The sequence below is a fragment of the Toxotes jaculatrix genome, chromosome 9 (assembly GCF_017976425.1).
Source record: "Toxotes jaculatrix isolate fToxJac2 chromosome 9, fToxJac2.pri, whole genome shotgun sequence".
Lineage (NCBI taxonomy): Eukaryota > Metazoa > Chordata > Actinopteri > Toxotidae > Toxotes > Toxotes jaculatrix.
This window is the reverse complement of record NC_054402.1, coordinates 17,015,899-17,160,077: the sequence shown is the minus strand read 5'-3', so window position 1 is coordinate 17,160,077 and position 144,179 is coordinate 17,015,899. Positions and strand designations below refer to the sequence as shown.

General features: G+C 40.0%; 2 protein-coding genes and 1 long non-coding RNA gene across 5 annotated transcripts in view; 1 reads left to right on the top strand and 2 right to left on the bottom strand.

Annotated features, from left to right (window-relative positions):
* Positions 1 to 13,555, top strand: part of LOC121187524 — a 22,413-nt gene extending 8,858 nt beyond the window's left edge. The window contains exons 2-3 of the long non-coding RNA XR_005894597.1: positions 659 to 664; positions 13,083 to 13,555. This is a non-coding gene — a long non-coding RNA (uncharacterized LOC121187524). The remainder of the gene's footprint in view (positions 1 to 658; positions 665 to 13,082) is intronic.
* Positions 13,556 to 59,650: 46,095 nt separating this feature from the next.
* Positions 59,651 to 119,759, bottom strand: si (sucrase-isomaltase (alpha-glucosidase)). 3 transcript variants are annotated; one of them, XM_041046169.1, is made up of 47 exons: positions 119,636 to 119,759; positions 118,509 to 118,597; positions 118,233 to 118,353; positions 116,882 to 116,991; positions 116,454 to 116,605; positions 113,506 to 113,677; positions 112,973 to 113,072; positions 112,273 to 112,385; positions 111,987 to 112,112; positions 109,539 to 109,670; positions 108,983 to 109,102; positions 105,294 to 105,407; positions 104,714 to 104,798; positions 103,914 to 104,031; positions 101,335 to 101,506; positions 99,707 to 99,823; positions 97,745 to 97,899; positions 95,488 to 95,572; positions 91,912 to 91,968; positions 89,469 to 89,593; positions 89,029 to 89,117; positions 88,684 to 88,733; positions 87,921 to 88,112; positions 85,744 to 85,893; positions 85,438 to 85,644; positions 85,101 to 85,255; positions 84,048 to 84,216; positions 81,150 to 81,246; positions 80,391 to 80,503; positions 79,944 to 80,069; positions 78,136 to 78,264; positions 77,810 to 77,926; positions 77,602 to 77,664; positions 77,270 to 77,386; positions 77,066 to 77,156; positions 76,763 to 76,901; positions 75,959 to 76,092; positions 75,716 to 75,750; positions 74,952 to 75,068; positions 69,576 to 69,724; positions 68,676 to 68,760; positions 68,462 to 68,518; positions 67,442 to 67,566; positions 66,960 to 67,048; positions 65,356 to 65,405; positions 62,399 to 62,569; positions 59,651 to 59,840 (listed from the first exon to the last, which is right to left on the bottom strand). In XM_041046169.1, the coding sequence occupies exons 1-47, from the start codon at positions 119,757 to 119,759 to the stop codon at positions 59,763 to 59,765; spliced, it is 5,481 nt and encodes a 1,826-aa protein (XP_040902103.1). In that variant the 3' UTR covers positions 59,651 to 59,762. The 3 variants fall into 3 exon arrangements, with proteins under 3 accessions (XP_040902103.1, XP_040902104.1, XP_040902105.1); XM_041046170.1 differs by having other exon boundaries at positions 118,509 to 118,594; XM_041046171.1 differs by having other exon boundaries at positions 118,509 to 118,585.
* Positions 119,760 to 143,688: 23,929 nt separating this feature from the next.
* The window catches only part of slitrk3a (SLIT and NTRK-like family, member 3a), a 2,718-nt gene continuing 2,227 nt past the window's right edge, over positions 143,689 to 144,179 (bottom strand). The window contains exon 1 of the mRNA XM_041046623.1: positions 143,689 to 144,179. This exon is cut by the window's right edge and continues 2,227 nt beyond it. Coding sequence (XP_040902557.1) covers positions 143,689 to 144,179 — 491 coding nt within the window.

Genomic DNA, 144,179 nt, shown 5'->3' with positions numbered 1-144,179 from the left:
CACAAATACTGACCAAAGGCTCAGAAATGTGAAACATGCAACATCCTACAATCTGAACAAGGACACTCTCATTAGAGACTCCAACTTATCAGAAGTTCAAAGTATTGTTTGAACCCACAAGTTCAAACGATGGCTAAGAATCTAGTGTTTTGTTTTTGTTGTTATTTCACCTCATTACTGTTGGTGTGTAGCAAATAAAAACACAAATCCATGTATTCAACTTACTGTGCTGATGATGTGAGACAGCATTGCACCCCCATCGTCAACACCACAAGTGCAACCTGACAAACACAGTCCACATTTCTCAACAGCAGAATATGGAGTACATCTCCAACCAGAGAGAGTGTGCTGTTTTTAGTGTTTTACTACACCCCCGTCATTCTCATTCCCACTTTACATTCAGCATTTGTTGGTCTCTCACAAGTATATCGCAATTTTATGAAAATATATGTTACTGGTCTAAGATTAGGATTTATTTCAGTGGGTTATGTTCACCCAGTACTCTGGTCCAGAGCATGATATTTCAACATCTCCTGGTGAAACTGCCATGAAATTAACTTCAAATATTCATCGTCCCCTGAGGAAGAATACTAATGTTTTTGTAGCCCCCGTGACCTTTCCCGCTATTGTATTAACAGGCCAAATTTTCCACTCGTAGATTCCTGTGAAAATGAATTGTTATTGAATGCACTGATGCTTCCCAAAGGATGAAGCATTTTCATTTTAGACACTTCATGGTTTTTACTGTACTGGCATTAAATGTCAGTACAGTGAATCATACCTGGTTACTCCTGAATAGAACAGAAATGGAAAATGGAATATTTCATTTTCCTAAACCAAGCCTGTGGTGCCCATTTTCAGTACATCAACACAGAGCATCAACACAAGGAAACTCTTGTTATCCATAACTACTGTAGCCCATTGGCCAGATTTTGCTGAAAAGATATTTTATAGTGTCTTTTTGTATTTTTTTTCTTTAAATTAATATATGCAGTGGTGATTGAAGTAGAGAAGTAGCCACGGGGAGGGAAAGAGAGAATGATGTGAAGAGCAAAAATAAGTAGAAGTATTGGAGAGAGGGAGGGAAGGTGGGGGTGACCGGCGAATTCTCATTGGAGTTCTATAATTACTTCATGCCATTAGACCTGCAGTCTATAATTAACTACCTACTGGGATTAGCGTGAGCAAAGTCACTGGGAGAGGGACGAGATAGAGAGACAGAAAGAAAGAAAAAGCAGAGGAAAGAGAGAGAGAGTGAGAGAGCAACATAAACAAAGAGAGGGTGGTGAGTTATAGGTGAGACAGAAGACAGGAAGAGAAATAGATATAGAGAAAGGGAAAGCAAGAGAGTGAAGGCTAATTTTTGTATTCACTGAGTACAGAAATTAGATAAGTCTAACTAGCCAGTAAATTGATTGTATTTATGCTCATAATCTCTGTGCTAGAGTCTTTGTGTTGACGACAGACCCAGAGGGTAATAAAGATTTATTACTTATTTGTTTGTTTGCTATGGTACAGTTTGGCACTGGCTCAAATATTTCATTTTGAAGAAATGAGTGATGCTCTTAGTGAGTTCATGGAGGTGGGATGATGGACTTGAAGATAGACCGTGAGCTCTCCTTGATGTTGGTGATGGTGCATGGAGGAATTCGGAGGAATCCTGAAGCATAATGGAGCGAAATATTATGGTAATCATAAAGGGTGCATCTGGATACAGTTTATGACAGGGCTGCAGTGATTTGCCTTGAGGAAGGAAGAGAAATTAGCATTAAATGAACAGGAAAAACCTGTGACAAGGACAAGTTGTGCTAATTCCATAAAATGTTTGGTAAAAACCAAAGATTATGCTGATAGAAAATAATCATATGAGCATGAAACCATGATTCAAGGGCCATGGCGGAATAATGCACATTTGAGCTAAATCATTGCTCAAGGCTGCTCCTGAAAGAGCTAAAACGGGTTAATTCAATATTAAGTACTTCATGAGTAGTTATATTATTCCAATATTTTAAGTTTCCATCTCATTTAACTAATACTAAATGCTTAGTACATTCCTTACGCTTGGTAAACAAACTTTATTTGCGCTGTAAGAGCCTTCATGGGTTAATGCCAGTGTGTGTGTGTGTGTGTGTGTGTGTGTGTGTGTGTGTGTGTGTGTGTAAGAGAGAGAGAGAGAGAGAGAGAGAGAGATGGACATGGGAAGACAGTCGGGGAGCAAGGGGGCAGAGAAAGACAGAGAGAATTAGTGTGTGTGTTGAGGTGTGACTGCCCTGCTCTACTTGACTAATGAGCTGGTGTTAACTCAGAGGAAGTCAGAGCTCATTCTGGCTACGCTTGACCCCTGTGCTAACACTAACGCTGTGTGACAGCTACATATACACTGACTGCCACCATCAACCCCCAACTCTATTCATTAACTGCCTTGGACTGAGTGTGGGTATGATTTTGTGTGGGTATGCATGTCTGTATGTACCTTGCACCAAAGTATATCTGACCAAGTCATTTAATCTTGCCATTTCATACTGAGTCTTAAAACTGCATTGTTTTAAGTTAAGTCAAAGCAATGCCTAACCGAACTGGTCAGTCCTACATTCGCCATTGAAGTAGTTGAGCAACATTTTAACAATTTTGCTTCTGAGAGAAGAAGTGTATTTGTTTAGTCACTTTGATTATAGTGCAGCCCGTAAGCATTTGGACATTTACACGTATACGCTCTGTGCTTCAGTACATTCAATTTAAAATAAAATATTGGATACTGCATTGAAGTGCCAAGTCTCAGCTTTAATTTTATGCAATGGCAAGTGCAGAGCACTAGGTCTTGGGTGCATTCACTGTGTGGGCGTTTCCAAGTGCACCTGTTAATTTGGGTCATGTAGGTGCAGCAGTGCAAAGTGCAAAAGGGCTGACTCAGGTGGAACATAAATCAGTGGGTGTGGTGATTAATTAATTCCCTTTTAGCCAGTCACATCACTGATCTCATCGCTCTGAAACAGCTGTGCCAATCACAGTGATGCATAACAAGAACAGCTCAACAGATGGAAAGAGGGTCTCCAGGAAATTATATTGTTGTCTGGATGGTGAAGAATGGCACAGTGTGATCACACGGCACCTCAAATCTGCAGCCAGAGAAAGATGCTGTGGGGCTTTTATTTAACTTGTAAAATAATGAGAGGATTAAATAATAAAATATGTTAATGAGGCCATCTATATGACCAAATTAATCCAACACTATTGAAGTTTCATTTCTTTTCTATCTCACATAATAAATGGTTACATCATACCATTTAATGTGACACAATAGTGCACAGTAATACATTTCAGGAATAAAATATAAAGTGATAATTTTGACACCATTTGAAATGAGGCAATGACACACAGAATTAATGATGAATAATATGTCATTGACATATAAATATTGTGTAGTGTTAGTTTATAGCTGTCTGCTGTCATTTGCACCTTAATAAAGGTAAACGCAGTGGAGAGCCGTATGTCATAGCGCTACACTCTGACGCAGCACTTCTTAAATCAGAGTGTGCAGGTTTTTCAACATATGTGTCCTTCTGCCTTCAGATGGCTGCAGGGATTTAATGAACTGAAGGAGAAGCTTTTAAAACAGAGTAATGCAGATGTGGACAACAGATACTGTAAGAATCACTTGCACCAATTTATAGATAAATGCAGACTGATTTATCAATGTTCCTGCTTTAAACACGATAAATGTTAGTGTCTATGCCAATTAGTTAAAATTATTTACATTTGTTGTACATTTTTGAAATGGCAGCAGATTGACTCTGTGCCAGAAGCAGACATTCTGAGATGTCTATTCTGAGTGTAAAAACACATTTTCCACCAAAATACCAACAGCTCGCTTTGTGCACCGTGCACTCTGCTCTTGGCACCACAACACCACACATACAGACCAAAGGAAATTTCAAGATACCTTTAGTCTGGTCTTCTGCAGGTGGGATGCAGCTCAGTCGGATAGAAATCAGGTGACTGACTTGGCCAGTCAAAGATATTCCACCTCTTAACCCTGAAAAGCTCTGTGGCTGCTTTGGCCATATGTTTAGGATTGTTGTCCTGCAGAACTCTACCGGTTTCTTTTTGTATGTGTCTGTGAACTGTAGTCTGGTCTTTTCGCTCCTGAGGCATCTGAGCTTATGGTCGTTAAGACTTCTCTTGATCTTTGACAGGGAAACATGTACGCCTACATCCTGGAGGGGATTCTTGACTTGTTGTGCAGTCATAAATGGTTTTTCTTCATCAATCTTTTTTTTTTCTTTTTAGAATGCGCCCATTGTTGATTTTAGCAAACCAACTACCTTTGATATCTCTCTGACAGGGTTTTGCTTTTGTTGAGCCTCATTATTATCTTCTTCACTTGCATGGTCACCTCTGTACTCTTTATATGAACAGTAAACTTGACCTCAATCTAAAGGGCAACTCTCAACTCTGAATCGCATCCTTGTGTGCTCTTTTTATACATGAACTAATGTTGAAATGACACACAGCTGTGCACGAAATTTTTAGTAACCAAATGTTCAGTGACTTTTGGACCCTTGCAATTTGGGCTCTGTATGTTAAAAGGGTTATATATCCTGTTGAATTCTCTCTATACTAATGTAAACCTACTCAAATTAAAGCTGAGACCTCACCTTTAAAGGTGGTGTCATTTTATTTCAAAATGAATGTGCTGAAGCACAGAGCCTCAAAAACAAAACGCATAACTGTCCAAACACTTACGGTCTGGACTGTACTCCTGTTTTTTTTTTTTTTTTTTGGGAGGGGGGGGGGGGGTTGTTTTTTTTTTATTTTATTTTATTTTGTAGCCAATTTGTTTGGTTTTCAGGGATGTTCAGACTTTTAAAAAAGCTTTGAAATTGCAGGTGACAGTGATAGTTCCCTACAGTTTTAGTCACAAAGCAAGGGGCCAAACAGGAGTTTCCCTCTGGTCATTAAAGACGCACTTTATTTCTACCACATGAATGCTGTGAACTTTGAGATAGCTGGCAGGAAAGCCTAAGGCTAGAGGCAACCTGCCATTTACTGTGAGACCCTCTCATCAAACGATTGTAGCCTGGGCAAAGGGGGAAGCCCTTCCACTGAATAACTGTGGGAGAAAACTGAATTGAATGGCTTGTATTTGAGAGTTTACTGCATTATATTGAAATTGATTTCTAAGATTTTGCGTGTCCACTCTGACTTAAATGATGGCAGACAAACTATTAGAGACATCTACCAATATTGTGTTAAACAGGTGAACACGATTACCATCCACAGCCTCTAAAATGACCAGAGTTGAAACAAAATGTTTCTGAAAGTCTCAACAAAATGTCAGTATCATAAGGTTCACAAGGATTGCTTTTGTATTAGAAAGTCAGGTTAGCCAGCTGGACCTATTTGGCAACCTAAATACATTTATACTGCAATAATACTGAATGGGGTCAAATAGATAAACAGCAGACAGGGAATTCCAATGGAAAACTTTACAATTTCCTGTAAGTTTGTAAAGCAGTGAATATGAGTAGTTAAACAATATGCATAGAGGGCAAGTATGGTACATTGTTGTGAATTCATAGCTATGAGTCCCCTGGTATTGTAGTAGGTGGTCGCCTGTAATAGCCCTGACAGGGGATTGCTGTCAGTGGTGTGATCTGATGAGCTGCTAGTCATGGTCCATATGGCAGTTTCTTGTTTCCCTTGTGTGCCACAAGTGTTCACTGTGCATGGTGCTGCAGTTGTAATGCAATGACACTGCTGCTGGTCTGTGAGTTGTGAGGCATCACTGTCACAATACATGGATACTGTACGTACGAACAGACAGCACGACTAAATGACTTAGAGCGAGAGAAAGACAAAGAGGGAGACAGATAGCAAGAAAAAACTGTGACAGATATACAAAGAGGCATTCATACGAGCAGTCAGTTGTTTGATGATAACTTGTGTCATAACTTTTGCCATATGCTTTGTCATATCTCTCTCTTCTGTACCATGGGACAGCTGTATGGAAGCTGGGGATACATAACGATCAGGCTATACATATGGGAGCTGTCTGTTCTGGATATCCCTTGGCACATCAAAACTACGGAATCTACTGAATCGTCTTTCCATTGCTGAATAGTCAGTGAGGAGGGGTAAAGACTTGAATAAGTGTACAAGATGTACCCGTGGATGGATGTATAGATATGTGGATCGAAAATGATGGAGATCAAAGTGTGTCATGGAGTCAAAGTAGTAGGACACATAGGGTAAGCTATGTTTATCTAAATACAACACTGGACTCCAAGTTTTGTACTTTTAACACAAATGACTTTTCCACCTTTACTTGGGACCTTGACATGGTAAGATTAGTTCACAGAACTAAGATGGCCTAAACTTTAAAATTACAGGATGGTGATCAGCTATCAACCTTGGCAAATGCTAAGCTGATGACATTGCCACACCTTAAGTATCGAATAGTAAATGCTAAACATCTGTCCTGCATTTCTCCCAACTCATTTCCTTTCTTTATTCCCTTCCTGGCTTTCAACTAACCATTTATCCACCTATTCTCTGCTCCCTTTTTCCTCACCTGCCCACAGTCCCAACAGACAATTTTTATGCATATTTATTCATAACTCCCCTGCCAATCAAAGACCTGCGATGCAAAGTTCAGCAAGAGTGAAATACCGCTAAAATCCAAACATCTCTAGGCTGCATTTGCATAAAGCCAGAAATAAGCTCTGGTGTCAACACACGCCTGATTGGTGACACCTCTCTCAATTTGGGAAATGACATTCATTTTATGTGGAACTTTGAAGGCTCTTACAAGGAACAGTGCACATTCTATAAATCCATTTAAGATGACTATACTTTAGGAGTGCAGACAGACAGTATTAGGATGTATTGACTAATCATATATACACACACACACATATGTACACATATATACATATACGTGTGTGTGTGTGTGTGTATGTATGACTCAGACTCAAGTCATGAATTTGATGACTGTAGATTTGATAAAATAATAAAAGATTTGCAACTCGACAAAAAGTGTGCCGGGAATGAACTGACAATGGATGCAATGAATCAACCCCACGGCAGCCAATCATGCTGCACAAGCAGGATAGAAAGGTGCGTCTGGCAGTGCACACCATTATTCAGACATTAAAACATTCAGGCAAGCAGAATTCAAATTTTTATCTTTTGGCAGTTTAAATGACACATTTCTCGGATTGCAGATTATAGTATACGAGCTGTAAATAGCACTTTAACAGGGACCTATACAGTCACACACACATCCAATCTTGAATGGGCCTCTTTTTTTAGACTTAAGACTGAACTATGATAATGTTTTATTTTCTGCGTACAAACACTGACCAACTACTGATGACCAATATCTGAAATCAGAAAAATTCACTGCAAGAGTGAACCTGAACCAGATGCCAGAGACACTCAAAACTCATTTTAATCAAAGCCTCTCTGTCTTTTTCTTTTCTTTCCCCCAGTACACAGACACACACAGACAAAATCTTTAAACCTCTCCTCTTTGAACAACAGCACCAAGATATAGCCTAGCCTACCATCAAAAACACTGAGGCAACCTGCAGGCTCTTTAAACCTCTCCACACTGATAAAACACAGCCTACAACATTAAGAATAATTAAAAAAAAAAAAAAGACAAATAAATAAATCAAAACACACTCATCAGTGTGTTTTGATGTGAGAGAAACAGATGATAAAAGGAAGAACATTTGTGAGTCATAAGACAAATGAAAAGATGCTGGAGGAATGCTTGATGCATCTGTCAAGCATGGTGGTAGAAATGTGATGGTCTGGGGGGGCTTTGCTGGCGGTGAGGGGTAGATTTTTACAGGACAAAAGAGATCTTGAACAAGAAAGGCTATCTCTCCATGCCATGTCCTGTAGACACTACTTGATTGGTGCCAATTTCCTCCTTCAGCAGGACAATGACCCAAAGCACAGTTTCAAACTATGCAGTCCCCGGATCTCAACCCTACTGAGCAATTGCAGGAACAGCTTGACCATATAGTATGTAAGAAGCGCCCATCAAACCAATCCAACTTATGGGAAGTGCTTCAGGAAGCATGAGGTGAAAATTTCCCAGATTACCTCATAATTTGACAGCTAGAATGCCAAAGGTCTGCAAGACTGTGACTGCTGCAAATGGATGATTCTTTGAAGTACAAAATTATTATTTCTAACCTTGTCAGTGTCTTGACTACATTGCCTATCCACTTTGAATAGTTACCCAGTTGGTAACTGTGATTCAGTATTTGGATGATGTAGCTTGTGAAAAATAAGGTGCAAAAGTCAGTTGTAATCAGCTGTCATCTTAATGTGTCAGACAAATATTTAATATCTTCTGCTGTTTCAGCTCATTTGCTGGTTTTATCATGGGTTATGATCAATAATTGCTCTACCATTCAACACTGCCTTTTCAATCAACATAAAGTACAGATCCCAATTAAATCTCTGGGTTTTAGTTCTTTAGATTTTATAAAATCCTATCTAACCCCAACCTTAGTCACAGGAATAACACCTGATAATTTTCCCTTTAATTGTTATTTGAAAGTAATGAATAACAATTTTAAAAGGCATTCATTATTTTGGTACTGTACACATTGACTATCATTTTTGCTGTCTTGAAATTTAAAATGACAATAATTTGGTGAATGGGTATAATAACTTGCTTTGGACTTGAAATGTGAAATTGAGGACCTGACTTCACTTGAGACTTGTTTTGACTTAGGACTTAATTCGGACGTCTAGGTCTTGCCTCACGACTTGACTTGGGACTTGCAAAACAAGGACTTTGTCCGACCTCTGATATACAGTAAATGTCAGAGCCAGTGACGACATGGTAGCGCATGACATATATTATATGATAAAGGTCAACTTCTCAAGACTGAATCATTTACTGATATACAGCCTTTCAGCGTTTTTCAAGTGATATCAATGGACTGCACTCATTTCAGAACCTCATAATACAGTCAAGAGGAGGGAAAGAGACACAACTGGAGAAAAGTATTGTTTCATGTCCATAATTTTGAGTTACAGATATACTATGGAGACACTTACATGCAATTGGTCTCTTGTGTAAATGTTGTGAATTCACAAACAGCTGCAGAGATTGCAGTATTTGTATTTGTAGTGGTTGTGCAGATTCTAGTGTTTGTGTATGAAATAATATGTATGCAAAACAATTTGTCTCTTCTGTTCTCACCAGTCAGAGAACAATGCTTAATTGAGCTACCAGATGTCCTCAAATAAAAACCTGTAGTCATTTTAAAAAGTTAAATGCAATGCTCATTTATACCACTTTAATTTAATGAATTCAACAATATAATCAAGCTATGTTCAGCACTGTTGTTGTGGATTACTCATCTAAAATATTATTGTCAGTTTGGGTGTATGTGTGCACCCACTTTGTTTTCTCATCTTTTAGTCCTGTTGTTGCATATGATGTGCCTGCAAATGCTTCACTGTAAAAGAAATTAAGTGTTTCTGTCCAATAGAATGCTAGGGGACTTTTAATTTGAAATGCTTTCAGGAAGTGTTTTGTTTTTATTAACAGTGTAATGCATTAACTTAAACAGAACAAAAGTGAGGGATCAAAATGGCCTCATATTAAAATATGATACTATACTGTACGTATCAAACAGATGGAAAGTGCCTGCTCCTGATACAAGCATGCTTCAAGTAAAGGCCTGTTACCCTCTGTAGCTGAGGTAAATTAAGGCCCCTGATACTATTTGAGGAGATACAGTATTTAAACTCTAACTTCATTTGATCTCACGATTCCTTGCTTTTGCAGATTTTTGTGGCAGTTTTGCTCTATCCTGTCCTGCAATTAGATGAATTTAACTGGGTCGACTGTATCTTGAAAAGGAACCGTTATCCCTGAAGGACTGAGACAGTAATATGATAGTCTGACTGCAGCACATTCACACACAGATAGGCACATACTGAATGTGAATATATATACTGCACATTAATGCATACAAAACTGGGCACATAGGCTTAATCCTCTCTTTTCTAGAATATCATGTTTTCATTTATAGAGGTATTTTAAGTACCTTGATCTAAGTGTTGCCGATCCACTGTACTCATCAAGGAAACTGCAGTGGGTCATTTAATTGATGCAACATTTTGGAACAACGTTGCCCACTCACACATCTTCCTGCTGCTCTCAGATTTCAATTAGCAGAGTGTGGTAGCTTTTATACAGGCTTAAAACAGATAAAGGTAATCATGCATCAGTCTGTAGCTCTTCATTGTCGTAGGAGCTTTGGCAGCAGAGAACACAAAAAGAAACAAGAAAAGGTATTTGCACCCTCAACAATATTTGTACAAAGAATAATTTCATATAATTTGATCAAAGAGCATGAAAAGAAAAAGAGATCAAAAATCGGAATGTGGAATTTGGTACTGTTTCAGAGACATGTCAGCAAGTCTGTCTACATTAAAGATCTCAAGTTTGTACTTTTCCTGTAAACATACAGGACCTATTTACTTTGAATTTGAGTTCCAATACTGTGGCAAGTTCAGTTTGTCTTTGATGTGTTTTGCACTGACAAGTACCCAGTAAGTCGGACCACACATTAGTCTGTCATTTTCAGAAACACCTGCAGAAATAGTAAACTCTCCCCTCTCACTTGCTGCGGCGTGGGCATGCACTCATGAAAGTTATGGCCTGACTTTTTTTTCATAGCCATCATTCAGGGTGTGAAACTTTGCTTAGTGATGTTGTGTAGGTGTCACAGCAGGTGTTGGAGCTGTTGGACTTAACCCCTTAAGCCTATAGAGCCCATAAAAGAGTGTAGCATTGGTGAAATAACACCTGTAACTTCAAATGTATTAGCACGTGTCTAACTCCCCTAAGCAACAACTTGGTACTCCATCCTGATGGAGACTAACAAATACGTTAGGTGAAAGTCGTAGAAAGCCTCTTAGTGATCTTTCTGCTCACTGAACTAAGGTTACAATATGTAACCTTTTATATTACCAGTATTTATAAGGGAAGGTATATTTTTGTTGCTGTCTCTTTCTGTTCAGTCTCAGCTTTTGTTTCTTTCTATCTCATTATGCCTTCCTCGTCACAAAAGCATGTACACAGCCACACACCCGCGCATGTCCACACATACTGATCAGACAACTCTCAAAGTAACTCAACACCTCTTTTATCTCTATCTTTCATTCTCTCCTCTGTCCTCCCCCCTTCCTCCAATCCCTCCCATTGCCCCTGTGCCTGCTGTTCATCCATGTGTGATTGATGGAGGGGCGCATCCATCCCTTCCTCCGACACTCAGCACTCTTCTGTCCCCAAAGCCCCTCCATCCTTCTCTCTTACCTGCCGTCACCAGATGGCTCACCACCTGCCTCCAACAGTCAACAAAAGCTGCAATTACCCTTCATGTCCAACAAAGGAAAACTCACACTTCAACAAATGCATAGTGCACACACACACACAAATGCATGAGAGAGCCAAATAAGTAACATACACAGAAAAGTAAACTGTGTGACCATGCACACAGTTACACACACACTTTTATTTTTTTAAATATCAATCATCGTTCATTCTGATCAGATCAGTCTGGCTTTACAAACATTTTGAACTGAAATCCTCATCTACTTTCCCCTCTATTTGATTCATAATCAGTGGGAAATCACCAGACTTGAGCCCATTGAGAAGAAAGCAACACACACATACAGCAGAAAGCAAATGGAACATTCTTCTTTTTGTTCACCATGAACAGCGCCTGACATCATGGAAACACTTCAGGATAACGTATAGGTACTAAGAATAGTGGTAGTGATATCCCTATATTTAACTTGTGAGTTATATGAACCGAGCAAAGCTAATCAAATACAGTTACTTGTTACATGCAGAATCTCACATTCAAACTCAAACAAGTGCACAGAGACACAGGGAGATGCACATTTACATACACACCTACACAGTTGAGTTAATGATGGGTAGAAGAAGAGAGATTTGTTAGAACTACAAGTCTCTGTCCTTATACCATAATGATGGTTATTATTCTGTCATACTGTGACTCTCACTATGCAGGCACGTTACTGACTGCAAGATATTTCCCTCTATACACCATAATTACACGTGATTGATTGTGTGTGTGTGAGAGTGTGTGTGTGTCTCATGGTGTGTGTAGGCAGTTCCCTATTGCTGCTGATAATTACGGTGATGACTGACAGCTGTAATAAACAGAATCACTGGTACACCTACTATATTCTGTTGCCCTAGGCTGCCAGAAATCAAGAAAAAAAATGTGCAAATGGAAATAGCTCTGAACTAAGTATTATCATATACACACACTTTCATGCCGTTATTGAAGTGGAAATGAAAAATAAAATCTGTAGGACCATTGTTCAATGCGATATACATAATCTATATAACCTCTCATTCCTTTACTCTCTACTTCTGAAAAGGTTCATGCTCCCTGACAGTGGCTTAATGCTGTGTGTTCTGTGCTTACAGTACAAGTGTGTAATGCAATACAGCATTGTTTTAATTAGTTGTGCTCATGTCAGATGTGTTGCTTAATTTATGTTTATAATTTATAATTAGACCATTTAAAAGAACAAATTTTCATTATTGGTGTCTTTTTGTCAAAGGTCAGATTCATTTGTTTAAAAAAAGGAATATAATAAATACAACTCAGATTTAAGTTGTGGCAAATATGGCATCTGAATGTAAAAGCAGGGTTTCCCCACAAAGTTATGTGTGTTCTCTTATGTCTGGTTTAGACAATTTGTTAATATAATATTATACATTTAGTAAATTGAATTTGTGGCCCAACCTTTTTCTCACACTTATTGTCACATGTGGGTAGTGTAGTGTTCTGGAAGTTGTGAAGATCTGCATATTTATATATATTAGTCCATCTTAGGCTAGATAATGACCAGGCTGGTGGAGACAGTGGACCAACACGACGGCAACTCGGAAATGTCTAACAGTGACTTCCCAGAGTAGTTTCACAAAGCATGATTACTGGTTAAGCCAGGTTTATTTCAGCAAACCTTCCAAACACCCTTCCAAAAAAACTTTCACAAAGCAGGTTTAACCCTTAGATGCATAAGTGGGGTCAAAAATGACCCCAAGGGTTGTTATTCTTCAAAATCTTTTAAATTAAAAGTATTTATATTTTCATATTCCAGGTATTCCTCATAAAACATGTTTGTGACATGAGGCCATTGCAATTTTAAATTTTTTTTTCACACTTTTCAAGAAATTGCAGTTTTTCTATGACTACCCCACTTTTCCATGAGCGGGGTCAAAAATGACCCCATACATTTCCTATGAAATCTGAAGTTAGCCCAGGAACCTTTGATCCTTATCAACTGTGATTGTCAGTATACACTTACTGTTGCACTTACACATCTGATGCTAGCAGTTTCACCACCAAGGAGGTCATTTCTACACAGCAACATACATGTAAGTATTATCTTCATTTATCTACTTTTTTTTTTCTGAGTATTAGTATTATTGTCAGCAAATTAGCCTATTTTGTTGTTAGCTAGTTAGCTTACTACCAACTACAAAGTAGTTAGTTAGTTACTACAAAGTATGTTTAGTACTGTAATGTATTACTGCATTTATTGTGTGGAGACTCTTACTATATTTTTTTGACTCTTTACTATATTTACTATAACTTCCTTGTAATAAAAGCTAACCCGTTAGGTCGTCTTTTTATGATTACTCAATCGTGTGTGTGTGTGTGTGTGTGTGTGGCTGCGTGCACATGTGTGCGTGCATTTACTTACATACCTACATATTGATTTATAGTTTTGTGTACCATTCAAACAATGTTTTTTTTATGTTTTCTCATCTAGTATCATGACTGCTAGGAGGCCTATTTGGATTCCTGAGGACATGGCGAGACAAATGATCCTGGACGGATGGGATGAAGAGCCCATTGGGGGGATTGACTCAGGATCTGACATCTCAGATGCAGAGGACCCAGACTATTGTCCACCTGGAGATCCTAGGGCACCTGAAAATCAACTTCCCCCCACTGAACAAGATCAGTCAGACACAGAGGAGTCTTCTGGTGAGTCCTCCGAGGAGGAAATGGATATTGTGCCCAACAGAATGAGCCGCAAGGGCTCTTACTGGGCGGAATTACCTCCCAGCCAGGCTAAAACACCAAGCCACAATATTTTGAGAAGTCGGTCAGGGCCTGCACCCGGGTTTAGCACGATCTCCCCAATAGATGCATGGAAGCTGTTTATCACTGATAATATAATAGAAGAAGTGTTGACAAGCACAAACATGGAGGGACGAAAAGTAGCAACAGGCAGAGGAAAAAAGTGGGAAAATGTTACTAAAGTTGAGCTCATGGCCTTCATTGGACTGACCATTCTTGCAGGGGCAGAGAAAAACTGGGATGTAGCAATCCGTGAGCTCTTTGGGAGTCCTCTACATAACCCAATGTACAAGGCCACGATGTCAATTGGAAGATTTGAAGATATTCGCCGTTTCTTGCGCTTTGATGATAAGAGGACCAGAGCCTACCGACTGGAAACAGACCAACTGGCAGCCTTCCGCTACATATGGGACCTGTTCCTGATCAACTGCAGGCAGAAATTCATTCCTAGTGATTGTGTCACAGTGGATGAACAACTTGTGCCATTCAGAGGGAGAACCAAGTTTCTGCAGTATATGCCAAGCAAGCCTGCCAAGTATGGCATAAAGATCTTCTGGGTTTGTGATGCACGCACCCCATATGCAATTGATGGGATTGTGTACACAGGGAGAAAACCAGGGGAAGAAGTCCAGAAGAATCTGGGGGAAAATATAGTACGTCAGTTGTGCAGTGGGTTCAGACACACAGGTCGCAACATCACCACAGACAATTTCTTCACCAGTGTGCCTCTTGCAGAGCATCTCCTGGAGAAAGGTCTGACTATAGTGGGAACCTTGCGACAGAACAAGCCAGACATCCCTCCAGTGATGAAGGCTTCCAAGTCTAGGGAGGTCCACAGCACAGAATTTGGCTTCAATGGCAGCATGACTATGACCAGCTATGTCAGAAAAAAGGGAAAGGCTGTTCTGCTCCTCAGCACAATGCACCACAGCAAGATGGTGGATGAAAATAGCCAAAAGAAAAAACCAGAAGTGATCCTCTTCTACAACCAGACCAAAGGAGGTGTAGATACTGTGGATCAGATGATTGGCAACTACACCTGCAAACGCCAGACACAGAGATGGCCCATGGTGCTGTGGTATAACATGATCGATATTGCCACTCTGAATGCCTACTCATTTTTCAGGGCTCAGCACCCTGAATTATACACAGGTATCACCAATGCACGGCGACGCTTCCTCACAGAGCTTTCAAAAGAGCTTGTGACTCCTCACATGAAAAGTCGACTGAGAGGTAACCCAAACCTACCAACCTACATCACTGAAGCAATGGGTAGGTGTGGAGTGACAAAAGCTGCAATCCAGCCACAGGAGAGAAGCACACAGGGCCAACAGAAGAGAAAGAGATGCCAGATGTGTCCAAGAAACAAAGATCGCAAAGCCACCAAATGCTGCTGGAAATGCAGTATTCCTGTGTGCAACGATCACAGCCAACAGCAAGTCATTTGTAACAGCTGCACACAGTGAGAAGAGAGAAGACATTTGTGTCTCTACATGTGCGTGGACAGTGTTATGGTCCCTGGACTTACTTTATGTTCATTCTCTGTTCATCCTTCATTGTAGTAACAGACAGACATACACACAATTGATTTTGACATTTTTTGATACATGATTGATTGATTGTTTCTTTTGTGATAAAATGTGAATAAAATATGATAAATGAACATGTCAAAAATGAAATCACTCATTTGTTAATCAAAATATAATAAAAAATCATTATCTTTAACCAAAATTAAAGAAATTTCTTAAGTTTATTGCAAAAGCGCATTTATTCTAATTGGGGTCATTTTTGACCCCACTCATGGAAGAGTGTAGGTATTGGTAGGTCATGCATCCAAGGGTTAAATAAGCTTAAGCTAAGTTAACATGGAACTGTGTTCATCCAGACAAACCTGATCCCTATCAGGCTAGCTCTCTGGCTGAGTATCAACTCTAGCTTAATCAGTGTTAGAGTCCTCTGGCCCAAATGATACACAGTGCTTTCACTGCCATTATGTTTGTTTTTACGTAGAGCCCGTAAACTCAACATCCACACTTCTGCACTGAACACTGGCATTGGACCCACAGTGAGCATTACTGAGGCATTCAGTATAATGTAATTCTTTGGGATACTGGACTGAATGTTTTACAGTCTCAGTTCGCTGTAATTGTAATAAATTTTGAGTCGCCATGTGGCTAGTTTCGCCAGTACGTACATCACAGTAGTTCTACTAAACTAAGTTAAGATAATCCAGAAATCAATGCAACGCTGATTCCTGATTTTTTTTGTCCATTACCATTCTAATCATTCTAGCCAGTATGGCCAGAGAATCTGCTGATTACAACCTTAAAATCTCAAGAGTATAAAGGTCCTCAAAGAGTAAAGTGTGCCGCCCAAAAATTCCTCAGACTTTGTCCATTTTATTTCTTTATTGGCTCATTTTATTTTGCATTATACGTAAGAACTTTCCTGTACGCATCAGTGCCTTTCAATAAACTCACTCCTTCAAATTCATACCCAAGTGAACATTGATTTGGCTTTATTGAAAAGTGGATCCCGTATTTGATGCATGGTCTCACGATGGCTTGAGCTGTCAGTGAAATGTCCATAAAGAAGTAGAGCAATGAGAATTACAGCTGGGAAAATAAAATGAAAAAAGTCCTCGTTCATCCATGCATCACACTGCCTCCCTTCTCCCTTATTTAGTCAATTCCTGGCTATGATGGATATATCAAATATGATTTATTCCCCTCTCATATTTCACATTGCATCTGAATATATATTACTGCAAAGTGATGTTATTGGTTATTGCTGCATGCAGATGTGAATGTACATGCACACACACACACACACACACACACACACACAAACAAGTACACCCATAGCTAGATGATGTTTCTCGCACAGGGAGGCCAATCAAACTTAGCTTTCTTCTGGTGCAGCAATCAACAATGACAGGCACAGCAATTACATCAGTTAATCATGTAATATCAATTATTCCACTCCAACGATCATATACTAACGTCATATGCAGACACACTTTCACACATTATAACACGTATGTGTCTACTTACAGAAAGCATAAAATATTATTTGTAACTTAGATGATTTTCTTCAGTATTAATCCACTGTATTACATGATATTCTATATACATTGTATCATACTGACACTCTTATCGTTAATTGTTGTATATTTAGTTTTTTTGTCATATTTCTGATGGTCGTTTTAATAATGACATTATGAAAATGCAAAAACAACCTCTCAAAAAAAAGGATAATGATTTTGAAATTATGCAACTGCAAAAGAATTATGCAACTAGAAAGAAATCTTTAAATCCTTGAGGGATTAATTACAATTTGGTAGTATTTATCAATATCCAGCGTTCTCTTTTGTTTTCTGCCAAACGGCAATGGGGAGGAAAAGTTCAAAACTATTGCCACAGATTTGCATTTCCCCCTCAAGTTTACCAGACAGTAGCACAGTGTGTGCCTCGGACTTAACAACCAAACCCCACTCTCCCCTCTGACAACTCTATTACAACACAATCAAGGGGGGGGTATGGGAATGGAAGGAATCCCACCAAGCTGAGATGGCAAACAGTAATTCTACAGAGAAAATTGAACTTAGAATCCAATTCCATGGACAGATTTGATGTGTTTCACAGACCTGCAGCAGAAATTAACTAGAGAGCAGAACTGTATATGAGGAAACACAAAGTATTGTATGCAATATTTGCAGAAAATCAATTGTATTTATGCAGATTAGCTGTTTGGTGAACATATTGTCAATGTTCCTTGTTTATTGGATATTTCAGCAAATTCCTATTGGTATGCATACTGTACCCTGTAGGGGCTTGTATTTGTGTACTGTATATACATATACTGATATTACATTTTACTGTAGAATCCAAACTTGGTTCATCTGTCACAGTCTTGTACATAATTTTTAGGCAATGAAAGAAATTTTCACTTTAAGTTTAACTATTATCAAATTGTCATTACATTGCAGGGAGATGCCTGAACAGCTCCATATGGTTCTAACATGTCCCCCAGATGCCACCATCTCCAACACGCCTGCTGATTTACATGACATCAGGTCAGTAGAACTAATATCAACCAGTTTGGCATGAACAAATACTTCTGGTCGTGTTTGCAAGAGATTTAATCAACATGGCCAGTGGATCTGGTGCGTGTAATAGTGCTTTGACTATACATGTTTCTCAAAATAGAGTATCTGCTTCTTCCTTGCAGAGCAAGTTAGGTGCAAGTTCTAAGGTATAGCTTAGGGAAAATAACACTTGTTATGGACCTGTATGATGACAGAGCCCATCACTGGCATGCCAGAAAATGTAGGGGGTTGCCCTGAATTAGATGAGTTGAGTAAACCCATGAACAAACAATAAATAACTTAAAACAGATTCTTAGAGAGAAAAACCACTGGGAAAGAGGGTTGTGACTTTGTGTTCATTAAACTTGAACATGGCTTCAATGAACTGTGAAATCACTATAGGCTTCCACTGGTACTCTTTTGTTAAGACATTTACATTGTGCATTTGGCTGCAATAGCACAGTATTACAGTGAGGCATTAGCTATATCAGCACCATTTCCACCTTCCACTGCTCTGAGCTTCTGCAGGAGCTTTTACTCCATCTTAGTCAGCTCTGTCTGACTCTCAGCTCTCTCACCGGGTGTTGTGTTGTATGTAGTTTTTCATAGGCTATCGGTTGTTTTATGCATCTTATTCTCTCAGTATATTTTTTTACCTTTTGTTTGTTTTATTACTGCTTAAGCAGTATCAATAGGAATGAATTAAGACAGTTTTTTTCAGGTGGAGCTGAAAGGCCTTAGTGATGTTTAAGAGTCTTGTTTTTCCATTAATGAGTGCTTCAGTGCCGCACTGAGATATTATTATGTATTTTTGCGGCTTGGTGAGCTGTACCCATTTGGCTCTCTGTTATTTCAGAATGTGCCTGAAAGGGCTTTCCAGGTGCTACATGCATGCCAAAGTACATCAGGCAAGTTTGACCTGTCCTTTCCCATAGCTAAATCTAATCCTCAGTGTGTTACACTAAGTATACTGTCATTGCTTCCTCCTAATGATGGCTGTTGATAGGACTGCATTAATACTGGAATATTATACTTTAATGTGCTGCAGTTGGTTTGAAACAACCCCACTTTTACTATGAATGCAGCCACTTGTTACATTACAGTCCATGTGTATGTTCTTTTGTGATTGCGTGCATGCAGGAGTGGCTGAGTATGGACACTTATTGCTTTTTTTCACCTATTTGCATTTGGAGCTTAAATTCAATTAGCTGTCCATTGTTTTTGACTAATGAATCAGTTGAAAGTGAAGTGCCCTCTCCACAAGTCAATTAAATCCATAAAAGGCTCAGTAATTGTTTAACACTGTCTCAGGTAATTATGTCATATAAAATACAGTCACTGTCACCTGATGTGAGTATGTGTGTGCATGGCTTCTTGCAGGTGTGGTTTTCGGGTCTATAGAATAGATAAATTACTTATCCTTAATTTGAATGCACCCAAGCTGTGCATGTATGGTATCTAAGGTAAGACGGCTGTATGTGTGTGTCTCTAAAGTCTCCTGTGTGCAAGTCGCGCGTGAAGTGCCAAAAAGAACAGACGCCCTGGGAAACCAGGGCTCACTGCAGGAGGCGGCGATGTTTAATAAACCATTTGGCTGATGTGTGTGTGCATGCAAGCACACAGACGTACTGAATATACACATACACATATTCAGTACTCTAACATGCAATAAAAGTTTGGCTGTATTTTTCTCTCTCCTGCAGGGGGAGCAGGAGGTGGGATCAGCAAGAAATTCATGTGTTTACATGAATGTGTATTTAAATGTGGTATTGCATGTGACTTTCTGGTGTGTGTTTTAGAGAGTGTATACGTGCATATTCATCCAGGAGGCTAGTTCTGGCTTCAAAAGTCTCTTATATAGACTTTTGTTTTTTATTTTTGGTTTCTACCACTAGAGAGACAACAACTGCCGGCAAAAAATTCCTTGTATGTGTTTGCGTACTTGGCGAATAAAGCTGATTCTGATTCTGATTCTGATTCTGATTCTGATGGCAAAGTAGAATTTCTTTGCCTACTGGTGAGTACACACATTTTGCCCTTGGGAGGGTGGCAGAGAAATATGGATGAAAATGGCTTGATTGAATCAGGGGGAAGGTACTTGGAGTTTTGAGCTGTGCTGTCATATGGGGCTAATGGTACAGTATGACAAGGTTTAGACTTGGCATTTTGGAGCAACAACCTGAGAGCCTGTTTCAGACTTCCTGACTAGATGGCATGATGAAATGCATCTTTGAAAGGCTGTCCTTGTGTATCCTTTTCTTTTTGACTAGAGTGTGACAGTAGGAGACATATACATAAAATTACACTCCTGTTAGTGCTGACAGATCAGTTTTTAGGTGTGGTTCTGGTGGTGACAGTGTCGGCCGTTTGGGAGATCGGTCCACCACTTTGGTCCAGTCTGAAATATATCAACAACTTTTGTATGGATAGGTACGGATATCCATTATAAGACAGATTGGCTCAAATATTGGTGAAGATATTTATGTTCCCCATAGAATGACTTTTGTGATCCTCTGACTCATGTGGCACTACCAGCCAGCATCAAAGTCTGATTTTGTCCACTAGGTCAAAAACAAAATGCTGATGACATTCAGCCTCAGCTGTACTTTGTTTTTAGTGCTAATTAGCCATTTTTACCGTGTTAACAAGCTAAACTATGATTATCCATTAAACCTCTGCATGCTGAAAATAAGTGTATCGCATAGACATTAGCATTCAGCTCAAACCACTAATGTGTCAAAACATAGCCTCTCAGGACCATTGGCATGGCTGTAGACTTGGTATATTGGTTATTGGTTATTCAGACCCAAAAAGAGCCCTCTGTTAAAAAGATGGAAGCAGCTGCATTGGTGGGGGCGTGTACCAATTACACCTGAATTATGACCCAGGAAGTCCAGTTTGAGTGACAGATTCATGAATATGAAGGTTTCTAAGATGACAAAACACTGCAAAATGATAGTTTTCAGCTTGGGATCATAGGTGCAAATTTTGGAATGAAGAGTCACTTGTATACTGCCAAGGTGCTTTATGGCCTAGGTCTCCAAATGTCTCCAAGATGTTAATTAGAAGGACAATTTTGGTATTGTGTCTGGCCAAATACTTTATTTGTTTGTAAATTCCAAGCTTGAGAATAGAAATTTACAAGGAATACTGAAGCATATTAATTCACAATAGACATCAAAGGCTCTTGATTTAGTGTCCCCTTTATTTCATTAGCAAGAGCAATGCACTCCAGTGCAATTCACATCTAAAATAGGTGAACATTCCCTCTAATCTAATTCAGCTGGTCCATGTGGTCTTATCAACCATCACTTACACACCCCAAACATCTGCTCTTGGACACATTTGTACATTCCTTTGCTATATATCAGAGAGAGAGAGGAAGAGCCAAAAGACATTGTCTCATTGTCTTTCTGTTAGCCTTACATATTCAGTAAAAAAAAGGGGCACAAGAGAGCTGCTGCCTGTGGTAATGACTGATGGATGTTTTATGTAATGAACTGGACTGGCTTGTCAAGATGTGGCAAAGAGCTAGTGGAGAGACTAAAAACAGCCCCATCCCAGTGGCCAAGACCTTAATGATCTCAGCCAACCACAAGACTTCCACAGAAAACAATAATAATTAGGGATGGGCAGCAGATTGATACTGGGTCTCTGTGTGTGTATTTGAGTTAGTGTGGCTGTGTGTTTCTGTGTTTTGCTTGCTTTTGTGGGAGTGTTTGCCTCAGGGGATATAAATCAATGTGTCACGTAATTGCTTGAGTGACCTTTGCTGATAAGAAACGGTAGCCTTTTGAAATCTCTATCTGTCTCTGTCACTTTGGCCATCTTCACCTCTCAACCACTGCTTTCTCTCTGTCACATGCTCTCACATCATTATACTCACACATGAGCAAACTCTTTAAAAATCACTTGGCTCGTGAAGGCTGTGCATTGATTTGCTTATTGTTAACCCATGCACAACTTAATTCCATTTCTGACCACTGATCCAATCACCCAGCCAACATTTGCCAGTCCTGCAAGAAAGGCCTATAGAAAAGATTACCATGACCTTTAATAACCCCGCCATACATACCGTATCACTAATCAAGCAGAACTCATAAAGTATGAATTGTTTTTACAGTGGACTAGTTAAAAGGAGCCAGTTTTGTTTTTGAAGAACATATTAATATTTCAATTGTGTAAGATCAACAGATCAAGGTCTTTCTCATCTAGAATTGTCAACACAAATCTAGATGAGAAAGGCCTTCTTATTTGTTATAACTCCGGAACATCTTTCACAAATACAGCTTTAGACGGAGGACAAGGCCTCACTGTTCTCCACCCTCATCATTTTGAAAAATATCTAGATAATCACTTGAATAGAAAATAGACTTCGAGTTTAGGTGATGTTTGTGTTTGTAAAAGTGTAAGCCTTTGAATCAGAAGTTTATTTTGAAAAGCCACAGACAGGCTGCACAGACAGTAATCCTTGGCACTAAAATAACACTGCAGCATTTGATTGTCACTAACACTCCCTTAAATGGCACTGGGTTCATATGTATAATGGCACTTTTTTTAGAAAAAATAGAATTTCTATTTAGAAAGGTAAACCTCACTGAGGCCAAAGCCCTCTTCTTTCAGGAGGGCCCTGTTTTTACTCACATGCTTGGCTGTTGCCAGACCCCCGGTGTACAGTATGTAATCAGAAAGACAGAATCCAAAATGCCAAAATCTCTGCTTAGTCCCAGTAACAGGATTTCTTCTTCTTTTTTCATCATCATTTCTTTGCATTTCTTATTTTTCTGCTTGTGTTAATTCATCCCAATTTTTCCCAGTCTCTCAAAAGTTGTGCCCAGTCTTTTCACATCATGGTTAATTCATATCCACTGTACATTTCTTTGACTGGATGTCTCACTCTGTCGCCTATGTTTTGCCTTTCTTTCTCTCATCTGCCAATAAATCTAAATCCCCTATGCAGTTCTCTCTTCCCATCCGCCCTTCCAGTTTTTTCTTCTCATGTGCCTGACGGTTTTGTCATTTACAACGGTGTGTCGTGTTAAATCTGTCCCCTGCTGTGGCAGGAGCCTGTGGAGAAGGAAGGAAAAAAAAGGGGAGGAGGAGAAATGAACAGAGGAGTGATTTGTCGTTCCAGGTAGTTGCTCCTTTGGGAAGTGTAATGGCCGACGGCTCTTCAAAGTGTCTCCCGTCTGTCATAAATGTTCACTGCGGATGGACACATACAACAGCTCACTACCTGGTTAGGGCGCAGCTGCGTGTCAAAGATCGAGACAGTATTTGAGCATGTGAACAGGATGTTTGTTTGCTGCTTTGTGTGTGCATGTGATACCTTGGGTATGTATTTGTTAAGGTGGCAGTTATGTGTAGTTGCAAAGTATCAGTGTTTGGATCTGTGCTTACATAGTATTGTGCATTAAAATTTTCTTGCGTGTGTGTGTGTTTGCTGGTGTGTGCACACATCTGCAATATTTACTGTAATGGCTGAATGGCTAAGAAGGGAAGCAGGCTGCAGTGAGCTCCTATAACACCAGACAGAAACAAGGAGTACCTAATAACACTATCATCTTCATAGGTGTAGCTCTGCCACTTTTTTCCTCCAAGTGAGAAAACAGAATATTCGCAGTTCGCATAATCTGTTTGAAATTTACATACCTTTTTTAAGTGTTTCAAGATCCAGTCATCTCTAAAGCATTCGTTATGCAAGAGAGTCATTAAAAAACGGAGTCAACAATAAAATGGATATTTAAGATTTATTGATTGATTCCCATCCTCAACTCATCATTGAGTGACATGCAAGAAAACATTCCACCACAAAAGTTGCCAGTAGCTACCAGTAGCCTTTCAGTGGCACAGTAAATTAAATTATGTTTTCCACCTAGCTGTTTTTAACTAGTGAAGATGAAAAGGCAGCAAAACATTCTTTCATTCATCATTCGCTCTTCTTTATTTGTGAAGGATTTCCAAAGAAACATTACAAATCCAGCCTATTAAACTTGGACAGCTTGTGCTGCATCCACAGCTGCTGGAAATGAAAGCCTGCTTAGCTATGTTTTCACAGCCTGTCAGAGGAGGACTTGACTTCTGCCTGCAGTAAAACTTTTCCTCTGAATGGATGTTTCAAATGTGGCTTCATTTGTTTGGCACAGGCAAGAAAATGACATAATTCAAAACACACAAGGCATAGACTGCTTCTATTCATTTGCCCATATTGCTCAATGGCACGCTACTACATCCATGAGATCATCTAACACTGCTTAACTGTATTTTTAGCTTACTGCCATGTAATATTCTCAACACAGTTAAACTATTCATGAAGTCAGTCTAAAATTTGATTGTGCGGTCAGTTATAATTGACTAATGTATGTAAACGTGCCACCGCAGGCACAGTGGTTATATAACCTTTGAAATGAGTCACAACTGAACTGTGTATCATTGGTGTGCTCTTGTACTTAAACAAATAGCACTATACCTCTGATCACCTTGCTCTACGCTCAAGCTCAAGAAACTGCTCTACAGCACTGTTTTCACTCACTCTCCTCTCTCTCTGTAATGCTGCCAGTCCTTTCTTTCACACACCTCTTTCCCACTTTCTGTCTCTCTCCTCCCTACTCTAGCTCAATCACTTTCTCTGTCTTGGTCTACCACTTGCTTTCCTACCTTCCCCTCTGTCTGCCTCTCTGTCTACTGCTCCACGTGATTTCCCTCTTCATTTCAGACCTTATCTGTCTGTCTTTTTTTTCTGCCTACGGCCTCGTTTTCTTTGCAGCTTAAAAAGACACTGCTCCTGTAGTTGTCGAATAATTTGTATCATTTTGCCAGAAGGAGCATATAAAACTCCCTGACTTTTTGGAAAAGAGCACAGTACTCTGAGAACTGAAAATGGCTTGAGTGTTTTTACTTAATCTAACGGCAGAACGACACCCATCGAAAATCAAGTCATTGCCTTTGTCTGTTTTTCTCTGCTTTTGCAGTACTGACACATTTTACATCTCACTGGATCTTTGCTGCAATTCAACATACTCATTCATAGAATCATCAATATCTGATTTCATCTAGCCTCTTTTTTATGTCCACTTATCCTAATCAGGATTGTGGAAGGCTGGAACCTATAAGAGGATAGTTATGGCTAATTAATGTTTTCAGTTTTGCACTTTCACTAGGCTAGACTGACCCCAAACATAGGTCAAATATGGGAAGAACAGCCTCTCGGTTGCTAATAGTCTTACTCAAGGACACTTAAGAAGGGAGGATGCTTGCAGTCACAGTTGCCTAAATTCCAGGCCCTCCAGGTGAAATAGCTAACGACATAGCAATAGTCTTGAAAACACAGCGCAATGCTTTGAAACACACTCGAGCAGCAGGGGGTCTGGTTGTCTGAGAATTATTGCAGAGACAAGAGTCAAGGTAAAAAAATCTTTCTTGACGTATTGAGAATGGAAATCATTATTAGCACTTTACTCCGACATTGTTTAATTTAAAATGTAAATTGTTGCATTATTGATGGTCCGAAAAAGATGATTCAGTATTCCTACGCTTATTCATTTAACATCACAAGTCACAGTACTCTGAGGTGTGTGCAGGTTTGCTGTAAATAGTTGATGAGGTCTCATTGTAATTGGTGTAAATATTTCATAGATAGGAAAGACAGCCTGGAACGTGACCTGCTTTCTGCTCCTTCCAGGGTTGTGCACGCACACACACACACACATTTGCTCTTAGTCTCTCACAAATATCACATGACATTCTCACTGACATACACCTGCAAACACACTGAAATGCACAGATTTACTTTAAGGATGTGCTCTAAATGCACTCTAATAAGGTTGTTTTTTTGGGACAGTAAGGTGTTAAGTTGGTAATGTGTCATGGGAGTTGAGTGCTGCTGCTAAAAGGGTTACTTCACAGATGTGGATGAAAGATAATATTACTAACATTTTTATTTCATTGGTCCTTGTTTCAATTCATCTTCCTCAAGATCATTGTCTTTGTGTGTGTTTATGATCAAATAATTTATTACTGACTCTGCTAAGTTATTCTTATTATGAGTCCCTGGAACAGCTAAACCACATGTTCTAGCTCATATAGTTATAAATCACACCTTTACAGCTAAGCCTTATTCATATATGAAACTCATGAACAATGGTTAAAAACTTTAGAATATATAAAAGATGGCAAAGTGTGTCAACAAGTAACTTTGGTCCATGGGGTTTCGAGTCAAATGATTACAAACAAAAGCTAGATGTCCATTGATTTCTTCCTAGTGTGTTTCAAATGCCAATCAATGGAGTATAAGTGTTCTGAAGTACTTTTCTTCTGTTGATTTATTTGGGATAGTATTTGCTGTGAGCAGACATTTTGGAGAGCGCATCTAAGACACTAAACAGAATCGCGTGTCTTACTGTGTGTGTGTGAGTCTATGTCTGTGGTTTGGCGTGTCTGTCCATCAAGGCATCTTGCAGCTCTTTAAGGACAAGTACAGTGGCACAAGGAGCAGTGATGAAAAAGTACTGCCAAATCGTGTAATGTATTATACTTTCTGGAAAACACAAACAGAAAATGAACAAGAAAGCCACACCATTAATGGGTTTCCAAAACTTGCCTTCCAGCTAGCTAACTTTAGTGTACAGTGGTAAAGGTAGTAGCCGTGGCACATGGAACATAATTTCCTCCGAGATGCATGAGAAAATAAAGCCGGATTGACTCTTATTTGAGCTATTCAATGGCAGAAGATTAAACCTATGCATGGTCTGGGTTTGTTGGCTTGTAACAAAGAATGAGTCATGTTATATAACAACTCTAGCCTTCACTGATCATTACATCATCCATAATGAAAAAATTGAGCATCATTATTGTAACTCCTGACTCCCTGCTGTGCTTAGCTTGATGCTTAATTGTCGGGGGGTGGTGAGATCTGACTGAATGGCTGACTGAATTAAACTTAAAAACTCAATAATAAAACAAAGAAATAGGTCTATGGAGTGACTAGGCAATGATTGGCCATCAGATTATCTTTGTGTAAAACATTAGAACTCGAATTTTATTTTCATCTACACACACTGGCATTATTTTTCATAGATTTCAGCGACATCTTTCCCGGTGAATTCACTCTTTACTATCATGTCCTAGTGCATCTTATCTTTAAGAATTCTCTCACCTTTACAGTTCTGTTGAATAGTAAAATAATTAGTCCTCCTTTTAGTTCACCGCTATCACTGCCACTCCCACCATTCTTAGGCATGCCTCACCATGAGTTGGTGCTTCCGCTGCATGGCTCTACAGTAGATCAAAAACAATGCTCTCTGCACTGGTTCCCCTTCAGCTACAGAATTTAATCTAAAAGTTTAGTGTTTAAACTGAGTTACAAGTTAAGTAAATAAAATGCTGTGGCTTTGCTCTAAATTACTTCATCTAGATATATGAAGAAGCAGACATATTAGAAGAGGCCCACAACACAGAGCCTCCAGCACTGTCATAGAGCTGAATTAACACCCCTGACACAGAGTCAGCTGGTGGGTGGTGGAGGCGTTGTATTGTCACGGTCACAGCTTGTCATGTGTGCACTTCTACACAAATATGATTGGTCTCAACTTTAGGCTACATTTCTTTTCCAAGTGTATTGATTCCTGGCAGATCTATTAGCTGTGACTCAGAAAATTATACTTTAACTTTCTCCTTTATTGGGGTTAAGCCTCTGGTGGTCCTTTCCCAGTCAACCATATTGATCTGTTGTTAAATGTAGCTTTCGCCTGCATCTCACATCTTGCCATCTTTTTTCAGATCCTCCACAGATCTCTTGTTTTCTGGTTTTGTTGGTTTTCTCAGCTATATTTTCCCAAACCACATTTCTCCTCTGTAACTGGGGAGGAGTGTTCATTTATATTTTTGTTTTTGTTTTGTTTTTTTTATTGTTTTTTTTTTTTCACATTTGCTTGCCTCCTTAGTAAATATTTTATATACCTGAGGAACTAAAAAACTTGCAAATGAGCTGCAGGATCTTCTGCATATCAGCACCTTCGCATTTTTTTACTAACCACTTGCAATTAAAGTGATTGGACTGGGGCCAGCTTTGCATTTTCACTCGGAATGAATGTTTAAGCTGTTTCCTCAGGAATAACGAAGGATTCTGGAAATTGCTAGGTATGGCACACCTCAGATTTGTTCTGAAATTAAGAACTGCACTTCTTCTGAATGAAGAATAGAGGAAGAAAAGCAGAGAGGAAAGAACAAAGGTAAGAGGGAAAGGAAATTAGAAAGGAAAATGAGCAAGAGGGAGGAGAGGGAGCTCGAGAGGGATGGGAGCACAAACAAACAAATGAAATGGTGCCACCTGCCACTGGATCTTTGAAACATACATGCAGCCACACAGTCCCCACACACACATACGCACACACACGCACATTCCCCCAACACACACACACACACACACACACACACACACACACACACACACATACACCCCACCTGTCTGGGTGTTTGGGGAACTATTTAGGCAAGTTGAGCAACGATCTGTCTCATTCATCTCCAGCGTAAACAAGAGCAGTTGCCGACGGTTACAGGTCTGTCGGCATAGAGCTCTGGAGACTTTATGGGTGTGATCAGTTGTTTTGAATGCATTTGCGTGTGTGTGTGTGTGTGTGTGTGTGTGTGTGTGTGTGTGTGTGTGTGTGTGTGTGTGTGTGTGTGTGTGTGTGTGTGTGTGGGCACGAATTTTGCAATTTGGGATGGAGTTAGAGAAAGAAAGAGGGAAGCATGGCAGAGAATGAGTCTACTCATGACAGGTGGCTAATGAGACCAAGGGACACTCAGGCTCATGCTACATCAGAACACACACACACACACACACAAACACATGCCCACACACATGCCCACACAGCTGTTAAGTATGGAATATCTGGGTCTCTGATATGGATTAGATATGGATTTGCAGACAGTCTTCACACAGGCGCATTTTAAACACAGACACACAAATCAATCCCCGGCATTCATACAGAAATCAATCCTCTGAGTCGGCTTCTCACCGTCTCTTCCTCTCCCTCTGTCTGACGCTCTCTCAGTCTCACAAAGACTGACAAACACGTGCACATACACACCTGTCTTAAATCCCAGCAGGGATGGTACAGGAAGCCATGAAGCCAAACGGCAGCCAAGCATGAACAGTCAATATGGTGGAAGGTTTTCCAAGCAAAACTTGCCTGCACATATGAGCTACTAAATGGATTTGTTTTATTTTTACACATCTTCTTAGACTTATCATTGATATGCATTTGCAATGCTGACTCGTGATTTGTTTATCAATACGAACAGTTTATCCTGGGTGAAAGTTACAGTGAGGACGATGAAGAAGCAAACTTTTACCTGATGAAAGGGATGTAACCTTCCATTAAATTTCCTTTTGACAGAAATGGTTTAATTTCATCTCAGAAATGCTGATACCCGTTGACCTTGATTGTACATTAAATTGCCATTCTTGCCTTTTTTTTTCACCTGGAATTTATTAACTCTATCAAGCTTATACAAAATGTAGCACACATCTCTCTCTCTCTCTCATACACACACACAAGTGAAGAAGAGGCACTCAGTACATAAACAAAGAGGTTACAAGGCAGACAGAAGCTGGAGGGAGAGGTCACGGAAACAAATGAAGATAAATATAGCAGAGAGATGAATGGACTTGCAGAAATATTCTTTGTATTGATCAGTGTGCCTCGGGTTGCTAAAGGTGACAACTACCTCTCTGATTCATTCCTGCACAGGTCCACTTTCATCTCCCTGTATCCCTCTTGTCATCTCCCTGCATTCAGTCTTATCTACTGCCTCCTCTGCCTCCAACCTAACCCCTTATCCATCTACCGTATAACCCGTCTCTTTCCCTTTCTCTCTCCTTCCTTCCAAAGCCCCATTAGTGTGATGTTAGCATCAGTTACACCTAAATACAGTTGAGGGGGAAGATGGTAGGTTAGAGGGAGGAAAAGAGTGAGTGAGTAAGTGAGTGAGTGAGAGGTGCTGGCGAAGTTTGGGAGATTTATATGTCCAAAAGTTTCTATCTGCAGAGATCCGTCTTGTAGTAAGCTGAACTTTCAGGATAACTTGCCCCATTTTCAAAATAAAATTCGGTATGTAGAGGACAATTTAAGCAGAATAACAACTTGACTGGCAGTGAGAGTTGTGTTGGATGTGTGCGTAGCTGTTATCGAGAGCAAATAAAATATAAAAATGATGTGTTGACTGTGAGTAAGTGCACTTTGTGTGTGAATTACTACTTTAGAAGAATGGAGTTTGCGTGCGGGCTTGTGCGTGTTAGTTACACTATTGTGTTGATAGATGACAAGTGGCTTGCCACATCCTCATCCCTCATAGCCCATCACAACTCTGACAAAACTACAAGATCAATAACCATGTATCATGTGTCCCTGTGTGTGTACTCGTGTCTTTGTTCACCCTATCCACCATATCTATGTTTACTACAAAGTGAGTAAAAGCTTTGTTAGCTGTGCTCAATTAGAGGAATCAGAGACAGTGTGCAGAGGTGGAGGAAGTTTTCAGATCAGTACAGAAGTATTATCAATAAAATGTACTCATCTTGCAGACATATCTCTTTCAGTGTGTTTTATATATTATATACCTACCAAAACAAGTGGAATTGCAATGTGAGGATTTAATTATATTTTTGCAAATTTTTATTTTGAACTGCCAAAATTAGTTATTGAAATTGTGGCTTCGCACGTGTGAACGCCTAAGCAGCATTTTACTGTTATAACCAGTTGAGGTAATGTTTATAGCTTATGTACTTCTATGTGGTGTAATCTAACAAATCATTTTAGAAGTAGATGTGTTTTGTGTGTTTAATTTTAATGTGAGATAACCTAAGTAACTACTAACTAAAGCTGTCAAATAATAATAGTGGCATAAAAACTCCTGTGGCACTTGATAGCACAGCTCGCTCTTATGTAATTTTGATGAATGAATCAGGTTCAAATAAAACACTTACTGGTTCCTACTGGTATTTAAACATAGGTACAGTGGCTGAAAACAAGTCTATTGGGAACAAGGTAGTAACAAATGAGCAACATCTTATTATAGGATTAAGGTTAGGGTTTTTATCAGATGGACACAATATTTTCTTTTGGGGCAACTTTATCTAATAACTGCTATATAAAAAAAGGGGCAAAACCATTTGTTTTTGTTGTACTTCATCCATAAGGGAAAAAACACCAGAACTGTACTCAGTGCTAAGAGCATAAGCTGGTAGACTAAATCATTTATGCAGTTTAACCCGTTGTAACCCTGTCAGTAACCCTTTCCCTTTTGATAGTTGGCTTGCATTTGAGTAAGGAACCTTTTCAGTCAGTGAATCCAGACTTGATGAAAGGTGTTTTTTGTATTTGATACAATATGCAGGCACTTATTTGCCTCTGTTTTAGATTGTAGACATGTAAAAGTTAATTTCCCCATTATAAAGAGTAAAGCTTTTGTCTGTGTTAGACAAGGGAGAATTTGCTTTGTGCTGCCTGTAGTAAACATACAAAAATGATAACGTGCAACATTTGCTCAGACCTGCAGCAATATACTGACACATGTGAGGCACATGCAGAGTCACAGTTGTATGTATAATTTTTCATTCGTGTGGCTTTCTTTCTTGAATTTCTTGAATGTTTGTAAGTTTGCAGCCTTTAGGTGTCACATTTATTGCCATAAAGATGCACATAGGACCACAGTGGGGGATGGAATCGATTTACAATGTCATACTGACTTCTCTAGCGCTATGTGTGAGGATATACAGAGTCAAAATTGCCCCTTCCAAATGCTACCATTTGAACAGTCATTGAAGATTATCAAGAAGTACATGCCATAAGTCAGTCAAATCTTCTTATCAAAGTAGTCTCTGTTGGGCTTTATGAAGCTGACATAAGCACAGTGACTGATACCTTAAAAAGAGATCACAGGGAAAATACTGTTTTGGAAACAGCTGCAGATATGTTGATCCTGCATCCAACTGTTTTGGCCAGAGTGATTCAGACAAAGACAGTTTTTTGCACAGTATATTCCTTGAAACCATTGAGTCTCTTTTGCAGTGTGGGAGCAACACAAGCAAGTAGGAACTGTCATCAGAACTGATAATGTGCTTCAGGATATGTGAGCTGTCACAAATGTTGAAGGAATCATGTTGTTCTAGAATACAGCATCTTCATATCTTGTTCTCCTTAATCAGGATTCTTTGGAGGTAGTAAACCATCTGGGATCAAGGAGAATCCAACATAGGATTTTGCTTGACTTTGCTTGAGATTTCAAATTTGACACTTGCACACATTCTACCACACAATAGATCAAGCACTGATCAGATGCAGCTGGTACCACATCACACCACAGTCTTAGTCGAGAGCAATGTTTTACGTATTTTGGCCAAGGTCTTGTGTTTGGCTCTTTTGTGAAAGACTTAAAAGATCTTGAGTGGTATTACCTTGCCTGACTTTCAGATCTGCAAAGGAACCCTGTGTGCCATTGCATCTGACAGTCTGGGTTCACATAGTATTGGGGGGCTTTGTTGAGAGGTTTGGCGCAGCAGAATCATATCAAGAGCAAGACGCAATGTTGAAGGAAGTGGCGTTGGTTTCAAATCTGACTCATTCTTCAATAAGCTTGGTCATTTTCATATTTGCCAGTCTGGATAACCTCCCTGTCTTGGCCATGACCTTTTTCCAGAGTATTGTTCCTCTGATTAGGCCTGATTAGGGCAAAACTGGTGCATAAATCAGTTTAAATATTTTTGTAATGACAGCAACAACAACTCTTGCAAGGTAGATCCAGGCACTGGGAAACTCTCTGGTAGTAGAAGCAGAAGTGTTTTCTCATGATATTACCAGTGTTAATTGTTGCTTGTGTGTATGCTCTGAAATTTTCCGCTGGTCAGACTGCACACTTGCTACTTCTGATGGAGGAGTATTTGCAAACCAGAAAGCAAACCTCTGAGGATTATCCTCTGAAGCCCAAGCATCTATATCACTATCTATGTATAGTTAAGACCATTGATCCGAGTTTGGACATTACAATTTGAAAGCAAGCATAGTTCTTTCAAGCAGTGTGCAAGGAAGTTGCATAACTTCAGACATCTCTGTCAAACTCTTGCTGAAAGGCATCCGTTTTTGCAGACTTTTCTAATTGCTGACACTCTCTTTCCACCAGCTGTTGTGTTAGACAAAGGCACAGAGTTTTTCTCAAGAGATTACAATGAGGAGTCAGTCAGCTGCACATCTTGATTCTGATCCTATAAATACTCTGATTGTCCATGACGTGACAGTGAAAGGGACAACATGTCGAAGCGACGTGTTTGTTGTGGCAGGTCATAATGATGATGGCTTATCAGTAGGAAATTTTTTTTAAAAAGTTGTTGTTCATAAAAACTCTGCAGTTTGCTTTATCACTGAGAAATTCCAGGCTGTTCATCTTCCCTACATTCATTTTTGTCATACCACACTGATGCCAAAATCCTACTGCTGTGTCAAGCAAGAGGCCCTGCTGGATTTTTACCCACTGCCTGAATGTATATGGTCAGGGGTATGTCACTGCAAATTACTTCAACATTCTGTCCCTACTTTTTAGATCAGTGTCATCCTTAGGTGACACTCTAAAGGAGATCATCCTCAAGGCTTTGGCCAGTCTGTCTGAGGACAGTCAACAAAGGCTTGCGTCTAAACTTGAAAGCTCTGGGGTGGAGTCTGTGGAAGACCTTAAATATGTCCTGCAAGAGGACATATTAGACCTGCTGCCTGATATATCTACCAAAATAAAATAGGATTTAGCCAGCTAGTTTGCAATAACTGATAACTGTTGTGTTTTAAAGAGTCAGGTATTGACATAAAAGTAATTCATAGTATTTCTGAGTAATTTGCAGGTAGCAGAAATTATTAGAGAGCAACAAATATTTCATTCACTATCAGTCACATAAACCTGTGTGATTATGTTTTAGCTTTCAAGGGATAGCCTAATAGCATTAGATATTTAGTTTGTTTGAAGTTTGATTCTTTGTTTCAGAAAACAGCAAATTGTATTTGGATTGATGACATAATGGATGCATTAAAAAGTGATAATTTATGGGAAATGTAGCAAGGAGAAGCATTGCTTGTCACTTTCTTTACAGAGACAGAGTTACTGTAAGCTTACGGAAGTTTCTGTAAGCTGTCAAAACCACTGAGGTTTTGACAGATAAATGTCACTTTTTAAAAAAGGTATAGTGTTAGATTCTGTGAGTTCCTGGCCTTCCCTGATCTCAGGCTTTGCTTGCTTTAGCCGCTTCATTGGGATTAACCCAGAGACAGGAACGAAGGCCAACCGTAGAAAGATGGTGTCTAAGAAGACAGGCAAGATTGTCCAAAAAAAAAGTATAGTCAGTAAATCCCAGTCGTCACTCTCATTAAAAATCTGATGGATTTTGAGTGACACTTCATAAAGGTTAGTTAGGTATCCCTTCATGTTTGAAGTGTTTCTCTGACCTCCAGTTGTTTGATTTCTCCTTCTGTCTCGTTCTCTCTCTCTCTGCTCGACTTTCACTCTTGTCTATATGTCACGCAGTGAGCAGCCAGTCTGGATACCTGAATGCCAAACCTCAAACAGAAGCCTTTTTAAATCATTATAAGCCAAGTTATTGCACAATAGTTCACAAAGCAGTTATATATGTTAGGACTAATGACTTGATTTAGAAAGCAGCTCAGATCATTATTATTGATTAATTTACATTGATGCCCTGAGGCAGGATATTTTCATTTTCTTTTATAGCATTAAGTTCAAATTAATTTTGCTTGATTTCTCAAATATATTTTGAGTTGATATACCACAATTAGTCATATATTGCTGCCTTTTAATAAATTCTCTGTTCCATAAAAATGTTACTTGCCTTATCCTCTTCTGTGTTAGGTGTTTTAGTGGTTGTTCATGTTTAAAGGTAAAACAGGGCAGATTATTTTTAGATCTCAATTCTTAATAACAAAGATTAAAGACGTTGTTGTTGTTCACTGTATATATGTAGATTTTAACAAGAAGGAAAAAAGAAAAATACTGTTAGAAACAGTATCTATTAGAAATTACATTGTACATTGTAAACCCCAGTAGTAAGTGATACCAAAACTACAACATTTCCTCCTGAGAAGTTGTAAAGCAGCAGAAAAAAATGTTGTACAGCATTTGAGCAAATGTACTTTTATGTTACTTTCTCCAGCTGGACAAAACTTACAGTACAACATCAGAATCCACATCATGTTGTATCAACAAATTTAGAAACTGTAGGTTATCAGTTAGCAATTATGCACATATAAATTCAACTGCAGTTTATAAGTTGAGACACAACATTTGCTCGTCCTGGGGGCAGTACCCCCTTCAGCAGCCCTTAGGCATGGAAACACACACACACACACACACAATAAAATCACAAGAAAACCATCTCTACTGTGTTAAAATACTGGTTAAAAATTCTGGTTTGGGGCAATGGAGAAGATTGTTCTCAAAGAGCGATGGCTGCTCTCTGCTGCGGATCTCATAATTTTCGATTCTGCATATATATTTTTTATACTACATGTAAAGCCAGTCTTAAAGGGGAATTAAGCTGTTTCAGTAAACATATGTAAAATATCTTTATCATTCAGTCTTCCATAACCTTCAGTCAGTGGTGCGTCTGTCCAGTTTTGTTTCTTTTCCTCTGATCTGTTTCCTGTGCAGCCTCTTTGACATTCTGACTGTGTCCTGTCTTATTATGCTATGTTTTCTCCACTGTTCCTCTTTTTTCCTTTCCCTGTCACTCACAGCATATTTTGTCCTTCTGTTCTTTACTTCCTTCTTCCAGTTTGACTTTGTCCTCTTACTCACATGGGGAATTTGGCTTCTGTCACTCCATGCAGCTACAATACAGAAACTTAGATATGCACTCACATGCCATGGTCAACAAAACACACTCTCACACTGAACTCACACACAAAAATGAGGTATTAGTTTCCATTTTAACAAGGCAGACAACAAGGTTGTTTTCAGTCACCTTTCCTCTGAAGATGCTGTTAACAAGGGGACAGATTTGAAGTTAACAAGGAGGTGTTATCTGCCTTCACTCTTGCCAAAATCATCTCTGACATGATCCGCACTCACATAGACGCGCACACAGCCCTCATCAGTCACTGTGGTCATCAAAATGTCTCTGAGACATGCCTGCTGCTTTAACATGTAAAACCTTTCATCTTCAAAAAACCATTTTCAGTGGCCGAGAACAGAACAAACCCTTGTACCCTCCTTCCCTGGAATTTCACATTTAATCTTAGAAGAATATTACACTGCCCAAATAGCTAAATGTCTCCATGTATGTTTAACAACATACACACACATGCACACACATACACTCTCATACATGCCAGTATTATCATAAGTGGCTTTCAAAGTGGCCACCAAGGATTCAGCAACACTCTCAAATATCCATCACAATAACAAACCACACAACAGTGACTCAAATTCCCAAATACACACACACGCGTGCACGTAAGCACGCACATGCTCAAACAAGTACAGCGCCCCCACCAGCCCCAACTGAACTGATACACACAAAGTCCGCTTTTAACAAACCACACACCAGTGGCTTTGTTCTGAGCGACTGCTTTAATCTTTAATGTGTTTTGGTTGCTGGTGGCTGCTGATGTTTGGGCCTTTAGATTGCCTCAGACTCTACTGTTGTCACACTACAGAGGTCAGTCCAATAACTTACCTCCCCCGGGCTGAAATAACACAAACCACGTCAGGCCAATTACACACACTGGCACGTAAACACACAGGCATGGATACACACATGGACACACACACATTGATGCTCACCAGAGTTGCACACTCGTGCACTCACCCAGAAATAACCTCCCTCCCACTGGCAAACACACACGTACACACACACTGTTTTCCTCACACATAATCTCCATTCAGTTTAGTGTCTCTTATGCGCTCCCTTTTCAGTTCACATCAATTAGTGATGCTTTGTGTAAGTGTTTGCCCTGACTTTTCATAGTAAAATTGGACGTTACGTCATTGTGACCTGTCTCACAGCTTTAGTGGAGAATGAGGCATTTTTTAAGTGTACTGGGGTTCGAACCTGGAACCCTCTTGCTGTGAGGCAACAGTGCACCACTGTGCACCACCGTGCCACCCCCCATGCATACATAACCAGTTATTATATAAAACGGACAAAAACAGAAGTATTTAGTTTTTTGCAACACACACACATGCTAACTTTGATCTTAAAAGAGCCAATAGATTTCAGAGTTGTAGGGCAGTAAGTAAAATGTAAGCATGAAACAGAAAACAAAGGAGATGTAAAACCAGAGAAAGTACAAAAAGATAAAAGATCTGGAAACAAAGTGCAATCCTTTGGTATTAATGATAAAGAAAAAAAAACTTAAAACTCAAATCTGGCTTTAATGTTAGTGGCTGGCTGGTTATTAAAGTCATATTTGCAAACTCATCTATTTTGAACATGATACAACTCCTGGCTGTCACCATTAATAGTCCTGTCTCATTAAACAGAGAGCTAAACTTGATTTGTGGATTGCACGGCTTAGCGAAGCACACATTTATACAGTAGGTAAAGACAGAAGCTCGTGATCTTACACATACAGTACTAACATTCCTGTAATCTCCCACGTGCATAATGATCACAAACATTCACTTAGGTTTAATGCAGTGAAAATGAGGCGGTGTAGCCTTTAACTGCTGTTTGAAAACAATCCTTTATTTGGAACTGGAGATGTGAGTTCATCCTCAAGGACTGCAAACACAAATTATTATTATTATTATTTATTTATTTATTTTGTAAACTCCCACATTGTTAAGTTATTAGGTTTGGTTAAATAACATTTCAACTCTGACTATGGAGTATTATCTACCTGACTGTGGATGAAAACAAGGCCAAAACATACAGTAAAACTGTGCTTGAGAAAGAGTGTGCGCTAGTTACATCATCATGGCAATGCAAACAGATTTTGCCTCAAGGTTGTCGCAACACACATAAGCATACTTCACAAATGAATTTCATAAAAGCAAATTTAGAGAAATGGTTTGGCATTTCGGCAAGTGAAATGAGTCAGGAGAGGGACATTCCATGCTTATTTTAGACAATCCATTATCAGCTATCTGGTGATAAAAAGAAAAAAGGAAAATGGCCTTTAACTGTACTCTAAAAGAGGGAAATACAATGAGCAAAAAATAAGTGTTGGTGAGTACAGAAGGATGGTCTCATTTTCTCACAGTAGTTTAAAATTAAAGTTTAAAGTTTATTACTTTATTGATCCCTCAAACTGGGGAAATTAGTTATTCTCTGCATTTTATGAACAAAACACACACACACTTAGGCAGGGGGCTGCCAACTAAGGCACCCGGGGTGGATCGGTGCCTTGCTCAGGGGAACCACAGCCATGGTCACAGAGGCAGGGGGGGAGGGGGCGCATCTCCTTCACCACCACCCATATGTTGTAACTCTAGATCTCTATAAACAAATAGCTTTGCCGGCACACGTTCTGCTACCTGGAGTTGAGGCCACTTCCTTGTATAAAGCATGCCAAGTGTGAAGATTACTGAAAGAGTAGAGCCCATGCGTTGCATTAGTCTGGTGCACTAATGATCAGTAATGGCTGAAATAAAGTGAAAAAAAAACAGGTTTAGATCTCAGGATAAGGCTTCCAATTTGGAAATACCTTTTGGGTTCGGTGGTTGGGTTTTGAGTTGGGTCACAGTTACAGGCAGGTTTGGGTTCCGGTTTTAGGCCTGTATAGAACTTGCATTGACTGGATGGACCAGGAGAGAATGCTGGCAATGTTTGTTTGGTGATGATAGAAAGTTGTCAGTAAAGTCTTCATACTGGCTTACATCAACTGTGGATCTGGGGACACAGTGACGTAGGAATTTTAATGTGACAATCCGCCGTCACATTCCACAGGAGTAAATGGTGGGTCTGATGCAGTGGCATGCTCCCTGCAATTTGAGGAGATTGCTGGAAAAAGGCCCACTGCTGCCAACAAATGGAGTTTGGCCAGTCCTAAAACTCCAGATTACTAAGCACTGAGGAAGATAAAAAAAAAACAAAAAAAAAAAACAGTTACATACACAACAGACAAACCCATTTTCATTTATATTGTCATCTGCTGTTACTGAAGGAAAGTGGATAAGGAACGGGTCGGTCTTTGCCATTTTATATGGGCAGCCCCCACAAGATTGAATCGGCTCAGACTGGCTAGTGACATACATATACATGTTCAAAGTTTCGATCCATGGAGATCAAGCCTAAAAAGTATTGTTAGATGAACTAGCCAAGAGACCCCCAGTATGCAGAATCTGTGATGTGTACTGTATGTGTACTTGCATGTCAGTTTGTCTGTTTGGCAGGAAAAAAACAGAACATTTGTACAGATGCACTTAAAATGAAAGCAATGTACCATCACTGCCATTTATGTCTTGCAATTTTTGTCCTAACGCCTTAGTATGTAGTATGTAGTCATTTACTGTTTGTATACACACTTGATGATCAATCCAAACAAACATCTGTTCTCTCAGTGCATTCACGATCACATTTTCATGAAAGACGCAGTCGGACTATGATCAAAGGCTTCGCTGAAAGAGTGGCATCTTAGGTGCTGTGTACGCACAGACCTGAGTTATCATATGAACACCTGCATTCAGGTTACACATGCACATGGGAACAAAAGGACTAAGAGCATTTCACATAGCACACAGACCAATCACAAACAGAGGTCTGCTTCCTTTCCCACATGCACACTCAGACACATAAAGTACAACAGTAGTATCAGATACGTGCACATTTGCTCAGGACAGTATATTTCTCTGATCAGGTTTCTAAGCCAATCATCAGCTAACCTGCAGTGGAATAAGTAAAAGAAAAGAAGAAACAGAAGGTAAAGGACTGGCAATTAACTAACACATCTCCAACATCTCCAATTAATAAATTGTAATGCTACCTTGAAGCAAACAAATGGCTAAATAGCTGAGTGCAGTAACCATACCTGATATTCATCTGCAAGTGTGGTACTTTACAAATTGTTGGTTATTCCTAAGCAACGCACTTAGTAATTTAACAAATGAACAATTACAATGACACCCCTGCACATCTGCCACAGCTAATTCAGACACTGTAAGTGAACTGGTAGCCAAATAAAGCCAATGTTGAGACCTTCTCCTTTCTAAAACATAGGGATTTCTTTTTTGTGGCTGATCTAATTTTTAACAATTGTGACCATTACAAAAGCGATTTCTGTAAAGTAGTGTTTGTTAAGTAAGAATACTTTCAAATAATTCTAAGTCATTCAATAAACTGACGATGAAGCAGCCCCACACAAAACCAACATGGCTCGTGACTGGAAAATGAAATGGAAGCACGGTTCACTCAACAAATGCAATGCATTCTTTATTTATAATTGCCTTTTACCAAATATAGTAGCACAAATTGTGGGAAATGCTGATCAATACCTTGGTATTTCAGTTAAACTGTAGTTGGCATTAAATTTTACCATCTATTGTCTTTTCCATTGATTTCAAATTAAATAAACCTGAACGTAATCAACTCAGCATGCACCCACTTCTCCAACCTATACACAGTATAGTGGATAAATGAAATGTCTTGAACAAATGCAATCTTCTGCAGGAAAAAAAAACAGATAGAAACACATCCACACAGAAACGTATACGCATACAAATGTACACATTCAGAAAAAAACACAAAAATACTGAAACGTTTTTCCACAAAGCTATATGTTTTGAAAGAAGTCTTTAAACAAACCATTTAATTTGGGACACTGAATCAAATCTACCTTACACCTTATTTGTACAAGACATGGACTACTTACTTTAGCAATAGAATGTGAAAGAACTGAGGTTCATCTTTCTAAAAGGGTTGTTGACATATGAAATATGTACTTTTGATAAAATGCAAGAGACAATATAGTGTGGTGTTTGTCATGACAATTTCTACACTTGGCAATATGACATGAAATTTGTTTTCACTTTATATCCTCATAAATAGATTTTTATTTCTTCAGCAGTGCATTGTGGATACAGAACTTATACTTCAAAAAGTAGTAGTAGTAGTAAAAGTGAAAGTAAAAGAGTTTTATTACAAATTTTGACAGCGGCATTGCAGTCACCTCAACTTTTTTTTGACTAAACAGTTGATAGATTTAGGACATTGTGGATTCAAATGAGCCATTGATAGCCTAAGAAGCATCATGGAAAGAGTAATCAAAGTACTGTCATACTAAAATAAATGTCTGAAAAAAATCTGAGGTCAAAATTTGCATTTAGAATCTGAAGGACAGATATCTATACTCTATGTAAGGACATGTGACTACAGCAAGAATTATAAGGATTGCTTTTGTTGGATTCTACCTTTATCATCATAAACCCTGTTATGCAGGTGATATGCAGTTGTTCTTTTAAGCTGAGTGATGATTGCTCTTTGAGGTCTCTTTATTGGTTCTACTTGCGCATGAATAGTTTTCAGTGTTGCCTGTCATGAAGTTTTATTAAAGATGAACAACCATCATCTTTGTATTTTGCTAAATTCCCATTGTTCTGTTCAAACCATTGGCTCCGGTGTCAAACATGTAAAAAGAAAATGTTCTACTCAATGTATCCGTATCCATTGCTATGTCAAAAAAAAGAAAAAGAAAGAAGAGGAAAAAAGCTAACTGTTTGAAGAGTGCTGCCGAAAAGACAGTATAATCCTGAAAACACACTGAAGGCAGTCCAGAGAACAAGATCACAACAGCTTAGTTTATTTGTAGCCCTTTCCCTCTGATTTCATGCCTTGTCAACTACTAGTGGGGTTGCCCAAAAACATAACAAAATCTGTATTTTGCTTACGCTTGGCCTGTTTCCTGCTTAGTGGCACACTGCCAGTTTGTATAAGCCCTCAACATAAGGCAGCTTTACCTGGAAATATCTCACATCTTAGTCAAATGCGTGTAGTAATATACTATTTCGACACATCTCGTTCTTCCCTACTAATGGCATGGCAGGGCAGACAGTACATTTCCCCTGTGGTGTGCTCTGTGGTTTCGATTGGACTATTTTTATCCAAAAATCTCAAAACTTAAAGTACAGTACCTAGAATAGTTTGTTTACAGCAAAAACAGCAGCCTTTTGGTCTTAGTGACCTTCTTCGGGAAGATGTTGTTTGGTGCTTTTGGAGTTCACCTTGAACTGTGCTGTGCCAACACCACCTTTTTTCAACTGTAGCATGAGTTTTTAAAACTTACAAAGGCAGTTGTATAACAGTCGTAAGAAGCGATAATTAAAATAATCTTAGACAGAACTGAAGTTTAAGCGCAAGCATCTGAACCAATTTGGTCTGGGATTAGATTTGTTAGCTGATTTGAAAGCCTATGGCAGTAGACACAGGTTGCACCAAACAATGTGATCTGACACATGGAGCATACAAATTGACTAAACAGTCAAATTCAACTGATGCATGGTGAATAGCAAATGACATCCACCAATGTATTTTACAGAGCAGTGAACACTAACTTGGCACAGGCTCTCTCTATCTGTCTCCCTTGATTTTTCTCAGGGACACACGTACACAACAGAAGCTTGGTTATTCGTTACATCAAATGTCTGCTGGATGTTTTTCTCAAGTTTAGCAGTGGTAACATATAGGCTACTCTTTGGTTCATTAAATTGTTACACAAAAGAGACAGCGATTGTAACAATGGCGAAATAAAGTTGTACTTCTGTTTTCTACAAATGTTTAAAAATTATGTTCTTCCAGGGTATTCACACAAGAGCTGCTGGCTAATTTAAATTTTGCTAGGACTTAGGATGTCTTACAGGATCCTTAACTTAGGATGTCTCACAGAATTTTAAATGCAATCGGGCACATTTTGGGACTGTTACCCAAGATTTAACATCAACACTCTTTTATCTTTTTTTCTTTTTTTAATCTTAGAAGCAAATAATGTCATATTTATCCCAAAACATCCACGAGAGACTTGAAAAGAAGAACCAAATCTCTTGTCACTGTCAGTCCTGTCAGGTAAGAAATGCCTCAGACTCAGACTGGCTGATAATATCAATACTAATATGAATTGTAAAACTTTGTTGAGTTTGAAACTCCTGCTTTTATTCACTGAAGTTGAGTTGTTCCATATGTATTAAGAGTGAATGTTTTTGTTATCGCTTTCCTTCAAAACTTTATTCTACTCTCTTTCGTCCATAAGAAAACACCCTAAACAAGGAATTTCCATCTGTTTGATGTGCGTACTTCTGTCTGTCTCCCTCCCACTTCTTGCATCTCCTTTCCATATTAACAGAGGCTGTCTTGTACAGCCTACCTATCTGTGTATTGAGCTATTCCTGAGGGAAAGTGTGGCTCTTCAACACCTTTCGCTTTCTAAGTTAAAAATAGTGCTCTTCAGCAAACGAAAAGGTTATCCAATTAAAAGTAATTGCCTGCGAAGAGGAATGGACGCACTGTTCTTCCTGGAAAATAAATAAATAAGTAATGACAACAAGTAGCCCATGGCGTCTGTTATTGCATTATTCAGTGTGATGTCCCCTCAATCTACATCCCCCCGGTCCTTCTCCATCTCTCCTTTTCCTCATATTTTAGCATAAAAATTGACACATCAAAGATGTTTAACTCTTAATTTAGAGAAAGGCGTTGTAATATGAAACAGGAAAAAAGGGACTAAAAAAAAAAACACAAAAAAGAAAGTTGAGCGTAGTGTAGCAGGCTCAGAATTAAACATGATCCAGACTAGTGCAACACATTTAATTACAGGGGACAACTGTGCAAAATATATTTATGACAATAGTCAATAACAAATATTAATATTTAACGTATTGATTTTTAACTGCGGTTTCAGATCTTCAGCTTTCAAAAAGCAAAAATTGTCACATACTGTCATAAATGTCTAAAAGTATTTGTGGGATCCTTTTTTATTTGTTTACAGATTGCCTGATAGCATTAGGTTGCATTTGCATGTGGAGTTTTGAGGACTGTTTTCACGGTCTCCGGCTCTACGCAGATCCACAAACATGTTGTGTTTAAGTGCTGGAAAACTGGGGCATCTGGGCTTTCTGTGAATTCATGTGTAATGTCAAAACGGGAAAGATGTTTTTCTAAATAGACATCATAGCTTGTCACCTCTTCATTACAGCATATGCATTTGCCGACCATAGACAGAGGCCCTTGAAAGTAAATATATTGTTTAAAGAAGCTACTGCTTGGTGGACTTGTTCTTCTGGGAAAACAGCCAGTCCAGGCAAAAAGCAGATGCCAGCTGAACACACTCTTCCGACCTGTTCATTGCTTCTTTTTTTTTTTTTTTTTTTGGAAGCTTTGTAAGCTTTTATATCATCTACCTTGCTTTGTTATATTGCAATGACTTCTGAAATGTGACAGATGAATCAAAACAAACAATAGAAGGCTCACACATGCACACAGACCTAAAGAAACTTGCAGACACAATCGTGTTCTCTTTTTTTCTGTCCCTCTCTGACGCACACAGAGTTAATCCAAACAGTACTTAAATGGTCTGTAGAGGCACTAAATCAATAGAGGTCCATAATTTTAGTCATCACTGTGCAGCTGCCAAACAAAACAGGGCGTGTGAGGAGCAGGAATCCACTGCAGGATGGAGACAGAGATGCAGATGGAGTCAGCAAGGGCCTTGCAAGATGAGGAGTGCAAAAAGAGGGCATGTTATTGAAATAGGTGTGATTGAAATGCGGCAAACAATTGAAAAACCACAAAAAAGCATAGCACATAAGAGAACATAGCAGAGAGAAGAAGGGAAGAGCAATGTTATGTGCAGTCTTGTTGCCAAAAGTGGAACAGAGTTGATGCCTCCTAGATTCTTTGCTTCTTCCTCTGTTTTTTTCCTTCTTCCACTTCCACTATTAGTCTTTCTGTCTCCCCTGCCCTTATTCCTTCCATTTATCTTGCTTCTTTACACACCATTTTCAACTCTGTGATCCTGCCTTTTCTCTATCAGCCAAATCTCCTCCCCCTTTCTCTTCGACTTTCCCTCTTATCTCTATTTCTAGCCTCTTTTCTTTTTCTGTTTGCCTCTCTGTTCTTCATCCCATTTGTCTCCCCCACTCTCTAACCCTGTACTCAACTCTCTTACTCTGCCTTCTGCTCTGTTTCCATCTTTCCCCTCCCTCTGTCAATCATCTCTCTATCTGTCTCTCCCTTTCCTCCCCAATGTTTCTTCTCCACTCCCTCCAGCCTGTTGCATTATTCAGATGTACATCTTTTCCTTCTTTACCAGCCCCCATGAATTTGAGATTTCTATAGGCGGCCATAAAAAGTGAATGGACAGTCCAAGTCTGCCATTTATCCTGATTTGCTGTCAGGCATCTGAGTGATGCCTATTCAGGATGATGGAGTGGGGTTGATGGGATTGGGAGAAAGAGATGCATGGGGTCAGAGAGTCAGAGGACATCTCCTCTTTATCTCTCTGCAGCAGATGCATGTCTTTTAGCTTGTCGGCCTTTTAAATAGGTAAATTGCAATGCCATCGAGCCCCCGCGAAGGATTGTGTGTATATGTGCAGGAGGGAATGGGAGCATGTGAGTTTTATGTAGGGCATATGAGTTGTTTTGTTTGCTTGTTTTTTTCTTTTTTCATCAAGTATGTGAAAAAGTTGGATAAAGTCCTTGTCTCTGAGAGATTATTCTCTTTCTAGTCTGACTTTCTTTGAGGGAGAAAGTGTTTGGGATAGGCAGTGCTGAAAAGGTTTGACCTGAAATCACCACCTGACCGGAATGGCACATACCTGTTACAAAAGCTGTAATGCACACACACACACACACACACACACACACACACACACACACACACACACACATACACACACACACACACACATTGGTGGATAAGCACACCTTGCCACTTGAGCACCATGTGGCCAGTGGCAGCCTCAGTGATACAGCCAACGCCAAGAGAGGAGCTTAACTCTCAGAACCCTGGACAGCACTCACTCAAAAGCTTACAGGGCAAGTGCATGTTTATGTGTGTATGTGTGTATGTGTGAGTCCAAGCCATTTTTCTATAAGCTGCTGTGACAGGCATGTATGAGGAAAAAAGAGCTTTATCCAGCAATACATGCTGCTAGTGCATTGTGCCTCACTCCATAAGGTGGCTGCCTGATGTGAAATGACATTTTGGGCATTTACAAGTAAGACATGAGCAATCATACCAGAGTCTTCAGTTTTTACAATATATTCTACTGTTTTGATAGATAGATAGATAGATAGATGTTTCCCACAGGAAAACATGAGGATTACAGGCACGCAATCGAGCACAATTTTATCTCATTGATAGCAGCCTTAGTGTCTACCGTTCACTCTCTTTACAGCATAGCAGCGCTAAATTATGTTACAGCAATTGCAAACCTAGCATTCCCTGCCTAAAGCTTCAACTGGCAAAACAACTGCGAAATGCAGGAACTGCTTTGTGTGTGTCACTACAGTTAATTCTAACTGCAGTTGTCATCAAAAATGCGTCTACAAAACAGGACAGTGGTCATTTTCTCCACTTATGAAAGTCAATTATTATGTTTTATTTTTGCAAAGAAAAAACAGAATAAGAAGGAGCAGTCACATTGAGCTGTTGAGCTCCAGGTGACAGGCTGCTCCTCAGCAAAGGTGAGTCAGCTGTGTGGAAAACTACTCAAGCTGTGCGCAGCATGAAATCTGCAATTATTTTTAACCAACTTCTTCACTAACGGTGCGACTTTATTTGGCTGTACTGTAAACCTATACACCAGTTGCTCATCTGTTGTATTCCTGACAAAGGAGCTGCTCAAGCAATGTTTGCTTTTGTGATAAAGCACACTTGCTGTTACGACTGTAACCACAGGGGTTGCTAAGTCAACCAGGACTGAAATTTTAAGAACAACTTCAGTGTTGTTTTCCCCATCACCAGTCTCCTCTGGCATCAAAAAGTTGTGAATTATAGTTCATGATGTGTTTGTGCAGTCACCACAGCCTTGAAGTGTAGTTAAATTTTTGAAGACTTTAATTCAATTTTCTGTTTCAAGTTATTGATGTTAATATCCATACTAGTCATGCTGTATGCATCCACACAAACATGCGTGTGCAAAAACAAATCCATTCACACTCACACACAACCAGCCATTAACATTTCCCTTTTATGCATTATATACTCTGGCATTTACTTTGGCAGTTCACCTCCACTTCCACACACAATTACACACATATTAGCTTTTCTCTCAGATAAACCACAGTTGCATGCTTAGCCCCATTTCAAATAAGATCATGTGTCACATACATTTTGATTCCTCATACTAACTGCACATGATCCATTTGCCATCCTGTTGCCAAGGATTGTTCTCTACCAGTTCACCATTTGGCTCCGTCTAAATAACAAACACGAAACAAACCAGTGCACACACATACACAGAAACACACACAAGCCTGTCTAGTTTAGATTATAAGTGCAGCAACATATGCTCATACTTCTTATCACATCAACACTAAAACAGAACACTTTGCCACTAGTTTTTCACCCTGCAGCTAATTAATGCTCCATATAGCAACACACCATTCACTCAGTCTAAAACACACGAGCTGAGTTCACTAGATTCCCACGCTTCATTTCCACTAACAAACATCAAGAATGTTGGGCAGATGGTAAAAACATGATGAGTAATATTAACACCAGGCGTGTAAACAAAGGAAAATAGGCTTTGATGTTGTAAATATGACAGATATGCCAAATTGTGAGTGAAAGACACAAAACACTCATTATACTTCCATTATAACACTGCGCTGTGGTGTTTGTACACACAAGGACACAGGAAGGTGAAAGAGGAAAGTTTTCAAATTGCTTATCAATGGTTGTCCAATTTCTACGAACAGTTATTGCGTTGCCTTGACATATTCATTAAATATAGTTTTCAAAATTATACAGTGGATTTATCCCTCAAAGCTCAATAAAATACATACATGGTCTCATACATTCAAGCCAAAAATATGTGAAATTACACATTATTATTGACAGCGAAGTCTATCTATTTATCTATCTATATAAGACCTTTATAAAATCATTAAGATCTGAAGACTACTTGTTGTGAGCCTATTATCACAGGGACCCTCTGAGGCAAAGAGAATATTATTGTGTGAAGAGCAAGAATAGGAGTTAAAAGAGAACAAGAATAAAATGTACCATGTAATTTTCTTCTTTAGGTAATTGTGAGAGAATTAAAGGCTAAAGCTTTACTGTTTAGACAAGAGCTCTGAAGAAGGCTCATACAATTATCAGCCAAATTACTTTGACTTTATTGTGTAATATTACGTGATGAATAATCTTGTCCCCATATGGACGAGATTATATACCTGATATCAGTACACCTTGTGGAAATCTAATAGTCTTTATTTCTTTCAATTTGATATTGTTTCCTTCTCAATCTCCGTTCCTTTTCACGGAAACTGTCCCTCTCTCTCTCTCTCTCTCTCTCTCTCTCTCTCTCTCTCTCTCTCTCTCTCTCTCTCTCTCTCTCTCTCTCTCTCTCTCTCTCTCTCTCTGTTTCGTTCTCTCTCCTTTTTTCTCCTCCTCTTTCTCTCCCTGGCTGTCTCCAGCATTATGTTAACACGTTTAAAGGCAGTCTCCTGCTGTGCACAGTAATCCTTCAGTGAAGCTGCACTCCCTTAATGTGCCTGAGAGTCCTCCCAAACTGATCAATCTCTGGGATGACACCAGCCCCAAGGTTAAACCAGGGTCGCACACAGGCTGCACACACACATGCACATTTACATGCATGAGCACACTGACACTACACACATCTAAAGTAAAATTCCTTATGCTTTTTTGTAATAATTATTATCAGCTGAAGCTTAACTGAAGATTTGTATCACTCATAGGTTGAAAATGTTTAACTCTCACTGGTGCTGTGTATTCATATAAACAATGACACACATGTGCACACACACAGCCATATATAGAAATATAGCCATGTGCCACTTGAATTACAAACCATGCATGAAATCACATACACGTACATAAACAGACAGCCGTCCATGTCCATGTCCTTTGTCATAAAGTCAAACCCATAAAACACAATGAACACAAACAATGCTTTGGCTGTCAGTTAGTAAAATAATTTACTTCCATTACATTCTCCCTCTCCTTTCTTGATTTGATTTTTCAGTGGTTTTAAAAATTATAATGAGCTGCTGGTCTTACTTAACTACCATCACTGTAATAATAATAATAACTTCCTACTAAACAATAACACATCATGTGTTCAAGGTGAGAAATTATATGTTAGCAGAAACTAAATCTAAAAAGATTGTTCTCGTTTTCTGATTATGTGACCTCTAGAACAAGGTTCGCAAAGTTTGTGTAAATCCACAGGAAGCACTTGTTCTGCTTTGCTGTCCTGTGACGTCAAGGCTGCATTTAGGAAGGATTTTGGTCATCATGCCCGCATTAGTTACCACGGCTACTACATTCATCAGGATCTGAGACAGAGGGGGTTTATGTGATGAGGATGTTATTAGACTGCCTGTTGGAGGGAATGGAGGTGTAGGACAGCAGATTCTGCAGGGGTTCAATTCCAAAAATAGCTGTGAAGGCAAAGCTGTCTTATGTAATGTACACACACAGGCAATAAAGAGAGGAAGGATGACTAGCAGCTTGATAGCGCTGATGATTGGTGTGATATGAGAGTCATCATGTCATTACTAACACTGCTGTTGGTAATAGCAATAGAGAGCCGTGTAGTACGTCCATGACTCATGTCATGTCACCGTCCTCTTGCAGCCAGAAAAGAGATTCACCGTGAGTGCATAATGCATAGAAGGTTTAGGTTCATCTTTTCCTCATGTCCCACCCTTCACTGTGTAGGCGCAGCCATGTTCACCTCTTTTGCTGTCACTGGATTTGCCCTCACAAGTCTTTAAATGGCTTTCAGAGTCTTTTCAGGAACAGAATATGGGATAATCATCCTCTTCATACCAAAAGAACCATGATTCCAAACCAAATGTGAACAAGGGGAACGGCATCTTCAGACACAGTGTTTCCATTAGTCCTTCTTTATTGTCCAAACTGCATATTTTTCTGTTTCTTAGAATATAAGAGAAACTCCTGTGTTTTTGAACACTGAAAACGTCCTCAAATTGGACTTCTTCAGACAGCCAAGGATGAAATACGTCTTAAAAAATGGATCACTGTATCTCTTGAAGTTAAGAAAAGAAATATGTCATAGGTTTCAAGTTACTCGATGTTCTTTTCAGGTGCTGAATGCAGCCATGAATGACAGAAACTGAGTTCTTGGAGCCTGAAGCTGGAGTTTGTGTTCCAGAACTTCTTAGAACATTGTGTCCTCGTTTGTCCCCGAAACTTGTTCCGCTCTCAGAAATCTTCCCCTAAACGTTCTCAAATCTAGTATCAAAATTTGTTTGTGCTTTCCCAGTCTTTTTGCATACTTTTACAGATACGCAATCGTGTGTGTGTGTCTTTTCTCTGCTTTTCACGTTGACATTTCTGAGATTGAGCATATGTGTTCACAGTGCCACTGCTCTTTTTACTCACGATGTGTGTCTCCTGTTAAAGCTCAGTGTGTAATATTGAATCAAAGCTAAGCAGGTGTCACTCAGGCTGCAGACATGGGAGACCTTATGCTGAAACCACAATCCTATCTTCTCATCTATTCCTCTCTCTCTCTCTCTGATCTCTCTCTGTTTGCCTCTCTTTCCATTTTTATCCTTGCATCAGCCCAGGCTGGCTTTTCACACAGGGGCTTTTACTCTGACAATTTTGTATGAGCCCAGAGGGGTTTCCCTAAACCTAAAATACCTAAAAATGTGGTATTATGGTGTGATTTTTTTTTCTCTGAATCAGAATTCAATCCACAAAACTGTCCACTTGACTGAAGCACCATGAGAGTCCAGTCCTGCTTCAATGCAGTCTCAGTTTTATTGTTGAATTATTAACTAGAAAAGAAGACACACATAATACCTCTCTACCAATTATTAGAGAATAATATGAGAATGACAAAACATGCTCACGTGGCTCTAACTCATAAATCATTTCCATCCTACAGTGGTTTGTGGTATGTTCTTAGATCTTTTACATAAGTAAAATTGGTTATACCACACTGTAAAAATACTGAATTACTTTTACTTTTACTGGACTGATTTTCTTACAATGTTGATATGTTAGCAAACAATCATCTATTTTACACAAAGCAGACACAAAGCCGACATCTGGAATTATTTGGAGTAATGTTTCCAGCCACCTGGCAAATTTAGCTCCTTTTAGTCCGATTTCAGTCTCCAAAAACGACTGTGGGGAATATCTGACCTCTTTAGCTTCTACATTCTCCACTGTGTTCAGCAGCTAATCTCTAACTGTATCTGTCGGCCATTTGGTGCTGGGCGGGTAGCACACAGTGGGTTTATTAGAGCTGTTCCACTGAAAACAGCAGCCTCCTGTAGACTGAAACAAGGTTAATGAAAGTTGTGAAGGTGAACGAAACCAGTAAAGATGCAGCCATTAAACCAAAACAATGAACTGAAAAATGCTAGAGGGAGGAAACCTGCAGAGTTGGGTGATAATTCTCCGTTTGGTTTGACACCTTTGACATTACATGTTTTGGTTTTTTTTTCCCCCATTTTTCTCTTGTTGGTTAAAAAAAAATTGATCAGTGTTATTTCAAGTAAAAGTGGAAAGAAATTAACAGCACAAAATGTGATATTATCATCACTTCGGCATTAATGATAAGCAACCTTAACTTCATTGTTGTAACTGGTTGAGATGGAGCTAAATTATTCTGTAGGCTGATATATAAAATATTTCATGAACTGATCATACATTTTGTATGTGAAATTTTAATCTGCTAAGTAATAACTATATCTGCCTGATAAATGTAGTGGAGTAAAAAAGTATTTAGTCAGTTACTTTTCTGCTCTGCTTCAGATTTCCTTTATTTCTCTGTACTGGTTCAACACTGTGTCTCATGTAGTATATGTATGTCGTCCTCTTGTAGTCGCTCATTTTGTCCTTTGCTTTCCTTTTCTCTTATCGTGAGCATTCCTCAGCACATCCTGCTCACATTTTGTATGTGCCTCTCTATTTGTAATTTTTCTTTCTCTTGTCGATATGTCTGTCTTACTCTCTCTCTCCAAGCACTGTCTCTCCTCTCTCCCTCTCTCCCTGATGAGGCCAACCCCTCCATGGTGATGAGACCGACAGAGGGTGATTAAAGTGGAGTCTCATCTGGTGGGAAAACTGACCTCAATCAGAACTATTCTACCAAGAGGACGCACCCCTCCTCTCTGTTTCCCTCCATCCATCCCTCCTACTCAGTATATTCCTGACTCTCATCCACCATCCTTTATTCTCCCTGACCCGCTCCCTCACCATGTCAGTGCTCCCCATCTCTCATCTTCCCCTTCCTGCTTTCTACTCTCATTTCTCATCTTCCCCTATCCACTCTCAGTGATCACTCTCAATTTGTCATCATAGACTGTATTGTTCTGTGACAGTAATCTGTCCTTCTGAGGAACTCTCAAGTTTGCTATCATCAGCTGTGTGCAAGAAACCTGGTATTTACTAAAAAAAAATTTTTTTTAAAAAAGTCTACTTTTAAGGAAATGGTGAGTATTCAAAGTTCTGGCTCAACTTAAATATGGTTTTATAAAGTACAAGTTTTTTTAATGTGACATTTACAGTATGTGTTATAGATGTATGTAGGAGATGAGGGATGTAACAGTCAAAAAGTGCACTGTGCTTTCTCTCCTTTAATCCTCTCTGTTTAATGTGATGAAAACACAGTGCTGCTTTACTCTGGATGGACAGAAAACGTAGTGCCATCAAGGTCTTTCATTTTATGGTTAATGAATTCTGCACAGCACAGGAAATCCTCAACAAGTTGTTGTTTCTCAGTTCATCAAGTGAGGTGGTTAAACTGAGACTCATTCTAATGACAGACAACCACTCAGGGCACTTCCCTGAGCAGTTCTGGGAGCCGACCGACAGTCAGGGCCACAATGCTAGCCATGATGTTAACGTTACTACATGTGGAAAAGCAGTATCTAAAACATGCTTTCAACAGTGTGACAAGATAACTGTCAAGTAAGATTTTTCTTAAAGCTTTTTACTTTATTGCCTCTTCTCTAGTCTGGAGGGGTTTTTTTTTTTCTTTTTTTTTGTGAAAGGGAAATGACACACCAGCTTGGCTGCTGCTACAGTCAAAGGTTGCACAGTCAAACTGTGTGTTGTACCAGCTCCTGCAGGCTCTCCTCTGTCCACTTCCAACCAGCCAGTCAGCACTGTTCCCTTCTAACAAGTATGTCAGCACGCAGTGATGTACAGTATAGTAGCCATGGGTTTTGTATGCGTGGGTAGCCATTAGTACTTTTGATTTTATCTTTGTGGGATGTATGATCTAGTTCCATTTTGTTTGTTGTTGCTGTGGCCCAGGCCCAAACTTTTCCCAAAATCTGAGGCCTATTATCCACTGGTTACTAGTCTTTGGAGCTGGGTGGAGGGCTATTCTCAACAGTCAATATCTTATTTTATTTTTATTATAGTATATTGAGCAGAAGTGTTTGTTTTCTTTGTAATGCAGCAACAGGTGTGGTTTGTGTGTAAATAACACTAATTTCTAAGTCTGCTGGGAATTTCATCGTTGCTGTCATTTTTGTATTGTTTCGTCTTTTATTTCTTGGTCTCAATTTCACTTTACTCTTAAATATTAAAGAGGTTTAGTTGATAACAGTTGGTAACAAGCTGATCAGTGTTAAATGTTTTGTATTCTGTAATTGCTCTAGAAATGCACAGTAGGTGTATATCAGTATACATTTGTATGTACATTGTATGTGTGGACTGAAAAATGAGGGAAGCAATCCCACTGCATCCTAAATGTGCGTGTTGTCATGGCAACATTTATCCACAAACTAAATAAAACACTTTTCCCCATTTTCAATTACTACCATGCATCGTGACTGTCAGCCTTTTCTGCGGTCTTCAAATGTAACATGTCCTTCCCATAAACATTCATTAGCCCAAGCCCACACAAGTGTGTGAAGTGTGTGAATGAATCATGTATGTGTCATTTCTGGAGGGGGGTGATTGTAATATACAGTGAAGCTAGAGGTGGATGCTTCAGTCCCCTTTGTTTCTATTGTGGTGCTTTTTCTAAAAAGAAAGGATAGAAAAGGAGGCAAACCCAAAATAATTTCACCGCCCTCTCTGTGGATATAATGAGCAGGGATTTTTCATTCATTTATTGGTCTTCTCTTTTTTATTGTCCCCACTTTATTAGCTGACAGCTACATGGAGCAGCTGTCACATGTCCTCTCTCATATTCATATGAGGCAAGCTCAGTCACAAAATTGTAATTTTGCATTAAAGGGCAATGAGTTTGACCCGTTTGTACATTTCATGTGAAATTAGGCTGATGATTTTGGTACAGTCTAAATTCTCAGAGGCAGGGTGTATTTAGTATAACTGCAGATGCCCGTGACAACACACCTGGGTGAGCTTGACTTGAATCTTCAGTTTTCTGGTGATCACGCGTGCAGGGTGATTTGTGGCATATTGCACACTATCTGCAGTATTGAATTACATGGCCACCAGAGGCATTTGACTAGCTCTGCTGAACCGGAAGTGATGCAATCACACTGGCCCCATTTCCAGTGATATTTAAATCCTTTTCTGCGTGGATGCTCTGGCCAGTTGGCAAATCACTCTTCCTCCATGTGTGCCCTGTTTTTTGATTTGATTTGTAAGGAATGTTTGTGTGAGTGTGTAAGTGCGTGGGTGTGCTGCTGTGCCATTTGATGTGATTTGTGAAGATGTGTGCGTGTGGCCATCCTTTGGTGCTTAATCCACAATCTGCCGTCTTTTTTTTTCCTTTTTTTTTTCAAAGCTCTAGCTTTTCACTGACTCATAAGTAGCCTTGCAGTTTCACTCTCCTTTACAGCAAGGCCCAACATGGAAACATCTGATCCATCCTTTTGTTCATTTGACTCCACCTAAGGCTAACAGTAAGCTTTGAGCGTAATTGGTCGGAAAATCATTTCAAAGCAAACAGAACAGTTGGTCTCTTGTTCACCCACCAGCCAGAGTTATAAGCTGAACAATCAGTGGCCTGCCACTGCTTGATTTTCTTCTATTAAATCTGAAATAACTTACTTCAAGTCAGTCTCTCAAAAGCAGGGAATAGAAGGAAAGCATAGAAAATAAATGAAAGCAATATGTAATGATGATGTAATGATTTTACACAACACGGTATTAATACTTTGGTTACAAATTCCATTTTAACTCCAGCACTCATCAAATTTTTGTATCGCTTTTGGTAAGGAATGTTCCTTTTCCTTTGCTGGTTACTTGTGACTCATTTGAGAGAAGTTATGCTTCTGTTCTCAAATGAGACATTTTAAGAGCGATGACAATGGTGATCACGATGATGATGATGGTGATTGTCGCAGTTATGATTGCCATACCACCTGAAGGGATAGTGCGAGTGCTGACAGATGTGTTTTAATGGCATTTATTAATTATAGTCATTCACTCTGAAATAAAATGACTGCCTAGTGCTCTCTGCAGATTTAGTTTTTTTTGGCTCTTGCCTTTTGAAGATGATCTAAATGAAAACCACTTGTCTTCTGTATTCCTGTCACACCTTTATAACTACCTTTTGTCCTAAAAGGTCCCCTCAGATGGTTCACCATCATATTTTTAATTAACCATATCAGATGCAGATTTCCTCTACTTAGTTCATCTTTGTTGCTCTCTGTTTACACTGTCAATCATGTCATCAGTGTTGTGCTGGGTTATTAATGTCAATAATTTATGTATAATACTAGCACAACTTGTTGGCAGGCTGCCCACGTGAAATATCATTCATATCGATGCAACTTGCCTTGAATCAAGCAGTGGAATGCAAAGAGTGGACACAAAAACTTAGCAACTTAACGTTTCTGTACAAGGCCTCCATCTGCAAACTGAAACTTTTTACAAAAGAGACAGATGGCATTTCAGCCAGAGATTTATGAATTATTTTGGAGGAAGTAGAGGCAAAAAAAATGCCCTTTCAACTTCAAGGGCACACTGGCAAATAAGGACGAATGAAAGAATGGGATTAGGTAAAGAAATGGAAGATGTAAATCAGCCAAGGGATGTATGATACAAAAGTTTTGAGAAGGATTTCTCTTTTCTTACTTTTTTCTTGCCAGTGGTTACTGTGGTTCCTGTTGCACTCCCAGCTGTCAGTGGAGAAAAGATTTCTCTTTGAATTGCCTCTCCTGAGGTTTCGTCTTATTTCTTTGTCCTTTATCATCTGAGGATTTTTGGGATAGGTTTTGGTTGTGTTCTTGGTCTGGGTCAGGAGCCACTGATGTTCCTTTAATGCAGTGCAGAAACACTAATTAGCATGGTAGGCTCTCAGTGGGCAGATATGTATGACTTGCCTGTGTGCATGACTACCTTAAGTGAGTGGCAGATTAGTGAAGGTGAAAGGAAAATTGCATAGCTGAAGCGTGGTGTCAAACACATGAAGTGGCTCATGACAAACAGGTGAGTTTTTTTTTTTTTTTAACACTGTGAGTCTGTGTGCATGTATTAGGGAGAGTGTGGGTGTGCGTGTCAAATGGTGAAACTGGCTGTGAGGATCCGGTCAGGTAGGGTGCTATTGGGCTGTCGACACTGTAGCTGTGCTCATGAAATGACAGGATGACAGAAAAAGTGTGTGCATGCATGTGCGTGTGCATTTGTGTGAAGGAGTGTTTTACAGCACACACAGAAATAGAGGAAACTAAGACAAGGGCTCTTTTATATCCTGTACTGGTGTGGCTTATTTCTTACCTGTATATATGAAATAGAAAGAGATCTGTTGTGGAGACATGAGGGAAGAGAGATTTCTTTTTTTTTTTTTTTCTAATCATATATATCTACTCATATTTTCATGGTGCAACTTGTCCTTTCAAAATAAGAATATTGAATTGTAGAATTTATGCAGCTCACACACATTGCTATATAAGCCTGCACACATTCATAGAACCAATTATCCCCCAATACACCATCACCTTTTGCAACCACTGAAAGGTGACTTGAATTTTTCAAACTTACATACACAAAAGTGTATTAGCAGCATGGTAAGTACACATGTGCGCACACACAGACACACATCACTTCTGACAGTCTTTGATGTTGTTTTCCCTCTCTCATGTTGTTTTATCTCTTTGTTTCCGCCTTCATCTGTGACACACTTGTATCTGTCAGTCACCTCAGTAACAAAGACACATTGTTATTGCAACTCATTCAAAAGCATGTTGTCTGATGAGATGGTTTCTCTTTCAGAAAGTCAGCGGGAAAAAACACAATCTATAGACCATGTGATATACATATGTGAGATTTATCACATATCACATTATTTCACTGTGTGAAAAGAACTGACCCCCCCCGCCCCCCCCCCAAAAAAAAACTGCATAGAGGAAGTCTGAGATCAGGTGAAGATCATACTCAGAGATATATTTGTCTATATGCTGCATGAAATAAGTTGTTGCAACCTAGACAATTCATTAATTCATGCAAAAAGAAGCACTTCTTTTCTTTTCAAGAAAAAGTTTGAGCCAAACACATCTAAGCATACAGAGATATGAGTTTCTCTTGATGTCCAAGAAGAAAGCTGGGTTTGACTGCTCTGTGGTGTCGTCTGTCGAAGTAGTTTATACGTATTTTTTTGACAGAAAAGGAAATGCTTATTTACAACAACACATTCGGATGATGATAATGTCAGGGGGCATTCATTATGAAGTTTCTTTCCCCATCAAAATTAGAGATGTAGCATTACTTTTATTACAATTGATAAACTCAGAATACGCAACTGTGGAAATGTAGAAGAACAGATAAAAGCCCTGATTGTTTCAGCTTTCTCTTTTCTTCTCTTTTCTTCTGTTCGATTTCTTTCACCGGCTTCAGTATGAATCCAGGAAAAATGCCTAGTCAGATCACCAGCTCAATTAGTCCCCGTTGGCACCCGTGGGTGGCTGGCTTTGTTTTTGGAAGTCAAAACAGAGAACTTTTTTTCTTAAAAATCACACATACCTGTAGGCAGGGGCTGGAATGAATCATCTAAACTTCTGTGAACAGAAACACACCCACATCCACCATTGAGCAGTAACCCCCCTGTACATTCCTTCCCGTGAAGTGGTGATTAGAGTGGAAATCAATTTGAGTTTCCCATGGCTAAATTGATATTATTACATTTACTGCAGACTGAATAATGGATGACGGCATCATTATATAGGGAAGTAATGGGACGAGACAAAGCACAGGTAGACAGCTCGCTGCAGGTGAGAGCTATAATTAGCGTCTAGTTCTTGGGACACCCACACAGAACCTTATGAAAGTACAGATGCATGCATATGTGCAGCTGTGGAAGACAGACTGCACTTAATAATTCCACTTTAGCCATTGTCTCTCTGTTGGTCACTGCTGTGTTACAGGAGTATGCTCAGTCATGCTCAAGCATCATGCATTTATTGAATCAAAGTGTTTCCAGTTGCCAAAAGCAGAGACTTGAGGAGTTGCATGTGTTTCTTTCTACTGGTCATTAGTTCTGACTGTTTGCTATTGTATTATAAACACCTGTTCACTCATTTTGCACAGCTGTTGGTTGCCTGCTGATCTGTCTGTGTGGTGAACAATTTCATAAAATTACTCACTCTGCAGGTATTGTGTTGTGGACACAAATTAGGTCAACATTTCTTTGCTCCACTATTAAATAGTTTACTAATAGTGACTATAACTCAAGTTGGAAACAATATTTTCACTTGTTCACCATTATGAACTTATATCAAGTTAGAGCTTATTAGATTAAAAAAAAAAAAGCTTTAAACAGTAAAGTTGAGATTTAAAAAGCAAGGTTGAGGTTTTGATCAATGAAAATTATAATTTTAAGAGAAAATCACTTTATGTTATATGTTTTACAAGTCACAAAGACAGAAGTAAAGAAAAAATATAGGCATTTTGAGCTTTGCCACAAAAAGCTGTGGATTGCACGTAATTCTAACATTCATTTGAGCAGTTGCAGTTGCTTTCACATACACTTTATTCCCCAGTACTACCATGTAACTAGCATGTGTGAAAGAAGTACTGTAAACAAGTTTTGTTAATATCAAGCACTTTATTAATTTGTAGTCTTGTACTGAGGGTATTGAAAAACAAAAGAAGCTGCATTTCAAAGTTATACATTGTATGTTTGTCTGCATTGTAATGTTTTGCATTATTTATATGTAATGTAAAGTTAATTAAGGCACAGTAATGTAAAAAAAAAAAACATTTATAGGTAGGCTCATCAGTGAGGAAAGGAGCCCATTAATGTGATTTCACATTCAAAAAAACATTACATTTACCTCACATTATAATTTATGGCAAAGGTCTGTTATGTACACATGCATATGACTTGTTTTCCAGTTGAACACAGAAGAATGTGTTCTGTTGATCAGATGCTGGTCGTCCATGTTATGCTAAAACGCTGATCCACACGAACAGACCTTAGAGTAGCATCAATAATCAGCTCCTATAGACACAAAGAGAGAGAGAGAGAGAGAGAGAGAAGGGGGACTGTTAATTTTTTTTTTTCTAAACATTGGCTTTACTTCTTTGTAAACCATTTCACTCATGTCATGTAAACAGCATGGGTCCTCGAGCAAGCCTCGGGTTATACATGTGATGAGATACTGTAAATGACAGTATGAACAGGCCTGTATGTGTTCAGAATAAAACTGAACAATTTTTGCATGTAGCAGACAGAAATAGCTCTCCCAACTCAGTGTATTTAAATGACACTGTGCCAGCTGCTTACTGCTTCTTTCAAGTTGTTACCCTATCAGACAATACTTAGGGAGATGAATGGATTGTCTCGTGCTGAAAAACCACTTATTACCATGCGTGTACTGTGTCATCCTCATTCCCTCTGTCTCCTTCCTCTCTGCCCTTCTTCCTTCCCTCTGCCCATCTTTCATTCTCCCTGTTTATCTCCCACCTCACTCTTCCTCTCTCCATCTGTTTTCTGTGATGCATTCTCTCTCCCTCTGCCGCGCTCCGTTCGTCCTTCCCTCCTTCCCAAAGATGGACTGTCTCTCTGTCTTTTCATTATTCTCAACTCATCCATGCATCCCCAACACACACACGCACATCCTCAAAATCCCTCTGTCATTCTGACTTTCCTCATCTGCAATTCTTGCCCTGTCTTCTAGCTTCTCCCTGTCCGTCTTGTCCAAGAACAGCATAAATCTAAGAAGTCCGGGCTTTTTCACCTACGATTATTTATGGAGCTGCCGTTGCTATCATTTTCACGCTCTTGATAAGCGCACTCTGTACAGTACACAACCTCGACAGGAATATCATATCACAGGCCAAATGAGGAGAGGGAACACATGTTATCCTGGTCTTGTCTTTCTTTTTTTTTCCTTTTTCTTCTGCTGCTTCACACTTTTGTAGTGGCAGTCCTCCACATCACCCATCCTCCACCTCAGACACATAAAGTATATGTTTAACTGTAAAATAGCAGTATGACCTCACCTCTTCTTCCTTGCTCCTGTTTATGTTTTTACATCTCGAGATTCTTTTACAGACTGTCTGCAACCCTGCCTAATGATTAGAAAGTTTGTCCTCCAGCCAGATGACCTCAGTTCAAATGCTGTTTTGGCGAACATTCACCCTACTCTGAAGTGTCCTTAGCTCCAGTTGAATCTTGCAGTTGACACTGCTCTCCCTACAGCGGACTACAGAGGAGATTTAGACACATATACTGTGCAAAACTTCCCTTGATGTAAAAAGCTTACAATATGCCAGTTCTCAATTTTCACGGTGGCCACTAAAAATGAAAGTTACTATGCTACTGCAAGGCACTTTGGACAAATGAATCATTATGGAGCAAGTGCTTTACCAGTGCATATGGCTTGGCTTTGTGTACACAATTCCCCATGATATTCTGTCATTTCTTTCTGCTCAACCACCGGAGCAGATGATGGAGAAAGCAGGAAGAAGTGACAATCATTTTACTTGAGCAGCTTTAAAATTGCTGTCCTAAGTCAAGTCTCCAGCTCTGTGTTCATTACTAAACAACAGTGTCAGGGGGAATGCAGAGTTGATTACAGCTATTAGATGACAAAGTGCAGCGCAGCAGGGGTTGGGTTGTGAACCTGATTGTTTTTTGGGTTGTTGTTCTTTGTGTGTGTGTGTGTGTGTAATGACAGTTTTTGATTGGCAGGGAAATGCTCAATCAACTTGAAAGCTGGGGTGTGTTTATGAAATGAGTTCATGTCATGATGAAAGAGGTTCACTGAGCTATGATATTAATGCACAAATCCACAATCAAATTCAATGACACTGATTGTGTGCATGTTAGACAGTGATTAATATGTTTATTTTAAGGTTATTAGAGCAGAAATTTAGCTGAGTTCACATGTGGGATGCGATGAAATATGTGCCCCGGTATACATGTTAGTTAATACTGCTCCATTACAGTTGAAGCTTCCCATCTTTCCCTAGCATATGCCACAGTCTCCTATTTATGTTCTTAAAGATCAGAGAATAACAATGTTTATAGCTGATTTTAAACAAATGTTTAAAAAATGTTTTTAAAAAAAAGGCAGTTCACCGCGAATTGGAAACTGGAGGCATTTTTCAGTTTTCTTCATATGTTTATGCAGATTGTTTAATGGTAAACTGAATAAAGCATATAAACAAACAAGTAAATCGGATCTACCACAAATTATCAGTCAGTTTCCATCTGTAACTATGAGCACAAAATACCCCTCATTTTACAGAAACTGGCATTTCATTTTTGTGGTCATAGACCATTTCCTGTACTTGAGGATATTGGCTGTTGAACTGTGTTTATCACAGAGAGGGTAGCGCACAATGACACAAAGCATGGAGAGTATGTATTTCTAAGCCTGGTTAAAAACTTGGAGGGAGGACAGCACTGTTTCTGGTTATAATTGATTCAGCTTGTAATAAACTAACTGTAACTAGCAATTTAATACAGATACAAATGAAAACTCCATCAATTATATCATGAATAAATTTACTATGATAACTAAAGGGTAAACATCCCAAAACTCTTCTGACCTCAGTATCAAGGTTGTGCTGCAGGGTCAGAGGATGTATCGTTCCGGTCGCGTCCGTTAAGGTCGCTGATGTGATCGCAACTCTGCCTGCGCCCCAAACCCTCACCACACCCAGGATCAACTGCTCAGCTGGGTCCAGGGCACTGTGGGTGACCTGACTGGTCAAGGTGTTCTGGAAGAGAAAGTGGGAGGAAGAAACAAAGATAACAAAACAGTTATTAGAAATTAGGTAAATATAGTGATTCATATTAAGTGATATCTGTTAAAATAAGATCCATCCCATTCATCATTTATTTATTTTACAGTAGTGAAGAGAAGTTCTGAAGCGTGTTACAGCCAGGTTATCAGTCTTGAACTTACAGTGTTTGTACTGTTTGCTGAAAATGTGCTTTAGTGAGCTCGAGTTCCACCCTCCCCCTTCTATTCAGTTTTATTCCATGCTTCATCTCTTTACTGAGTGAGATTTAACATTTGAGTATCTTTCTCCATATCATTAGTTTTATATCCACTGTATTATCATTTTTCCCCCTTGCCTTGCTTTTAGTAGATAATCTTCTGCAAGGAGATTTTGATTGTCTGAATAGTTTTAAATCTGTGCTTTCATCGTGCTTGTGCTGTGAGAAACACACGTGCTTCGGCACACACACTCACACACGTTATCAATTAACCAAAGCACTGACAACCCCTTAAAAAAACTAAGGAAGACTAAAATCTTCTCACTTTGTAAAAATGGCCTCGCTCCAAAGGTCCAAAACTCATATGGTGCTAAAGGAACACACACACACACACACCCATACACACAATCACACACATCTAAATTCAGACAGCCATCCAAAATGGCATACGATCTGCTAATCTGCCAGGCAGCACTGGCCTCATTGCCCAACTTATCCTCATCTTCTCACATCTGTCTGTTCACACATACACCCACACGTACACACATACAAGCACATTCAAACCCAGAAACACACACACACTTACGCTCTCTTTCTCTCCCTCCCCCCCCCCCCCCCCTTTGGCTGTCAGAGAGTGTGCCTGTTTTATCGCTGTGTGAAATTGCTTTGGAATGAGCCTGATGGTAGGCAGAGGACAGCCACAGATGTTTGGCCATGGTAGTTGTATGTGTGTATGTGTATACTGTAGATGCGTGCTTATAATATATGTGTATGCGTGTAGGTTTGTGATTAAATTCATGCTCATTAATGTGTGCCTGTGTGTGATTGTGTGCCTTTGCCTGGCTAAGAAGCAAATGTGGCTGGGTTAGTCCCATTAGTCCCAGCGATTAGGGAGTTTCTGTCATGTCTAAGTCAAAATGTGACTGTGGCCTGGTAAGCACTCACTTCTCACTGAACTTAGCCGTAAGACTTGTGTACATACAGCACAAACTCTCCGGCTCTATGTCCGTGAATACTCAATGTTGATGTCACAGTTGTGTGTCTGGGTTTGCGGGCGCAATTTCATATTTGTTGTCCTTCTTTTTTAACTTTTGGAACTGATTGGTAATGTCACGGTTCCTCAGAAAAGTGCATGTGCCAAGGTCAGTGAGGTGATGGAGCTGAGGCTGTATTGCTTGGGTTTCACGGTGCAATTTCGGTGCCCCTTTTGCTATTAAATCGAACCACCATTTCTGCATCTCACACCCCCTATTTTTACATTAATTTCTCTGGCTTTATCTGACAGACCACTCCAAAAATATATAAACTCCCTTGAATACACTTTAGTGCATCTACTTTGTCAGGCCCCTTGCCATGCCCTAATATTTAATTGGTTAAATACTGATTAATGTAGGTAAAGTGTCTGATCCAGAGGTTGTAGATGGAGTGCATCTTGTTGTTAAAACTGGATGATGGATATAGATATTCAGTCTACTCTAAGGGAAGGGCCTAAGTGAAACGTCTCATTTGTGTTTCATTAATTTAACCAGAACAGTATTCTGGTATGATATCTAGATACATATTTAAATCCATACTAGGTCAATGAGGCAAATGCAACACAGACAAAAGCATTTTTGTTTTTTGTTTTTTTGGCCATTTTGGAATGACTTGACATGACACGGTTCCTGTTTTTCCAACTGATGCAACAAAATTTGCTCTTTGTGTTTGTGATAAGAGGTTGTCTGAGCAGATAGAAATGTAAGTGCAATTTTGTGCCAAAACAAATACCAGAGACGCACTGTGCTCTGCATAAACACAACCACAGCTGCTCCACTCCAAACACCTCTGTGCGAGCATGTTAGCTTCCAGCCACGAAAATACTAAGCAGGTGCATGCACAGCAAAAACCTCCCATCTGATGAAAATGGCACTGTGACTTCATTAGGGGGTGCTGGCTCGGTGATGTATATAAATGAGTATAAAACTCTAAAAACTGACTTGGAAACATCTGCCCTACAGTATCTACTCTCTTATTCTCCAGACTTAAAATTGTAAAATTTGTAATGTCACCATGACACGTACAGAACTGTTAAGTTGTGCATAAAAAGCTATGAGAAGCCAATAAAATTGTAATTTATACCTTATGTAATTTATATATGAAATGTATCTACCATCTGTGTGTAACTCCTTTCTGCTACCATCCCATTTTAGTTATATCAAAGACACAAATGATTATTGATGATGTATATTGTTGTCTAATGAGTCTCATGAAAATGAATCTACTTCTAGATGAATATAATAGTGCTGTTATTAAGTGATTCAACAACATGTGTCAAATGTTTTTAATGTCAGAGCTTTGTCGCAGGCAAAAGTAGTAAAAGTTAAATTCAAATCACCACCCCAGAGCTAGACATAAATCCTGTGCTAATGGATTCCAGCAGTTAGCCTTTGACATCCACCTACCACAGCCCTGTTGCATGGTAAATTGTGGACGTATTCTCTAGTCTCATTGCATTAATAACAATAATGATGATAAAGAGAAAAAAGAGAAAAAGACTTGACATGTAGTTGGCCCTCGAACTCACCGATCCTGCTACAAAGGAGGTCAGCAGATATTGTCCTCTCTCAACTATGTCTGAGGAGAGAAAATAAGAGTAAATTACACACAGAGCAAGAAAATGGAGGGGCAGCGAAAATGGGTGTGTGACTATTTGAATGAATGACAGACGGACAGAGAGGTAGTGAGAGTGATCGAGCGATAGAGTGAGAGAGAGAGAGCAACAGTATGGATAAGACATGTTGACCACAGGCCTGAGTTGATACTTGTCTGACTGACTGGATGGACAAAATTAGTGATCACCTGATGAAGTGGATCAGTGAGTAAGTCATGTATTGAAGGGCTTCATTAATGAGTGAACAAAACACTGAGTAGTTGCATGAATAAAAAAAAAAAAAAAAAACCTCTCTGAAGTGAAAATCAAAACTGCAGAACTCCAAAAAACAAAAAAAAGAAAAAAGAAAAATACAGCCGAAAAGCAGATAATACAGGTAAGCTGGCGCTAAAGCGAGTGGCAAAGCAAACAAGAAAGACACAGGGATGCTATACTGCAGACAGAGACGCAGAAGAGAGGAGCGAGAGAGCAGATAAAAGAGGTGTGATGGAGAGCATATCTCCAGGCAGCGACACAGGGAATTACTGTAATAGTTTCTGTCACTCCCCTTCTCTGTCATCCCTCGTTCTCTCTCTATCTCTCCCTCTCTTCTTTGTCCCAACACAAACACGCCTTTCACAGAGGAGTGCATCTTCTCACAGAAGCACTTCAGAGGCTGATTCTGTTCATATATCAGTGTGTGTGTGTGTGTGTGTGTGTGTGTGTGTGTGTGTGTGTGTGTGTGTGTGAGAACGAGCACAAAAGTGGGGAGAGACTACGTTGTAGCTGACTATGTGAATCTGATAAAATCAATGGAGAAACTGATACACTGTAAAAACAGCTTGCTTTCTTATATTGCATACAGAGCATATGAGACATACTGGGATACTGCAGGCTTTCATGTTAATCTTCACTTCCTGACTTACAAACCTCCTTTCATAGATAGATTAATGCAAATTTTGAATGATGGCACTGAAACACCAACAATCTTTTTTTTTTAATCTGTAAATCAAAAAATAAACACAACCTTCGTTTTAGTACTTTTTGTCTGCAGTAAGTTTTTTTTTTTTTTTGTAAAATTTCTTTATTCTAAAGTCTTTTTTTTTCTCCTAAATGGTGTTTGGAGACAGAGGGATCATCAAAGGCATTATAATTCATTATTAAGGGGACATTAATGTATGTGCTAATTTCATGGCCATCAATTCCAATAGCCGTTGACATCTTTCATTCCGGACCAAACTGGTGCATGGTTCAGACAGATCGCCATTAATAGAACCATGTCGCCAGCATGGTCCAAAACCAAAAATACTATACCAGCTAAAGGAAATTACCTGCACTGACTCTTCATGAATAACTTCATGAAGATCATGAATAATCAGTCCATAAATACACGTGAAAACATGAAAGGACATGATATTCTGTGTGTGTGTGTGTGTGTGTGTGTGTGTGTGTGTGTGTGTGTGTGTGTGTGTGTGTGTGTGTGTGTGTGTGTGTGTGTGTGTGTCTGGTTGGGTGTTAAAGGGTGACTTTTCACTTACCTATTCCTTCTCCATCGTCCCAGAAGAGCGATCCTTGAGCAGTTCCACTGTCGCTCAGGGCAACGATCAGTCCTAAAGGATTCTTCCGACTGAAACGGAAGGTGGTAGAAAGGGTTATAGCAGATTGCTAAAGGACAGTGTCTATTAATACCTGCTGCTGAGGACAAATACATTAACATTCCTGCTGGGGGGATCCACCTGATCTCACCGCTGCTGGAACACTCATCACCTTCTAACTGCCTCTCTTTTTCATTCTCACTGCCTCTTTAACACACACTAACCATCACAGATGACATTCATTTCCATGAGAGTGGGTCATACATGGCAACTTACCTTTTAACAGAGAAACACTGAAACACAGCAGAAATATATACAAACACTGTAGTACCCAGAAGACAGAAGAAGACAGAAAACACACACAGGCTGCTGACCTGTAGCTGTGCGCTGTCATGATGTGTCAGCTATGATGTGTGAGCACTTACCTGTAATATGTAGTGTTCTCTGGTTTCTGCCAGGGTAAGATATATCCTCCTCTGACATGAAGGTTAATATGGTCCAAGGGTGTGGGCATGCTAACCATCTGTCTGCGCACTCCAACATTTTTGGCCTGATGAAAGCAGCAATAATTACATACTGTGAACTTACTAGAAATACTGTAGGTAATTAAACTTTGATTCATTTTCTTCAACAATTCCTTTGTGGGAAATTGCCATTTGTGCACTGGTAAATCACAAAGGATGCAGTAAAATATATGACATCTATAAAAGCTACATCTGAAACATTTATGTAATTTATTACACATCAAAGGAAGTTTTTGATAACTTCATTATTCCAGTGTTTTCCACTTTGTCCTTGGTCCTTTTGTCTAACAGCCTGATCCTCTCTGTATGCTGAGGGGACAAGTTAAATGGCAGTAACCACTCCTCTCCACCATCCCATGGCCCCATTTAAGCTGTTGTTTCCTATGTTTTGTTTGGCTTTATCATGCTGTCCAACAGATGGGGAGTCCCCTAGCTAGAAAGAGACAGACTGATTGGATGTTTGCTTTTGTCATCAAGGCACCTTCTGCAGTTATTGAGCTGCGTCTCCTTAATGATGTTGTCCCTTATTACTTTGTCATTTGGCTTTTTGTTGTAGTTGTGGTTTTAGTGTCTTTTTTGTGTTGGTCTGCCTACATTTTTTTTTTTTTTTGTAAAAATGATGTTTAGATGTAAAGCACCTCATTGATTCAGTGCTTTGAATCCTCATCACAAGAAGTGGTGCACAGATGTACTTTTATGTGTTCTGAAATTATCAAAGTACATCCACATTATGCATATACTAATCAGCCAGTCAGATGCTGTTACCTCTTTCTGCAATGTTGCTTCAGCACTATCTACTGTATTGTTTACACCAGGGGTGTGATTGAATGCACAGATGCAAGACAGGGTAGGGCAGGCTTTGGTTTTGGGGAAGACTGTCTTTCTAATTGTTTTCTGGTTGTTACGGTCACACAGACTCACCGTGTGGAAGTCGTACCAGCGTGTATTTGGAACATAGCCATCCACACTCCTGGCTCCCTGTCAATCACAAAGTCAGTTACCCAAAATAGAAATACAGGTCAGAGGTGATGGACTGACAGCTTTCCCTGAAATGATTGAAAACCTGCAGCTATGATATCTCAAATTATGCAGGGAAAAAGAAAAAAGCTAAAGAGTGTTGTATGCGTGCTTATACCTGGTCGAGGGCAGGGGTGATAAGTAGAGCGGGTCCCCAGAGGAACTGCTTGTAGATGTCCCATGTAGTTTTATCTTCCACAAACCTGTGACACACCAACAAAGAAGCCATTAAACCTGACTGGAAAATAAATGTTTCTATTGCTCTCTCCTGTCTCCTCAGGCCAGACGACTGTTTAAGTACTCATTCAGAATTCAATGATTTGAAGACGCAAGCCAAATAACCCTGCCAGCTCCTTAAATACCATCTGTGACTTTGTAAGAGTCTCTTAAAATGAATAAATATGTTGTTCTTTTTTTTTTTTTTTCAAAAAGTTTCACACATTCACATCTGCAAAATGCCAAGTGCAGACAGTGTCATCTACAGTTGGCCTCCACACAGTCTCACAGGATTTGAAGTGCCTTGCTCAAGGGCTTCTTAATGGCAGTTGTTGAAGCCCAGAACATACTTCTAATTTTCTTACCTTGTCAAGTTATTCAAATGAGCAAATGTCACAAACCAGCTTTTCTAACCTCACTGAAAAATGCAAGGATATATTAATAGAGGGTGATTATTTTCTCCCATTTAACTTAACATCTGTGGCTAATAAGGGAGGCTTTGATGGTAACATATTCCAACCAGTTGAAAATGAGTTGGGCATTAAAACACAGTGGTGCTGAAAACGTGTTGAAGCACTAAAATGAAAGCTCTACCTAAATTGGTTTTTAGTCCAGCAACCACCTCATGACATTCTGCATACTAATGAGAAACAGCGTAGTATAAAATCAGGCTATCTTGCCAGCAATCAGGATAAAAGATCCATGCTGTTAACAAGTAAATGATTTGATTAAGTGATTACATGTAATGCAAGAGCCATGATGTTAGCAGAAAAGCCAGTGTGTGCTGTGTGTCCTTGCTTACTCATGCAGGAGAGGTCTGACAACTGTACTTCCTTTGGTGTGAGCCTCAAACATCAGTGTGTACAGGTAGGGCAGGAGGGTGTAACGGATGTTCAGGACGTCCCGGGACGCCTCGGAGAAGGTGGAATTCCAAGCAACAGGGTCTTGTCTCTGACAGAGGAAATTTTGTTACAGACAGGTTAACCAAAATGAATAGTAAAAAAAAAAGAAAAAAATGTCTATGTTAATTATTTGTTGTGACAAATTCCACCTGTTTTCAGGGTCTTGAATATGCACTTGATGCCTACGTACATGATATTGTCCGAAAGTATTGAGGGTAAAGTTGCAGCTGTAAACTTCACCAAATACAGTAAAGAACATGATAGTGCCTCTAAAGTTATCCTTGGTAACTTTAGAGTTACTGTGGGGAAATAAAATACTGTGGATGTGCTTGTAAAAAACTAATAAAATTTAAAATACCTGTACAACATCCACTGACTGAGATTGTTTACGTGTAGCTAGAGACAAGTGCTCAGTGTTTGCGTAAACAGATTCACTGTTTCAATAGATATCCATTTCAAAAGCTCCGGCTATGGTTCATTTCTCTCAGTTACAAGAACAGGTACACAGAGACGTATGCAGGGCTATGCAGAAAAAAAAGCCAGCAGAGTTTGAATGTATTAGTTTTAGATTTGTCTGTGAAATCAATGTACATTTACACGCAGATGCATTTCTCTTCTCTTGTCATTGTGTTTGCAGGGTTGACTCTTTCCCATTTGGATTTCACAACAGTGCTGAAAATGAATAACTCCAGGCATGAGGTGAGACTGACAGCAACACAGGCTGGTGTGTAGCTAGAGGAAGAGGAAATGCTCAAACGGCCTGTGTATGCACTTATAAATGATGCTCAGCCTATTCTGCCGCACACTGTGCTGACATTTACCTAATATTAATTGCCAACAAGTGTAACATCCCCTTAAGAGACAAGGATGGAGAAAGAGGCCACGGTGTACTTTTGTAAATATGGGCCACTATAAATGTATTAGCACATTTTCTGGAACTGTAGCGAGGACAATAATCAGCCTGGTCAAGTAAGTACACGCACACACACACACACAATGAAGATTGTGAAGATTTTCAGCTGAAGCGTGTCATCACCATATGCTCCTCCCCATGATACCTTGTGTGTGTTTGTGTGTGTTTGTGTGTGTGCTGGACTTGCACAGGAGTGTGCATATGCATGTGTTTGGGAGGATTCTGTCTCTGTGTTATGGAGTTAGGTGTGAATCTGTGTGTACGTGTCTCCTGTCTTTCAATTTAAGAAAAAAAAAATTGTAAGATGTAATCATAAAAATCACCACAGAGTGTAATGAAATGACAGACATTTTCTTCCCAGCTGCAGTTTAGCTGGGTCAGATTTGATAATAATTATTACCCATAGCCCAGTGGTTCCTAAGTACAGGCCTAACAGCACATGATTGAATACAGAACATTTCTATTATCTTATGACCTAAGGAGTTTACCAGATTATTATTTAATTTTCTGAGCAAATTCACAAGATTGTAATTATCTGGAAACCCAGGAGTTCTTCTACCTGCCTGCCTTTTCATCCTCCATTTGTACCTCATGCCTTACAATCGGATGTGTTCACTGGTAAGTAATCACCCTGATAAGCTGTGTGTGTGTGTGTGTGTGTGTGTAAGAGAGAGACAGCTAGAGAGACTGATCAAATGACTTTGAATAAGTGTGTATAACCTTGCTTTGCTTTTACAATTAGAAAAAGTACATACAGTCAATTCAGACTCAGTAGAGTTCTGCGTCCCAGCCTGAACCAGATTAGTCGAGACAAGGTATCGTGTTTTGGGGCCAGCTTCAGGCAGTTTTGTTGCTTTAAGCTTCAGGCCCAAGGTTAAATTCAAATCTGATTTATTAAGACATTTCTCTATTTTATTTTTCTCTCTGTCTGAGCATTAACAGGTCTTGCATTTGTCACAAATGATTTAACGTGGGGGCCTGCTGTGGTGGTGTGCCACCGTCTTTCATCATAACCAGAGAAGAAGAATATCACAGACACCAAGAGGTAGGGTTTTGAAAGATCACATCTTACATATATGTGGGAATGTCCACTAATATAGTATATCAATAGATGATTATGGCCCACCAACCCAAAGAAACACTATAGGAAACATTTGCTCATTCGCACGTGGTGTCTGTGCTGGGATCTGGTGCAACGATTCTGAGAAAAGCCGCATGGTAACTGATTACAGGTTAGATATTATTGCTACTCTTGCATCCTACTGGTGCCTTGACTTCACGGACCACGTCTACATATGAAACTGTGCTCAGGTATAACTTAAATACTAACTAAAAAGACTGTCCCCTAAGTTACACTTTGCTGGTACTTTGCTGGAAGCTAATGCACTGGTGGAATATCTGAAGCACACAGGTCTGGTTAGACAGCTGACAAAGACACTCATCTCCCCAGTTTTGTGAAAAGCTGAATAGTCATAGAGTTGCAGGATCAATAACGAGTTGCCTCATATTTTGGATTTCTCAGTAACTTAAGATACCAGCATCCTACTCTTATATATGGTTATTATGTGCAAAGTTAGTTTGGTCTCTTTGCTTTCAAGAGCAAAGCAAAAACTCTGTGGTTTCAAAAGGAGTAATATGAAGACTCCGGGAAAATGTGTCCAGCATTTTTCACTATTTTCTGATGCTCTATAGGCTAAATGACTAATCAGTTAACCAAAAAAATAAATGACAGTTTTGATATTGATTCTGTCATAACACAAGAGCTCAGATCCTCAACCAGATAATCTCCCAAAAACTTGGTTTATACTTTTTAACATCCAGTCAGTCACACAAATATTGCATGACTTGATAGCTATACCACTGTCTGTTGGGCCCTCGAGGTAGACTTTTCATCTGAGGGAAACCAGAGCAGGAATTGATGAAGAGATGCGAGCAGGGAGTGCTGAAGAGTGAGAAGCAGACAGTGAATTTATCTTATGAATTCACCTAATTTATGGCCACATTTATAGTGGCAAAAGGCCTTGTGACACACACTGATTGTAGATAGATATGTATGTGTGTGTGCACGTACGCACACGCGCGGCCTCGAGGAAAAATGAGGTTATCTGGCTGTGTCAGCCCCTCTCATCTTTTCTCTCCTCTACTTGGTCTTTCTCTTCATTTATCTGTCTGCAATCTACTCCCTCGCCCCATCTCATAAACCTTTGAGTTTCTGTTTTGCATTGCAGAGCTCACATCAGAAAAAGAAAATATATTTAGAAGAACAATAATATGTCCCTTTGGGTGAATAATAATATACAGGCTCGAATATGACTACGCTGCTGAAACAGGCTCGGCGGAGAATATATCTTGTTTAATTAATTTTGCATTGTTCTTATATGACTGTGGACACTGCAGAATATTGCTGGTGCAGTGAAATTATCTTGAGGTCAACACTGAAAGTTGTCTGAGGGCAAAGAGACACTAGGCGTGACGGAGCTCTGGGAATGACTCTGCAAAAGCTCTCCTCTCTCTTTCTCTCTCCACTCTCTCTCTCTCTCTCTGACCTTGTGTACCTTCCAGTCTGGTTTGTGATGTTAATACTTTGTTGTCAAACGCCTTGTTAAGCAGAGTGGAGGTTACAGTCACTGACTATCTGATGATTGGGGTTTTTATATGGCTGACTGAAAAAAAGAACAAGTTTTTCTTTGTTTTTTTTTTTTTTGTTTTTTTTACAGTAGACGACATAAAGAGATGACACTGATTCCCTGTTCTACCATCTCTTTTTGCTACTTTGACCAAACACCCTTGTCCCTCACATCCCTTTATCCCTTTTCTGACTCAGTCGCAGGTGTTTGAACATCAGTAAATTGTTTATTCAGCCTTGTCCCAGCTCACACATCCTTATCACTACCCTGTGTCACCACCATTTAACTTGCTAAATTAGCATCTCGTTTGATTCCCCATCAAATTTATCCCTCATCATTTTTTTCACTTCCTTTGTCTCATGGCTTATGAACTTCTCTCCCCCTCCCTGCTCTGTTATCTATATTTGCTTGTCAGTATTTTTCCTCTCATTCCTTCTGTTGTTCTTCTCCTGTTTGGTGTAAATACCTAGACTGTTCTCCCACCAGGTCCCTCTCTCTATCCCTCTTACTTTTTGTCTCACTGACTTTATCTCTTCCTCTCAAACTGTCATTTTTGTGCCGCCCTCTCCTGCCGTGTGTGTACTTTTTTCTGTCAATTTTCTCCATGTTTAAACACCCATTTGCAAGCCATTATTAAATGATTGGAATCATGGGGTGTGTGTGTGTGTAGAGTGGAGGTTAGGTGGTGTGCAGTGGTGCCCAGATCACCTTGAGAATTCAATTATAATCCCCATTCCACGCCGTTAAAAAGCAAAGGCATTGACACACACGTCCACCCACACACGCACACACACACACACACAACTGTGTCCTGTCTAGTATTGCAGACTCCAGTGCAGAGAAATTTCGCCCGGTGGGATCGATCTCCGGACGGGCGTTATTGGATTTCTCAGATGTGTTCCAACGCTCTTAAAGGTCACCGCTGGAATGAATGCCACCGACACTACACCACCAAACAGGTCTATCTTTTTGTGTGTTTGTGTGTGCATGTGTGTGTTTATATGTCAGACGCAGATTAAGAGAGGGAATGGTTGAGAAAGCAGCTTGGTTTGTATTTTTTTTGCAAACAACAGGAGTGTTGGTAAGTGTTTTTTGTATAACGTTTGTGCAACACAAGCCCCTATTTTCAAAGCACAGGAATATGGTCGCTAAAGCAGATTTGTGTCATCTCTCAGGCCACAATGAGCTCCAGTCCTACCATTTAAAGCCAGTGAAATCAGCTCTTATACCCTTTGAAAGTGTTTAGCTTGAGTTGTAAAGCAGAGCATGCTCATAGAGAATACTTGTATTGCATTGCCTAATTTCTATTAACACTTCTGGGTTGAAGGAGTTCCCATGATTCTAAAATTATTTCTTAAATAAATTATTTTTTAAAAATTAATTAGAATTGTGGATGATTATTGAATAAAATTATGTTTATTTTCAATTCTCTGGTTATCCTTTCATAATTCTTTAGATTGTGCAGTAGTAGAACAAATACTCTCATTGATATGCAAAAAGAACAAAACACAGGGCCTACCATAAGGAGTACAATCATCCAATTCTCTTTCTCTTACCTTTGTGACTGCACAACTTTGACACAATTTTGAGTTTGAGTCAAGTTATGGCACCTCGTTAGCCATAAGCATGAAATACGCAACCCCGCAACCATTTTTAGATAAGACACTGAATTTAAATGGGTTATGGCCCAGTACATCTCTTTGGGAGTGTTGTTCTCCTGTTTTGAATTCACTCACCGGGTTTCCCTTGCCGTTGTGGTTGCGTGAGAATGGATAGAAGGCTCCCAGCTGCATCCAGCGAAGACACATCTCATACTCAGCTGTATTAAAGAACCCACATATGTCTGCACCAGTCTGAAAAAGATTGACAGACAAAGAGACAGAGAGCGTGTGTGTGTGTGTGAGAGAGAGATGGACAGAAAGAAAAAAATTGTCGGCACAATGTTGCAGGTGCAAGTGTGGCTACAATAAGCACTCTCCAAGTATCGGGGGTGTGGGGGTTGTCTCACTACTTTTGTTGCAAGCATCATGTTCCTGAAGTGTCCTTGAGTATGACACTGCCAGAGTGAGTGATGCTGCTGTGTGTCTAACCCTGTGGCTGGGCTGTGGGCATGCAAATGATTTTCCATACAGGGATCGATAAGGTGTCAGATTATAATTATTATTATTAGACACACTGCGGAGATCAAAGAGGACAGGAGGACAAAGATAGACAGAAATGACAAAGGGACACATGGGCAAAGAAGGAAAGACAGAGGACAACAATGACCACTCAATTAATAAGGGACTTGTATGGGTCATGACAGACAAGCGCCAGGCCTTCTCAGTTGGGGTGGGGCTTGTTATGACATGCTTCACGTTGTATCTTAAGATGTCCTTTGATCAAAGGGTCTCGAAAACAAAATAACATCACTCAGGAGGCTGTAATCTACTTAGAGAGGACAAGGTCACATCAATAAGATTATGCCTTGTCAAAACCAGGATCAGATGATGATACTTACGTAAGGGATGCCAAACAGACTGAACTCCATCATGCCTGCAGAATAAAGGAAAATGGGAAGTTATTCCAAATTAAACATTCCTTTTTCTTTTCTGTGTTACACAGTTTTAAAGCACCCCATTCTCATAAGTATGCAAGACCCTTATGTTGTCAGATTACTGGTTACAATTCAGATAAGCATTACTAATCATAAGTACCAAGATTTAACCAAACAATCATTTTTACAGTTTAATGTTTTTTATACCTATAATAGATTTGTAAAGCTGGTCCCAACTGGCAAAGTTGTCTCCCAGCCAATGTCCAGCCCATTTTCCACTGGAAGGGTAAGTGGACCTCGTCACCACTACGCCTCTTTTACCTGTCACATTCAGCAGGGCGCTGCACAGATAGAAACAGATTTGTCTTACTCATGGAAATAGCACACACACACATGAACTAGCTACAAGCAGTGTCTTCTTCCTATTAAATAAAGTACGTTCATTTTAGAAGCGAATTAACTAATTAATTGTGACTGTTAAATTCACCACAGTGCTAAAATGAAATCATTCCTAAGCTAAGGCACCTGGGCCCAAGGGCCAGCGGTGCCGAGCATCCCCAGGCTCTGCAATCTGACCTTCTTGTGGTGAGAAGAAAATTTTACCTCAAGGACCAATGAAGTTTCACATTAGTGATTATTATCATAAAGATTTGATGAGACCATATTTCTGTGGATAGCTGGAAGATGTCGGTTATGCATCTCCTGTGGCTGCGTTTTCTTCCCGAATGTGTTTGCCATGAGAGATCCTGCTTTCCCTGTTTTCATTTCTCTTGAACGACATCTGATCTGTGATCAGATTATGCCGGGTTGTGATTATTAAAATTATTTGTATTCTTACTAATGTAATCTGGGCAAAAGATACACATTTCTTTGGGATCACGCACATGGATGTTTTAAACTTTTAACATCAACTACAGAAGTTACAGAATTTGGCATAAAGTATAATTGTGCAAACACACACACACACACACACACACACAGGTGCACAGATATGAATGCGTATTCACTTACTCATAGGTAGGCTTGGTGTGGGACCAGCCGTAGAGGTTATGGACGTCGTAGTGTCTGACTTTCTTTCCATCACTGAGTATCTGCTCACTGTTCATGCACAGAGTCTTATGGTTTAAGCCAAGGTGTTTGGACTCCAAGGCTGTTGGAAGTGCATTGAACCACACAACACACACACACACACACACAAGCAAAACACACATATAGGATCCTTTAAGGGCATGCTGCTAACATTGATGCTATAGCCTAATAACCTCATTACAAAATTAGGAAAACTGAAAAAAAAAAGAACTGTGTGTGTCTTACGTGGCATGTACGGAGGGTTCTCTAGAAGTGGATTACCATGGCACTTCCCTCCAACTGTACCGTGGACAAAACTGGCAGGCTCATTCATGTCCTACAGATGAAGACAGACAGTATAATATAGAAATCAAAAGAAAGTCAGGCAGGACAAAGAGTGGAATGCAAATAAGGTAATTTCATTAGAATTTTCTCTTCCAGGTCACTCACAATCCAGAGGCCATCAAACTTCATGGTATCTTCATAGAAATCCTTGATTTCTTGATGCCACCATACAGCTGTTGTATTGCGGAAGAAGTCAGGGAATGCAGCGTAAGACCTGTAAAGCTGGAAATAGGACAGTCGAATGATCAGGAAATGAAATGAGGAAAACCGAAAGACCTCATGCATTTTAATTGCTTCCCACTGCATTTGCTTAATTATGGCATAAGGGGCAATTTCAGATACTATGTATTGGTAGCTGGAATATTTAGGCAGTTTTTCCAATATGTATTATCGGAAAGTATTATCAGACAGTCAGGTGAAAATGGAAAATAGTGTACCTCTACTTGTGTATCCCAGTCCAGAGATTCATCTACTGTGACATTAGGATAATCTGGCCAGACCTGCAAAAAAAAAAGGAAAAAAAAGATTTTGAATCACGTTGCCATACACTATGCAAAAGTCATCAATCTGTCTGTCATTGTCTTTTAATCAATACATGCTTGTGTATTTTTCCACTTGTTTGTTTGGCCATCCATTCCCTCCTACCTTCCCCCACACAATGTCGTCACTGATGTTTTTGGGCCATTTGATGAAGATGTCTGCTTCTGTACCTCTCACAAAGGCAGGGTAATGACGTGTCTCGTTGCCTGAGATGGCTGGATCCTAGAATTAAATACACACAATGCTTTTGTATCTAGTAGCAGAGAGTGGCTAGTAGTTCAGTTCATTTGTCATTTATCATTCATAGATATATTGTAAACTTTAGACACCTGTAATATTGCTGTAAAATATTGACACAGGTCCTATGGTTGCTGATCCTTGAGTACCCAATCATGTGACTATATCAGTAGTTTATGATATAAAGTCAATACCAGAATGAAGATGAACCTCATCCCCTCTCCTCTCATGCGGTCAACCAGGGCAGGCAGGTTTCTAAACTCTGGGTCCAGGACAAAGTCCAGCTGACGTTCCATGTAGTCAATGTCTGCATACTGCACATCCTGCAGGAGAAGCCAGTTAAAACAGTTTTATTACAAATATCAGAATGAGGCTAAAATTTAAAACAACAACAACACATGACATTAATTTAAAAAGCATTATTTTTCCATAATAAATTCAGGTCTTTGTGTTTTATGCTACCAGAATGACAAAATCACAGTAAAAGAGTTTTTTATTAGCGTGTGCATGTCACTTTTGTCCTTGGATGACTGTTTTCTGCATATTCAGCTCCTAGAATTTTACAGAGCTGGTAAATTATGTGGAAGTAATTAAAGTCTGAATGAATGAATGTCTGCTTAGTAAAAACAACTTTCTTGGGAAAAACAATCGTACATTTTGAAACAAAGATGCCAGATTGCTGCTAATAAATACGAAAATCTGGTAAGTTTGTCTTAACATGTGGCATCCTACACATGAGATATGAGAGAAGAAAGACTTTTATTTGCTCTTACAGTGAGAGCAAAATTTCATCTGCTTTGGCTGCCAGGTGTGTCTGGCAATTTAAGGTTGGTTAGTCTGTAAAACCTAGCTGATGTGCAGCCTTTGTAAGTAACTGCATTTTCTGCTTTTTTCATTCCAGTTAATGCTGCTGGATGCTTCATGGCTGACGTCAGCTCCTCGCAGGTTAGGGTTTTGTCGAAGCATATACTGGAGATCACTTGATTATCGAAGGAACTGCTTATATTCTCTTCTGCATGATGAAAAGGGTGGGATTCTGGCCTGTTTCCACATGGGACATCTTGCCATGGTTAGACACAGTGCTCTCTGAGATGAATATTACTTTGTCTTTTATTACAAACTTGGTTACTTCTACTGTTTGGCAAAAAATGTTATTCAAATGTGAACCCCATATTTCACTGTCATAGAGAGTTATTGTTTCCGGTACAAACTTGAAACGTCTAGAGCCTGAGAAACCTACCATGGAATGGATTTCAAATGAAATTAGAGGTCAGATTTCATTAGGTTAAACTGGATGTACCCAGTGTAATCCATGAAGTCAATGTCTCCATTCTGCTTCATCCCAATAACTTTTATCTAATTTAGTTTTATGTAGTTATTGTTCGCTTACAGTGAAACATATTGTAAAATATGGTCAGATACTGTGTTGGATTTAGCTTGGTCTATTCCACTGAGTGCATGCCTCTGCACTGTACAAAGTACAAGAAGAGGCTATCAGATTACATTTGTTCAGATGAGAGCAATGAAAATATTCCTTGTGCCACAGCACTGATTGAATAAGATCAGTGCCTCGGCAAAAGCAGGTAAACAGAGTGGAATTTAACTTGATAAGATGTATGTGGGCAGCATCAGCATTGTGTCCTGTGATATTCTTTTTTAGAAGCTGACATTCATGAAGTTGTGATACATTAAGTTTTATATTTTCTATCACAATTAAAATTAAACAGATGAAACATTAAAAAAAATAAAAATCATGATCCGTTACTCAAAGTGTTAATTCTTCTCCCTTTACAGCTTGTTGTAGTGGGGGCAGACAGTTATATAAAAGCTGACGCTATGTTGCCCTGCGTGTCGATTTGTTTCAGTGAAACCTACATCTAACTTTGGATGGGAACACATGAGTTGAAAATTTGTATTTTCTTGTGGTGTTTTTTGATTGCTGACAGTATCTTTTTCTGTTTTTTCTGATATCTTGGAAAAAAGTTCTTGTCTGGGCACTTACATAGGGTATACCCGCTGATCTCATGTCTGCATATAGATCTTCAATCTCTTTGTCATTGGTGTAACCATAGCGACAGAGCTGGAACCCAAGAGACCAATAAGCAGGTAGAACAGGTCGTCCAATCAGCTGTTAAGAAGAAAAACAAACAAGGAAGTCAAAACAGTTCAGCACTGAAAAAAGTTGTTTTGCAGGAAAACGGGACAGTGTCCATAAAGTGTTTGTTTGATTGTGTGTGTGTGTGTGTGTGTGTGTGTGTTTAGATTGGCTAAATGAGAGAGCGCAATGAAGCGAGGAACTCCCAGCTGCTGCAGTCCATCAACAGCGGCTCAGGGCCAGACACACACACACACACAGGCACAGAAACACATACACACACACAGGCACAGAAACACACATGAGTGCACACAGATATACACACAAACAAACCAGAGGTCCAAGAAGACTTACTGCAGTGTACTCCTGCACCACCATCTCAGGCGTCGGTCCCAGGACCATGTAGAAATCCAGGATGCCTCCCAAAGTTCGGTAGGTTAAAGCTGGAGTAGGCTGGAAAGTCACATCTGGACGCAAAACAAATAGGAGATTTATGTTCCATAAAAATTTACATGAAGTGGTATGTATGAGTGTATACCCATGAATTACAACTTTAAAACCAGTTAACGGTTGTAATGTTGTGAGTGATTGTTATATGTGTGGCACATGTACACTTTAGTGCTTAAAATGTTAAATTTGTGTGGTGTGAATACATTTAAAAAGTAGGTATTTCTTGCCATTTTTCATGAATGAAATGAAATAGATTCAGACTTTGGTACAGAATGAGCAACTCAACTCTGTTTCACAAAGTGAAAAATGTATAGTTATACAAGTGTGTGTATGTGATACATACATGATATTTTTTGTGTGTTTTAGAGTCTATATTGCTGCTAAATATGCAAATACACTCAAGTGGAGATGAGCAGAAAGCACTTACTGAGCTGTGTTGGCCTTATATAAGACTCCTTGTCAAAAGACATGCTCAAAACATGGAAAATGGCCTCACTCATTAATACATACATGCTAACCACATATGTAATTGAGATGATGTGCGTGAGGATGGTTTGTCACATTTGCATACGGTATATGTGCACGTGCTGGCAATGCACGTGTATGCACAAGTGTGTGTGAGTGACTTTGTGTATGTGTGTGTTTGTGTGTCTCATCTCTCACCCATGGCATTGCTGTTTAGCAGCAGCACACCATGAGCATCACTGGTGGTCTCAAGGCCCATATAGAAGGGATGCACTCCATAGCAATTCATCTTGTACTGAAGCAGAGAGACAGAGAATCAAAGAGAAAGTGTGAGATGGGTGAATACTGGTCTCTTCTGTGGTTTGTACAAATGCTGGCTTGTGCACCAATTTGTTTATTCATGAACATTTCCCTTTACATGTAACTGGGCATCTTCTTATTGCATTTAAGGGAATGACATAACACTGCCTCAGTAGGCTTGCTCCCAGTGCTGTCAAATATTCCAACAACTATCTTGTTTCCTGTTGTGTATTATTGTGCACCGGCTAAAACATTTCTTTAAAGACACACTTTGTAAGTTAGCTATAGCACCCAACAGTGCCCCTAAATCCCCTAAAATTTTAAACTAAGCTGTAAACTGGCCTGAATTTGAAGACAACAACAGAGAGCTGGGAGGTTATTTGGGGATTTGAGTTGCTGCCGGGTGCTATAACAAAATCAGGAAGTCCTAAATGTAGCATACAGAACATTAAAATTAATGACAAAACTGTAGCTGGGTGGTTACCATACTCAACTTGGCAACTTATTAACAGAGCAGAGCTTTTGGTGCTTTATCAAAAGTTTATGGTTAGAAATCAATTCGCTTGAGTGCCTGAAGGCAGTCTTTTAGTTTTTTCTTTTCATTTTCTGTAACATTTATCTCATGTTAATAAACATCTGTCTGTTGCAGATGTATGTCACTGTTCTGGCAGGAGTGAGCTGAGTTTCACAGTGTTCCTTCTGTACTGTTGTCTTCAGTGTTTAGATGAGGATAGGACTAGACAGATAGGGTGACGAGGAACAGATAGAAAGGTGGCAGGGGACAGGAAATCTGCCACTTTCACATGTCACCGTCCTGCGAGGAAAACTCATGGGCATGTCACACTCCATCAGCCTCCTACACTTCTGGCGCATAAGAAGTTGTTAAACTGTAATATAATGGCTCTGAGGAGCGGCTCTGCCTCTGTGTCATTTTTGTTTGGATGTGTGCTTTTCTTGCTATGTGCGTGCATATGTGTGTGTGTGTGTGTGTGTGTGTGTGTGTGTGTGTGTGTGTGTGTGTGTGTGTGTGTGTGTGTGTGTGTGTGTCTGTGTGTCTGTGTCTGTGTGTCCTTGTGGCCCTGCTACATTGTGTGATGGCCTGACTCAACAAGGAGAAAGGTCATCAGCTCTTCCAAGCTCTTCTAACAACAAGTGACAGCCACTGACAGTGTTCTCTTGGTCTCTCTCTGTCAGTCTTTCTTGACACATTTTAGGTCCATTTGCATGGACTGCAATAGCCTGACTATGGATTGTCTTATAAAATAAAATAGGATCTGAATTAAGCAATTTACTCGCTGCCTTTCTGTTTATATTCTCCGTCATGTTCTACGGCACAAAGCTTAGTTACTGACTGAAGGTCTGTTCAACCTCAAACAATTTCTTTCTTTCATGTTGCTGCACTTGTGTATCCTTGTGGCTATGACTGTGCAGATTTTGATCAAAAACAACAACAAAAAAGATCCATTAGAGTGGCCTCAGATAGTATGCACTGCATTGTATATCTGTTGTTGTGATATGCAATGCAGTGCATTACACATTGCTTTTCTGTGTAATGGTTGGTTAATGATTCTTTTCTTTGTACTCAGCGGTGGTGGGTAAAGAGTAAACATTCTGGCCTGTGTTAACAATTACCTGGATAACAGCTTTTGTCTAGAGAAAATGCCCTTACAGTGAAGAGAATTTTAACCCGTTTTTGCTTGAACACCTCCCCTTCATTCAAAAAAAAAAAAAAAAAAATCCATTAAAACCCTTTTAACACTTACTGACTTTCTACACTGACACATCTCAGCTGTTTTATTGCTGAGATCTGGCAGCCATCCATAATTCATAGACCTGTAGTTACATTTTTAGCTTTCTTTTTAACATCTATACCAGCGAGTGGAGAGGTCGCAATTGACTTTCATGCATAACCTGGAAAAAGGAAAATCACTTCTGTAGTATTGAACACTGTAGGATGGGACGAGGATCAGTTGATAGTATCAATTGATCTACTGTGCTGAACACATAATTTACATATTCAAAAAAGTGGATTCAGTGTTAAGTCCTTCTTTAAGTAATGTGACTATAAGTTAATGCTTTGCAGTATGTAATAATCTGACTATGACTACTCTGTCTGTGACCTAATTTGCAATAAACTAATCCCAAAAAAAAAAGAAAAAAAAGTTTGTGTGGCAAATTCTTATTTGAAGAGTCCAGACAGTCCATGTCATTCTGTTTTTTTCACACTTTTTCTTCTTCTTTTTTTCCCCCCTAGCTCTGATTCCCTTGCTCTCCGAGGGCCCCCATAACATTTGCCTGAACCCTGTGGAGCCATCTTGACAGCTCAGCAATTAGGCTTGATAATGCTGATGCAGGTGGAAACCTCATCCTGTCTGGCCTTGACACCGGTAGGGAAAACACGATGACACTCTATAACCGCCGTTCCTATCAACAGCACCACATCAAAGTGCCACAAGCAAGAGAAAGACAAGTTTACATACTGTGCAGGAAGGTTGTTTACAAGTCACCTCTGCAGTCTCTTGAGGGTATGATGTTAAAGACATTCAGAGCAGGGTGTTCTGTTTCATATTCCACAACAAGCACAGAATTGGTTTTGATGGAACATGTCTATCTTTGAAAAAGGAGGGAAAAAAATCTGCTGTTGCTGTAAACAGTAATTAAGTTCAGTTCATGGACACCATTACTGTGAAACATTCCTTTCATACATTCTATCATAACAGCAGAATCTGTGCTCAGTTTTTCACCTGTGTGCATGTGTGTGTGCAGTTACACTATGTGCTTTGTTGTGATACTTACACCAGGAGGCTGGTCCTTGGAGAACATACCCCAGGTGTGATAGTTGAGGTTGTGCTTATAGGTGGGATGCTCTGTCTCTCCAAAGCCATAGACAAACTCTGATGACAGTCGAGTGGACACCTGGATAAACATGTCTGAGAAGGTGAAACCTGGCACAGAGGAGTCCCAACTGAGAAAAGTGACAGAGGATTAAATCAGTGAAAGAGGGAAAGAGAGAGAGATACACAGGGAGAGGGAATTATTGTCAGAGGGAGTTATTCACAATGTGTTTGACACGAATAAGCATAATAACCCGTAGGAACTGCAGGCATCGCTTCCACATACTTCATAAATTTTAATTAGTAAAATTTCAACTGACACTTCTAAAAAAAAAAAAAAAAAAACATGGCAAGGCTTAACAACAAAATAATATCACCCCAGCTTAAAGAAATGCTTTGAAAAGACTCCCTGATGCTTGACTGCTTCATGTGACATCATCACGACCGCTGAACAGGAGGAAACTACTTTTAGTCGCTGATGCACGGGGCAACTTTCCTGAGTATATCTGATTGGGTAACACTTCCAGGGCAGTTGACTCAGCATTGTTACTTTTATCTCACAGGGGGAAAGAAAAAGCCTCTTGCCTGTAAATAGCAGAAATACATTTTTATCCAATGTCTGACTTTATTGCTTGTTAACAGGAGCATCTATATTGGCCACATCTAGCTTGTGACTGAGGGCCCTATAGTGGCCACTGTAAGGAACAATTAGAAAAGACTGCATCATGCTTGTGAAAACAAAATAAATTGTGGAATGCATATTAATTTCCTTAATGATTATAAGAGTAACGAATTTATTTATTTAACATTTATCTAACCAGGAAAGCCCCACGAAGGTAAAAGTAATTAATTTCAAGATTGTCCTGAAAATCTGAATTTTACAATCAATTCCCGTGCCAACATGACTCACAGAGACACCAAATCATAAACAAAACTGCCAATATATTTTTTTAATGAAAGACTGCAAACAACAACCTGAGCCTATCTGAGCCAGTTGTACAGGAGAAATACTCACATCGTGGTCCCTGTGCTTTTCCTTACGACCTGGATGCCGAAGTTGTTGTTGGTAATATGGACCTTGTAAAGCCTCTTGTTCTCGTCAGTCTCAGGGGCAGCGGGAACCGACAGTGGCACTGGAACCTCATAACGATCTGTGGCTGGGTCCCAGATCTGGACAGAGAAGGTGATATTAGTGTGTCAGTGAATGTGTATGTGTGTGTTTATGTGAAGTAGGCAAGCAGGATGGAATAAGAAAAGCAGTCAAAGAAGGAGCGTAGGCAAAGACACTCACGCTGATATTCAAAAGAATGCACCACTACCAACCGATTACTTTCTAACAAATAAATACACACCTTGAATTGCAGCAGGTGACTGCCGTGGTAAAGGATCTCGACACGGAGTGTGTCAATGTCTGGTGAGGCTGGGCGACCACTGCTCCTGTATTTCTTGTTGCGAGTGATATCAATCGTCATGCCTGAGTTGGTTTCTGTGGCTGATGTAACTGTGTATCCATAGTCTTCTGGATAGAAGCACCAAGGAACACGTTCGGTGTTGCTTGGCTGAGTGGGGGGACAAAGGTAAAGCATAGGGATTTTCAGAATATAGAGATTATATGTATACAGTAAGTACATAGGAATATCATCAGAGTCACTACTCACCGCCCAGATGCAGCCTCTGGCCTTGCACTTAGCCTCATCTGAGTTCTCCTCTGGATAGCAGTCAAAGCGCTGGTACTCTTCTGCAACCAGTTCCCACTGCACTGTGTAGGTCTCCCCCAGGGTCAGGGAGAGGCCAGTCAGGAACAGAACCTGTGTATGTGACGAAGCGTACAGAAAGAAAAAGGTGGGCGATCGTAGGAATTATTAATCCAAGAATTCCACTGTGGTAACATTCTTCCCAAGTTGCCTTGGAGTGAACAATCTCCTTATGCAAGTAAGCGCAGACATGCTTGCTTGAGACAAAATGTGTGCTTGACGTTGCGTGTGCTATCAATTAAGACACAGCTGTTAATTTCCCTCGCTGTTTCAACAGCCTCTGCCGGGAATTATGAGTCATTCCCGCAACATATCTTGGGGAGCCCCTTTCGCTGTAGTGACTACAGTCACCATCTGATGCATCCTCAGCTGGTGAGAGGCCATCCAGGATATGTCTTTCTTTTTTTTTTCTTTTTTCCATGGGTCCTTTAATTTTGGAATCATGCTTCATCAGTTCTCTTATGTAAAATGCATTATGCAAGCACACAAGAAGTCATATTCAGAAAGAAGAAAAGAGGCTCCAAAGACAGGAATGGGCAGAGGGATAAATAAAGAAACTGAGGAGAGAGAGAAAGAAGAGACTCGCATGAGGAAGAAGAGAAAGGAAGAAAGGACACAGGGACAGTAAAAGGGAGACCTTTTACATGCGCTGTACAACAACAATATAGAAAACTGTAAGGCCATACGGTTAGCAGGAAATGGTTTAAAAAAAGCATAATGCTGTGAATTCAAAAAATGAAATAAAATACAGGAAGCCAATGTGACTCATGTATTGTAAAGTACTGTTCTATATCAGTGTATATTGAACTAATGATGTTTGCCGGCTGTGAGCTATATTCAAGGCCCAGTCGGACTAGGCATATAAAGACTGATGGACTTGACAAGCCCAAGTTTAGGCTTAACAGCACATTTACCCTTCACCCCCAGGAAATGATTACCGCTGAGAGTCATTTGATAAATGCATGCTTGTGTGTGTGTGACCAGAGAGACCTTGAGGATCTACACAAGCACGACTACAGCCATATACACATGGACACGTGCACATACAAACATACACAAGCACACAAAAGCACAGCATCTATAGTATTACTTAACCAAACCTCTTGACATTTTAGACTCTTACTTTTTGCTCATAACCCTGGGACCTACTGTAGAATCATTGTTCTTAGTCATTCTTTCTCCTTTTTCACACACACACACACAAACACAAAGCTTTTACGATACTCCCCTAATACAAACTGTTACCATTCCTTACACTTAGAAGCTAACCTTGCAATGTACAGTAATAGTTTCATTCCTGGTCTTATTGAAACAAATGGTGGATGCCTTCAAGGATAGCCACTGCAGAGCTCATTCACCCTGCATCTGTCCAGCAACAGTTTCCCAACAAAATGGAAACTTGTGTGAGGGCTTTTCATACGTAATGACTAAGTAGTGCTTACTGTTGCATTATTCATGAATTCTATGGTACTAATACAATCCACAAGACATAGATTGCTTTCATTTGAATGTAGATTAAAAGCCAAGAATGTAACAAATTGTAATAAGTAGTAGTAATTTATTTTTAAAGCTGTGATATTAATTTTTTTGTTTTCATATTATAAAGTTGATATGGCAATTTTGTTAGCAAACAGTTGCCTATTTACCCATCCAGCACGCATGGAGCATCATTAGCATTTCTTTCAAGTCTAGCTTAGTGGTCTAGTCTCCATCAGCTCCTCATTTACTAACTAGTTGCTAACTTTGCCTGTCGACTGTCATTTTTGTCATTAGTGTGTAGTGGATATGCCACCTGTTGAGGTTGGAAACAAAGCTGTAACAGACCAAAATAATGAGCTGAAAGATGCTATAATGCTTTGTACAGCTGAGGTTAAAAACAGAATCACATCATAATTATCTATAGCTTCTTCGCTGCAAGCAAAATAACACGTTAGAAAGTGTAAGGAGAAATTTTACATTACATTGTGTTCTTTATTTAAATGACTTTTAAGTAAATCTGATTTCCTGTGACATGAAAAAAAAAGGGTTGTTTTTATTTAGCATCTGTGCATGGCGATGTCTACGAGCACGTGTGCGTTTACCTTTTTGCCTCCATCGTACTGTATGTTGGTGTTCGGCACCACTGTGGTGGAGTTTCCATGTGTTCCGCTGCCAACATGAGTCACAGAGACAGACAGAGGAAGATACGACACCCCGAGGACAGTAATGCTCTCAAACTTAAGGTTGTTAGGGTCCTTGTAGCCAGCATGGGTCACCTGCATTGTCAGTACTTCCTGTAAGACAGAGGACACACAATTATGTGCCTGATTTGAATGCATTAAAGTAATTACATGCTCTCAAATTATTCTTGCTGTTATTGCTATTGCTAAATTTACTTTCTGCAGCATGTAACATTATTTTTTTCTTTTCTGATGTTTTGAATAGATAGAGGAACAGATTTATAGATAGTCTATTCCAGTGTACGTCACAGCTTACTTCACTTGCTGTTATCTAGTATACTGGGCTTATAAACTCCCCAAACTCATGTCCATCAGTCAGACAGCTGTTCCAATAGATTTCCAGTCTGTACGTCCCCCACCCCAGTGTAATGCTAATGCCCGGGAAGAACATCACCAGCATACATTAAACATGCAAGGCAATCCTCAGGGCTGTGTGAAGCAGGAACATGGGGTACTTGATCCAACAAGGCTTTAACAGTGTAACATGGATCAATCATGCTTCGTGTTCTGGACTGGGAAAGTGGAAAGTCTCTGGTGGATTTAAACTCTGAACTTGAGTTCAGATCAGAAGGAATATGTGGGCTGGATTTGAGAGAGGGTGTAGATGGATGCCAGGGAAACTTACATAGACAACGGAGAACGTGTAGTGGATGTGGTTGCCTGTTTCAACAGTGTCTGTAAAAAGAGAAAGAGCAGATGTTAATGTTTGTCACCTCGCTTTGATGCCAGAAATACATTTTCCACACAGTAGAGTAACTGACCTTCATTTGTTAAAGTGTTTGAGCTGACAGTGTTTGAACAGTCACACTGACTCGTGATTCTTTGTGTTTGACAAGATAAGAGCTTCCATTTGATGCTCATAAAAGAACGGCTGTAATGAGTGGTAATAACAAGATGCAGATTCTGTCTCACACTCACCAACACATTTGCACACACACAAACAGGCACAAAATGAGAAACGCAACAATACCTCGGGAATCTCCATCATCCCAGAATAGCTCTCCAGCTGCCTGGTTGTTGTCATCAAGAGCAACGATCAAGCCCATGGGGTTTCGCCGGCTAGGATTCAGTGAATCAAATGGTTACCAAACACATCTGTGCAAACATGTGCATTTGTGAATTACAGTAAATGTAACAGAAGACAGTTTTTTTTGTAATTACTGTTTGTTAAAGCTTGTTGAAATTGTTTAAGATATTGAGGTGATGTTGAGACGTGACCAAAATGCTGGACCCCACAATTTTTAATGGCTCTTTTGGGGTTGGCTTTGGGGAGGAGAGTTATTTTTAGGTTAAGGTTAGGGGTGGGTATAGGTTTGATCTTTAAGGTTAGCGCAAGGGGCAAGGGAATACATTATGGCAATGGCTGTTCCCCATGAATACAGTAAAACAAGGGTGTGTGTGTGTGTGTACCTGTATGTGGTGGTGACATCAGGTCTCTGGGTAGGGAGGATTGCACCACCTCTGATGTGTAAACCAAGCTTGTCTGCTGGTAGATACATATCAACATAGTTCCTGCGGTCTGCCAGCCGTTCCATCTGATTAGTGGGATAACAAAATCTGTTAACTCACATTAAATTTCTCCATGCGTTGCTCTCTGGGGAAGACAATCTCTGTCACACCCCCTTCAAGATTAGGGCAGTGGTCAGAATTTTGCACAAGTCTGGATCCAATTTTAACTTCTTTCCAAACAAACACACTGAACACAGGATATTACACTAACTCTAAAGTTTCAACAGCACAGTAAACTTATAGACATTAATGATGACCTTTGACCCTCTTAGCAATAAATTCAACTCAAAATAGCAGATACTTGAACCTGATTGCATAACTTGCATGCCCACATAAAGTTTCACTGCATACGCTTACCAAATAATTCAAAATTGTGCTTTGGTTTGTACCGGACACAGTGTTCACACAACCATTAAAATTATACATTGTTTGAAAGCTCTAAATCAGCTGATCATCTATCTATCCAAATCTAGGACCTATATCCTTGCAACAGCCATTGACACAGAATCGGTTCAGCCCTGTGGTGATGTCTCCAAAGTGTTTTACTCCCAAAAGTTACTACTACAGGTCTACAGGTCTAATATTGCCCTTTTATAAAAAAAAAAAAACAAATCACTTGAGAAGGATAAAAAAAAAAGTGCTGTTTTGGACATTATAAAGATGTAATGTATGACTGTGCTGTTCTGCTAAGAACCATTTATTTAAGAAGAGCAGACAAATTTCTCCACATATCTTTCTTTCTCACTCTCTGTCTCTCTTTCTCTGTGCCCCCTTCTGTTCATTTCTCTGAGGGCCCAGATAGAGCACAGTTAATTTCTGATCTCCCGAGGACTGAATCCTCAGACTAGCCTAAAATAATTTAAAAGTCTCTTCTCTCCATCTCCTCTCATTCTCCCTCTACCTACTTCCCTCTCTACGTCCTGTTAGTCTCTCTTGTGGTGCTCTAATTCTTTTTTTATCCCATTTTCCTCCATTCCCATTGAGGGTGTATGTGTGTGTGCGTGCATGTGTGTGCGTGCACCATTTTCTTGCAGTACAGTAGAGTATGGGCGTGTGTGTGGGCCGGAGTTAGTGGAGCGTCTATAAGCAATTTCAGATCTTATCACCCCCTCATTGTCTGCCTTAAGGAGGTCTTCTCTTGCCTTGTCTTCTCTTCTTCTCCTTATTCCTGCTGGCCTATCCTCCCAGCTTCCTACTCCTCTACACACAGTAATTGTCATCAGTCCTTTTTGTTCTTCGCATTTCCTCTCTTGTCCCTGTTTTTCCCCTCTCTCCCATCTTATCCTCCTTCTTTCCTCCACTTTCCCTTTGTTAAACTCCCATCCCATCTGTTTTCGCTCCTTCATTCTTGTGTTTTTCCATTATTTCTTTCCTCTCTAACTTGTTTTTCATGGTCATTTTCACTACATCAATACCGCCCCCCAACCCTTCCGTCCTCCTACCCAGATAATCACAGGGGACCAACCGGGACAAGGGGCCGGCAGCAAGACAGCCAATCTAATCGTTCATCTGATCAGTGGGCGCTTTACATTGCCACTGTGACGCCCAAATAAGGTCCCAAAGGAACTCAACACCTCTTTTATCTCTCTGTCAGGGAGATAGTCTCTCTCCTCTCTTCTCTGTCCCCTCTTTCACTCTATCTTTGTCCTCACTCTCGCTCTGTCTTATCGCTCGTCTCTCAGTCTCAAACAAAGAACTCGAGGCAAAGACTTTCATGTGATACATGTTCTTTGTGTATGTGTTAATTCCACTAATGTAACACAATACACTTTTGTTGGGCACTGTACATTTATGTTACCAATTAATTCGGTACACCTGTAGAATCTAAATCATTCTAATACAATAATGATGTTGATTCAAGCCTTTAGTAAATCTTTATGCCAAATGGTTTTAAATCATATTGCATTATACTGAAAGATGTTTTTGATTTTTTTTCTTTAATGTCTGGAAAAAGGGCAGGGGAAATATAAGAAACACAGATGCAGTGCTGTGTAATTAAAGTATAAATCCAGTTTTCTCACATTGACTATAAGACCACAGTGACATAAAGAAAAGATTGATATTCATTGCCATGTGCATTTCACTTGAAGAACCTTCAGTATGTTGTGGCTAAAGTTCTTCTTCTTTATCTCCAACAGAAAATATTTTAGCAACAATTTAAAGTGAAAGAGGTGACGTGCCTGCAGTGTCTGCTGTAAGTATATAAACTAATGTATAACAATAGTAATTTTACCAGGTGCAATTATGGTCAAAAAATTAATCCCACTTTTGATCATTTCTCTTGCAGGATGTGAAGGGGGAACTCAAGGGAAACTATCTTGAAACGAGCAGGGAATATTCTTACCGTCTCATAGTCATACCACACAGCATCTGGTACATATGCCCGCACTCTGTCCACACCCTGCAGAAAACAAGAACAATGAAATGAAATGTGTCAACGTTGTGTTTTGTGTGAAGACATGTCTGTTTGATTTGTGTTTGCAGTCAGTAGCAACAGCTTTAGTTCACTGTATCAATCCAGACACTTTAATCTTACAAAGCTGAACATGGGGGCAGAAGCTACAATACACCACAAAGGCAACATGGATGCATGCTGCTATAAACCACTGTAACATAATGGTAAATATGAAGAAGATAAAATGTTCCCATCAAGGAAAGTTATTGTAAAACTGCCTATCATCTGATATAAAGTTTCCACAAAGCCCTTGTGACATTTTGCTCTATGGTGCTATGATGCAACAGATGATGGAGAAGACAGCATCAAACAACGACTGATAGGTGACAGGCTTTGATGGCTTAAGGTGGCGGACAGACAGGAGCAATCAATAGAAGAGCGCCAAGCCTTTGATAGCGTTGTCACTTCCCTGCTCTCTCTGACAGGGCAGAACAGAGGGAGAGAGGGAGATAAACACAGAGAGCACAGCGAGAGAAAGAATGAACTATAGGTCCTTCTCAAAAAAAAAAGAAAAAAAAACTCAAAAAATTGTGAAATACAGTATGTCAGCTGTGTAGGCCAAGGCTGTCTGTCAAAGGCACCGATGGCACCAGCATCTCTCTTCAGTTGCATGCCCTATTTTGTGGCCTCTCTGAGGCCTCTCATCAGGATCAAGAAAGGGGGGATGCCAGGAGGACAAGAAAAAAATAAACAGGTACGAGAATAGGGAACAAAAGATAATTAAACAGAGGCAAAAAGAGCAAACCTGAATGTGTGAAACATTAAAAACTGTGAAATATAATAAAGATGTATGGCTATAATAGTCCAGCTAACTAAATTAAATGGCTGAATGTCATCTTTAAGGGCCACATTCGCAGTTTGAGGCAGATCACCTGTCACAACCGCTGCACAGCCTGTGGAATGACAGCCTGGGGAAATGGATGCTCCCCCTATACCTCGTTTTCTGGTGTCTGATTTGCTCGGGGCGCCTATCACTCACCCTGCTGACTAATGGGAAGGGACTGCAGGACTTAGCATGGCTGCTAACTGTGATTGAGAGGGACAAGGCATGAGACCTGTATCCTCATTTAGAGTACTGAAGCTCAGTTAGCCATAAGGTAAGATTTGATCAGGTGGGCCAAAGATTCATACTGGCAGAATGATCAGATGGTAGCTGAGGCAGATGAGAGGGGCAGAGAGAGGTGCAGAGACAGAGAGAAAAAAAGAGAGAGAGGGTGAAAGAGAGATGGGATGAAATGAAATGGGATCACAAGGGTGATTTGACAGCAGCTGATTAAGAGAATGCAGATGAGATAAGGGAGCCAACCTCTGATGAAAGGACAAGCTAAAAAGAAAAGGGAGTAGTGGGCAAGAGGAGGAAGAGTGGAAGCATGGATGAAGACCAGAGGGGATGAGAGAGAGAGAGAGAGAGAGAGAGAGAGAGAGAGAGAGAGAGAGAGAGAGAGAGAGAGAGCAGGAGATCTCCCCAGTTTATCACAGAGATCAAGGTTAAAGCATCGACTGATCTGAATGATGGAGCAAGAGCTTCATTAGAGAAACGGAGAGGCAGGCGGACAGAGCGATAAATAGAGAGAGACAGAGAGAGATGAGAGTAATGAAAAAGAAAAGTGAAGGTAGAACGTGAAGGGCTGTTAAAGATCAGCCTGTGACCCTACTCAAGTCACTGACACTATCTACATGTGGCCCTTCACAGCCTGATGCATCTGCAACAGATAGAAGGCGCTCTGTTCTCAACACCTGCCCTCTCCTTGCCTTAAACCACGGTACTGCAGCTCAGCGGCGCCTTGTCACCACAAAAGATGAATATTTAGATGCATCAGATCTGTTATTAGGAAAGGATCCTTTTCAAGTGGTGTAGCAGAGGTCCAAAATGCATCTAAAGCTTAAGTCAGCGTGCTACTCTGCACTGTTATGTTACTTTTCTACGATGTAAATAATTTACATTGCTCAAAGCCACCTTGACACTAGTTGTTGATGAGTAACAGTGCAACACTTGTGACTGTATTGGCTATATTATGCCATTAATGTCGTGTATTTTTCTGCCTGCCATGGACTTTAGTGTGCAGAAATGGGAGGCGAGATTCAGTATAGGCCGTTATTTATCAAGCAGCATGGTGCATCTTTGATGTTTTACTTGGTTGAACCCAAAATCTGGGCACATGAATGAATATTACTCAAAAGCTTACAAACTCTAAGCTTGTTTTTTTCATTTTTATTCCAACTTTACATGTGATAGTAATGTGAATTACTGGTTTCAAACATCGAAACTGTCAGAATGTGCCATGATGGATTAAATTGTAGGGCTGAATGCATCCATGTCACCCAAGAAGCTTCCAGACCAGCACAACGTAGTAAGCAAACCTTTGATTTAATTCCTAAACGAGTCTATCTAGCGTACTGTAAATCCAGTGGTGACATTTCTGCACCATCACATGCAAGATCATAATTTTCCTCCTTGGAGATGTAATTCTGTTGCAGAAATTTCACTCCTTTCGATTATCAGGGCACTTTGATACAGGGAACATTGCTTTTAAAGAGAAAGAAAATGAGCGGTTGGTCATAATTGATGCCAGCCCCTAACTCGCCCACTGATAATGGTTTTATTTTTATCCTATTCTGATTCCAGCTACACTACACTTGAGCTCAGCCTCTGGCCTTGGAAGGACCCAAAGTCAGTGCACTTTTGACTGCTATTTAGGTTTGTCTTTTTGTTTAAGAAGTATATCAACTTGTACAATCACCTCACGGCCCTTCCTCTTGCCAACCCTCAGGACATCTCAAACCCTGAGGCACTACAAGCATAAACCCTCCACTTCCTGTATCACAAACTTTTCTACAATCGCACTTACTGAAGTTACTTTATCCCAAGCCCCACTATGAATCCAATTCGCTTTCCACTATTCTGTAATTCACAAGAGGCCATGCTAAATTGCTTATTAATCAGGCCACTTTGACATGACCGCAATCGCTGCGTATGCACACATACGCATGCACGTACAGGCACGCACATTTCGGTGCACGCATATACACACATAGTCAGACAAACATGCACAAACACACGCATACACACTTCTATCTGCACTTCTAATCTGCTAGTAATGAGGTCAGTGCTCTCATTAGAGCTGAGAGAAAAGACGGAGGATATGAAAGAGAGAAGAAAGAGGGATGAGAGGAGGGGAGGGCAACAAAGAAAATCCCATGTCATGTTTTCCCAGTGGAGGTCAGAGTGTGTGTTTGTGTGCGTGTGCGTGTGAATGACTGAGTAACTCATCTGCATCATCTGCAAAACACATCTCTCTATGTACTGCATGTACGTTTCTAAATGAACCCTATATGATTCTGCTTCTGTGTCCAGTTCGGGTTCTGTGTCCAGACATGACACAATGCGTGCCATTTTAAAGACTAAAGCATGTTGAGTATTCTGGGATGTTTTGGGGTTTTTTTTTGGCTTGTGTGTTGGCTGACCGGGTCCAGTACAGGTGTGATGAGCAGGTGTTTTCCCCAGAGGAACTGGCGGTCCACTGTCCAGGTGGCACTGTCAGAGTAGAACCTTGGGAATGACAAATAAGAGTGTAGAATCAATTAGATATCTTTTTCATTTTGTTCTGAGAAACTAGAACATAATTTAGATTCATACTTTTGATTCATTGTGTAAAACCATCATGTCCCACTTTGCTCAGTCAGTAAATACCTCTCTGTATTATTGCCACTGTTCTGTGACAGTCTTTGGGGTAATGTAGTTGCATGCTTAACTTTATTTATGTATTTTTAACCACTGTTTACACTCTCATCATTCATAATTCATTCGAGACTTGTTTTAAATTGAACTATAATTCAGATGCAGGGACTTTGACCCAGCTTATAAAACGCATAAAAAAAGTGAATGTGAACAAACTCTTACTGAAAGTTACAGCACTACTGGGAATAATTTTTAGCAGCACCTTAAATAAATAAAATAAATACATATATATATACATAAATAAAATATTCTGCAAGCATGAAATGAAATGAAATGAGGAAAACAGATTTTCAACAGATGCTAAATGAACCAACACCTTACTTCACGCGGAGCCCTGAAGCGGCGCGTGTATTGGCTAATTGGCATCAGACATTTGCAATATTCTCTACAGCGATTGGCTGATTCACAGCTGTTGTGGCCAGTAACGTCCAGTCGTATCCACGCAGGTGTGCAGAGCGGAGGTTACAATCTGAGACTTTACCTAGGTGTCGAAAAGCGTTACACGTGAGCAGCGTTTGCTGTCGCAGTCGAGCGGACCCTCATATTTTTGGCCTTCTTGTTTTGCACCTGTGGATTAAGGAGTGAATAATGGCTGTGTGCTGCGGGTCTTCAGATGGATGTCAGACTGATGCCTCTTCACCTGTGAGACCGCGACGACTCTGTCAGGGGCCTGTTCACCGGAGTTCCACTCACCATCACCCTTGGATCTAAGCTAAGTGCCTGCCGCTGTGCTGCTTGTGTTTTATATTCATTGCTGGTGACATGTTTTGGCTCAACGTTGTGTTTGCTTGGTAATGCCATTGAGCTAGCTCTGTGGCTGCACTGTTGTTGGTTTAACTTGGCTGCTGTTCTGTTTCTGTTCGAGCTTCAGTTTGATGAACCTGAATTATTAGCATTTATGGCTGCTGCATGCTTACTGGTGATTATTGTACTGCTGTGGGTGGGTTTGCTACGCTGCTGAATCTGAATGTGTTCATTTGCAATATGTTTTAATTCACAATCTTTATGTATGTGTGCTCATTCGCATTGGTATTAGCTAAATTAAATTAATTCATTAAATGTAAATGTTCGTTTGAGGTGCAATGTCTTAGCAACTTCACAGATGAGAAGGGTTTTGCAAGCATTCAAGGGAAAGTTCAGCATATTGTTTCTTCACATAAGTCAGGTATATTAGAGCTTGGAATATTTTCCTTGAGTCAGAAAGTGTTTGTTTTCTGCAACATGTTCATCTGAGGGAAGCCAGGATTTTTTCTGAGCTCCTTGCAAATGAGGAGGATTTGCTGTTGTTTAGGGCAAATTTCAACATGCTTGTTACATGGATTCAGGTTGGTGGATCACAGTGGTTCTGATGTTATATGGGGGTCTAATGCACCCCCTGCTCAAACATATTAAGCAGGGAGCAGTAATTTTGTATTGGAGGATTAGCTGTCTCAGCAGAGTCTTTGTCACTGCTTGGATTCATTGAGAGGACCCTCAAACAGCAGGGCCTTTCCCACCAGCTCCAACTGTGTCTTTGCTATGAAGGGTCGATATCTTGATGCAAGTTTCTGTGTATGAAATGATGCACAGCTTTCATTCAGGCAGAGCATTGAAGCTGAAGCTTGTATTAGCTGATTGGTAACACCTGCTTGAAATAGGTTTTACAGTGTTAGGCTAATTCACAGCTGGGTGGCTAGTAAAGTCCAGTTGTATTAATGCATGTGTACATGGTGCATTTTATAATGTGTCACTCATTACTGTTATTCTGCTTATGATTCTCACGCCAGTGCACTTTCCTGCACCATCCCAACCTCTTCTTTTGCATTGTTGATGTTCATGTATCTATTTTACTGAGAGATGAGATTGTTGTGGCTGCTTGGATTGTTTGACATCTCCCTCAAACAGTTTGGTCTTTTCTGCTAAATTGCACTGCATAACTGTTTGTTAAAACTAAACTTGTATTATGAGTGCCTGACAGTATACAGTATTTTTTGAAAGACTTACTCGTGCATGACAGGACGTACAACAGTCTCCCCTGTGGTGTGAGCTTTGTAGAAGAGTGTGTAGAGGTAAGGCAGCAGTGTGTAGCGTATGTTCAGGTAGTGTTTAGAGCTCTCCACCAGCACTGAAGTAGGGCCATACGCAGCTGGATCCTGGGGCTGGAGACATAAAGATGGATTAAAGAGACGGTGCTGATGAATTAGAAAGAATATAGATGTGTCTTTTACTCACAGAGGGGGGGGGGGGGGGGGGGGGGGGAGATTAGAGATGGGAGGATGAAAGAGACTTGTCGGAATGAGTGAAGGAAGAATTTGGAGGAATGCTGAATTATTTCTCAAGAATAAGTGGACATTAACCTTTTATTTCTAATGATTAAAACACAACTTAAGTTTACATAGAACTCATCTAAAAGCAGTTTGTAAAGACAATGAGCAAAAGAGAACTTGAAATAAAGGAGAACAGTGTGTGGGAAAGAAACAGAAGTATGATTTAATTTCTATGATAGTGGAGAGTGAGAGGGTGATTAGCTGCTAACAGGCCGTGCTCCTCTCATCTGGCTAATCATTTATGCCCTCGGCATCTCTGAGAGTGTGATGAGAACTCTTTGTGTGTGTGTGTGTCTGTTTGGACTGGCCTGCATAGCTGTGTGATGAGAGCCATGATTAGGGCAAAGCAAAGGTCACACATTAGCTGTCTCGTTTAGTGGAAATCGTACTTCAAATTCATCATCATCATGTCCCTGTCCTCCAGCAGCTACAACCCCCACCCCACCCCTTCCAAAACACACACACACAACCACCAATTCAAAGTACCCCCCCACCCCACTCTACCCATCCCTACCTCAATGCTATTTTTGCTGCAGTGATTAGTGTGGAAATGTCACATGAAGAATGTTGCAAAAGAGATATTTATGGGGCTGTGGTAAGACTGATACTATGTGGTATATAAAGGTTATTGATAGTTTTTTTTTTTTTTTTTTTTTTTTTTTTTTTTAACCTCTCCAAAACTAGTAATACAAGAGCAAAAATGCAAGGAATGGATTAAATAGTGTTGTGTCTGATCTGCTTTGCACCATAAGCTGAAACCATTATCACATCTATGCCTACAGCAGTACTTCCCAGAACAGAGGCAATTCAATCCACATTATTTTGTGGGGTTTTAGGTTACATAACAAAAAAAAAAGTTTGCAACTAACACATCAACTGTGTAGTATTTTCTTACTGCGTTCCTGCATAATGCTGCATCAGAGTGTGGCTAATGTGAGTGGTGCTGTCCTGCTCTTTTGGATTTCGGGACATTTACACTTCAGCAGCTCTAGCTATTTGGGTATTTAGTCTGGATGGCGATAAATTCACCCAAGACTTTGGTTAGTCTTTATGATTACAGCCTTTTCTCTTGCTTGCCCAAGTAAAAGTATGAAATGAAAACAGATTTTGTCGCCAATACTCAGGCAAATTGAGACACTAAGAGAGGTGGAGCTGTGTGACTGGAGAGAGATAACACTACTCCTTCAAAGGTAAAGGGTCTGGTGCCATATAGCACACCATACTATGCAATTTAACATCTTTTAGCATTAACTCTATCATTTGCTTAAGCGTAAAATCTCAACCTCTGTGATGAGTGTAGTCTGGCATTGAGCTTCTGAGCTGTGTTTTACTTCAGGCTCATATGTTCAAATACCCAGGGCAGCTATAATGATTTTTAGCAGCTAACATTCCCAAAATCACACGTCCCACTGCTCCCATTTTATAACATAGTTTTGCTAGTGCTGGTGTGATGACAATATCAATGGATACTGAGGGAAGTTTCTATTTTTAACCACTTGGAGTTTATAGCATCTATACAATATTATGAAATGAAGGGTATACCCTGCAGCACTTCAGACCGAACAATGGCTGTGAGATACATAAATCTAAAACTGACAGTCTAATATAAGAATTGCAGAACAAAATGCTTTTACAGTACCTTATAGCCCTGAGCATTGTGGTTCCGACTGAAGGGATAGAAAGCTCCCACCTGCATCCAGCGACGACACAACTCTTCACTAGAGTCGTCAAAGAATCCACAGATGTCAGCTCCGATCTGAAACACAGAGGGGGGGTGTGACAGCTTGACATTTTACAGTATATTTCTACCAATGTCTTAAATGTTATAGGCATTGTATTGGAATCACACAGCTGGCATGTCGTTTCACACACTCTGAGAAAAGGGGATGTTGTGGATTCCGGTTGGAGATTGTATGTTGAAAATGAAATTCAGTCGCTGTGTATTCTAAATGTCAATCCAGTCCCCTTCAGAAATAAAACCAAGAACTTGATTGTGAGGTCAACAAATCTATTGCATTAGTTAAAAAAAAGTGGCACCGATGTGGTAACTGGCCACATATTTGTCTTTTAAAATGTGCTTTTTGATGTCTCTTCAATTTGGTCAAGATCTATTGGCAGTAGATGTGGGCAGAGATCTTTATTTACATTAATTGTACAGTGGAGTCCAAGAAAGAGACTTCAGTCAAAGGCCAGTCCGCGGAGACGGCTTGCTTTCTATTGTTTACTACTGGCCACATTTTACAGCGGGACTCAATGGGAGGGAATTGATCCAAATCTCATTTCTCCTGCTCTCTCTCTCTTTGTGTGTGTGTGTGTGTGTGTGTACTGAAGAGCCTAAAATCTGCTTGACACAATCCCACCAGGATGCAGTTGACATCTATACGACCACCTGACGTGCGCAGCTGGAGTAGTGTGTGTGTGTGTGTGTGTTTGCGTGAGCTTGGTTCCCTTGTGTTGTCTTACTGCTGTGTGTGCTCTGTGCTCTACAGCTACACACATGCAAGTGCTCAGTACAGAGTGCACTTGGGTACTGACAAGTAGTGTGTTTTCTCGCGTCTATGTTTGAACGTGTTGGTGTTCCTGCAAAGAGAACTGGTGTTCTTCCAGACACTTTAATGGATCTCCTTCCAGGCGCATTTTTTCTTGCCTGCCCCTCTGTCTTTATGCTTACGCCTGAACAAAAATCTCAATTAGCAGCTGAATCCTCTTTTATGAGAAAAAAAAAAAAGGCAAAAGAGAGAAACTTACAAATGCTAAAACTGCATGCTAAGATTTTTTAGAATGATACAAGTGTTCTACTTAATAATACTGATAATATTAGTACTAATGATTCCTGTGTCTTTCATTATTACTGTGTGAGGGAAATCTCAGCTTCCAGTGAAAAGTACCAGAATCAGGGATATTTGCTAAAAAAATTAATCAAATTGCAAGGAGCTCTTGGGTGTCTGGAGTCTTTTTGCCACATCTACAGGCAATTGAAATCAAATAAAGCGTTACATTTTCTTCTGCAGGTGTGCTATTACAGTATCAAAGTTGAGGAGGTCACAATACCAAACAGCAAATAATATTTTTCTTCACTAATACAAAGGTGAGGAGGATGTGATGTTTGAATCTGTGGCTCAGGCGAAAACCTGAAGAGATTACTCCTTTTTTTAGTCCTCTTAACAAACCAGTTTATAAATCACTTTTAGATTTTTAATTTTTTAATTTTTTACTTTAAGCATAATGCAATCAGTATTTGCCCTTTTGTGAAGGTTTTATACTCACATAGGGAACCCCAAAGAGCCCAAACTCTAGCATGCCAGGGATGGCCCATTTTATGTCGTTCCAGTTGGCAGCATTGTCCCCCAGCCAGTGACCCGAATATTTTCCCACACCTGGGAAGGAGGAGCGGGTCAACATCAGGGTACGGTTTCCTCCAAACACACGCTGCAGAGCTCTGTGGGATGGAGAGGAGGTAGCAAGAAAACAGAGAGAGAGAGAGAGAGAGAGAGAGAGAGAGAGAGAGAGAGAGAGAGAGAGAGAGAGAGAGAGAGAGAGAGGTCATTAAAATAAAAAGGACATGGGGACAGAAAGAGGGAGAGACTCAAATGACACAAGGGAGAAACATATACCAAACACACATACACAAATGTGCTCACAGAGTGGGAGCAAGATGGAGCTATATTAGATTGGGACAAAGCCAGAGCTAGTAGTACTTTTCCTTCCCCATTGTACATTATTATTTTGTTTGATGAGGGAAATCGAAGCGGCATTGATTTCCATGACAATATAAAATCCTGATGATGTTTACAAAATGTGTCTCCTGCCAATAATACATTTTAATTAGTGGACGGACGGAGAAAGGAGACAAAAGATGAGCTTGCTTTAATTCCAAAGCAGTGAGTCAGCAAGTCAACTTCAGAAGGCCTGAGTTACATGGTCTCTGGTGCATGTGTATGTGTGTCTGTGTACGTGTGTGTGACCATGTGTATTCAAGTATTTAGTTTTCCTTAGTGGATACATTTTGTACACAGTAAATGTGCACACCGTGTGGTTGTAATGGGAAGTGCCATAATTGAAACAAGCTGCATTTATTTTGTATTTGTTTTCTACAATCAACATGTGGGCTTCAGTAACAGATATTCACTGTCATTTTACTGTGAAAGTACGAACGACAGTAAGATCTGAAATTTAGACTATACACTTTGTTCATTAATATCTTTATGCGGTCGATGTCATATGTAAAAGCCAAATATAAATGTGAAATGCCTTTTTGCATCTATATATTCAAGTGTATTGTGACAGCAGCTCTTCCGCCTCTGCAGACATGGTACTGAACAATGCTGAGAGTACTTTCTGAAAGGTTACAGTCCAGTTTTATTCAAATGCGGTGATTTTTATTTACAGCTGTAGGACATTTAAAAGCTCATGGCAGTGATGAATCAGCATAAAATAGCTGCAGAATATCCCAGTAACGGCTGGAACCATTGTAGTACTGACATGGGGAATGTTGAATGTTATTAATACATAGAAAATTCTTTATTCTTACCCAGGCACTGTCTTTGTAACTTAAGATTTATCTCTGCATTCTGGGGTATGTATTCCACTCTTTTTTTTTTTTTTTCTATGGGTTATTTTCTGACAGCCAAAAACCCATTAGTGCAGGTGTGCGCTGCTCTCCAACTGATGCAGTTTCACATACCATCACCATTAGTGTATATTATACTACTGGCAACTGATGCCAGCTTTAGCCTTGTGTGAAATATCTAGATGAGGGCTTGGAAACTATATACATTTCTGTACCAAGATAAATATGCCTGCAGTTCATACCTCTGTGACATTTAAGTGGTTTGGATTTTACGCAACACTTGCTGATGTGGGCATCTGCCTGGCCTAACTGTACGGTTTTTATAGTCTTTGAAGGACAAATCTCATGTGCTCTGGTGAACCTCCTCTGGCTTCTTTTCTCAAATTGCTCTGTGCTTGTTTGCAATTTGTCTGATGGAAACAGAGATTAGCTACATACGTTTTAGCCAAAGATCCACCTCACTCATCACATATCATCATCATCTCTATCATTTGTGTGTTGCCTCAGCACAGTTGCAGAGGCAAGGCAAACTTTATGTAGCATACTTAAAGTACCTTAATGGGTTTTGCAGCCATTTGCGTAACTTGAATATAGGATACAAAAACTGTTGTGCCACCTGCACACACTATGTACATTCTGCATAGAATGACTAAATTTATAAGTAGAACAGGCCAGTTGTTTGTAATTATGCTAGTGTCTGCATTCAGCAGATAAAATTATCTGATTGTACATATTTTTTTGACAATACCAATTTATGAGTAGCCTGTCTATATATATCTATCCATAAATAAACTTTAATCTGCTTTATGCTTCATCAGTTACCATATGCCAATGATTATATCCTCTATTCACGCTGATGCCCCTCTGTAGGTTTGTGCAAGTAATGGCCCAGATGAGAAATTCATTCTCTCACTCTGGGAGCCAGGCTCATTAAAACATATTTCTGCACTTATCACATGGGATCCAACTTGCAAATGGCCTGCAAGAGTCACAGGCTATGATTTAGCAGGGGGCATAAGTCAGTGCACTGCACTGAACTGACAGATTTCTCGGTTGCGCTTTTGCACGTCAGCTCCAAACTCCTGTTCCGGGGCCACTTCTCAATAACATCTGATTCTACAGCACTTGATTTTAAAGATTTTGTGTTTTGACATCACACAGCTCATTTGGAGTTTGCCTGTGCCTCAGTGCTCTGAAGGGCTGGCAGCAAGTTGGCCAATATACTATAGCACAAGCTGGCCAAGCTCCTTCTATCACTGATTGTGAAAGCACTCACTTTTCAGTAGCCAGCACCATTGAGTAGCCATACAGACTGTGGACATCATAGTGGTTCCCCCAGGCCTGCTTGGCATCCATACACAGTGTTTTACTGTACATCACCTCATCCAGAATCTCTGGGGGAGAGAAAAGATGGAGGTAAAGAGATAGGGTGAGGTGAGAAGAGGTATGGAGTGAATACAGAATACAAGGGTGCAGTTAGGGAAGGAGATCGATGGGAGGCAAAAAGGAGAAGGAAGGGGACAGAGAGAACGAGTGAGACATTGATATATACTGCAATAGGAAGTGGGAACAATCAGGAAATGAGAGCAATGGAGGAAGAGGATGACTAAGGAGGGATGCAATAAAAAGGTGGCATCAGGGGAGCATGCCTTTTCCAGTTATGATCATCCTGTCTGGGACACAGTCGGAATAAAAGCAGCAGCAGAAGAGTCATTTTCAGAATTCTTCACCAGGGACCTACTATTTTAGATGAGTTTTCCTGTGAACTTGAACTTACTTCATGAGCTATTGTGGCTAATTTATCAACTCGTGCTCAGTATTTGGCCTGCAAGCCTGTGACATCCTCTGTTTCTTTGTTTCGCAGTAACCTTAGAGTACTATGTTCAGGCTGTTATAAACTGTAGACTTATAACTGTTTTGTAAGTAAAGGTAAACTAACAGTGCTGCCATGACCAAGTATTGAGACTCAAGCATATCCCTTAAGGAACACACCTGTTGCAGTTACTAAAGAACAGTATAAGAACAGCAAGTATTAAGTATGACTATGACACAGAACATAAAAAAAATGTGCCTTACTTGGCATGTAGGGAGGGTAGTTGAGGTTGTTATTGGCACAGCCATTGTTTGAACCTTTCTTGAAGTTAGCCACCTCATTCATGTCCTGCAAGTGCATCAGAGGTCAAATTTTTTGATGAAAATTATAAGATAAGTTTAAACTACAATCATTTATGACATGCCACACATGGTGTGAATCCAGGATTATTTTTGTAAAATGCTGAAAAAGAGATTTATTCACATCCAACATTTCTTTTTTTTTTTTTTTTCCTGACTGAAACATTAGTGAAATGACCTGAGTTGACTTAGGTGTTTGAAGTGAGATGAGGAATAATGTGTGTTGCAGTAAACAGCATGAGTGCACTGTGAACCAAGTCCACATTTACAGCTGAGGAATCATTAACAGTATAAAATGGATTTCAGCCTGTTTTTGTTTCAACCAGTGTCTGGTGCTCTTTATAGGCCTCAGTGTTTAACCCAGAGTGAAGTAGTGAAGTAAGTGCCACTGAAATTTAAGCTCACTACCCCTGTGTGCGTGCAACTGGCTGCAGAATAATCAGTGAATACACACCTTTATTTTATGTATCTAAAATTGACTTACAATCCAGAGGGCATCATGTTTGACCTCCCTGTAGAACCGCTCATACTCATCAACCCACCAGTCGATGCAGCCTTGGCTGGTGTAGTCTGGAAACACGGTCTCTCCTGGCCACACCTGAAAGGGAGAGAATATGAGATGCAGTGTGTTTACAAGCACTTTTTAAATAGTTTTGGAATAAAACTCTGAGAGCATTAGTTCAGCTTCAGGGTGTGAACTTCCCTGCTGACAGTATTCAATTCAGGTTTTGTTTTAGCAAAGCACTTTCTTGACAGGACCTCATTAAAAATTCCATTTTCTTCTCCTTTTATTTCAGCTTTAAAAGCATCAGCAGTGCATATTTATCTATGCAAGAAGTGTGCCTACACAATACTATACATGTAAACAGCATGATGGGGCATAGCTGAGATGGTGTAGGCGTAGCGAGCTCCACAGAAGCAAAAAGTAGGCCTATGGTAATGTCAGAGAAACGGCTTGAAGATGTGGCAGTGACAAAGAAAAGAGAACAGAAGAGAAGAGAAGAGAGATGAGGTAAGGGAGGGGGCGGGAAGAGAGAGAGAGAGAGAGAGATGGCAAAATAAAAAGTGGATAGAGAGATGGACAAGTTGAGGAAGAGAACAGAGGAGAGGAGAAATCGATAATGCAATAGAAATCTCTAGATGTGACTGTTAGAAGTCGTCCTTAATGACATGTATTGAGAAAAATGATTAATCCTCACTGTGTGTGTGTGTGTGTGTGTGTGTGAGAGAGAGTGAGAGTGAGAGTGAATGTACATGTGCATGTCTGTGTGTGAACCCTTCTTTAGAGCACATATTAAATCCCAAGGTTGCTCCACTGTAGCTATCTTTTACCTTTACTTCCACTGCCAATAACTTTACAGCCCAGTTTGTAGCAAAGACATGAATCATACTCATGCTCACGTGCGCACACCCACACACAGACACAGTCACACACACACACACACACACACATACACACATACACACATACACAGACACAGGCACACACACACACACACAGACACACACACAGACACATATTCACAAACACATAGATTTATAGGCAGATGTTTTTGGCAGGTGGTCAGAACTCCAAGGTCAGAGCTTATTGATGGTGCCTGGCATTTTTCATCTTTCTTTTTCCAATCATTTCTTCCTTCCTTTGACTCTCGATTTTGACTTTCTGACGTTTCCAGCTGCTTACTAATACTGACACCCCAGTAAACACTTTCAACAAATTTGGAAATTTGGCATTGGTAGCCGCAGATCTCTCTCTATCTTGTCTTTTTGTTGGTTTTTATGCTCTTCTCTCCTTCAGTCTGCCTATCTGTGTCATTACCTGTCTCCCTTCTCCTACCTGTCTCTATCTGTCCCTCTGCCTGCTTTTTCTTCAGACTGTCTTTCTACCTTCCATCTTGTCTGTCCCTTTTTGTGTTTTCTTGATAATCTGTCTTTTTGTCTCGTCTCTCACTTCAACTGACTTGTTCCCGTGTACTACTACTCTGTCACTCTACCACTCCGAAAGACAGCCAGTCTGTCTCGCTGTACTTTTCCCTCTAATCTATTATTTGTGTCTGTCTGTCGGTCTGCCTGCACCTACCTTTTTCTCTGCCCGTTTCTGTCTGGCATCCCTACCTTTAAACCCACATACTTCTATGTTTTTAAGCTCCCTGCTGCTCTGCTTAATCCCATCCATTTTTGCCTCTTTGCTCTGAACAGAAATGTTCATCTGTGTGAGTGAGGTCCTGCTATGATTTTACTCACACACTGAAGCATATGGGCCAACAGAAAAAAGCTTTTATCTTTATCTTTGCAAGCAATTAGCTGTCTTAAAAGCAGAATAAATACCAGCCTGTCGCTGTATCTCCTTTATCGCTGACATAGCCATGGCAAAGGTTGTTTTGCAAAGACCCCAGTATTTTCACTGGGGCACGTACATTCATATGGAAATAAACTAGAATCAATTATAGTCACACACGTGCGTGCACCGACATAAAGAGCAAACGACCAAGAATAGCTTCTCATTTCGAGAAACGGATACTCATAGATGCACACTCAGATGGACTTTGTCCTCTCTCCATCTCTCTCACATAGACACTTGCATACCTAATCTGTGATGCAGAACAAGATTTAAGATTAAACACTAATACGGAATCAATGCATATGTTTGACCTGTTATAAACATTATGAAAAAGCACTGAGTTGAGGGAGGGGGCCTAATCGTGTGTGTGTGTGTGTGTGTAGACTTTTATAAACAGACTTAAATAGACTTTTATCCCCCCCGCAACCCCTACCCCTCTCTGCAGGGGAGAGCTTTTTAAACCCTGTGCTCTGTGGGGGAAAAAGATCAAAAATAACATACTGGAAACTTGAACTTCCATTAGGGAATATTATGGTTTGATGGAGACTGTAAAGGACCAGTCACACATACATATGCATACAGACAGCAAATGCATATATTCATGCTTATGTTGCATGATAAATTTTATTATGCCAGGGCTCAAATTCTCAGTGTTCAGTGGCAAAGCATGTAGCAGCCCTTCAGCACAGTTTGATTTCTATGAGTCATGGAATCAACGTGGTCCTACATACATTCAGCAGAAATCTTTGTCACCCCAAACATTACAATATTACTCAGTTCATGCTGATTCTCTGATGTCTTATCCATTCTCCGAATGTCTGTCTGCCTCAGCTGATTAGTGGTTTATCGGACTTGAATCCTTGTATTGCATAGATTTTTGAAATTGGACTGAAAACCGTGCTCCTGGTGTATGAGTATCAGCTTCACAAAAGCTGGACATTGACCTTGTACTTTAGGTACAATAGTACAATCCTCAATTGGTGCTTAGAGCCAAGCATGTGCCAAAAAAAAAAAAGAACGTTTCATACTGTTAAAACCACAGGCATTTACAACTGATATAAAGTGTAATAGAAGCATGGATTTATGACTGTATGTACTCTAGAGTGCCTTCACACTACTGTTATAAAATTTACATACAACCCAAGTGATTTTTTCCTAACCTTAACGGACCTAGCCTTAATCATATCTTAAATTAGCCATATTGTAGCTGCCATGCATGGATATTGTTGGGTGTAGTTGTTAATAATAAAAGTGCGTAGTGTGAATGGAATGGAGGATATTGAGGAATATTTCAGTATCAATGTTTGGTATGGACATTTATTTATTTATTTATTTATTTATTTATTTATTTTTAAATATACTGTACCTGAGTCCAAATTATCCTGGAGCAAGTCTCAGCACAAGCTGGTGTAAGACTTCTGCTGAGGGACTCTAGCTGACTGAATATGTTTTTTAACCACATTATTCATAACATCCATATGCTGTACTGTATTGAAATTCCCATCAATTTGGAAGTTCCTGAGTTGCCAGAATTGGTACATCTGGTGACAGTCATGCCATTTTAAAATTGTTCAAGTCGTGGTTGTCGAAAACTATAACACTAAGTGGAACAACAAGTTGAACTCTCAAAGTTCCCTGTACACAGCGTATCACTATATAATAATACATAATGATTAACCCCTCTTGGAAGCTTGGTATAAAAGCAGTATTACCATCTGGATGAAGGAAATCTTTGCTTGAATGTGTATAAGAACCTAATTAAGGGGCCACCAAATGCACTGCTTCATCTGGATTCATGCCTCAGTTGTCCCTTGCACCCAAACGCAACTCACCTCTCCCACCAAAGGAGTTTTCCCATCTGATTCAGTGACCCAGGCATTCTTCTCATTCCCACGGTCATAGGAGCCATATGGAGTGTTCCCTACTCTCTTACTGGTAGCTATTGCAGGGTCCTGGGGACAAAGGAATACACATATAAGAATATGAAGGCATAGAAATTCTCTTTCAAATGAACTGCTGATGAACAGTAATTTGGTGCAATAACTCCAAACTACATAGCATGGCTGCCTTCATAATAGTTTTTGACATTGTTCGTAATAGAAATTTCCCTTGGCTGGAAAACGTGTATAAAACACGTGTAAAACATGTATAAAAAGACATAACTTGGGGTTCATAGTGAAGTGAAGCTTGATTATAACTGGAATATATCAACCAAGCATCCCAATACCAGCATTTGGCCTGTAGTACAATAAATCTACCAAACCCCAAAGTGCAAGGTACGTTACCAACTGCTGTTTTGTGGTAGCATTTTTGCATATTTAAAGTTGAATTTATCAATTCGTGTGTCAGTTACATAAGTAACTTCATTCACAGTGAGGTGTTTCTTACCAGGATGAGGATGTATCTCTGCCCCTTCTCATGGAGGTAGTCAGCAAACTGAGGCAGCTCGCTGAACTTGACTTTGTCGTAGGTGAAATCTTTCTTATCCTCCATGTAGTCTATGTCGGTGTACTGAATGTCCTGTGTGAGGAGAAGAATATGCTGTATTTTTGGGCACTTCATGTACATGCAATATCTATGATTATTATGCAGTTTAGGGAAAAAAAAGTTCCAAGTTCAGAAATTCTTGCTTTGAGATATTCTTTTGGAATACGGTGTGTTATATGAGTAACTTACTGAGCTTACTTCAGATAGGTTAGATGTCATTAGATATTCAAAGCTTAATTGGAAATGCTAAAATGCTGGCATGCCTTCCATGTATTAAAATCACATTTGCATCTTGCATGAGGGTAATAAATTCAAAATGACTCTTAATACCTCTTAAATGCACCCACTCTTCTGCTTCTTCTCATAACTTGGACACATCCACTCAAAACTGAGCATCTTCAGTATGACTTCTCAGAATAGCTAATAAGCCCACTAGTAAGCATCTGTACTGTGAGCCTCACAGAGAAGGCATTTCAGCTACTAGGTTGTCTTCTCACTTGCCTTTGCTGGACTTTTGGAGACCTGATGTGGGTGCAAACAACTTGGCTAATGTGCTGCTAAACCTTGGGAGGACAATGGGAATGTTAACACATTCTTCTTTTTTTGCCAGCTTGCTCTCTGTCTGTCTGTTGTCTGCCAAAATCTACTTCATATCGATAGAGCAGATGGTTTGGAAGGCTGTGCCAGATCCTTCCTCTAATGGTAATCAGCTCCAGACATATTAGGGGGAATGTGATAATGCCCTCTGTGGTCTATCTAATGGTTATCAAATATGTCCCTGAGTATAGCAGGAGAGCAAGCAGCTGCATCCTAATGTCTCTGGATATGAAAGAGAGATTGGAGAATATCAGAGTGAAATATTGAGATGGGTTGGAAATTTGTATTTGATCTTTAGATACGACAGAGTTCAAACACTGTCCTTGATTAGTCTTGTCATTGCTGAGCTGTGATACAGTTAAAGTGTTTTATAGGGATGTATAAAGATTAGGATTATGAGTTTACCTTAGTAATTAAGGAGTAAAAAGTACATCAAACATCAGTGCTGTGTGCGTGTGGAAGGGACTTCTTAGAGTTACTGTCAGCAGGCCCAGACGAAGATAAGAGGTAGGGCTCATTCCCAAGAAAATGTCAACCAGAACTGGTATTTCTCAAGTGTCTCAGAGGTGTTGGAGTAGTTTTAACATTCAGATCAGGATGAATGAGATAATGAAAGGAACTCGGTCGATTGATCTTTGATCAGCGCTAACATTCAGTGACGCTTGAAAAATAGTGGTCCCGGGATTGAACCTATGGAGCCCAGCAGACTCTCCATTATTTGACAGAAAGCTGGATTACCCCGTCTAAGCTAAAGGCCATTCCTATCACTCTGACTGTCTGCTGAACTCCTGCTTCAACCTTCATATCACGTCTCCGCAGATAGTGTAGTGGTTAAGGCTCTTGCCTCTGGAACCACACTGTAGTGCATGAGTGGTTCAAATTTAACAAGGGGTGCACAAGGTGAAGTATCGATTTTCTTCACCCACCCCCACTTCCCTATGGTAGTAGCTAAAGCAACCCCCCCCCTCCCCCTACTGCACGTGGTATGCATTGTCACTACATGCTTTCGCATTATTGCTCCTCAAAGTTTATGTTTTGTCTTAAGGAAAATTCCAGCAACCTCCTTTAAAATGTCTCAGTGTTTGACATCTGAGTTCATGTTCAAAAAACCTGCCTCCATCTTGTCCACAATTTTCATTTGCGTTGCAATGAAAATCAATGACTGAAATAGAAAAGAAGAAAACCATGACATGTGTTTTCATTTCCCAGACTGTAAATTGATTGATAATGATCTCATGCTTCTGACGCTTTGGTTGGATCACGCAGGCTCTCACTGTTTCACTGTATGAATGGAGAACTTGCAGTCCTATCTTACACCTAGTCTGATATGTCTTTATTGTGCATTTTTATTGAGGTGATAAACACAGTGAAAACAAAATGTGACACTCAAGATTAACAAGAAAGAGCTGAGATATTGAGTGTGAAACTGCCAAACACGTGAGGACATTTATGATGATATGTGATGAAACTCATATCATCATAAATGTCCTCACATGTTTGGCACTTTCACACAATTTCATGTGTTAGGAAATTCAAAACACATTGTTTATAGTGTTGTAAAATTTGAGAACATAGCTGTTTCCCGTTTTATCACAAGAACGTAAGGGGAAAAAAAATCAGACAATGATAGAGGCAGTGATAGTCTTGATAGAAATTTTAGATGAAAGACAAATGGATTGTCAGACGTACTGCTAATAGACAGCCTAAAAAATAAACATTTAAAGAAAGACAAGCATGCAGACAGGAGCTTACATATGGGAGGCCCACGGCACGGTTCCTCTCCACTGTTGTCTTGACCTCACTCAGGCTACCATAGTCCCACCGAGACAGCTGGAAGCCCAGTCCCCAGTAGGGAGGAATCACGGGCCTGCCAGTGAGCTGGACAGCACGATTGGACATATTGTTAATGGATTTGCTGTGCCAAGGCAAATCACAAGCCACTTTGGCACAACACAACTTGCCCAAAAAACCTGCCCTGCATATTTTTGCTTTTACAAAAAAACAAGCAAACAAACAAAAAAAAATAGTCTCGCCTCACCTCAAGGAACTCCTGCACCACTTGTTCTGGTGTGTCTCCAAAGACAACGTAGAAGTCGAGGACTCCTCCAATTGTCCTATAGGTCACAGCTGGAGCGGGCTGCAGAATCACCTCTGAACAGAAGACAGATAAAGCCATGCGTTTAACTTAGTTCTGATATTATGTCTTACTATAAATAATAATTGTAAAATGCCCTTTCACACAATTGTTAAACAGCAAAACCTCTATTTTGAGAGTTTCTTTATATTCTTGTGAGGGCTGTTGCTCTGCACATATATCAGTCAAGCCAATGCATGAGAGGGGAAAAAAAGCTTTTGTATAAGGAGATTATAGACATGAGCAAGAGAAACATGTCAGTGGGCATTCCCATTGCTTTCAGTCATCCTCTTCTTAGAATAAAACACCCATGCAATATTCTCTTTGATTTGTCAGCACAATTTTTTGATTGAAGCAACAGTAGATTCAGGGGCCTGTGTATGGACGTATATGTGAATATACGTATTATACTGTATGTTTATGTGCTTTTGTGTAATTGTTTGGCCATGACTGCTGCCTGTTCAAAATATGTGTTTGTGTCTGTGCACTTCCCAAGGACAGTGCCATTGTTTGTGTGCTTGCAAATGCTTGTATTTGCGTGTTTCAGTGGGCCACCATGTGTTCTTACATGTGTTTTTCTTTTTTTTTCTTTTTGTAACTTTACCCATAGCATTGCTGTTCATGAGGAAGACCCCGAATGACTTTCCGCTCTCATCTTCCAAACAGAGGAAGAAAGGGTAATGTCCGTAGAGGTTATGTGTTCCCTGCAGGGAAGGCAGAGAGACAGAGGGATGAAGGAAAATAGGGAAGAGGTGTGAGTCGCAGGAGGGAAGTGGGAGACTTATTGAAGCTGAGGGGGCGACTTCACTAATCAGCTTACAAGACATTCAATTATAAGCCCTTTGGGAAGGAGAATACACATGTAGGGAGCTCGTGTAAACATGCCTTACACAACATGTATACACAGGGTATCCAGAGTAGACCTAATTTTAAGCTTTTCAGCACACAATTTGTCTGCTACAACAACAACCAAGGGAAAATAAAACATTATAGAGATTGACATGTGCGTAGATGCAGATAAACTATATTTATAACTGTATTAATATGTGTGTATATACTTACCATTAAGTATCAGTGGCATAAAAAAAGTTTAAGACCTTATCCTACTTTGTGTGTGTGTGTGTTTGTACTGCTCACCCCATTAGGGAAAGCGTCTCTGGTGAAGATGGGCCAAGTCCTCCAGTTTGTGTCATGGCGATACTGTGTGTGCACATGCTCTCCGAGGCCATAAATATTGTGGGATGGAAGCCTAGCAGACAGCTGTAGGTACTGGTCTGCAAACACCAGTGGAGCCATTGTAGTGTCAAACCTGAATGCATTTGGTTAAAAAAAGAAAAAAAAAAAAGAGTTGAAAGTGAGAAGACAGAGTGGTGTGAGAGACAAAGGGAAGACATGTGCAAAAGAGAGAGAGAGGGAGCAGGTGAGAGAGGAAATATGAGAGACATAGACAAAAGAAAGAAAATGAGAGTGAGATGCGGTGAGAGGAGAGAGTGGGAGTGAGAACGAGACAAGGACGTGTGGAGGAGTTGAGTTGTAGAAAGAAAAACCAGGGAGAAGACAGACCATACCATCAAGCTCTAATAAGCCCTCTGGGTAGCATTTCTCTAGCCTTCAGAACAAGACATACACTTGTGGTTGAAAAACTAAGCCTGCTCTGGCTGCATGCAGCTGCCAAGACAGAGACATGGAGGCAAAATAAAAAGTAAAGGCTGCAAACACAGTAAAGATACATGATTAATGAATAGTCATGACAACAAATGCATGCACACAGAAAGACCAATGCCTAAACAGAAAGAAATAAAGGCTATTGACATTAGTCTTTAATCACATGACATTCACGCTCTCAGAGTCAGTAGGATGAAAGGGAGGAGCCACATGTGTATTCAATGATCGTGTTGTGTTTAGAAGCAGCTTTTATCACAAGAAGAGAGGGCCGGCACATTAAACTGACAGGTTGAAGAGCAAAATGATTATGAGTATCATTTCACTCACTGCCTCTTTCTGTCAATGAAACTTTTGATATCAGTAGAACTGACACATAATAAATACTTTATGATGATGTGGTGCAACTTTTATGCCACAAAAAGTAAAAGTAAATTTATAAACCTTGTTATCGTTTTACTTTATGGACTTTTTTGTGGTCACGCTGCTCATGCGATTATTAGAATGTAATCAAATAGTTATAAAACATTCAACAGCGAATGAACTATTGCTCTTGATAACGACAACAGCTGCCAAAGCAGGATCAGCACAAGTGTAACATTAAATTGAAGTGGGAAGAAAACGTTACCAGGCTGTAAATCTAAAGACTTAAATTATTGTATCAAATGGTTTTCCTACAGATGTTCATTAGATTTGGTTTCTGTTGTTGATTCACCGTCGGACTTGCACTGTTTGCTCTAAATAAGTGTGTAGGCCACTGAATTTTTTAAAATAAATGTATGTCGAGAAAAAAAATGTTGACGAACTGTATGCATTTAGCTGTTACATCCTGTCCAAAATCCTACAAAATGTTCACAATTAATTTGGCATTGTGGGGGTCTTTGTATTTTTGCAATTGGAAGATTATTGCTCTAGCCTTAAAAGTAAAGTCGATGCCCTATAGCTGTCCTTTCTTAAAAAAAAAAGTTATGGTGAGTCTAATACTAAAAAGAGCGGCTCTCGGAAAAACTTAAGTCTGAGTTATCACCTGAATCAGCCACAAAATGCACTGAGTGATAATGGTGATTCACATAACAAGTGGCCTCCCTAAAGACAGGGTTGTAAGAGTAGAAGAGAGTCTGATTACTAAACAGCTGCTAATCTTCAACAGCTAATCTTCAAAGCAATCTCATTGCTTCTGGTTGAAGGTCGTGCCGTGTTGAGAAAGACAACAATCCTACTTCTTATGCCAGTAAGTTATGTAAGTCAGTGAGACAAGCCAAAGGTTGTCATGTGATATAACTCCAGCTTTACTTTACTGTGGATATACAGTCAGACAGTATTATTAACTGGACCTTATATATTAAAAAAAATAAATAAATACATAAAAATCAAGCTGTACCTTTCAACTTCCTCTGAATGAAAAATAAGTTTAGATTACAGATTAATATTTGCCTCGCAGGAAAATTTGTCATACAACATAAATGGTAAACAAATTTGATTCACGACAACAGAACATGGTGATATGCAAAAGACCATTAGTGTATAAAGTCATGCCTGTGGTATTTACCTTTGTACATTACATCCTCGAAGCAATAAAAGCAAGCATCTATGTGCCCTCACAAGCCCTATTTGTCATAAAGTGACATATTCTACATAGTATTAATGATAATGATGGTTTAATGCTTAATGGTGTGTGTGTGTGTGTGTTTGTGTGTGTGTGTGTGTGTGTGTGTGTGTGTTTGTGTTTCTGTGGGCACACAGCTCTGAGGAGAAATTGATCTCCACAGTGTCACCCAGTGCTCACCAAGTGTGCCTTGGATTGACATGAACATAATTACATGTTACTGAGGAAAGCTAACATGTAACACGGAGAGGTACCACGCATCGTTATGTGGAAATAATGCATGACAATGAGATTACGTGGCACCCAGACCAGCTCGGAGGATTTCTGACATAACTGCATCAAAGGAGATACCAAGAATCAATGTTAATCTATTGACCAGCTGTCAATTCCACATTTCAAAAAGCCTGGGAAACAACAAATGAGATGCCAAGTCAAATATTCAGCAGCTATATATATGTGCCACTTATTTTGCCACCAGAATTACATCCACACAATCTACTGTCAACATAGATTGAATTAATGCTTCAGATAAGGAATGCCCTGATACACCTCCATAGGTGCAGCCTTTGTATATTCCCTACATATACAGTATATGTAATATATTGCAATACATAGTATGGCTGAATGCACATAATGTAATTTTGTTGAATATACACAGTATGCATACTCTGCTGTCTTTTGCATTTACTTCACTGTTCACATATAATAATGCAAGATTGTGTCTCTTATACCAACCTTCTGCCCCATCTAATACAATATATAAATATGTCACACACACACACACACACACACACACACACACACAGTGAGCACTCACAGGACTTTTTTGTTCTCCTTCCTGCGCACAGTAAGGCCAAAGGGTTTGTGTGTGATCTCCAGTGTGTTGCTGATGGGGCTGGACGGGTTACTGTTGAGGCTGCTGATGTGCTCATGGGGGACCTCGAACCTCTGGCTGTGGGCATCAGAGATCTGAGGGAGAGGAAACAGCCATACAGGCAGTGTGAGAGCGGCCTCATATCTCGCAGTCATGTTCGTACTTTGTTGTGTATATTGCAAATTCTGCCCTCTTTGTCTAACAGTTGTGTTAGACATGCTTCGGTAAAAACAGCTTTTGAAATTAATTTGACTGGACTAGATTTATCTCACAATTTCTTCTGTTGCTGTCAACATGTAGATGTCTGTGTGAATGTGACTGTGAATTTGTGTGTGAGAGGAGACGGAGAGATGGTGTTCGTCGGTGTGTACCTTAAATCGGAGTCGATTGTTTGTCTGCATTTCTGCGTGAAATGCCAGATCCTGTATGTCAGCCCCAAATAAAGAAGGGGAAGCCATTCTCTTCAGCTGGGCTTTCATCACTACAATTCAAACATGATGATAGGAGGGTAAAGATTATACGAAGAAAAATATTCATTTTAAGATATACATTACATTTAATTACTTATCGCCCCTAATAAAGATAAAATAACTTGAAATAGTTCCAAATAGTATACAGACTATTTCTTGACTGGGTGCAATAACTTCCTGGATCCTCCACTAGTTGCCTGGCAGCCTCACAAAATTTCCAAAATGTTGCACTGTTCCTTTAATACTTGCATACACACCCCTTAAACAATTCTGAGCAATCTTCTGTATTAATATTCAAGAGGCTTTACATGTGGGTGGTCTGTTTCATGATCACAGTGCGCCCCACTGATATCGAAATACTAGACAATAATTGTTGGATAAGCCAGTCACGCACAGCAGTAGCTATTCAGCCAACATAAGTGCATTAAAAAAAATAAAAGGTGTAATCATGACAAATATCTATTCCCTACAATGAGGAGTGAACTACACCAATAAAAACAAGCTGCAACAATCCTCAGTTTGAGCACTGCCCATAAAATTTATCAGGTAAACTGGGATGGGAATCCATTCAAACAGATGTATTCCCAGGTTGTCCATTTACCAGTGTGATCAAAGGGTGAAATATGCTTACACAGCTCAGCTGGCTCTGAGGTAAATGCAGGTAATTTGCATAGTTGCCTTAAGCAATACCACAGCAGAATGCATGTAAAAATATTTGAAGACAGTTTAACTTATGTAAGAAGGAGCATTTTCATTTTTACATATTGGTCAAAGTCCCTGTTGAGTAACAAAGCCTATCTCAGGTCAAGAGAAATTATTGTTTTTGGAAAAAAAAGTGTGTTAGTTTATTTTTTATGTTCTTTTTAAAAGGGTTTTATACTATTTTGACTGAAAATGCTGTAGCTCATACTTGTATGTAAAGTGTCCAATGAGTCTTCTTGCTTTTACGCACTAACTTGAGTTCACATAAGGCAGTGAAATCAAGCAGAAAATAGAAAACCCCACATGCTGCAAAGTCAATCATGTTTTCTGATATGCCATCCATGTCATATTTCACAGAAAACTATGCCTTAGGCAAAGCGAGTGAAAAAGGAAAAAAAAAAAAAGATTTGATGAAGACGGACAGACAGACTAAAGGAATGTGGAGCTACTAGAATTAGAGAATAAGCTAAATAGCAAGCCAAATATTTTCACCAGTTTGTGAGTGCGTGAGTGGGAGAGCAGAGTGGTGAGAGGGGAAATTGGGATTTACCATAAGGATTCGGCTGCTCTACCGATTCCACTGTGTATCCATGGTTGGTTGAGAAGAAACACCAGGGAACATTTCTCTCATCCAGAGGCCCCCAGCAGCATCCACGCTGTTCACATTTTAGCTGTTGAAGTGGGATGGTTGATGTTATCATTATCATCATCCACATTGCCATTATTGTCATTCTCAACACCCATTCTGTTCAAGGATTTTTGAAAAACCTTCTGCACAGACATGACTTTTTCCATTTCCATTTGTGCACCTGACAGTCATTCATACCTTTGAGGCTGCACCATCGGGGTAACAGTCTACTCTTTCAGCCAGGGGAATAACGGGACACTGAGGAACGAATGGTTCTGTAGTTTCTGCTAAAAGATGAAATGTTTACTCCAGTGCTAACAGAAGCATTTGAAGTGAAAATCCTGTAATTTAACAACTTAGTATTCAGACTGTTTTTGAGTTTAAGATTTATAAAGCTACAGGCAGTAAACAGATTAACTTTACCAATTACTGTATCTTTAGACATTTTTCCACATTCAAAAATAACCCAAAGTTAAATGCCTGTTTCCCTGTACTATAGCTGAAAATGTGTCTGCTGATGATGACCATCAGTATGTAGCAATATGTGGTGTTGGCATCTTTCAGTGAGCTTTGGTCTCAGAGCAAAGCTAGGTTTCTGTAATCTCAGGCCTCAGATTTGGTTCCAGAGATAAAAAGTAAGGGTAGGCCATGCCCCATGCTTTAAGCTAGGATCAGTCCATGTGAAGTGGATAATGTTACTTAATATGTTTCTCGTGCCATTTCTCACTAAAATGACTTTTATTTTAGCTAGCAGCCATCCTACACATGAAGAAGGAAAAAAAAAGTTACGAGAGAGAGCTACGATAAGGTGGACTCTTATGGAAAAGGTTAGCTAGCATATTTAGTCCCTAAGCAAGGCTAACGTATCACGGACCAGTTTCTCCACTTTTAAATATTAATCTTTTCTTAAAGAGAGTACTGAATCGGGCTAATCCTTAAAATGTATTTCTTAAAAACATGTATTTGATACTTTTTCTCAAAATGTGCAGCTGTAACATACAGAATAATGAATACATGTTGACATTGTCTTGTCAAATCCTTTGTGTTGTTGCACCTTTATTTTAACAATCAAAAAAGGTTTTACTGTTTAATGATTTCTAAACTTTTATCTTCAATCAGCATTCAAGGTTACCAAACTCCACTCACAAATCTTGAAATTTAAATGTGTTTTTATTTGCCTTGGAAGGACTTATTAGGCTTATTAAATGACTTTGTGTACTGATGAATCAAAATGTGCACTTAATCAGCCATTTCACAAAGACAGGGAAAGCTTTTCTTTAAATTTCCTTATTTGCCTACGTATATGTGTAAATGTGGTTACTTACCATCTTTAATGACTCCAGGTTCTCCGGTGAAAAACAGAACTATGAGAACGATGGCTGTCACGCTCATCAGTGCGAACATGACCATGAGGCTCACCTCCAAACCCGAGAACCGCCGTTTCCCCATCTAACACACACAAACAAACACACGTATACACGGACACACACAGAGTTATTACACAGGCCAACATCATTAACACCCATTAATGACACCAAGTTTACTAAAGGCAAGGTCTCAGAGGTCTCAAAAACTTCCTTCCTTAATGAGGCCCAATGGCAGGACACACATATGCACACTCAACGCACAAAACGCGCAAAATGAAGGAAACACGGATCTGACACACACATACATTTTCCTTGTAGTGACCTTGGACTCTGTGAAAGCTTTCTGAAGTTGAGAGAAGGGCTGAGAAAAACAAAAAAGGAGGACGAAGTGAACAAAACTCTGAAAAAGAAAAGCATGGAGTTGACAAAACGGTCTGACAAGCCAGATCTAGTTTTTGCAAAGACACTCATCATATCAGTCAAGCAATTAGGCTTCACTCCAGTGTACTCGTGGAGACAAAAACAAGGTGAATGTCTGTATGTGTGTGTGTGTGTGTGTGTGTGTGTGTGTGTGTGGGTTTGTGGGTTTGTGTCTATCTGGGTGAATGAGAGGCTTATAGCCATCCTGTTTAATGTGCTGTGAAGAGCAGGCGAGGGCAGAGATAGAGACAGAGAGCCAAACCTGTGCATGCCCCCTGTGTGTTTGCAATCAGCTGCACATCATGGAGAAACGCTGAAAAAAGTGCCTGCAAACATGCAGTGTAACACCGAGACACATAGACACACAGACGTTCATACAGTACAAACCCTTTAGCCTGTCTCTTCTTCCAGTTAGCTCACACTAAGTTCCTAAAAATAACTTCCACCCATAACACCATATCGTTTTACATCTTCCTACACACACACACCCCAACAGCAACAACAAACAGGGGCACTTTAGGGCTGCACTGTTGCGATTCCCATGGGTACAGGGAGTTTAAGACATTATCTGATATTTCATTTGAACTATTACTTAATACCTTTGGTTCACTGGTTACTCTGAGACATATCTTTAAAAGTTAATGTCAGCCCAAGAGGCAGGTTGTCACCTGTAATTATGTTTAAGACTGGCATAAAAAGTGCAGATCAGTGCAGTGTAAAGCTGTACAAAAAAGTATTCAAAGCTCTCTGTAGACATCTGTTCCCCAGGGCTGCATTGCAATTTACAGTAGATTATTTACTCTACTGGCAAAGAGCTCCACACACCCAACATTATCATTATCATGGTCACAGTCTGTCCACAGTAATATGGATAGAACTGCATAATTCAAACAACTGCGAGCTACAAAAAGTTGAAAAAAGAACAAATGATAGTGAACATCCAATTCATGCAAGTCTGTATCTATAAAAAGAAGTGTTTAATGCAATAATTATTTTTAAATATTCATAATTATCTTATGTAGATGTTGCAGTAATAAATCATCAGAGTATGATAAAAAAAAATGCTATAATCTATATTGTAGAGAATGTTTACTTACTGTACAGTGTAATAGCTAATACAAGGTAAAGATAATAAATTTTTGAGTTGAACAGCTAGACAGTCTGCAGCTGCAGTCTTACCTTGGCTCTTTCTAGTGTTCAGGGCAAAGTGCTTCTGAGTTCAACGGAGATAGCACCTTATAATCCACAGGATGTATTGTGGTCAGTGGAGCTCACCACTCCTTTATTGCATAGTGTGTGCACGTGTGTGGTTTACAGTCTCAGCTTGCAGACGCAAATGCCATAAAATGTTAGGTAACCATGTACAGTGTGAGAAAAAAAACTGCTGCCTAAAATCCCCTTATCAGTTTGATACAATCAATCCTGCAATCAGGTTTTATTCCCCACTGCCTATGATTGTTTATGTGTGTGTTTGTGTGTGTGTTTGTATGGTTATACTTTACCAAAAGATTAATGTGTATTTTTTGTTGTTTTATGTAAGCTGACTCAGCAAAAGTTATCGTTATCCTTCTACTTTGACCACATCACCACTTCTTGGTCAGTGACACACACACGTGCATATGCACATACACACCTCGTAGTATCAAGTTAACAGGTTCTAGTTGAAACAAACTCAATAGAATATCTGATTATAACATATTGGTAATGAATCCGCTGTGATCAAAGCTACAAAATTACTTTTGTATTTCTATGTAACTATACTATATAATGGATAATGCTGGAGTTATTGTATGTGTGTGTTGCATGTGGCAACGTGTTTGATCAAATGCAAATAATCTATTCTGACTCTTACGCTTCGGCACTCATTTGTGTGTGTGACGTTTGTTATCCATTAAGTCTTCAAAAGAAACCCATTGCCTTAAATGAGTAGTTTGACATTATTTAAAATATACTTACTTTCTTGTTGAGAGTTAGGTGAGAGAATGGGTATCACTCATTTCTGTACAGTTAATATGTAGCTAGAGCCAGCAACTGGTTAAGTTAGCCCTCCGAGTCCAGTCCATAGCCACACATAAATGGCATATTATCTTCAGGCTGTTTCCAGTGTTTATGTTAAGCTAACTTGTTGCTAACTCCAGCTACACATCTACGGTACAGACATCACAGTAGTATTAGTCATCTTGATTAGATCCAGAGTGCCTTTATTTGCTCTCAGGATCTGAGTCTGAACATGGTGTCACGAATGTGAAGTTATGAAGCACCCAGAAAGAGCTCATATCGTTTGTGGTCTGGTGCTGCTAGCTGTGTGTCCTTCAAACAGTACACTTGTCTGTTGATTTAGCTTGTCAGGCTAGAAAGAACTGCAAAGCTGTGGTTTAAATTGTGTACAGTTTCTTATGCCAGACATCCATCCATGCCAATACACTCTGTAGTTTGGTGATGTCTTCAGGCCATGTCATCCCAATAAACAGAACGGAGAGGATCAAGTGAATGAGCTGTTCTCTATCCAAAGCCGCAATCATCTCCTCTTCCAACACAGAGCTTGATTGCCATGGACTATACGATCGAAGAAGCAGAGATGAGCTCTGGGTGAGTGGGTGCATGTTGGTCAGACAGTGAAAGATGTCTAAGAGGGTAGAAGGCCTTGCATAACTGGCTCCATAACTCAGCTAGGATACCATTGCACTTAACGATGACATAAGAACATCCTGAACTTTGTAATGTATGTGCATGGAGATGTACGTGTCCAAGTTTTTCCTTTTTTTTTTTTGATCATTCTTCTAACTCCTCAGTCTTTCTCCTCTTACAAATCCAATTCCACTCTGCCACTGCCAATTTCAGGTGCTCTCCCTCTAGAATGCAGCGCCAGCCGATTTCAATAGAACAAACTGAAATTGGCAATTCACTCCCCTGTATCGATCCAGTCACTTTAAAACCAAGCACTCAACATTGAGGGCTGCCAACCAAGTTTATACATGTGTTCATGCATGTGTGTGCTTGTGTGTGTTTTGTGTACATGAAGGAATGACAAGGGGCCTTTACCAGCATCCCAGAGAACCAGTATTTGGCTTGTCTGCCTGATACCAAATCTGACCAAACCAGAATTTTAATGATAACTTTTACGGAAGATAAATACAATTTTACTTTGCTTGGTCAGGCTACTATTAAACAGCTTTAACATTAACTATTAAATTGTTTCTTTACTTGCAACTTTTACAGTTAGAACACGTGTAACTGTTCTCCGGAAACACTATAAATCTCTCTTAAGGCCTTGATGTAATAAATGTGTTTATACTGATTTTTATCTGGCATTGGCTCTCCAAGTATGAGTCTCCTTACCTCTCCACATATTCTGACAAACTAATCACCACAGGGCTGACCTTGCTTGCCAGTTAAGTATTTGTGCATATTTTGGAATCATTGAGCAGCTAAATGAATGTGCAGTAATAACACTTCTTTTCCTCAAATGAATGCTCTCAAGTTGTTGTAGTCCTAACTGAAGCCAAGGTTGGTCTTGCTATAGTGCGATAACCAGAGTTGAACTCACAAAGAGTTTTTTTAGACTAGAGGTCTAGAGGTCACCTCAGTGTACTGATTTCAAGTTTCTAGTTCCCAAAACTAATATTGCCAACTTTTACAACAACTTCAGTCCCTTTATCTGTGCTCCCTCCATGCTCTCTTTCTTTTTACGTCTTTGGTTGGATGTTCTTTCAGCACTACAGTATATTGCTCTGTGTTGGCTACGTGTGGCTGCACACATGTTGATGTGTAATACACTGAAAGTTATGGATGATATAGATTTACACAGACAAACTGCATGTTTCAGTCCTGTCCTTTGAGTTTTGGCTGGCAATCTTTCACATACCTATATAGTTATGACTGACAGACTTATTTGGACACCACAAGCTACTAAAATGTGCTCACATTTAAAAAAAAAAAAAAAATGTTACATTCTGTTGTTCAGCACTGCCTTTGCTGATTCACCTCTTCACAAATGAAAGTCCATATGTAGAGTCCTGTGCCTGAAAAAAGATTCAAAACAGCCTCTCAGCTTTCTTACCAATTACTGTTGCTTGTGTACTACATAATTTTGCTAAACTGTTACATGAATAGGTGCCATTGCTCAGAGACCTGGTTGCAACGTTGGGCATTGTTATTTCCAGCAGCAGTGTGCTGAGTCCACGGTGGTCTTTGTAGCCACCTTGAGCGAGCCTGCTATTTACCAGGAAAACATTTCCTTGGCAAAACAAAATGTCAGTGAAACAACAACCACCTCTTTCTGTTTCCAGTGAGCACCCATGTGGTACAGTACCTTCCCATCTAACTTCTGCAGTTTAGCATGTTGTTTCCTCTAAATGTGGGTCTGCCTCCTTAACAAGCATCTGTGTTCTGTTGGTAGTTTAATCGGGGAATGTAATTACAGTTCATGCAAATGTACTACTCAACACTTAAGACAGCGCCACCACTAATTAACCTGGTGCACCAGGCTTTTGCATGTAATCGGTGCATAAGGCTGGTGGGTAACCATTCAAAACACAATTTTCCACATTTTAATTTGTTTTTATTTTTTTAAAGATTGCATTGCTCACTACCTCATTACTCTGTATCAATGCACATGAAATGCAAATCGTAAGCAAAGGTCTTTATTTGATTTAGTAAATTCAATTTCAGTTCAAGTCAGTTTTAGTTATACAGCGCCAAATCATAAGAGTTTTTACTGAGCAAGGTCAAGACCTTATAATATTAAAAAAGAGAAACCCAACAGTTCCCATCATGAGCAAGCACTTCCTGAAGAAGGAAATCTTGCCTTTATTTATTATTATTACTTTGGTAAATATGTCATTTTAGGTTAGCCCTTTTTTTTTGAGTGATTAATCAACACTGTAGGTGAGTGGCTGTCCACACACAGATGCACGCTCTGCAGCATAACAATGAGTAGCACCTAAAAGTAAATACAGTTCACACAAATGGGTTCTGCTGATGATGAGGTTCCTTCCTGATCTATTCTATTCTATTCAGTGCTGCTTCTTTCATGATACTGTAATTCCAATGTTGCATGAGTGATATTAGTTTGTGTACAAAAGCCTGCAACTGGCTGAAGTCAGTTGTGGGAAAAGAGAAGTAATGTACTTTTGGTCAATGCCAACTCAGCTGGCTTGATCCATGGTGGCAAAGGTCCAGCGGATCCTCTGAAATATACTGTACTGCTCAATTTCAAACCTCTAAGTAGATGTAAAATCTAAAAGAGAGTCTGCTCTGTATAGGAATTTTTTAAAATAATAAATGATGTTATTAGGGTTGCTAATTTGTGCTTTTATTGGAATTTGATTCACATTCAAGTGTGTTGGCTCTCCCATTGGATCAGCGTTTACCCACACTATGTCGTATTACGGCTTAGGATGGAAAAGGGAAAACTCCTTCCTGGCATAGGCAAGTGTAGTTGTGGAAAAATGATTATCTTTGTCTTCTGCCTCACAGAATTCAAGCTCAGGAAATAGCAACATAACAATGAACAGTCCATGGTGATATAGTCGTTCAATAGGAAACAAAGTCATCAAGCAATTATACTGTGGTGTCGCAAATATTCTCTGTGTGTGATTGTGTGTGCGCGTACATCTGTAGCTGTTATGCTACCAATGGCTGCACAAGCCATAATATGCAGGTGGCCTATCTAAGTAAGTGTTCCCATTATGCAGTTTTCCTTATAAGCATGGCACAGATGTTACACCCCTATGGGGGAGAAACAGCACAGTGAATGAAGGGGAATATGCATATGCACAACGTTAGACACACACGCACACGCACACTCGCACACACACACACACTAGGCTTCTGCTGCGTCATTCCTAAGGGTAATGTCTTCCATCCCTGCTGTTACTCTCTGCATGTTTTGACAGGAATAGACTCCCACTCACACACATTCACATGGGTGTGTGTGTGTGCGTGTGTCAAAAATGAGCATGCTAACGACTGTCAGTGTTAAGCCTTGATAGCTGCTTTAAATGCACTGTGCGCAAGATCTGGTATAATGATTAACCACTATTTATTTGTGTGTGTGTGTGTCTGTTCGTGTTGTTGTTCGTGCTCGGTGCAAAGCTCACCAGTTGCCACTATCTGTTGGAAGAATGTCAAAGTATAAATACTTTAATGTATCTCCCTCTCACTGTCTTATATCAGCCATGTTGTGAAACCTGGCATTGACCTTGTGAACTCCAGAACGCCTGGAGTTCACTCGAGTTGTATAATATTACACAGGAAGCAGAAAATTAGAGACAAAGAAACGTCCCACTCTCCTTTCATGTGTTGAGGTCTTAAATTTACTACTGCTGCTGAGCTGCTGAGGGTCTGTGGACTATCAATATTTCATTATTTCATATCTGTGTGGTGGAAAAAAAAACCATGCTGTGTGTGTCTCTCTGTGTGTGTATATGCACATAAAAGATTCTTTAGTTCTTGGACTACCATCCCACACCCTCTCTCAGATTTCATAGGCTAATATAATCTGACAGCTAATTATCTTAAATTGAATGTGCTAACAACAGCAAAAATAGCCATGCTATTAAGGATAAATACTGCGCAAACAAAACTCACAGTCATCCATAGATAATTATTGCATTATTAGTGTATTCGCTTTGTCTTCCCCCCTGAAATATGCCATGCTTCACAGTCAGAAAGATGTCAATTAGACATCTAGAATCAATACCACAGCAATCTTCTTAATGTGGAGCTTTGAGATGCACTGAGAATTCCAGTAAAGGTAAACTGACCTTTGTTGGCAGAGGTTTGCAAGATAACATTAGCCAGAACTGATAGGATGCTAATGGATAAGGCTTGCAGCTTGCAGGGTTGCATGCTGTTTGGAAAGACCACTGGATGAACCTGGGTTCAGCCACTGCATTGCCAAACATCTGCCCTTCTGAAGTGTTCCTTCCAGAGGTGCTGTTGTGCAGCTGATCCTGTCCTTCAGTCTGCCTGGAAAGAGGTGCAGGAGTATCTTCCCATGGTGATCATGCATCACAGCTTGTTATAATTTTGTGTAACACAACATTATGCGCTCTTTTATTTGGTTTTCTTATGTGGAGATGAATCCATATAACACTATATGTGTGTGATACTATTTTTTGGTTTTTGACAATCTCTGTAAATGTCGCAGCTGCAGCCCTACAAACCACCCACAACAACTTTACTCACTCATCATCTCTGCCTGTCAAGCAAACTTCAAGAAGGGAAGATAAAAGAACATCTAAACGTCAAGAAGCCAGCTGAAGCTCTTTGACAAGCTGCTGAGACGTAATCTTTCTGGTTTGCTGTGTTTCACAGAAGTTGCATTTGACTGCAGTGTACTCATTCGTGGAAAACGGGAATACAACCTTAACGTTTTAGTTTGTTTGTCAACTTTAACTTGGTTGTTGTTTGTCAGGGATATCTAGCAATCATTTTCCTATTTTGTTAGAAAATGAAGATATAGAGGAGAAGTTTTGAAAGTTGCCTAGTTAAATAAGAGGGTTTTTTTCTTAATTTTCTGAGCTCTTTTTTCTCAGTGCTTGCTGCACACAAAGCGTGCGTTTGTGAATACAATGAATTTAAGACAGAATTTAAAATATAGAGGCTAGAAACATAGACATAGAAAATTTAACATTATCTTTAAAATCTATGTTAAGTCTTGTGAAAAAGGCCTCCATACATTTATCATAAACTTAAATGAAGACTCATTTTATAAATATTTGACCAGAATTCTAAATGCATCAATGCAAACTATACTAGAGACACAAACAGAGATATTTTACATCCTTTTTTTTGTCAGTTGACATCTGCTGTATTTGATACTGCATGATATGTATCAATACTATATTAAAATGCTTAAGTACATGAGTGTTTGTAATTAAAATCATAATGAATTGCAGTGGTGTGATCTGTGATTACACTGCATCACAGCAGAGCTCAATAAATAATAAATGCCTCTAACAAAACAAACGAAAAAAAAACCAAAACTGCAGCCTTTACTTGATGTTGGAAAATGACAACATGCTGGTCAAACATTAATTAAAAACCACTTAACAAATAAATATGGAATTTTTGTACCATGAGATTCCATTTTGCTCAGTTTTCTAATCAAATTAACATCCTCATTTAAAGTTCAATTAGCTGTTTTATCTCTTCCCCACTCTTCCCTCTCCCTCGTCAGGCTGTGAGTCGGGCTGTATGGGTAGCAACAACGAATCCCCTCGTTGCCATGGCAACTCTGAGCGAGTGAACTTTTGTCAGGTGCCAAGAGCTTGCTGCAACAGAAGAGTGTTGGTTATTTGTGTTTGTGCGCGTGGTGCGTGCACACTTGCACATGGTGCCACTGTGACTGTGAGAGTTAGCAGGATAGAAAGAAAACTGTGTGCTTATCTTTGAGAAAGGCTGCAACACCCCCCCCCCCCATCTCTCCTCCTGCAGCATTACTCTTTCTTTCCCACCTTCTCTCACTGTACCTTCCATCATCTTTCATTCAGAAATGTCCTTGTTGCGTGTTTCTCCCTTTTTCAGAAAAAAAAAAGCCACTCATCATCACTCCATCATCACTCCTTCTGGTCTCATCTGCTCTCCAATCTCATACTCCCTCTTTCCCTCCTCAACACAAAGAAAGAAAAAGAATGTGCAAACTTTGTGCACTTTTGTGTACTTTTTCCTTTCACCTACACTCCTCCCTCGTTCCTGCTCCATGATATGCAGATTCTCAGCTCTCAAAGTACAGTACAGACTGTATTGATCTTTCACGTCCTCCCTCTCACTCTCTCTCTCTGCTCCTTCTATCCATTATCCTTCCTTCATTTGACTGTTTTCTTATCCTTCCTCCCTCTGTCTCTAATGACCTTTCTGCTGATTCAGAGGCCACGAAGAGTTATGGCATATCTCTTTTTCTATATGAGTGTAACAATAATTAGAAAAAGCTATTAGTCGCCGCAAACAGTACAGCACTGCAGCTGAAGACAAAAATGTTTTTTTTTTCCTCCAAAACATCTCGTGGTGCAGTGTCTTTATTCAGTTACCAAAGATTTTGGAGTGAAACGTGTGTGTGCGTGGGTGTGTGGGGTGTGTGTGTGTGTGTGTGTGTCCTAAATTAGGTGAATGACTTGTTGTTGCTGGTGTGGCTCTGCCTGCCAACACAGAGGCCCTCTCTTCGACTTCACTTGATCAGTATGCAGCTCCCCTCTGCATCACTGTCCTTGTGTTATAAATACATAGACACACACACACACACACACACACACACACACACACACACACACGGACACACACAAAGGCAAGTAAACACATACGCTCCATCGAAATTCTGTTCCTGACTTCATCACTGTCCTTGTGGTATAAATATCATGTATAAAAAGAAAAGGAGAGAATGCAGAAATTGGACCAAGTCCAGAGTCCGAAACACTCATGTACGTGTGTGTGGACACACTCACATTCACACAAACTTTCTCCCCCACCCTGCCTCTGTGACACATACACTCACATCAGGACACATACTGAACCGCAAACACGCTTGTGAGAGGCCCAAATATGTGAACACACGCACAAACACACTCACTTTGCGGTGATAAATAAAGCAGTGCGAGCTCAGCAGTAGCCCTTTGCCATGTCAGGCTTTACTGATGTCTAGTTCAATCCAGGGGAGTGGTTCAATCAGGTCTCACTAGACCAATCTAATCTTAGATCCACAACATGAACACACACACACACACACACACACACAGACACACACGTAGCTATGAGAGACTTTTCCATCTTTCTCTTTCATACAAGGACTTTTCTGTTTATTTACTCGAGCAAATTGTCAAAAACTAAAATGAAATTAACAAATCTTCCAAATAAAATAATAATACTGTTACTGCTACACCTTTGAATTACTCACCAAAGGGAAGACAGCATCTTTTTAAATTTCAGTTTATTTGACAGAACATGAATGGGGGAGGGCAGAGATGAAACTTGAGAAAAGAGGGGGGCTGGAGGGAGCAATGATGTAAAACTACTGGAGCAGTGCTGAATATAAATTTTGAAACTGAAAAGATAATAATATTGGAATATGAATGGTGCTGTCTGTAACTTTGATGTTTACATTCTCTCAATGAGGGTAACACTTAGAAAAGAAAACACAGCCACTTGTATTTCAAACTTCCTCTCACAGCACAGGCAAGAATAATAGTGTAATAATACAATAGAGAACTTTGAACTGATTGACTGACTGATTGGAGCTCTGTAATTTTACAAAGTCTTTTTATAAATACATAAAATCCAAATTCAAAATAGAACCTTTTTTTTTTTCCTCTGTCCTGCTCTGTGATCCACTTCAGCATGGTTTTTATTAGTTCCCTTTGCCTGCCATAGATAACCCGCAGCTTCTGGCCACAACCTCAGTGTCAGTCCCCTCAAACCTCTTAAATACCCTGGCTCTGTTTACTCATGCATGCTTGAGTGTTTATCCATCCAGTTAAGAGTCCAAAAATGCAGAAAAAATAGGCGAGGGGGGGTATGTGTTTTCCCTGCGACTTCTACTCTCTCCCGTCTCATCGAGATGAGCAGCGTGTAAACACGAAGCACTGGAAGATTTTGTGCGATAGCATGGGCTCAGATATGTTAGGACAAGCTGAAGGTAAAATCTGGAATATAGACGTCAAGGGATATTCTGTGTTAGTTAAAGAGCTACTTTATCTTTCAGGCACAAAAACACGGGTTTAAATATCCCTGGAGGTAATCAATAATTTTCCTCTCCAAGTTTGACTCACCAAAGATCACTGCGGCGTAAATGCTTTATCAAAAGCTCTTCAGCGTCATAAAATTGTGCACTGCTGAGACCACAGCACTTAACGTCTCATGCATGAGATTATATGTGTCAAAGGGTTAATTGTGCAAAGTAAGAAGCTTTAGGATTAAATTAAAGGTGGAATACATTCCTTTAAAGTTAGACACTGTAATTAGTTGATTAGCAAACTAGCATTTAAATGAATGTAGAGAGTGAAATGGGGATTTATGTTGAATATAATAGCAAACTCTCAGCCGGAGTGTTAAATTATAAGAGAAATTATAAAAGAAAATGGGATTTCTTCCTGGAAAGAAAGCAAATAAGTTTATTTCCCAAAATGTTAAACTATTTGTTTAAATATTATTACCCATCTGCAACTGGTGAGTAAATACAATGTTTCTCATTCGCCTTCCCCACCCATGTTTTCTCTGCCTGTGGTTCGTATCAGCAATCTCCAGGTCACAACCCTTCTTCTTTAGCCTCTAGGCTACTGCTGCTCCCAAGCACCCCTGTAAAACCGTGACATGATATAAGACATAAGGGTTTGGGAAAAAATAGATGGGGTCAGAGTATCAGCAGAGGATTTTAGAAGTGCAAAGGAAGAGGGCATGGAGGAAAGACGGAGGAAAAAAAACGAGGGGGTAAAAGAGTGGATGGGGGCCACCACCTTGCCTCTTCTCTCTTTCACAAACACGCACCCACACACACACCCACGTGCATGCCGTGTCTTTCTGTCTCTCCGTCTCTTACATCAACCTGCCTGTCAACCCCGCCAACCTGAACGATCCATCAGCTGCTGACTACTGCTGCTCCCAGAGATGGAGAGAGGGATAAGGATGTGAGGTGAAGGGGGGAGAAAGGAAAAAAAAAGAGTGAATGAGAGACTCAGGTCAGAAACAGGGACACCAACTTTCTGTGTCACCTCCAAGATACAAAAAAAAAAAAAAAAAAACAGAAAACAATGGACTGGCTGAGGGAGAGGTGGGGTTACTTTTTGCCTCTGAGGGAGCTAAAAGAGGCTCCATCTGTTACCACTCCTTTCTCCATTTCCACAACTATTTGTCTGTCCCCATTTCCTTCCACACTCAGAGAACTGATGCCAGCAAAAAAAAAAAAGAAAAAGCTAAATGCTCCAATTAAATGAAGCAGCAATCTCTCTTTGTGCAAATCCTCTGTGACGTTTTTTTTTCTTTTTTTTTTAACACAAAATAATTTGGTGTAATGACCAGTGAAAATTATGATAAATCGCGCTGCATTTTGCTTTGAGCGCCAGTCCAAATTACTGCCCATGTCTGCACTGATAGAAGGTAGTGTTACAGCTTTACATTTTACAGTTCTTCCTCCTCCTCACCCGCCTGTCCATCACCTGCCCCGCTCTTCTCTTCACCGCTCAGTAATTCTCGAAATTATTCATGGAGCCCAGAAAATTACTCAGTCGAAGCAGTTAAGCATGCTCATACATCAGACATTTAAAAATAGTTCCCACCCTATACCTTACTGTCTCCTCTCCTCCCCTCTCTGCCCTTTCTCTCTTTAGTCTGTTGTCCATAATTTTACTTGTCGGTGGCGTCCACACCGTTTATCTAACATCCCCTCTTCTCTTCTCCTCGCCTTTCCATCTCATCATTTGCCCCCTCTTCTCTCCCCCCTGGTTTCTTATCACATCCTGCCCTCTCCTCTTTAGGCAAGATGGAGTGAAGTAGAGAAAAAAAAAAACAGAGAGACCAGGGTGGAAGAGGAGATAGGGGGAGAGAAGAGTGACAGCAGCTTACGGGGAAGTGGGTGGGGGCTTTTTTCCTCTCTGTTTTTCTGTCTCACTATCCAACTCTCTCTCTCTCCCTTGTGATTTCTCTCTCTCTCTCTCTCTCTCTCTCTCTCTCTCACTCACACACACACACACACTCTCTCTCTCTCTCTCTCTCTCTCTCTCTCTCTCTCTCTCTCTCTCTCTCTCTCTCTCTCTCTCTCTCTCTCTCTCTCTTTGCAGGGGTCTCTGTTCTTCTCTGTCTAGTTGTGTTTCCCTAAGGGTTCTCAGCTTCACTCATACACAGCTGAGATCTGCCTGGTGCTGCCCTCACTCCCTGACAACAGCTACACACACACACACACACACACACACACACACACACACATGCATGGACAGATAGTTTGATAGCTTGAATGCTTGCCTGTCTACATGCAAACACTCAGATAAACCTGCAGGGAAACACAGGAACATACGCTGACAGAATATATCTTGAAAAATACACTATATGCTTGCAAGCAGAGCAGACGTGTAACACACACAGGCCGATCTGCACAACCAGGACCAACACGCCCCGTGCAGCGTGCTAAAGCAAACACACTGCTTTTGTCCTGCCTGTGACCGTGAATCAGCACTCTGCCTGAATTATAGGGCTGCATTATGGATTCTCTCCACAACCCACATACTCTCTAGACATTGTTCAGAGAAACAAACACACACAGGCACGCAAACACACAAGCACACACAGCAGCAGCAGCAGCTAGTAGACCAACAGACACCGTCGAAACCTTTAAATAACAAAAACAAGCGTTTAACGTCAATTTTCCCCTGTTGGTGGGACTGGTTTTACACCACCACAGAAATTATACAATCTCTTTGCCGTGACAGGAAGAAACACATGCTCCTCCTACGTTCACACTCGCAGGCAGAGCTCTATAAATCCCAAACATGATAATAACCTTTTCCTCAGCAAAATTAGCACATCTACAATTTTGGCTTCCCTTCTGCTTGTGTTCTGAGGACCTGTGCTTTACGTGTTATCACAGATTATGTGGCAACAGTCATGGTCTTATCTGTTGTTTTTCAGCTTTGGGGAAAAGAGCATGAGGGAGATAATTTGTGTACAGTGAAAACCATAGCCAGGTGCTTGGTGTAGGTAGTAGGATAGGAAGGAGGAACAGCAGTAATATTAATTTATATACAGTTGCAACTGTCTGTCGCAAGAATGTCAAAGTATGAATATTTTCAATACACCTCCCTCTCGCTGTCTTATATCAGCCATGTTATGAAACCTGGCATTGACCTTGTGAACTCCAGAACGCCTGGAGTTCAGCTGAGTTGTAGAATATTACACAGGAAGCAGAAAAGAAGAAGAAGCAGAGAAAAGAAACTTCTTGTTCTCTCTGCATGCATCTCAAATTTACTACTGCTGCTGTGTGGGTGAGTGCTGATCCTCTAAAAGCAGTCAAGCCTTAATTAAGCTAACTCCTGTATTGTTGAGCTAACACTAACAATGCAAGTGATCCCCGCTCATTAGGCAAAAAATCTCCACAAATCTCTCCCTCTCTGCTGTAGTAGTTGTTACAGAGCACTCTCACCAGCACAACAGCAGATCCACATCATTACACACACGCCCTGCCCATGTACACGCACACACACACATATTACGCATCATTACTCTTACTAACCAAGCAGAAATGTTTGGCTAACATCAGGTCAGTGGGCGAGAAAAGGCCAGTGGTCGGTCATGGTAGGCCGAAAGGCATCAACTGCGCACACACACACACACACACACACACACACACACACACACACACACACACACACACACTTAATGTACTTTGTAAAAGTAGAATCCACTATGTTATCTAAGGACTTCTCAGATAGCGATATTTAATTGAAAAGCAAATCTGATTTCAAAAATTCTCTCTGCTGCAGCCCTGTTAAATGCACTCCTGTCCTCTGTCTTTTGCCATTTGTCCTAAATCACTCTTCCCTCCGTCTTTCAACACAGTTGCTCCACTTGCTCTTTCTTCGTGCTATTACTGTAGCCTGGGGCTAATGGAAGTCAGCAAGCTGATCGAACAGCCAGAGCCAGCAATACACACATACGCTCTCTCTCCCTCTTTCACACACACATACATACACACACACACACACACACACAGGTATATGAACTGAGGTGATTCCCACAGTTAGCAACACAAATTCAATTCTACAAAAGTGTAAGTCAGCTCTACTCAATATGCGTGTGTATATATGTGTGTGTGTGTGTGTGTGTGTGTGTAGGCTGTTTTGTTCATATGCGTAACCTTGTATAGAAGGAATATTTATATAGGCTAGCTCAAGGTACAATTTGACATTACACCTCACTTGACCTCATAAATTCAGCTTTGCATCATGTTGAGCTTTTTAACACGACTAGGCCAAAGTCTGGCGTGTGGCTGCACTGTGTCAATATGCGAAAAGCTGAAAACTATTGCCGTGTAAACAAATACTTTCAGTGGAAAACAGCTAAGTCCTGCTTGAAAAGTCACTAGATGACAAAACACACTAATTAACATATTCATGACATCACTGTGCCTAGTGTCAGCCGTGTCTCTCTGTGCTCACTTATTCAGTAATTTAATACAGCAGAATTGCCCATAACGCTGTTCTCATTTACATGTTTTTCTGTTTCTGCTGTCAGACAACGGAACAAGTATGAAATAGCGACTGAAACTTGGAGCATTAAGAGTACATGTGAACCAGCAGTTACTTCCAAGCCATTTTGAAACTGCTGCTCTGCTCTGCTAAAATCCTGATTTCATAACTGCAACTTTGTCTAAAAAAAAAAAAAATCACCCCACATGTAAGTTAAAAACATTGGCTGTGCTGTGATTTTGGCTGTAAATAATCACTCAGAGTCAAAGTTAGAAGCGCATGTCATGTTGGTTGCTGTGTGGTCAATTGAAGGAGATGAATAGAGAGATGTGCCTGACCTTGCACTCGCTGGGTGATACTGGTGACTCTCTTCTACAGAAAGTAACTAAGGTTTCTCCAAAAAGTTGCTAAAGGCATCTGAAAAATCAGTAAATCTAACAACAAAGGTGTTAAATTGGCAAAACTGCCCGTAACTGGCCCCCTGATGTTGCACCAATTCATTCTGAAGGAGCGACGGCCAATGAGGAAACTCCAACACTTGAGCGGCCATCCAATGGCATTTGACTGACGGATGGTGTAACTTCATCATTTAGTCAGTCACTCAGCAACAGACGTTCACGTTTACAGGGCTGGCCCCGCTGTTGCAGTTCAGCCAAACAACCAGTTTTGTAGCATTAGTGTAGAATAATCCATCCACACACACACACATGGGCTGACTGAACAGTCAATGAGTGCACCACTAAGAGCGAAGAGGCTGCACTAACAAAGAGCAGAATGAGAGAGAGCAAGCCCTCTCCCTTCATCAGTACTTCCCCTCTTTTTCTCTATTTATCGTCTCTTCTTCAGTCATCACCTCTGCTTCCCTCTTATTTCTTTTCCTCTTCATTCAAAATTCCAGTGTCACTCAAATTTGTAGAGTGTGCAGGCACAGCAGTCTGCATTACACTAATCAGCGGGCTGGTTTTATTGGCATAAATTTAACACAGGCTTTGATGCTTTTATTTTTAAATCAGCAACTAGATCTTTCTTTCACTAGATACTTCTCTGAATACCGAGCATTCCTAAAACTGCAACAGCATTGAACCCCCTGACGGCTGCCTTTCACTAAGAAGCATTACACGCTTTAAACAACGAGGCACATTGGCTTTATCAAACCATTCATGATCTAAGTAGAGAAGGTGAGTGTTAAACCACTACGCACAGGCACAAAAGAGATGTATTGATCTTAATCTTTCAATAAAATCTCAGAGAATTCAGGCTCTTTGGGATGCTTAAAGAGAAAATTTTGTGAAACACTTTCAATTAAAAGTCCAAATAAAATAAAATAAAGAAATCAAAATGTACACAGGGAGTGTGTGAATGTTGAAAACAAAGCGTCAATAAAGCCTAACCTCAAACCTAATCGTCAGTATGATATTCCGTACACCGCTTTTCTGTGATTTCATTTGGCAGCAACACAACAAATGTCTTCAAAACTAATAGCAGCCCTTTAACAGCAAAGAGCTACTACCTTGGATGTGCAAAACAAACACTGAGAGCTGGCTTGTTCTCTCTCCACTCAGCGATCAGACTGTTATTTCAACTAGTTTGACCCATTATCTTGGGTCACCTGTAGATGTGATGGAGCACTCTCTAAAAAGCAGTGCTCCTGACTAACAGACACAAACAGATGGACAAGCATTCAGCCTCACTCCTGGAGACCAGCTGCAAAAGCAGTTGTACCGTGGCAGCTAAAGCAAAGCGCACGATGCATGAGTGAACTAAACTAGTGTCAGTGGAATATTACCTTGAGCAAAACATACAGGCTAGCACCAATGTCAGCAGGTCAACAGCTGGCTGTTTTGTCCCTGTACTAAATAAGAGATGCATGAATGATGTGCAGGTGGAGACTAGGACAGAATAATGGATGGACAAGACAAGTGTGAAGAGGGAGAGGGCTGGAAAAAAAGAGATAAATATGAAACTAGGAGTCAGGGTAGGATACAGATGATTGACTTTGTGCAAATGCTACCTCATTTGTAACAGTTAGATGGAAAAAATTAGTAAGTGGCCAAGCTCATTGTATGCGGAAATCAAGAAGGAGAGGAAATTTACTACAGGCCATTCTAAAGCACAATGTAAGTCCCACACTGCGGAACAAAGACAGTGATGGGCTATTCGGAACACCAGCAAGGGGACACTGTGCTCTAAATTTTATTTTATGAAATGATGCCTCCCATTCCTCCCTCCCCTTCCCTGAAATGAGTGATAACGACACAGATAATCTTTCTCACATACAGGAGCTAAGACTGTAGCACACTGCTGAGCAGCACAAATGGCTGCAACTTTTCCCAAACTCGCAGTATTTTCAGACAAGAGAGAGGGCCACGTTCTCAGGGGACCCAAAATTCACTAGGCAAACAATAGTGCAGAGTGCGAGTGCAGAGCTTCGCAGCGCAGACGGCAGCAGAAGTAGCAGAGGGTTGAGAATCACCCTCTCTCTCGCTCTCTCCCTCTCTTTCACACACAGACACACACACTCACTCTAGCTCTTTCTGCACCTCTTTCTCTCTCTCCCCCTCTGCCTCACTCTCTCTCTCTCTTTCAACATACTGGGTCAGTCGAGCTCCTGCACTGCAGCAGAGTTGAGTGATGTGTTAAAGGGTTTTTTTTTTTCATGATTTCAGGACTAAGGAAACTGTGCTGGAGAGGTTTTCTTTTCTCGTTTTGGACTTTTGTTCTTTAACTTCTCTCTCATTGTACAATATGCCTTATGTTTCTGTTAGAAGTGTCCGTTACAGTTTTAATAAGAGCTGTGCTAATGTGTGGCAAATTCGTCAAATGACAGTGAGTCTTCTGCTGATGATTCCTGTCGACACAGTACAAGTTGTCAACTTGATGCAGTATGTAGTATAGCTATGTATTACATACAATATATAACAGAAGAACTGCACTCTGCTTTCCAGTACAGCCACAGCCAAACTCTAGACACAGAAAACTCAAATAGCCTTCTAGACAAATACACACACAGGCAAGAGAGCCCTCCCCACACCTCCCACCACGCACAAACACACATGCATGCACAAAAAGTAGAACGTGCCTTTTTGTGTGCTGCACCTGCAGTATACTGCAACTTCAGCACCACGGTCAGAGACAGATTGGCTTTTTCAGCAAACTGGAGATAATTCCCTACTTCCCAAACAGAGAAAGTATATACCACACCACACATGCACAGACACACATATAATGCAAAATGTAAGTGGCCACAACCTTCTCTTAGTCCCTTCGTAACATGCTCTCTCTGCTTTGGACTCTCCGTTTGGTTAATTGGACAATTACAGCTTCTTTCAGGGACAAAAGAGCAAAAAGAATCCCTACTTTCTCTAAGTGGCACATCCTTCACAATCCTCTACTCACGACTCCATGTTCTCTCACCCTTCCCTAAGCCACTTGTCTGTGCTCTTCCTCCCATCAATAGTGCTCTCAAACTGATCACCCCCCGACTCCCCCACCCCATTTTTCTTTTTCTTTGTAAATTCCTCTTGCTATTCATGCTCTGCCCACCATTCCACATTATGTCTGGGCTAATTAAGATTCTCAAATACCCATCAACAAACAAACACTGATAGAGCACAAGAGTGCATGAAGACAGAGCAAATGTGTAGCCACCACAATGACTATCTATCTATCTGGCTATCTGTCACATTGTGCAAGCACACGCATGCATGTGCACTTGCAGACACACGCAGGTTCGCTGACAACTGACAGCAGCCTTCTTCCACTATGCAGTGCAGGCACATACCAGCCAAGCAACAACAGGAGGCCCAAAAATAAACTGAGCAAAAAATGCCAGAGGAGAGGAGGAAAACGTAACACACATGAAACCACGTCCCTGGGGACCACCTCAAAAGTGTACCTGCAATCCACGCAGTCACATCCAGTTCACCACCTCCACACAAATAGGCACCAAAAAAATACCCACTTGTATTTAGTGACAGCAGACGGCTTGAGTGAATTGTGAGCTTGTGTGAGAGCCTATAGAAGCTTTTCTAATAGGCTTATGGTATCTCATATCTATTAATGGAGCTAATTTGAAACAGTTATGTCATGGTTAAGGTTTAAATCAGCCAATTGATATAGAATAATGTGTCATTACGTGTGTGTTAATAAGCATGCATTGCCTCATTGTATTCTGCATTATGTCGAAATAAGACTTTTTGATAAACGCCTGAAGGAAAGCGTGCCAAGCATTCTCACAGTTCAAATGCAAAGAGAGCCAAACCAGCTCCAGAGAAAAGCCCTGCAGAACATTTATTGTCAGTATGTTATTGAAGTTTGCATCAGTTGATCAGAGTAACAGTGCCAATAAACTATCCACAAACTGCCATCAATCCAGCACAAGATATGTCATAATCAGGTCTGGGAGATTCACAGACACAGCTAACTGAAGTGTGTGGGATTCAGTCAGATATTGCAAGTATGAAAGGGTGAGGACATGAGTGTAAGACAGCCATGGTAGACGAGAAGTTAGAGGTCAGTCAGAAAGATTTAAAATGAAGATAAACAAAACCAGAGTAAGTGCAAAGACAGACAGCATCTACAAGGATTTGGTCTTGTGTTTGAAGTTGTTAAAATGTCATAATCAAGACTTAGGAAGCTGAACTGACCTATGCACAAGGGAAGCTGTAACACCAACCAAAGCCCAGTGCAAGAATTGAGGAACATGATATGTCAGAATACAAACTCAGCATAAGGCCAGAGAGACAGACATAATCCAAGAAGACAACAGATAGAGAGGAAGACATTAAAAAAAACAACAACTTTGAAGTGACAGAGAGACAGAGAAAGTAAAAGCCAAGGACAGAAAAAAAGACACACGCTGCATTTACCGTGCTGAAGTCTTGCCAACGTACAAACCTCAAGAGAGATGTTGAAGGAAAGGTTAACTCCACTGTGAAATTCAAATATCACTGGCATAACAGAGACAGATTCAAACAAGCAGTGCATGTTTACATTTCATACAAAAAAAGAAACATTTAGCCAGCTTTCAGTCCCTTCTATTGCCTTTATCTAACATTTCACCAAAGTATGAAATCACTTGGAGATATTAGTGCAGGATAACAAGAGGATTTATTGGGAGAAAACCACTCAGCATGGTATAATGGGACAAAGCCTAGCACTCATTTGTGAAATGCTAAAGTCAGATGGGTGAAGGAGAGGTAGAGGATAAAAGGTTGCCAAGTTATGGGACTATAGCAAAATCATCAATGATCCCAAAACCATATTTATTTATCCATTTGAGGAGTTGGAGGTGATGGTGAGGGTTGGGGTTAACAGAGTAATGCATTATGTTTTTAATCAAACTGAGTGCACACTGAAAATGCTGACCATATAGTCTAACCTCTTGGTCAGGGAAAGGAAGGCTTTATGTGTGTCTATGTGTGTATGTGTGTGCATGTCTGTGTGTGTGAGTGTATAACTGGTGAAGTTTAAAAAAAAAAAAAAATGGAGCAAACAAATGAGGTGGGGCAGCAGAACATGGGGTACAGCATTATGAAACTTTCTGCAAGTAGAAAACAAAGAGCCTTGACCTAATGCTACCATGCTTACAAAGGCTTTATATGAAGGTGACCTCCACTCGTTTAAGCTACAACAGTTGTTAAAAATAAAATAATGAAACAATGAATACAACACAAGGTAAAATGTTCCATATTATGCAAGCTTACAGACCGGATCATTGATGATCTATACTGGAGATGACTGTTCTAGACTAGCTAAGGGCCTTCCCATTTTAAGAGGGAAGTATGTGGTTTGCTACATATCTTCCATTTAGTGTAAGTTGACACATATGAGAAACTATAACACCCAATTTGAACTGAGGATTGCTATTCCTAGTAAACCGATTGAAATCAAAGCAAATTGCATATCATGCCCAATGTGTAACAAAACAGAAATATACCCTCCTTTCCATAGATAATCACATATTTATAGACATCAAGATCGCATCATATTTTTACCAAATTAAAAATTTCCCCTCAGGAAATAGAGAAAGAAATAGCGCTATGATGATGATGATGTATACTGCAATACCATATTTACTCAACAGCTGCTTTAACCTTTTTTTTTCTTTTTTTTTTTTTTTTGTCTTTGTTTGTTCTATTTGGTCCCAAAACAGAATCAGGCTAGGATAGGGAAATAAGAAAATGCCACAGCAAAAAGATTAGCAAATGATGGTTGCTGCGAAGGAGACTATTGAGGATTAATTTACCACAAGGAATTTAAATGCACAAAATGTCAGTAATCCACAATCCTGAAGATAAAAAAAGGAAATACCAATGTGTAAAAGCACTGATCTTTTAGGATTTTCTTTAACAAAAAAAGTCTCATTTTGTTGACATAGCTAGAATTACCTGCTTTATTCTGCCATTTTCAAGATAATTGGTTGAAATAAAGTAAGCAAAAAGAAAAGAAAAAAGCATAGATGAAACTGCACTGAAATGAATAAAATTCTCTTATGCCACTTGTCGCTTTTCTAGATATTTAGAAAACAAGTCATACTGAAAATGAGACTGATGACCTCTTAGGATTTAAAAAAAGAAAGCATTACATTGTAACTGCATTCAGTTTTCCTTAAATGTCCAATGAATTTGAACGCCTTTTTATCGCCCCCCAGTGGAGTGAACCCACACTGCTACTTTGGGAGGGAGTCAGAGATTAGATGCGCAAATTCAGAGCTACTTCCAATCACGTTCTCACTCGCCCTCTCAATTACCGTTTATTAGCCTAAATCAGCAGTACCCGTTTAGATAATGAAAATCGCAGCATGCCTCACTGATTTGGTATATCCTCTCTTACCACCCACTTCAAAACCAGCAGCATTCACTTGACTTGTTTTGACATTGCGTTTTCTGGATCTTTTTGGCTTCAGATTCCATCCAATAAGGACGGCAGATAAAAACTGCATGCTATGAGATCCAGCAGGTGAAGATCATTGGACAAAAACTACCAACAGACAGAAATAAACATTATATTTTCCAGAAAAATAACAATCTGTTCGCTCTTTCATCGTTCCTGTCCCTATTATTCAATTTGGTACTAATCGGGAAATAACAAGTAGCTGAACTGAGTTTAAAGGCCATTGCCCTCCAGTACATTCATACATCCTGTCTATCACTCTGTTGGTTCAGTAGCTATTCTTCCATCTCCAGGTGCAGTATCATGATGGTTGGCCACATCTTCAACATGCCATTTGAACAAGACACCAAATACACAGCCTGTTAGTAGTGGAGCTCCACACACAGGTTCCCGTGGCATCAACCCTTTCATCATTTGATTGAAGAGTTTGTTTTTATTAAGAAGGCTTTACCAGACGCATAATCACTATACATTGATTTAACATTACCTTTACAATTAAATTCTTCACTGAAATTACAGAATAAATATATGCACATTTTTCTTCAAATCTTTGTGAGAGAGAAAACATTAAAAGTGCCTCCTACAAAGCCGTTAGTGGGTGACGATGGGGGGGAAATCCAGAAGCAATGGGGGGTGGGGGGTGGGGAAAGGAGGGGGGGTCTTAACAAAGTGCGTGGAAATATCCAGAAAACCTTGAGCATTGTCTTATAATAATATTCACAAATGTTTTACCATCCGTGCGTCGGCGCGTCCTTTTTACGAGAAGCACCCTGATATAGACAGAAGTCCTCATTAATAGTAATAACCATATTAATAAGATATAAAAATTAAATAGAACACTGAACTGTAAATGCGTTGCAGTATCTCTGTTCGTAATGTGATGTGGTAGTTCTGAGTAAATCCCCTCGCTTCCTGCACTGAAGCGAGTGCATGCAGCAAACTGCAGTTCATTTCAATATATGTATATATATTTTTTTTCTCTCTCTCTTTCCATCATTTCCTGCAAACTTTATGTGCACGCCCCCCGGGTGTTTGTACATCCTAGTGAGGGGTAAAAGAGACAGAAAGAAAACCCCCAAAGTCAGGGAGACGTCCAGCTCCCGTGTGTCTTGCACTTCATGGTAACTCCACAAAAAGGGGTTTTAGTGACAGATATATTTTAGGATGTTTCGTATGTTTTATTCCCCGGTGCCCCTCTCATTCCTCTTTTGCTCTCTCTCTCTCTCTCTCTCTCTCTCTCTCTCTCTCTCTCTCGGGCATATAGAGATATTTATATATTATAAAAATAACGGCTGTTGACATTGCTGGCTACTCTGAAAAAAAGGCACTTCATTGAAATATCTGAGAATGGCCTCTCCTCCAAAGTGATTTGGGGGGGAACATTGTTGTAACTGTTATATAATATTTTATTTTATATCATGCTGCTTTTTCAAGTTTATTTCTCAATATTGGTTTTGGGTGATTTTGTTTTGAGAGTGGCAAAGTGAATGTGTTGTGTTTTTGTTTTTTCTCCATGGGCTAGAGATGTTAAAACCGGTAAGATTTTTCCAAGACTTCGAGGTAATCCGGCTTGGTTTGAAGTTTGGCCCTTAACTCGAGGTAATCGCTTTGGGACGGGTCGGGGTAGCAGCCTTTCCCCGCCGTAAAAAGCAATGTCTCCTTCAGCCGTGCATCCTGCTGCAAATCGGGGTACTGCATGCCTGGTGGGTGCGCATGCGCCACATGCATGTCCTTTAGTTTGGGTACTGTCCCATACAAACAGTCTACAAAGCCCACTGTCGGCGTGGGCCTCTGACTGTCAATCACTGTAGGGCAGAGCCCTCCGTTCTCATGAAATCCTGCCATGTCAGCCGTGGTGTGGTTGACTGTGACAATGGTGTTGAGTTGAGAGTTGGAGACGGCCAGGGTCCACTCTCTCTCTTTCTCTAACAAGGTCCTGTAGTTACTGTTGCTACTGCTACTGCCATTGTCTTTCTTCTCTGAAAACTGAGCTCTGTCTTCCTCTGCTATCTCGCCCT

Coding starts and splice junctions, on each gene's coding strand:
- si (XM_041046169.1), bottom strand. CDS start 119,759: ATGGGGAAACGGCGGTTCTCGGGTTTGGAGGTGAGCCTCATGGTCATG. Junction 85,645..85,743: donor CCAGAGGCTGCATCTGGGCG/GTGAGTAGTGAC, acceptor CCCCCCACTCAG/CCAAGCAACACCGAACGTGT. Junction 67,049..67,441: donor GAGAACACTACATATTACAG/GTAAGTGCTCAC, acceptor CTTCCGTTTCAG/TCGGAAGAATCCTTTAGGAC.